Source organism: Acipenser ruthenus, chromosome 7 (assembly GCF_902713425.1).
Source record: "Acipenser ruthenus chromosome 7, fAciRut3.2 maternal haplotype, whole genome shotgun sequence".
Classification (NCBI taxonomy): Eukaryota; Metazoa; Chordata; class Actinopteri; order Acipenseriformes; family Acipenseridae; genus Acipenser; species Acipenser ruthenus.
In genome coordinates this window covers 10,391,779-10,493,693 of record NC_081195.1, presented here as the reverse complement: position 1 = coordinate 10,493,693, position 101,915 = coordinate 10,391,779, and the positions used below count along the sequence as shown (strand labels likewise).

The window sequence follows — 101,915 nt, the reverse complement described above, 5'->3', positions numbered from 1 at the left end:
CAAATGTGGTTAATTCAGTTCCCTTTCAATTCAAAGACAACCAATAACAATACTTTTTGGAAATGCCTGCCACAAGTCAGGTATTTACTGAGCATTTTATGTCAGAGCTGCCAATAGGTCCTGTCTACCGAGGGAATAAATTGTCAATCTACGGAGTGAAACCTCTGTGTGAAAGAGCTGTCACTATGAGTTTTCTGGTAGTTCCCCTGCAGTTTATTGCTGGAAGTCAGCTTGCAACTTTCCCAGAATCAGAAACTCAGCTTTTGAAGCCTGAGCTATAAACGCTCCGTTAAAAAAAAAAATAATAATAATAATAATTTCTTTGCAACATCCGACATCGCCTGCCGAATGCAGTCTGCTTTTCTTAACCCTACGGCTCTGCAGTATTGTGTGTATTTTTCCTCTGCTTTTTGCAATAAATAAATAAAGAGACAAGCGTATTCCTCCCCCGGGACCTGGCTCTGCCAAGCCCGCTGTTGAGTTGACGCTGCTCGGCTGACTCGGCCTGCCCACTCTGTGTGCGCGGCACAACCCCCCCCCCCCAAAAAAAAAACCCTACCCTTTGGCTTCTGTTGTGTGTGTGTGAGTGTGTGCTGTCATTCACTGCTTTGCAGTTTAAAAACGAACAAACAAAAAACAGTGCTTCCACCACTGGGCCTTGTGACAGGCTGGCTCGCAGTGGTGAGGTGTGATGACATCACGGACCAGGAAGTAACTGAAACCAAACAATGGATGGGCGGGTGAAGCTGAATGCTATGGCACTCAGTGTTTTTAATAAATAAATAAACCAAAACAAAAGATTTAAACACAACAACAAAACAGAAAACAAAAAGGCGCGATGGCCAAACAAATAGAAACAAGTATACTTTTTTAAATATAGCAATTGTTTTGTTGTATTCTACGCGCTCTCTCTCCGCTCTCCCGTACTCTCTACACTCAACCTCCCCAGCACGGGCAGCTGCAGGTTCTTATACTCTGGCCGAGGGGTTAACTAGTTGTTAATTATCTTATTACCCCTCGGCCAGAGTCTGCATGCGTTTGGTAAGGATGCATGACTGTCAGCTAGTTAAATAATCAGTAGCTGATCAGTCATGCATCCTCACAGGGTTTTTAAATATAAATAATAAAAGACGCGGCACTTTTAACTGCACTGCAAACAAAAATACAAATAATAATACATAGGGGCGGGACACTCCGCCACAGGCCTATACTGTCACTACACTGTCTGTAGGCTGTACTCCACTCCGCAGTAAGCTATGCACTGCTCGGTTGTGTAACTACATGTGGTCCAAACTGGTACTGTCTGTAGGCAGTGCTCCACACCGCTGCAAGCTACGCGCTGCCCAGATTGTGTAACTGCACGCGGTCCAGACTAGACACCCAGCTACCCTCGGTGCTTATGTCCTCGGTGCCTCTGTGCTTCAGCACCCTCTGTGTCTTGGCACCCCAGAGCCTTGGTGCTTCAGCACCCTCGGTGCTTAAACATTCTGTGCTTTGATGCCCTCGGTGCCCCAGAGCCTCAGTGCTTCAGAGCCCTTGGTGCTTAGACGCTCCCTGCATCAGCGTCTCAGAGCAAGACATGGCGATGAGCAAGGATGCGATTTCAATCGTGGCTTCTTGGGATGGTGACTTCTTCCCACAGGAAGAGACAGAGGTCCAAGAACTGACCCAGGAGACAGGCCCCCAGCTCTGAGGTTACATCAGAAACTGGTACTACCCCTCGCCCGAGCTCATGTCAGGCGCTTATGGAGCGAGCCTCCAAGTTCCTCTAGGTTTCCTTGAAGGCAGCACCTGAACAGCGCCGCTCTGTTTTCAGAACGGCACAGGCTTCAACCCCCCAGCCCTTCCCGGTGTTTCCGGATTTTCTGTAAGAGGTATAGTCTTCTTGGTAATGACTGGCCTCTGTGCCGAGTGTCTCAAAACAAGCAGTCCCACTTGCTTCCTCGGAAGGCGCGGGGGAGCTGGGTCTAGCAGAATTCCCGCCGGTGGATTCTACCATGGCGGCCCTGGTGCGAGCCCCTCCGGTAGGAGGTTTGTCTAAGGACCCTGCATTGGCCGTTAGGGCCATTAGATAACAGAGGCCCATCTTAAAAAGACATATGCAGCTGAAGTGCAAGTTACGCACCTGGCCAACACAGCAGGTCTTCTCACGGCCTACCTGGATGGAATTTTGCAATCGGCACGCTGCTACAAATATCAGGCTTCCAAGGCAAGCCCTGGGCTGAAGCCTGGCAGGCCTTCAGGATACAGACAAGTCAGCCTTGCTGGATGTGCCTATATCCCCTGGCCATACATTCAGGTCAGTAGTGAAGGAGATTGTGCAATGCTTCCACCATGAGCAGGAGGCATCTCGACAGGTGGCCGCGATGCTCCCCAGGAGGCAGTTCCAATGCCGCCCTAGGCAGGCTCCAAGGCAGGCTCCACAGCAGCCCCAGCAGGGCCTCTGAAGGCTTGCGGTCTCAGACCCACCCCTTCTCACAACACCAGCTGCAATACTGATGCACTTGCACCTCAGACTCTTGGGTGCTCGCCACCGTACACACCGGTTACATGCTGCAGTTCCGCGTGGGCCCTCCTCCTTTTTGAGGGATCATAGTTACATCCGTGAGCGACCCTCTCCAGGTCTTGGCCCTCAGGCAAGAAGTAAAAACATTACTTCTCAAACAAGCCACCCGCCTCAAGAGGAGGAGTTCTACTCAAGGTACTTTCCAGTGCTAAAAAAGGCTGGTGGCCTTCGCCCCATCCTAGACCTGAGACACCTCAACGAGTTCTTGAGGGAGAGGAGGTTCCAAATGGTCACACATCACCACATCCTCCAGTCTGTTCTGCCGGATGACTGGTTTACCACTATGGACTTAAAGAATGCATATTTTCACGTCCCTATTCATCCTGCGCACAAGAAACAGCTCTGCTTCGCCTTTCAGGGAAGCGTCTTTGAGTTTTCCGTGCCGCCATTCAGCCTCTCATTAGCTCAAAGTGCGTGGATGCCATCCTAGCCCCATTGGGGCTGCAAGGAATCACCTGGATGACTGGTTGATTTGTTCCCAGTCGCAGGAAGGATCAGTGGCCCACACGCCAATCGTGACGGAGCATCTGGTGAGACTACATCATGGGCCCGCTTTAGAGGACCTTCATTGACCGATATTTGTACTGCAGCTAGCTAGGCTACTCTGCATACATTCACCAGATTCTGGTAAGTTCCTCAGTGCCTTAATTAAGCACAAGGATCCTTGAGGGTGAACGCTCACACCACAAACATTAGTTTGGCAGTAGCGAGACGTCCCTCATATGCTGTCCGCTCACTCTCCCTATATAGTATTGTTGTTGGTCATCTTTGAATTGAAAGGAAACATTAGGTTACGATGTAACCCAGGTTCCTTGAAAGAGAAGATGACAAACAAACCTTGCGAGGTCGCATCACTCGCATTCGTGGGTTCGATGCAAAAGAGAAAATGATCTCCGCAGAATGACTACTTATTCCCTTGGTAGGCGAGACCGAGGATGTCACTCCCTGGAGGGGCCTATCGGCAGCTCTGACATAAAATGCTCAGTAAATACCTGACCTGTGGCAGGCATATCCCAAAAGTATTATTGTTGGTTGTCTTCTCTTTCAGGGAACCAGGGTTACATCTATAACCTAATGTTAGGTCATGTTGACAGTAAATTGTCATGTTCAGTACTTTGCAGTATAAGGACCCTTCACCAATTCACAATTTACAATATTTCAAGATTTGTTTATGTGTACTTCAGGTAGCGAAATAAAAAGGAAGCATTGTACCTTTTTCAACTAACCTTTATCCTTAATGTTCTGCAATATATTTGTGAAAGCTGGTGCTCTGGGGCAATGGTTGAACTTTTTTTTCTTCTAAAAATCTGATTATGTTGTGAAAACTAATAAGAAAAAATTTGGGAGCAGAAAAGCTTCTTTTTACTTTAAGAGTTTTTTTGCACAAAATATCCTCCAGTGTATTAAATTAAACAGTATTGTGAGCATGTAGGCACATCTGTATATCCATTCTCAGAACTTGCACATGCAGATAGAAAGCTGAACAGGCAACGTTTCTGAAATTGATGTTCTATAGATTTTTAATTCAACTTTTATTGACATATCCTGTGATTATGGGATGCTAATGCACCCATTAGCAATGACTGTATATGATTGATAAAATCATTATGTATATAGCAAAAAAAACATACTTCTGTGTCACTTAGCAGTTTTGATTTCAAACTCTTCATACATTTTTAAAGAGATGAGTAATCAATCAATATGTTTAGTTACAGATGGACTTCTAACAGTCAAAATGGATCAATAGGCTCAATTTCCTGACGTATATAGTGTTTGAAATCTATGACTAGCACTGTTGTTAAGCCCCTCTCATGTATCTTATGTTGAGATGAAGAAAGCAGCACATTATATTGATGAACACCCATCAAATGGAAACACATTTGAAAAAAAAAACAATGTTTTTAAATACTACTTTTTCAAAACTTTGATTATCTAATCAATAGTTAAATTCTACAGCCAATAAAATGTGTTTCTGTCTCAAAGGTCTGAGACATAAAAGTTATAAATTGACTGTAACCTGTAATCTGAATGGGATGTCATCACTCTTATTAACTGCCAACAATGTATTATTCTAGGGGGGGTGCATGATGCCGGAACATGAACATGAACATGAAATAAAACATGTATTTTAAACTATCGGAAATAATTAATAATAATAATAAAGCAAGAAGGAAAAGCAATCTTAATTACTATTGACAAACTACTAATCCATAAAGAGAGTGGGAGGAGATTAAAACAAGTACTTGCTTTATGAAAGGTAGTGCAGGTATTTTTGGCAAATAATGTGGCATTTCATCTTTTTTTTACTGTTACAAAGAAAAACTATTTCATATTTTCACTGTCTGCCATAAAGCGTAAAATGGGCACCGACAACATTAGGGGATTAAAAAATAACTGAAAACTCCCAGTAAGCCTCCAAAAAGGGCTTTGAAAATTCCCAAATGCTGCATTCTGCTATCTTTAAAGTTTTCTTGATGTCGGAAGCCTTCCTCAAGACTAATGATTATTATGTTCAGCAGTTACATTACATTTCTCTTTTGCATGCTCTATGGCCCTGATGAACTCAAAACAATTGTCCAAATGACTTTATAAGCTAGTCCAGCAGACAAGAATACTATTAAGCAATTATTCAATGTGCCACCGAGACCAATCTGAAAGCACTTTGAAACCAGTCCTGTTGATTTCCAGCAGTCTAAGATCAAAGTGGTTTGAACTGAGATTCTGTCAGTCCTGGTAAGGACTGCAGGGTGATAGAAATCTGCTCCAATGGAGGAGGTTACCTAATGAGCTTCCAACAGGAAGGACATAAGAGGCATTGAAAAAACAGGCAGGAGAGGGTGTCAATTAATTATACATTGATACTGGAGGTAGGTGAATGCATTTATAAATGGCAATTAAACAAAATCTCAATACATTTGGCAGTCTTTGACCTCTCTTGCTGCTTTTAAAGTAAGATTAAAAACACAGTTTAATAATTTTGCATATTTATTTTAAAGGGAAGATGTATCATCCTATTTTATACTACTTATTTTTCTTTTTGTATACTGCTTATTTTTGTCACTGCTTTTAAAGAATCAACTTTTTAAAATTATTTTATTGTATGTAATTTAGAGGGGAATTTATCATCTTTTACTATTACTCTGAATTGTTTTGTATATTATTACTTTTTGTTAAGCTTTAAGGCGATTTATTGTGAAAGGCGCTATATAAGAAATAAAGATGAATTGATTGATTGATTTGTCGGCTCTTGTGCCCATACAAATTACATGAATGACTGACGCCCTAATGCAATGTCATTAGCACGCACTATAAGTTAATTCTTACCACAGTTTTGTAATACATTCAAATTATTTAATAGATGCTCAGACTGAAGATCCAGTGAACATTCATATTACTGCCGTTTTTAAATTACCTTTTGGATTATATAAGAGATGAAAGGCAGTTTAAGCAAATTAAAATATTCTGTAGCACCTCTGTGGTAGATTCTTGAACAAAGTAAGCCCAGCAAGTACACAGTCTATTGTGCATCCAACGGTATAATTAGAAACAAATTGACTGAGAATAATTTGTATAATGGTGGAGTCAATAAACAAGCAAACTAAGCAACTGATTTAATGCATCTGTGCCGGTTGCTTTACAAATGGCCCAAGTGCCTTTTATGAGTTCTTACTAGGCCTCAGGGATTGGATGTGTGTAGTAAATATGAAAGCATGTTTACTTTGATTTCCCCTGATCAAAACCTCCCAATAATTTAACGACTGAAACGTTTTTTTAACCTGGTCACTGGTTCATTGTAGTTCCGTAACCTGCAATAAATTGATTGAGTGTGTTTAAAATCAAAGATAGTCAACTGGCATTAATTTGAGTTTGTGTCAAAAGTTAAGGCTAAAATAATCTCTAACACAACAGTAGTATGTAGTTGCAAATATTGAATCCAACAATAATTGAATCTAAATAAATATGTATCCACATTCATTCCATTAATGGCTGAAAATGTCCAGATAAAAAATCAAAATCAAAATCTCAGAGCTTTTGTTTTTAAGCTTCAGAATTAATTAGTTATAAAGAGCAGATAAACCCCCAAAAAGCTCTGAGATTTTGAAAAGCATTTCTTCTAATAGACTAAAGTAGAGGCATACTTTAATGAGAATTTGTATTTTTTGTTTTTCAAGAGGGTTAATATCAATGATATATGATTTGTTAGAACATACTCCTGATTTGTAGTGATCCTTGCACCAGGCCTTACAAAATCCTTGCATTGAAGAAAACTACAATCAAAGATGGATCTTAATAATAAATGCATATACGTTATGGGGTATATTCATTTGCTCTAAACAGTGGAAGATCTAAATATCATCTTGTATCAAGGTTATGGAAATCAAATAATCAAATACCTAACTGTTACTATTGGCCTCTTTAGTGTATTCCTGTGTGTAAAAATATGAAAAACTCCAGGCGAGGTAATATATTGATGTAAGTGACGGCGGTATTCAGATCAATTGAATAATTCCTTACATTGTTTACATATATTGACTTGAGATGCTACAGGGCTTGTTACGGGAGATCACTATTTTACCATGCTGTCAATCAATCCAATAATAAAAAACAAACAAACATGTAATTTAATTAAGTTATACATTGGCAACCCCATTGTTGTTACAAACTGCTGGTTTTCATTGGTTTTATTCCATCCACAAGGTGGCAGTGCTGAAAACTTTTCTTCTACTTTACAACTGAAATCCTTCTACTGCACATGATTTCTGTGTTATAAAGAATATTCATTCCTGCAATCAAATCAGACTCCAGCCGGGGAGACGGCATGATCACTATAAAAAATGGAGTTTATAGCGATCAGGTTGCTTGTACAGGAATCCGGTGCCAGAAACCAAAATTAAATTGAGCAGAAAGCTGAAATAAAATAGACTGGGGACACTGAGGGTTCAGAAAAGCTCAGAAAAGTAATTCAAACTGCAGAATAAATACAGGCATGGCATTCATGTGCATTAGTGGTTTGTGGTAAATGTGAAATTTTAAATGTGAAAGTGTTGCAGAACCCCCTGCCTTGTTTACAAGACACGCATTAATTTACCATTGCTCTATTCGGTGATGTTCATATCACAGCATTTTTTTTTCAACATATTCACAATAGTTTTGATCTTTTTTTTATGCAAAACAACATAGATAAATAAACTAGGGTGCTACTTATTTTTTTACTTTTACCTGGGATCGTTCGCCAGGAGAAGTTTTTTTCTATCCTAAATATCGCAGTGCATCCAATTCATGCTCCCTACTGCAACAATACTGGCTTACTGATTGAAATGAGTGGCGTATTGTGGGAACAGCATTGTTGCAGGAGGGAGCATGATCTGGATACACTGCGATCCTTACATCCTGACATTTCCTGAGTAAATGTTGAGAAATGTGTTGCCCAGTTGAATTATGACCCATGGTGTGTGATTAAAATGTATAGAGAGTCTGCACTATGTTTTAAAATATAATGCTGCGTGACTGACAACATGGGACAGCAAAAGTAACATAATGTGTTTCTTGTAAACTTTGCAGGGTGTTCTGATGGCTCTGAAAATTGATTCAAATGTGAGGCATTTTTCTGTGAATAAATCTTGTGTGAGCGATCACAAAATGACCCTGAACAAGTTCATCCCACTGGAGAGCAGGTGTCATTTCACACTATCCCAACTGTGCAGCCGAGCTCCATTTGAAAGAATGGCAAGCTTCATACTCTTCATTTACTATATAGCCAAAAGGCCTTCTGTCTATTCTATATAGTACTTGAAGGAACTGACGGATCTTTGTGACTGATTCTCAATTGATGGTGCTCTGGGACTAGGAGGACATTCTCAGGATCATACAAACATGTCATTTTACCTCTGAACACAGCTTGCTGCAATTGGTGATTAAGTTACCTTTAAAAGAAAAGAAGAAATACGAGCAACTATATTAAGCAAGCTATCACAGGAAATGAGTAGACAAGAATAATTGGTTGATGAAAGCACACACAGAGAGACATCATTTTGTATCAGCAGTGTCAAAATGACTTTAACAGTCATTGGGTTTCTTGTAACAGACAACAGTAGTATGATGCCTCTTAAAGGGCCAGTGCAAGAATCAGCAACAGTCTGAGACAGGAATCTTGGTATGTCGAGTTTAACGGTCACCTCCCTGAACTCTGTCTGCATGTGATGGTATTTGTATTGTATGACATAAGAACTATCTATCCACATTACTAGGAAAGGAATGGTGGAGCCCAAGACGGATCTGCACAAACTGTGTTGTTTTGTTTTGTAAAACAAGAATTACTGACAGTAATTTATTTATATATATATATATATATATATATATATATATATATATATATATATATATATATATATATATATAAATGAACCCTTTCCATACCTTTGCTGTGGCAGAATGTCAGACGATTCTTTATTATGTTATTATTTGTTTATTTAGCAGACGCCTTTATCTAAGGCGACTTACAGAGACTAGGGTGTGTGAACTATGCATCAGCTGCAGAGTCACTTACAACTACGTCTCACCCGAAAGACGGAGCACAAGGAGGTTAAGTGACTTGCTCAGGGTCACACAATGAGTCAGTGGCTGAGGTGGGATTTGAACCGGGGACCTCCTGGTTACAAGCCCTTTTCTTTAACCACTGGACCACACACCCTTTTAATACTGAATTACAGCAGTTTTTTTTTATATACAGTATATACTGGTCTCACATTAGGAATATTGTGTTTTTTAAATTTCTAAGTCTGTGTTAAGGTTCAGGAGCTGCTCTTCAGTTCTAGTTTTCTGGCATAGACATGTCATGTAGACTAGTTTAGCTAACATGTCTATATATTAGGAGGTACCAGTACCATCTTTAGTACAGTAGTGTATTGACAACAAAACAAAAAGAAACTTGAGGCAAAGTGGCAGATCACTAGATGGCGCTGTCTCTTATGTCTAAAATGACACTTTGGTTGATCTAACCTAAGTTACATGTCTCTATGACAGACAACTAGAACTAGAACTTGTATGCCTTTGTGCCTCTGTGTGACTGATTTTACTGGATACATAGTATGTGGTGGACCACTGGGACTGTGGGGGTGGGTGGGGGGGGATGCTAAGGATCTTATAAAATGTGTAACTGTACCTCTGGACACCACAACTTGTTGCGACTGGAGATTTTGTGGTCTTCAACTTCCTTTTATGATGCAATAAAGCCTCATGTCAGAGCCACAGCAGGAAGGTATGATGCTTCCCAATTTAGTACCCTCACGCAGCCTGTTCAGAATTGAAAACAGTTTTGCGAAAAACAAAGTCTCTGAAACAAGTATGGGCTTTAAAGTGTGTAAGAAGAATGTTATAGCTTTTACTTGAAAATGTTGGTTTCGCATGAAAATGGTTAAGGCAGCATTCTTTCATTTGTTTTTTTGGTAACACTTTATATTAAGGAGCTGCTTATTATTTAGGTTTTATAAATATATAATATATGCTTAATAACTATGTTACAGAGTGTTAATAAAGCATTATAGATGGTTTATAACCATGCAATAGCCATAGATGAAATTACGTTTAAACATCTAAAAGTACACTAGGTGACTAAAAACTGTCCCCTTTATAAAACTGTAATTCCATCTATGGCTATTGCATGGTTATAAACCATCTATAATGCTTTATTAGCAGTCTATTGCATAGTTATTACGCATCTATCATATAGTTATAAAACATTTATACAAGCAGCACCTCAATATAAATTGTTATCATTTTTTTCAGCAAATTAATGAGCCTGGTTTGCAGTGACTGACACAATTAAGTCCCAGGGGGACTAAAAAATGAGTGTTTTAGATATTACTGAAGTAAGCAAAGAGTAAAACCTGTTCATCTTCCACTGTAATATCACTGAGAAATAAAGAAAATATGAGGCCCACTTCCAGAAACATGCCTCCATATCCTTTTGTTTATTACCATTCAGTGCCCAATGCTATTATCCCCTTACCCATAATGAGTACTATCAACAGACCAAAAGAATACAATACTATGTATTTTACTTTTCACACAGTTATGTTCTTCTTGCAGTTTTAAAGAAACTTGTGTGTTATTTTTTTATTTAAAAAGTAGGCTATGTGAAAGCACATGTGCTTTCGATTAATGGTTCATTACTGTAAACCAGCCTTGCACAATGTTTTATTTCAGGCTGAGTAATGCTAGAGAATGGTCACGTGGCTGCAGTTAAGATGGTTTTGATTTTGTTTGTTTTTTGAAGACTGTTGGAATAGAAATAAAAATGTGCTTACAAAGGTTTACAATCAACTGTATCTGATGATCAAAGAGCGCAGCGATGTCTCCATACATTACACAAAAGATATGTTATTAACCATCTGTTTCCACTGAGAAATTAAATATAGGTATCAGTTTATCATAAAAAGCAAGTACATATAGTACCATGACTTTACTTCAGGGGCTATTAGTTAAACTTTCATTATGCATTAAGAATTAAGATACACATAAGCACAGCGTAATCTACAGAACAATGATAGATAAAGTAATCTTGTGTACTAACCCTTTTTGGAAAGCTAGTTGTCAGTAGCAGTAGACTGTGAGAATTCTGAATTTTAAATTCCTTGGTCATATAGTTTTAGAGGGTAATTCCCTGTGCCACTTTATATTACCTATCCAGATACAAATACAATGCAGGAAAAGTTTCTTCAGGAAACAATGGTGTAAGATCCGAACCTTTCCCATTTTATTTAATGTGATTAAAAATGTCTACAGTTTTTGAATCCTTTATTGCTCCCAACATCTTTCTATTTGATAATGAGCAATACAATATCTATCCTCAGCCAAGGATCCAACCCTCAAGCCAAGAACTACTTGCTCAGCATATTCTACACATCAATAAACTATCAAGTTTCCAACCACAAAAAAGGGTGGGTGCCAGTCTGAACACTATGTAGCAGAAATACATGGACTGGGTAAGAAATGTTTTCATGTCTGAACCTAAACTTGATGACAGTTAAAGGAGACTACATAACGACCACTGTGTTCAAATAGTGAGAATTATTACATGAGTCATTAAAAGAAAATAATGGAAACACTAGGGATAAGAATGTGCTTGTGATTATTATTTGAATTATTATTGTATGGAAATCTGTCCGAAACAGGGAGTACCCCGTGTCTCTTTTCAGGAATACATCTTTTGAGAATACAATGCAAGTATTGTCAGCGAAGTTTTCTTCCCTCATTATCTACACAAATAATGAAAACAAAGACTAAGTTGCTGTATTTCATGTAGGTCCAGCTGGTAATTTGTTTAGTTTCCAAGTACAGCACAGGAAATGACATTTCCTACATTTGCAGGAGAGGAGTGATTAAGAGGGAGGGTGTTTCTAACTGAGAACAGAACAAGTACTGTTTCATATTACAACAGAAAAAAACAATCCTGGGACTTCTTTAGTTAAACGCTTAGCTGAGTTTATGGAGCCTGTGTGTCTGAAAAATGAAAATCTCTTTAGTGGTCATAGTTCTCCTGAATAAAGCTTTAATTGGAGGTAAGTGCAGTTTTCTTTTCATTTCTTTTAAAACCAAGAAAACAGTTTTGTGTAATTTGATCGGTCAGTCTGTTGGAATTGTGTTTTTCTGTTGAAGGATGACTTAACTTGAGAGTTCAGAAAAGCAAAAAATATCTTCTAAAATTTGGACATTATAGACCAGCCTAGCTGGACTATGTGCTTTAGAAGACAGAAGAATACAATCAGATGGGTTTGACACACTGTTTAACAGTATTCAGTTTTACTAATTATCTGAAATAATGATTGTAATGTAAACACCAATATAAACACTGCAGAAAGGAAATGGAATGTTATATTTTTTTCAAGGAAAGTTTATCATTTGGTTGTTAAAGTTTTTTTGTTTTTTTTTTAAATCAGGTCACTGTTTTTCATACGTAGTTTATCTGTTGTTCTGCTGTTTTTCTTCCCCTTGAAATTATCTATACCGGTATACTGTTTTTATCACTGTGTGAAATGTGGTTTAACAGCCTGGTGCAAGCTTAAATGTAATTGTTGTGCACATTTAAAAATGGCCAAAACAGATTCAAAATTTACCCTAGAAAATATTTGGTCAGATTGTTGTGTTTTTGTTGAATATTTATACCTAACGTTATGAAGAACCACTAGACATTTAATAAAAGTTGAATACAACTTTATACTCACTGTGCCACCAGGACAATTATCATTTTCATCTACCAACTACTAAAGTATGTGGTACACAGTACTGCCCAATTTATCAAACACCTAACCCATAGATATTAGGGGTTTATTGCAAACAAATCTCTTTCCTTTTCCATTAACAGTTTCACAGTGAAAAATAAACTGCTTTTAATATACTTTTTTATTGGTAAGTTTGTAGTCTTTGCAGGAAAGTCCTGTGACTATAAGATATTGATTTGGTCTAAAAAAAATTAATGAGACAAAGTCAGGAATTTGTGAAACAAAATATAAAATAACTATTGTAGGAAAGTACTCCATTACAGACAAAGAACACATGCACAGAAATGTATACACAAATATTTCCCTGGCTCAGCAATGGCCTAGAGCCCCAATTAATGTACCACACATATGATTATCTGCCAATCCAGACAAGGTAATTGTGATGTTTCTTGAATGAGATCATTGTGTGCCTGCAGTGGGGTAGGAACAGCTGATTAAGAGACAGGAGTCGGTAGGTACGAAAATTGCACTTACCAGCCATTTAATAGTTGAGTCATTCAACAGACCAAAATCAACAGCTGCTGTGAATGATCAGACACATTGGTTTAGTGACATCGTCATTTCCGTTAGCAAAACCAGTGGCACTTCCACTGTGTTTTTAGGGAGTTGCAAGCAAACGTTGCAAGTTATGTACATATCAAAGTTAAAGCTGAATAATTTTTACACATAACTGTACCATGACAACAGTAGAATACAGTTTTGATGGAGCTGTACTGAAGCTTGGTACAGGTATGACATGTCACAATACTGTACAGGTAGTGGACAAAAAAATGGAAACACCAATGCAAAGTCACTTAATAGGGCATTGGGCCACTATGGTATCCCGCTCTGTGGAGTTCTTGGCGGACCGTTTTTGATGAAACTGGTCAATTGATCTGCAGTTGCTCGCCTGTTTTGCCTTGCACTTTAAATTAATGCACGGATATCACGATCCTGGAGTTTGCGCTTCTGCCCACTGTTGCCCTTTGCTGATGATGTCTTTCCCTTGGAGTTCCATGCCGACATCACCTTAGACACCGTTGCTCGTGAAACATCAGCAAGTTAAGCTGTCTTGGTCACTGAAGCTCCTGCCAAATGCGCCCCAACTCTTGCAGCCATGCTAGCCATAATTATAGGCAACCAGGCCTGTCCAGCATTTGTATACTTGACCCTAAACATGCTGGGATGTTATTTGCTTAATTAACACATGAGCCACACCTATGTGGAAGCCCTTGCTTTCAATATACTTAGTGTCCCTCATTTACCCAGGTGTTTACATTTTTTTGTCCACTACCTGTATCTTGAATAATGTTTTCTTCTTGTTGTTTAGATTCACTTTGTATGTTTCAGTTTTCATATCCTGGTGACTTTTCAGGTTAAGTTTTAAGTACCTTTGTGGACTCTATAGACCACTGTTTTTTTCTCTAAGTAATATTGGTACACCAGAGTGTAACCATTAAATAGTCCTCCTTCATTTGTTTTATGTGGTATTTCTTGCTGCTGTATTTCTAACTTCCACAAGAGGCAGTGTTGAAAGAATAACATGCACTACTTTGATTTACGTGAATATCATTTTAGTATTCTTCGCTTTCTTTTCCAGAAATCTGTGAAGCCCTGAATGTCACTGTCTCCCCAGGACCAGTGGCCATGTTTATGGAGGGTGAAAATGTCACTCTTTCCTGTCATGTATCCCAGCAAAAAAAAACCAACAGTCTTTTGGTTGTACGCTGGATGTTTTCTCTTGTACCTGATGAAGAACATTTACTTGTCAAAATGAACATGAGAAAGGTAAAAATATATGGAAATTATACAAAAGGTTTTAGTCAACAAAAGTTGCAGTTTTCTGAAGGGAAAACAAGTAAAATCTATAATTTAGTCATTTTTAACTTTTCAAAAGAAGACAAAGGGAATTATACGTGCAAAGTCCAGGAAATCAGAAAGCAGCAAAATAAATGGAGAACGACATCTAATGGCACAGGGACTGCAGAATTAAGAGGTAAGGGGAAAACGGCAACATAGTTATCTTTTTATTATTTTTATAATGCACTTTATTTAAGCTCGACAAAGAAAAATATAGACTTATAATAAGGGTTACACTCATTTTTTGTCCTCACAAAAGTTTAGTTTAGTTCAGTTATGGTAGAAAGCTGTTCCAATCACCTAGGCTTCCTACAAAAAAAGCATATCCCTAATTTCCATTCCAAAGGAAAGTATATATTGAATAGGGTCCTGAATATTCCTCTCTTGCTCCAACAAATCTGTTTTGTTAGTTGTGGGGAGCAGTAATTAATATACAGATGTTTCCTTTGACTGCTCACCCCTGTCTCTCCAAAGACTGAGAGGAATTTCCTTGGTTGTGCTATGTGAACTAAATTAGCAACGATACACAACATAGCTGGCAGCCGCTTTAGAAAATACAGATTTAAATCCATATAATACTGAAACCTAAAAATATTACTAATAAGAAACCATGTGAATTCCCTTACCATTATTTTATATGGAAAACCACCTGCATGGAGCCTGTATATTTGAAAGGTAATATTTGTGGCCACTACATGGATAAGCAATATGTTCCTGTTATATGTTTTATATACTTTGTATATGGGAGCTGTGAGACTTGTATAAATGCAGCACAGGTGTTGAGTAGTTTGCTTTCAACTGCAGTATTTTTTGTACTGCAGTTTTATGTTGTATTTGAAAATCTCACTGCTACCTAAACAGTTACAGTAACAGAAAAAAAAAACAAATAACATTGCAGTGAATCTATGTTACAGCCACATTATATTATTCCACTTTTTTATTGTCTATATCCAATAGGATTATAAGGCAATACGTTCTGGTTTAATAACACATAATGAAAACATCAGTTGAGAAATCAGGCGCATTCTGCATCAGCATACACTCTAGGTCATCTAGTCTGCCAACCTGTTCCAGACTCCATATATATTATTTCCACTATGAATTGTTCTTATGCCATTAAAAACAATCATTAGGTCTGAAAATGTGTAGATCCTGGACGTGCTGAGATGACAGCAGAAGAAACTTTGGCACAGATGCTGCAGCATAATATTGACATTGGCTGCAGTGTCAGCTTTCCCTCTTTGGCCTGTATTAGATTTAATACACAGGCAGACATATTGCACACACACACACACACACACACACACACACACACACACACACACACACACACGCGCGCGCACACGCACAGAATCATGCAGACAATAAAACAACCTGATGCCATTCTCGGAGTAAAGACTTTGGCACTAAGAAGGCTGGTGTTCTGTGGTAGCATGTTGCAGAATCGGCAAGGTTCAAATTAAGTATAAGAATAGGAATTTCATTGCATCCAGTGGTTAAAGAAAAGGGCTTGTAACCAGGTGGTCCCTGGTTCAAATCCCACCTCAGCCACTGACTCATTGTGTGACCCTGAGCAAGTCACTTAACCTCCTTGTGCTCCGTCTTTTGGGTGAGACGTAATTGTAAGTGACTCTGCAGCTGATGCATAGTTCACACACCCTAGTCTCTGTAAGTCGCCTTAGATAAAGACATCTGCTAAATAAACAAATAATAATAATAATAACTTATTTTGATTTATTGTAGTTCAGTTGAAAGGAATAATGGGTTCTGGAATAGCTGCATTTTGCAAAGTGCTGGATTTATGCTTTCATTGCATATGTTGTTCTTTCTGCTGGTTCTATGTACTCTAAAATGCAAAATGAATGAATTAATTTCTTTTAGCTTAAGTAATATTATTTTATCCAGATACACAAGTAAATAATATTGTTGTTATTGTGTACAAAATCATCCTCTAATTGATCTCTAGAACATACAAACAAATAAGAATATACAAACAAATACATTTCTGAAAAGTCTGTGGTCAGTGCGTAAAAGATAGATGGAAATGTTTTCAAGATATCTATTAATTTGACCTTGACCAAGACCTTGTTGATCAAAGGTATTATCAAACCTATCTGTGATTCAGATACCAGGGTTTGGGCTGTCTTTTACTTTGGGTGCTCTTAACAAAATGGTCTCTGCAAGTCAAAGAAAGTGAACCAACACATATCCTAACAATTTTGACTGAGTAGTTTCTTTGGACAGAATGATTTAAATCCTTCCAGAGACTCGTAGCTGTATGCATTTAAGTGCAAACAGTTTCCTCGATCATGATGCACTCCTTCATTGATTTTAGTGTAGAAAATGGGAATCAGATGTGATTTCAAATGCAATCGTGTGAGGTGTTTTGTTTCAGTGGTTAAAGAAAAGGGCTTGTAACCAGGAGGTCCCCGGTTCAAGTCCTGGCTCACTCATACCCCTTCTCCACTGGCACATCTGACCCGTGAGGGCTCGGTACGGAACGAGTACGGGTGGTTCTCCACTGGCTATTTGTCGAGCCGAGCAAAACCATACCGTGAAACTCTGGCCTCGCAGGACATCTAAATCCGGCTGCAAGCCAAACTGAGCCAGGGGGCGGGGTTAAGGATTTTCGTCATTACGTTGCATGTCCGTACACTCCAGAAAGAAAACAATGAACATGGCGGGCAGAAAGTGTGATGAGAGAAGAGTACAGCCATGGGACACAGAGGAAGTGCAGGCTGTAGTTTCTCTGTGGGCAGATAGAAGTGTTCAGGAAGATCTGGAGTCATGCGTAAGAAATGAGAAAGTTTATGCCTGAATTTTTGACGATTTGAAGCAAATGGACATAAACCGCGGGTACGGTATGCTTAACTCACACACTCAAAAACACAAAATTCTACCAAATTTCTCATCCTTGACCTTTATTATATTAATATAAAGAAAAATAAAAGAAAAAAGAAAACAATTCTAAACTTATTTATAAAAATATAGTCTGCTATACAGCAGTACCGTACGTACAACTACAGCTCTCGTTGCGCTGTCGCGCAGCTTCTTTTTTTTAAGCACCCAAACAAAAAACAACAACTATCCTTAAACGGAATATCTTTGGCAAATCATATTTTTAAAATCTTTTTTTTCCCCCTTCAACAGAACTAATGGAACTTTAGTAAGTCAATATAATCAGTAGAATGTGTGGATTATAAAGACATTCCTAAACATATTTACAAAATATAGCTTTACAAGATACCGCTGTACCGTTGGTCTATTAATTTTTGAACACCATTTGTTTGTGTGTCTTTTGGCAAACTGAGTTAATTAATATCAACTGTTTTTCGTTGTGTATGACGTCAGTAGCAACAACCCAGGCTCCTCTTAACTGCACCGTGAGGCTCGGTATGTCCCTGGCACGTCTCGTTGTACAGTGGGAAAGAGGCATCACTGACTCACTGTGACCCTGAATACTTGTGCTCAATCTTTCGGGTGAGATGTTGTTGTAAGTGGCTTGATCCTTGCTGATAATATATATTTTTTTAAATAGTAAATATTATTTATACCAATGTACCAATAGGAATTTTTGAGTGAAAGGCAATGTTAAAAGATAAAGTCCAGCACCTACAGTAAACGTTTTGTTAGGCACACATATATGATTCTTTCATGAGCCACAACCCATTCTTTTCTGTGGTGATGTTTCTACCAGATTTACATGAACAAATGCAAACGCTTTCTATGGCTGTGCACTATAATAATATATGTATTATATTGCTGTTTGAGAGCGTGTGAATATTGAAACAGCTGAGAAATCAACGCATACATTATCAGATTCAGCACTGGGCTGGTAAGTAATGAGCTGTAACAAATACACTGTACCTTACAGAGGAAAAAATCAAGGAAACCAGAAAAGCAGTGTAATAAAGAAGATAGTAGGTTATATTTGTTTTTTGACAACCAACGCGTTTAGTGTAGATGTATGGTCATAACTGTCACTCTGGTGGATCTGTACAAGTATGAGAATCCATCTGTCCATCTGGAACCCATAACATTGGACTTTAATAAAAATTCCAACCTGAAACTGATCCAAAGCTCTCTGGCAAACAGAATATATTTGGAATAAACACAAGCGTGTCGATCAATGCAAGTAAACTACAAATTGTCTGTGTCTTGCTGTAACCTGATATGAAACTGATTGGGGATCCAGCGGATGCTGGGTTTCCTCTGTGATTTTACAAGGCTGTTATGAGAGTGATTTTCCAAATGAGACCATAGTTATGAATAGGGCCAGTGCCTTCATGGACTATAAACAGACCAATTAAGGATTTTGAAAGTTTTAGAAGTACAGATTCAATGGACAATTTTGAGCAACTAAGTTAAAATTTGTAAAATGCAAATAATTTCGTAATTGCGGCAATTTTCAGAAAACAACTACCCTATTTATGACTTGGAGATCAATGGGGAGGAAGCAATTTGATGGACAGGCAGAGTACAAAGTGCTTCTTGACCCAGCACATCAGCTGCACAGAACCTTCTCAGGCCTGCTTGTGCTGGCAGTTACCTCCTGTTCCCAGCAGGGGCCAGTTTCATATTATTATTAATTTCTTAGCAGACGCCCTTATCCAGGGCGACTTACAATATATCACATTATACATTATTTCACATACAATTACCCATTTATACAGTTGGGTTTTTACTGGAGCAATCTAGGTAAAGTACCTTGCTCAAGGGTACAACAGCAGTGTCCCCCACTGGGGATTGAACCCACAACCCTCCGGTCAAGAGTCCAGAGCCATATGGACTCCCAACTTTTAACGTGGTTCCACATCTCAGTCCTCCACAGTCAGCCTTGAGGAGTCTTTTCAGAAATTATTTTTTTGCTGGAATAGTTAGTGAGTAAATAAAGCATTGCATTTATAACCTAAATAGATGAAAGCAGGCGATAGGGTTTGTAGTTATTATACTGTATACTATGATTGTTTTCGTGGTTCAGTTCTTGGTCCACTTAATTCGGGTTAGATTTAAGTCCAGCAAGGTAATAAAAAAGCTAGCTGCTCAGTCATACAGAAAGATGCTGCAACTGCCTACTGAGACTGAACTGCTTGCTCTTCACTTAAGTCTGCTTCCAGCACTATGTATTTTTGGATGCCAGTGTGGGTGTTAGAAGCCACCATTGAATGTATCAGGAAGTGGGTTAAAAAAGTATATCCTCACATATCATCATTACATAATACTGCACCTATAATTTATACTATATCTAAACGTATAATCATGCTGTTTTTGACTATGTGCTGACATATATCTAAATCTATTACAGTACACGTATCACCAGTTTTGAAGACCAATGGTGGACTCTGGAGTTTCTTTGAAGGTAAATGTATAGTGAAGTTTTATTTTACAATACATATATATGTACAGCATCAGAACATCAGAATATCTTTATAATAACATAATTGTTTGTATGTATTTATAATTATGTTTATTCTTTAAAAGCTGCAATATCTCCCATAATCCTGTTAGATTTTACATTCAAATATAACTTGTTAGTGTATATGAATAAGAATATTCTATTTAGCCTTTTGTGCAGTCTGCTTCATCAGACAGAAATCACTATTGACAGTCACATTTCAAAGTTAAAGCTACATTTTGTACTATTTGAAGTTTCTGCGAACTACGCAGTATGCCTCTTTTTTCCACTAGGTGAGGGAGAGAGTGGACATTGTCAGACTGTCCTACCACATTGCTGTAGTATATGGGACATGCATATTGTAAAATATATAGACCCTATTCACAATGTCTGTTTTGATGGATTCAATAAAGCTTGGGATGTACTGTAGTTTCTGAATTAGTTTCAAAGACAAGGTCCTGACAGCCTTCATATGCCTTCCGAGAGTTTATAGTTTTCCCACTTGTGGACAACACTACATTTTCGGCATTTGTTTTGGTTGTGAAGTAAAGGGAAACACCCTCCTTGTTGTGCCTGACCACAGCTTTATGGAACTATTGACTGAGCAATTTGGACCATGTTTAATTTAAAGACAGCCATCCCAACGGATACAGTATTCAGTATATATATCTTGACTACCACAACCACCAGCACTGCTACTGCCTGATGGGGGCTCTGGTGGTAAACAAGTAAAAGACCATGTGTAAACACACCTCCATGAAATTATATAGCCAACCCAGACTAGCCGAAAAAGGAACTACATTCTAAAATAAGCTACTTTCTATCTTTAAACAGTATTTCTGAGTAATGAGCTCACAAATGTTGTTGAGTATAGCACAGTTCACGAATTCATGTATTGCACAATGACATTTCTCTTTAAGAACCACTAATGGAACTGTCTTAGTAGAGACCTGGTCAAACTGATACATTCTGAAAGGTTCAATATTGCGATAATCACAAGGAGAGAGTCTTCTGTATACCAAATAGAAAGAGTCCCAACAATTGTGCTGTAAGATTTAATTTACTGTCATTTTATTGCTAGTACAACATGTTTTTTGAGTTTAAACAGAAAAGGTAAAGAGCAACCAAGCTTATATTATCTGGATTTATACTGTTGAAATTGAGTAATCAACAATTCAACAGTGTAGGCACAAAATAAAAGATCCATGCATAATATGAACAGGTATACAGTATCATATTAATATCATAAATACAATGCCAGAGGCCAAACACTTACAAATACTGTAAATATTTAAACATAAAGTAATGAAAAAATAAAGGGTACATAAAACAATAATACAAACAGGAGAGACTGATTTCAAATGAAATATCACAGAAGCGCTATTTCAGTGCAGCCCTCATCGTATTACAATGTGTTAGAGGCAGAAATCCATAAATAAATGTGGGCACTACACCAGCTTGCAGGATACAGAATAAAAGGTTGTCTGTGATCCAAGATCTTGTTGCGCAATTCTATTTTACATCACACATGGAAAACAAAACAATGTGGTAAAGGTTATACCATACATCCCGTGACCCAATTAGCAACTGATACCGACACACCTTCTGTAAAGAAAACACACTCGATTCATCTACTGGTAAAAACGTGGCTGTGAGGTGTTTATTTTTTAAGGTTTTCTCTTGACTTAACTACCGAGTCCCCAATTCGAATCCGACTGTCCAACTAATAAATACTTCATGTACTAATATTATAATTCATTGTGCCCAGTAGGTAACATACTCCCCAGGGCAATGTGCTGTAAATGTTTGGATAATTCTCTGATCCAGCAGTTTTTGATCCAGTGTTATTACTTATTACAGCATGTGTTCTTGTTAACTCAAGAATTTTGACGTAGGTGTGCTTAATGACAGGCTTTATCTAAGTGGGTGAGGAGGTTTGGGGGTAGGAAGCATGTGACAAGCTCTACTGGTAAATGGTTTCATGTATTGAGTACTGCAGATTGACAGAGCTGGGTCCTTTAAAGCCCACCGCACACAACCTGACTCAAGCCGTCCTGACTCACTCATCTCAACTGAATCGTAGCAAGATTATCCAGATTTCAGTCGGGATGTCTTCAGATTTGAAGATTGAACATGCTGAATCTTTTTCAGTCGCAGTTTCGTTCAGATGTGATCAGTCTGCCGGTGTCAACCAATGGTGAAGCAGTTTTAAGTGACGTAGCTGTCATGTGACATCATACAAGATGGCAGAATATTGACAGCTTTAGTTCCACAGGTAAAAATACATTAGTCTTGAATTGCTCTGCGTGTCCCGAATTCAAATATACCAAATATGTGCACAATTGAATCAATTTTTTTAGGCGTTTACTAATCAAAGGTAAATTATCAATTTACTTTTTTATTATCAATCTACTGGCAGCCTATATTTTCTTACTGCGCTGAAACAGAAGTAACCAGTGCGTCGATCTCCAATAGGTCACAAATCACAAGCCACTAGATCAGGGGTGGGCAATTCCGGTCCTGGAGGGCCGGTGTCCCTCCTGGCTTTTGTTCCAACTGTGCCCTAAATTACCTAATTAGACCAATAATTGGTCAAAATTAGTCCAATTAAGTAATTTAGGGCAAAGTTGGAACAAAAGCCAGGAGGGACACCGGCCCTCCAGGACCGGAATTGCCCACCCCTGCCCTAGATCCAGACACTGAGAAAAAAAACGCCAAAATCAAATAAAAATCAACAGGTTGGATTTTATTTACTACAGACTAAAGTGTAGTCGACAATACAAAAAGTCAAACCCTGCCTGAAACGTTTGCACGGTGTAAATGGTCAACAGCTAAATTAATAGGCTAAGTGCTTCTTTCTGGTTGCCTTGCAGCGTTGTCTCTGTCGTCTAATCAGCATACGATGCCATGCATAATGTGAGGGTCGCTATGTTGGGCTAAGTTAATAAAGAAATGTGTACAGGGCAGTATTAATTAAATTTGCATGCATAGTAATCGCCAGGATATAGTTGTGGTCAGTCTAATTCAAGCTTAGCAGTGTGCGACACCCAGTCGGGAAAAACTCAATTGTGACGTCAAACTAAAACTGATCGCGGAATCTATAAATGCCTGCATTTGAACCGTCACCAGTAGTAACTCTGCAATTCTGACACAGACACCTTGAAAGAAATATTTCTAACTTTATTTTTTTGTGCGTGTGTTTCAGATCTATTCCTTTGTGCAGTGCTGATATGCTCTGTTGGCATTATTTGCATGTTGCTGTTCACCATTATAATTATCTGCCAGTGTATTTTTAAAAAAAGAAGATTTAAAGGTATGTACAACAAAGCCAACTAAACCTAACTATGTATTTCTGCTGCATAGGGTTATTGTGAAAAATAATTATGTGTCCACAAAACTGAATCATTCTTCTCGTTATTTTAAATGTTCTTTTTTTTGTGGTAGCTGCAAAAACTTACCACACAACACATACATATACCTCTTTTTCAGAGGACGAATATTTGGGCTATAATACTGTAATGTGTCTTATAAAAGGTTGCTCTGTGTATTCATTTTGTTTTTGTTTCTTGACAGCAAGTTATTATTTGGTGAAATGTCCACAAAACAGGTAAGGCTATTTTAATGTTGATGTGTTTTTGTGTGGGAAAAAATAATAACCAATAGAGATGATTTGTTATAGTTGTGGAGAACATTTAATTACTTTTAGGAGGTAGCATTGCTACTCACTTACTGGGCTGTGTACTCAGCAGGATGTAAGAATGGCTCCCTTCGTAGCAGGTTTCAATTCCTTCCCTATTAAAACAACCCACACAACACAGAACAACGCATCTCTGAGACTATGCTTCAGACTCTATTAAGTGCCGTGACTACACTCCATACGGTTAAGAACTCACATGTGGTGTCTATTGCAATCTTTAAACCATTTCAAAAATATATCTTAACAAAAGCAAGCGTCAAATACAATTTATTAACAAAACAAAATGCCAATGACTAAAAGTGTGCATTCCACAGTACTAGGCTTACAATTTGTTTTAACCCAATGAACTGGATCAGCAAGACCCTGGTCCAAAATGGCGATGCTCACCACTAAGCTGTTTCGTTGGGTTTAAACATCTTCTTGGTGGCCAAGTAAATATTATAGAGACCACGCACGCTATTCATTTACCTTCTTATAAAATGTTCACTGAGTTTTATTTCTTGTTTCCAGTTCGGGAGAAACAGTAACAAGTGTTATCAGCTCATCGCCTGTACAAACAAGGAAAGAAAAGAAACACAAAAAGAAAAAAGCTAAAGAAAATGCTGATGTCCCACCAGAAATACCAGCAAAAGGTACTTTATTCAGCATCAGTGGACACCCTCAGGGCCACAATTTGGATTTTGTTCAACATTGGGGAAAGAATTAGATAAACACACATTTACCTTTAGGATTAATGCGTGTGAAATATATTTATATTTTTTATTCTTAATGCATTATCAAACACAACACATAATCTAAGACTTACATTTTGTTTAACAATTATAAACGCTCAATAGCTTAAAAAAGAACATACAACCATTTCTGGTGTGCCAAACACATCTGTTTTTTGACATAGGGTTTAATACCAGCAACACATGTGCACAGCCATAACATACTCACACATGCCAACAATTTACATTCTATAGAAAGCTTTCTATTTGTACATGCATATGAATTAAAAAGAAATGTATGTGAAACCAGCTATCTTCTAAAATGATCTAAGGCATATTCACGATTACCACAACCATGGAGAGGGAGGTAATTGTCATTGTCAAATAACTAAAACAACCTTGGCTCTTTAATTTCCTTCCACCCACAAACTTGAAAACCCTAAAATAACATTCAGTTCTCAAGATTCCCTCCCCAGTACACACCCCAAAAAGACAAAAAATGATGTTCCACATCACTGGAGAAGAAATTATTTTGAAGTGGGTTTGTGAGGCATACCCTAGATTACATTTGGAAAAATAGTGTTGCAGTCATTGCTAAGGGTTGTCACAATTCCAGTGCATCTTATCTTGTGTAAAGATGCTATCCTATGCATAGAACACACTGCCGTGACTACACAGTGAATTTATGTGATTTGTTAATACCTCCTTGGTAGGATGTCTTATTATAAGGGACATCTTTTTACATAGTTTGAGCTTCGCAGTTCACTGCGCAAGGTGACATCACTTATAGAATAAGAGATAACCTACATATGATGTATTAACTACACTTGCAGTAAGGGTACCTTTTTGTGTCCAGCATTACTAAAGACCTGACGCTATACTTACACACGTCCTTACCTTTATTTTAGCTCCTATTCCTGATACACCAAGAAGGCCCAAACTTTTAAAAACACAGTCAAGAAAACTAATTCTGGTAAGTGTTATTATTGCATGCCATATGTAAAAATTACAAAACCAAAATTACAAAAAGAAAAAGTTACCAGTTTGAAATATATATATATATATATATATATATATATATATATATATATATAATGTATATATATATATATATATATATATATATATATATATATATATATATATATATATATATATATATATATATATATACATAAGGCTCTGTTCATATTAATCAATACAGTACTATATATACATATGTTATGTTATTTTCCGACAATTGAATTGCCACAGAACCTGTAACCATTTTTCTGGGAGAGAAACTCTTCTGAAGAGTCAGCTAAGCTGTGTGCCAAACAAAATTAAAGACTTGTAATCTCTTGCTTTACAAAAGATACCCTGTCCACCTTTACATATTCATCAGCAAGAAAGAAAGTGGAGCTAATTAAAAAATATGTTTAATTATTATATTAATAACAAAAAAAAAGTTCGCTTTTTTTTTTCAAAGAGTTTGGTTTATTTATCATACTGGTATATTTAATCGTTTTATTATAAATTGTATAGTCTTTACATTTCAAAACCTCTAGCATTTTTTTTTTATTTTCTTCATATTTTTCAATTTAATTATTACAAGGAAGAAATATGCATGGGGGAAATTATGCTGCATGCTTTATAGTGCCCTATTGCTTGTTGAAGTTATTGCAGCACCTTTTCCATTTATGAAAGTACTAATTTTATTTTGTTTTATTGCTTTCCAAAATGCAATTATTTATTTAGCCTGTTTTGTCTAAATTGAATTATGTTTACTATAGGAGTATCATAAAAATGTATAAAAACAACAATCCTGCTCAGTCGCCCATCTCAGGGAATACAGTGTTGTTTCAAATATAATCCAATAACATCACAGATAAGTAGATAATGTACACCAGAAACAATGCTATTTTGAGCTAATGAAATCAAACATTTGGCAACGTTGATTTCATTAACACAAGTCCTTAAATTTGCATGAGGTACATAAAGTAGGTGCTTTGAGATTTTGTATTCGGGTTAGGATTTTTAAATATATTACTAAATGCAGCCATTACAATGTGCACAGTAAACCCTAATCTACGATTATGTAAACACACAGTTTGCCATGGGACATTTGATTTTTCATTATTATTATTATTATTATTATTATTATTATTATTATTATTATTATTATTATTATTATTATTATTATTAAAGATTTTCCCCATTCAGTAGGTTACATAAGCCTGCATTCTTAATATAATGTATCACTATGATTAACAATCCCTGTTGTTTGAATGTAAGCTTTGGTTTAAATGTAAACACAGTATGTATTATGTATTGTTAAAGAAATGTAAAAAAGTTGTAAGCAGTATGTTGTAAATTGCAGCCTAATGCTATAGCAAAAGTGGATTGATAATAGATGTGAATCTACAGTTAACCCAGGCTTTTGTTTTTGTTTTGTTTTTAAAATCAGAGGAAGATTTTAATTGAAGGTGATACACATTTGCAAATATTAATTTGCAAGGAATATTGTGGCAGGGAAGGCCTCAGATATGTGAGAACCCTAAACAATAATTAATGTTTACTGCCAAAACATCTTGAGAATGATACTGTTGAATCTACAGAAGCTCCCAAGTATTAATAAAAATGAACAATTCACAAACTCCACGTCAAGCAGTGTTTTAGAATTAAACTGGATTGTGGTTACACTGTGGGCTGAGGGCATTCGGTAGGATTTCTGGAGGCATTTTCACAGATTTAACTTGTTGGCCATGATTTCTAAACGAACCCTGTACAGTGAAACCACATTTGTACAAACTAATTGATCTCTGGGGGGGTGTTCATTTTGTTTGGATAATCAAATTACTGTAAAAATGATTAATCTGACTTTCCCAATCAACCTTAAGAAATAATTGCAATACAATCTATGTAGATTTAAACATATATTGTCCACTGTACACAAGAGAAGGTGTTAGTAAAATTCAAGTCTGGATAATAAAGGTTTTACTGTATTGAACTCTCAAGATAAGCATTTAATAAAATAGATTTAGATAGTGTATGTTGTATACAGAAAAAAAAACTATCTGATGTGTTTTCTTTTCCCAGTGTGTTATGGAAAGAAATCAGGAACAATGTTTACAGGATTGTAATATGATTTATTTATTCATGTGCAGCTAAGGTAGCTAAGCTCCAAAGTGAAAGAATATGTTGTAGAAAACATGTGGTTTTAAAACCACTACAGACGTGAGAACTGTCTCTGGTTTAAGTGCACATTTTTCTTTAATCTTTCGGTATGTAATATTTTGCCTCTGTCACACTTTTGGCCATGTGTTAAGCATGAGGATCTCATTATAGAAGTGCACCAAGCCTGTCAAGCTGCACACTAAAACACGTTTCATTAGACCTGCTGGAAATTAGGTTTGATTTATGATCTAAAAATGCATATAAATCCAAAAATGTACATACTGCCTGTTTTCTTTGTGATCCTTTCACAAGAGAAATATTGTGGGATTTTAAGAAGTGTTTTAACCTCCATTATTGCCATTGTCTATCATTCATATACCTTATTCATAACTGCTTTTTTTTTTTTTTTTTAAATACAGCCCAAGATTGCAGAAGAGAGCTTAACATATGCTGAACTTGAACTTGTTAAACCCCAGCCTGAAAACAAATCAGTCTGTACAGGGACTGTGTATGCACAAATTCTGTTTGAGGAGAAACAGCTGTAAATACACAAACACTATAACTGTATATAATATTGTATCATAGACTATATGGACACGATTGTGAAGCAAGTGCAACGTTTACCTATAAAAGCTAGCAAGAAGCAACTTGGTTTCAGGAGACATGTTTTTTCTTGTTAGTTCTGTTAATTGTTATACTGTATCGCTTTCAGAAAAAAAAACATGGGGGCAAACTTTTCACTTGGTTCAAAATACGGTCTGATATGTTTTATTTATAAAATATAATTCAATATTTTTTCATATCTTTTTATGTTTTGTTATATCATTATAATAGCCCTGTTAAATGATCCAGAGTGTTTAAACTGTTAAAAGTAAGATATTATGTGTTTTGTGTTTTTAAAGTACAGTATTTAAAGGCAAGTACGTTCAATCTACATTCCAGTCGTTTTACAAACATTGAATCTTTGCATGTATACAATATAAGGAATTAAATGTTGACTTTCTAAACTAAAGAATGTCTTGTTTTAATTGCATGAATTTTAACAGTGGGCTTTAAAAGCTTTATAAAAGGTATCAAAACTCATTACATTTGGGGAAACTACTTCCAACCCCCTTAATGGAAGTCTGCACTGGTTATTTCTGGCTTAGTTACTTTATTGGGTGTGTTTTTCCTTTCTGAAAAAAAAAAAATTGAAGAAAAGATTTGAAGAAAAGAGCTTTGGGAGTCTAGCCCTAAGTATCTGAGGAGTCAAATGCTAGGGTTCAGCGTCTTCACAATTATAAACAAAAAATTATCACATAGTGGAAAAGATAAGCTCAACTACTGTGTGCCATTTCCTTCCACTTAATGTTGTATGCATTACAGAAACATAGAACATCTGTTTAAAAAAATAAATAAAACCAGCACAGAGGTGGATGGTTTCACAGACCCTCCTTAGCATTTAGTACCTTAGGATGGTAAGGTAGTTCAAGGCTAGTGCTAATCAGGATCTGTGGAGCAGCCCATTTATAACATTAACCCCCTGACTGATCCAATTGCACCTTCATAGTTTAAAGTAAGTTAAAAAAACAGTAAATTAAGGCTGAGGACAGTATTACATTTCCATTCTGAATCCCTAGTCAACAATAAGTCTTTGGATTGCTGCTGAGTTTGAAAATGACGAAGCAGCATCCAAAAGGAGTTTAAGCACAATCCTCCGTCTGCCCCCGACAGGCTAGAGTCCAAGGCAAAGTGCCAGTTCTGTGCGTGAATGTGATCAGCCCACTAATGGTTACATTTATTAAAAATGATGCTGCTTAATAATGAGTTTTACAGTGTATTATAATTGGGTTAGACTACAAGATGGTTCTGCCTAGGTGCTATAATTTATTTGATTTAATTATTTGAAAGTGCCTAACAGTTTGACATTTAATATTATAAAATTAGTGGTGTATTAAAATTGAAACCGTTATTGTCTTTCAGAAGGTCATTTGCTTCTGCAGTGAGATATATGATGATTATTTTCCAGTCTATTAAGCCCTCTACTTAGCACAATTAGTACTGTGTGAAAGGTTAAGCAGAGCACACTCCCTCTCATCGTGGTCATAATGCATAGCTCTAGCTGGGACTGACATTTCTACATAGTAGAAGTGCATCAAGGAGTCTTCATTATGTTCTCATTATTATTAGTTAGGAAATATTTTGTTCTAAAATGAGTTTTAGATAATTATTTTTTCGAGTTCTACTAACTACATCCTTTCTGTGACCAAAATCCATTTCTCCTTGTATCTTTCAGTATACTATATCTCATATGCAATTTCTTTTTAGAAACAGCAGAAGATTTGCATCGGAATCAAATGCAAACTTGTTGTTTTGATTTTATTTTTTATTACACGGTACCTGGTGGCTGTGAAGCAGCCTTATGTTTTAAAACGTGTTAGACTTTCAGGACTTCCTTTTTTTTTGTAAAAGTGCTTATCAGTTGAGTTTTGTATTGTAAGAAACTGCCTAATGAAATATGTTAGTGTACAGCAAAGCAAAGATAAGTAAACCCTAACTGCCATGACTATGCCATCTTATCATTGCACGGTGGCAGTATCCTTTGATTACCCTTCCTTTGTAAGATGATTCATACATCTTTATGATGGTAATTAGAGAATGCAGTTCTATGGGCTTGGACGTAAGGCAACAATTAGCCTTCTCCTTCCAAAAATAAGTGGTGCATGCACAATGGGAGTTTCTCACCCAGTAATAAACAGATTACTTTTCCATAGTGACAGTTTGAAACCCATCCTTGAAAAATAGTTTCTGAACAATACACACAAAATCTTTTTTTTTATATTTTCCAACTTACAAAAGGAGGATAGGTGTATTTGTGGAGTTTAAATTATTATTATTATTATTATTATTATTATTATTATTAATAACAACAATAATAATAATAATAAATAATAATAATAATAATCACATTTTCTGACCTAAAAATCAGGTAGAAGTTTAAGTACAAGCGTCTTTAATGTTTTGAAAATAAAATGTCTTTAGTTGAACATATACAACTGATGTGAGCTTTGTATGATATGGTTTGGTCCTAAATGTATAGTGATCATTTTAATATTTTACTGTGATAAATATCAGCATCACAGCATCAATTCAATCACACTTACAATGAACAGTTACTGTAGATTTAACCCAAAACTTTTTCAGCAGGCCCATCTAGTTTAAATACTGAAATGAAGATATCTGTGCAAATCATTTTAATTGTTATGACAAAGTTCTGGGGAAAAAAAAAAAAAATTATGATGTGGAATGAGGCAATAACTATAAAGAATACAAACATGAAAATGTGTAAAGATCTGTTCTCTAAATAACATTTTAGCCAAATTAGTATTTAATTATTTCACACTTTTGTAGAAATGTTTGTTTAATGGATACATTCTTTTTAATAGTTGTATTCACATGAGGAGATAGCCATGGAAACAAAGCCCCCTGATGCTGCTGCTGGATGATCATGACAACAGGACAGCCACTGCCTTCATTTCATGGCTCACTGACTAAACCTTGACGCCATTCAGAGGTCACTCAGCCACAGCTTTCATGGCCTGATAATTCCCACCAAAAACTGAATGTGTTCAACATCAACAAAGGACGGTAATTAAACAAATAGATTTTTTTTTTTCATGTAATAACACTATTACCTCCAATAACATCAAAACAATTAAATGCAACAGGACCCCCAACTATTTTCTTGGGCATTATATTACCATCTCAACAGGCAATAGTTTACAGCCATTATCCTCTAAGCTAGTGCATGTGTGACTGTATACATACTGCTTTCTTACACAGGAAGAAGGCTGTACATTCCTTTTATACACCAGTACAGCCAGAGCTGCATGCTGCCACCTATTGGGAGAACAGCAGTATGACAAAAGCTGTCCAGGTGCCCAGCTAAAATACACAGAAATTATTTTAATCAACTCTGAATTAAGGTTTGAAGTTCACAGTAGCTATTGTGAATGAAAGTGATAAAAAGTCTCGTATACACTTCCTTGAACTTTCATCAAACCTCTTTAAATGATTTGCTGAACTTAGAAATGGTACAAAGCTAGACCTTATTGTTGCAGTGGTTTGATGTTTGTTTTGTTTAAAAATATCTTGGCCTAAATATTGTCAGCACATGATGCTCCCTTTAATGTTAATGTAGTGACCATTTGGATTATACAGTGGAAAAACTAAAAAACTGAATCACATCTTTTTGTAGTCAACTAAAACCACAAGGAGCAAAGCTTCCTGTTTATTGAGACTTAATTCCCCCCCCCCCCCCCCCCCCCATTATTTCTCTCTTCAAGTTAGTACAGAAACTGAGTGTATTCATATGCTTTTAACTCTGTAAAAGTTTACCATTATTTCTTGTCATTTGGCAAAATACAGAAAGTCTGTTTTCATTTCCACACACAGTTACAATGCAATAAAATCTAGACAATTGGATATCTTAAAAAAAACAACAAAAAAAACATTGAAACTCATTAAAAATACAATAGCAGTATATATATATATATATATATATATATATATATATATATATATACACGTAAAATCACACAAATATAAAAACTGGCACACAGAGTATATACATACAAGTTTGTTGCTATTATAAAAGCTCAAATGTTCTTTCATTATAAATTGTTGATTTTAACCCCATACCAAATTATTGTATGTTTGATTATTATTGATACATAACAGGACATTCAGTTTTAACACACACATAGATTATTAAGCTGTACAGTAAGTGTACTAATTCCGTAAAAAATAAAGCTATGTATTAACCTTTATTATTACAACCATAGAAATGCTCAGATCTGCTCTGTGGATGAGACCTGCATCCAATCCATCACTCAATATGAACCTACTGAACTGGAAATGAAATCTAGTTCAAGGGCATTCCCTTGAATAACAGTGAAACAAATAAAACATACCATTTATCACCATTGGGCTATGTAAGAAAATCTCAAACACCTGCCAAATATGTCAAAACATGAAAAATTTTTCTATTTCATTTATAATGTGTCTAGTTTTGTCGGACATGATATTGTGTTCTCTGGACTCTTCATACAGCTCTCCTGATAATGCATTACAATATCCTGATACAAATTATTATATCTAGAAATAGTTATGCTGTGTTATTAGTTTGGGAATATAACTTAGCCAGTCACTGCATTTTGCAAAGGTAGAAGGAAAGTGTTTCCTTATAAAGGTAGAAGGAAAGTGTTTCCTTATAAAGGTAGAAAAACAGAAAGTAAAGTTATGTGTATAATGTTTTTCAATAGAAAATGACTGTCTTTGTTCCATTTCTGGCAGGTTTTCTGATTAATTAAGCACTTAGCGAGTCTTAACCCAATACAAAAATTTAAAATAAAAAGAACAGGTTACAGTAATTGTGTGTCACCATGTAACTGTTTTTAAGAGCTGATACCTCAAGATTTTTTAGGGTGGTGCTTTGTGTTTGAATCTATCAAAAATAAATCTGAAGCAAGCTGGCACTGGCTTGCAGTGCAGCTGTAATTTTAAATATTACCTATCACCTTTAACTCTAGGCAGTCATATTTCATCATGACAACTGTTTTATAATAGCAAGCAGAACAGTTACAAAACAGCATGTAAAAAATATGGTCTATTTATTAGAGAGTGTCACAGACTCAACTACAGACAATAGTAGTTCAGTATCAGATCCTCCTAAAAACAGAATAAAAACATACATGAAAAAATTTACACTGAACAGCATTGAAATTAAACCAGATGGATGTCTTTAAACTAAATATTGTGTCAAGTTCTCAAAGCACTAGCTAAGAGTTTATAACAAGTCTGCAGAAAAAGGCAGACTGAAGCTGCAGTATCTTAATATTCTTAAGAAAACACTTTAGCTCTCCAGTTTGCAAGATTTCCAGAACTTGTCGAGGAAGGTATGCGTCATCTATTATTTATTGCTCAATTTTCCGAGACATCTTGGTTGATAGCAGTTTTCAAACGATTAAACTCCTGGCTTTGTTTTGCATTTAAACACTGATGCTCTGCCTTCTTATCCTACCCTTCAGTGGACCAGCTGAACACTCTGCCCCAAGCATCCCCAACCAGTAATGTATTCTGAGTTCTAGAAAGAAAAACAGTGCATAACATATATTATTACTTCATTTCTATTAGTGAACAAATAAGGATTCATCAACTATTTATAAATTCATACACTCATGCATTAAATGTATCTTCAGCTATACATCTAGACCATAGGATCATTGCAAGCATCACTAGCTTGCAGTCATCTTTTTATTTTTTACACAAACTGGCTGTTTTAGCACCTGTTTACTTTACTGCCATCCACTCCCAGTATGGAAAGCTTTTCCCAGACAGGCGTGTGATATGTGTTATGTTTGACCTAGACAATGTGGGGAAGCTATAAAAAGGCTAACAAGATCCTCGGATATATAGTGAAAAGTGTTGAATTTAAATCAAGGGAAGTAATGTTAAAACTTTACAATGCATTAGTAAGACCTCATCTAGAATATTGTGTTCAGTTCTGGTCACCTCGCTACAAAAAGGATATTGCTGCTCTAGAAAGAGTGCAAAGAAGAGCGACCAGAATTATTCCAGGTTTAAAAGACCTGTCATATGCAAACAGGCTAAAATAATTGAATCTACTCAGTCTTGAACAAAGAAGACTACGCAGCGATCTGATTCAAGCATTCAAAATTCTAAAAGGTATTGACAATGTCGACCCAAGGGACTTTTTCGACCTGAAAAAAGAAACAAGGAGCTGGGGTCACAAATGGAGATTAGATAAAGGGGCATTTAGAATAGAAAATAGGAGGCACTTTTTTACACAGCGAATTGTGGGAGTCTGGAACCAACTCCCCAGTAATGTTGTTGAAGCTGACACAATGGGATCCTTCAAGAAGCTGCTTGATAAGATTCTGGGATCAATAAGCTACTAACAACCAAGCGAGCAAGATGGGCCGAATGGCCTTCTCTCGTGTAACCTTTCTTAAGTTCTTATGTTCTTGTGATCTGGCTAGTGGTGCTCCCAGACATAAAATGATGAAAAGCTCAGAAATAACCAGGTCTATATACCCAGAAGCTTTATGTGCAAAAAAGGTACAAAAAATCTTTCTTAGTAATATTAGCATTACTTTTGTTTGAAGTTAGTTCCTACTTGATTTTATACAAGCTGTATATTGCTGATCCAGGCTATGTGCTAGTTATTTTTATAAATAAGCTTTTAGCCACCTTTTAAACCAGGATCTTCCTAGCGTATCTCAAACTTTTTGCGTGAACTTCAGAATTTGTGGTTTAAATGTCAAAATGAAAGATGGTTCACCTCAAATATTTAATGGGCAGCACTTCAAATGTAGGTTTGTTGCAAGCCCATTAAAAGATACAATATCTGATAGCAAATACTGCATAAAACTTTTTGAGCAATAAGGTATTTTAATATTATATTCAGGGGCGTTGGAACTAGGTGTGCTGGGGGTGCGGTAGCCTGGCTTTGCATGGCTTCCATCATATACAGGGGTTACAGTTTTGTTCAATGGCTTTCAGCACCCCCAGTGCCACTGATTATATTGTGTTGGCTACAATGCCCTCTGCTGGGCACACATGTCCAAATGTTAATAATAATAATAATAATAATAATAATAATAATAATAATAATAATAATAATTTACCTGGATATTGCCAGTGCTGTAACTGCAGGGTTATTTTTATATCGTTTTTGAGAATTTTCTTGGCTTCTGTTTAGCTCTCGACAAAGAACAAGGTGTTTTTCCCACTTTTTACCTGATGTGTTTAAAAAAAAAAGAAGAAGAATTAGAAGCTGTTTTTATTTATGGTCAGCATGCTGTTAAATTGAGAAAAATATATCTAATATAATCCTGTGATGTTACAAGAGGAGGATGTTCCAATTTAATTTGTACCCTGTGATACTTACATGCGCTGACGCTATGCTGTAACCAAGTGTACTAAATTGGATTTGGGTATTATTGCTTTCTAAATTGCATGCCTAGTTCAGCAGAATTGCTCATCAGTGTTTACTGGCTGTATGCTTAATAATCTGCCACACAATCCCTTGTACCTAGGCTGTATGGTACAACATTAGAAACTTTTATTCAAATCCCTGTACAGCTTTAGAACTGAGCATTTTAAGATAAATATCATACTAATAGCTTCAAATATTAGTAGAAAAATGAATCGTATAATTCTAGTATAATTCTCCATCTAATTGAATGATTTAAAACGGGTCAGATTTTAACCACACCAATCTTCAACTCTGTATAAATCCTGCTTGCGTTTTCTCCCAGTGGTGATTTATTGAAAATAACATAATTACCATTACTACATACAGGACTGTACAATACATTTAAATAAGGTCTGTGAAAAATCAGAGTCCATACTTGCACACAGTTTGGTACAATGTCATTTGCCTGTCAACATCCACTGGCTTGTAGACAGTATCTTCCAGCTTGAAACTTTTTATTCAGTCACTCTCAGTTCTTTTAAATGACTAATAAGTGATACTCAGAAGGCTTATTGTCATGTAGCAATAAACACTGAATGGTCATTATACTTCTGAACTGAATAATTACTCGTCGTGCTATTTCTCCTTTTTATCCCAATTGTGTCTTTAAATGTAGATAATTGTTCAGACAATATTCATGCTCCAGAGTTAAAATGAATACCAGCATACATTCACAAAACAATCAATGTAAGCAGAGTTTTGTTTAGTGCTATAACTGTGAAGAACTTTGTGCTTCTTAACCCTGTAAAAACAAATTAGCATGTGTAAATCATAAACATCTTCTGGCACTGCAGCGTATGAAAAACATTACCTTTAACGATTACAAAAAAAAAAAAGTAGTATTTTTTCCTTGTATGTTAGCCCCTTGCCACAGTTAACATGAAATATATTAATGTTACCGGTTTCCTCTGGAGTTGTAGCTGCTGGGTGCCCTGGGGACATTGGTTCTACTTGATGTGCTGGTAATTGTGTTTTCACATATTCTGTCTTCCATAACTATAAGGGAAACAAAAACACCCACAATTCAGCACACAGATATAATCATAAATCACATCTAGTGCCCATTGATTTAAGAGAGACTCGGGACCCATTTGTTGCCTAATTTAGAAACCTTTTCAAGTGAATAACCTAGATTTGTGTTTTATACTGAATATATGGTATTCATATTTCAAAATGCATTTATTATACCTGGAAAACTACTTTTAAACTGTAAAAAATCAATACAAAAAGACGCTACTTGATGGGACACATCAAAGGCTTATTTAACAAAATATCCATATTGGCAAACCTTATATTTATTGGTAAAATGTATCAATAGATTACTGTTTTATTTATTGATTGATTGATTTATTTTACTGATTTTTGATTGACTGTTAATCTCATCAATATGTGAGCATGTTCCTTTATTTGGGATTTACCAATCAGGTATTACATAAAAAACAAAAAACCTAATGCTCCCTTATTAAAGTAAGAATTACTGTGGCACATACTGTACATTTCTTATTCCTGAAACTAATTGGAAGTGAAACGTGGTAATTCATTTATCAACGTTTGTGAGTAAAAAATAAATTATATGTCCAGCTCCAAAATGAATTCCTCTTCCACTTCTATTGGGGAACCATTATAGAAAAGAATCTTGTTTTATTTAGATAACTTGTCCCTATAGCCACAATGGAGAAAGTTCCTGGTACATGTTGAGGTATCGCATTAAAAACCCATTTAAAATACAATGTCACCTGAAAATAACTGTCTTCTTTCATTTGTGTCTGTGAGCACGCACACATTTATTTTAAAAATCTCTATTGATGTGACATTGATGTACCTGAACGACGTCATGAAAGCGCGTCTTCCTTAATTCCCCTTCAATTTTTGAAATTATAAAAATGAATGTGCGAACTAGACAGTTTAAAGCAAAAAATGACTAAACATAACATCCTGTATGGCTTGATTAGGTCATGAAACAAAATAAATCAGGAGACTGCCTGCTAGTAAATAATGTACTGCTATTAATATCCCTATTCCCTGAGATTTGTCAAGCAGTACTTACTCGCACAATACCATCAGCGCATCCTGTGACAATTACATTTCTGGAATCCCATTCAAACTTTTGTGTAAAACAGCAGCATAGAATGTCCCCTTCAGGACCACAAGCGGTGTTGATAGAAGAAACAAGCTGACCTTTGATAGTCCAAAGGTAAAGGAAAGGCCCTGCACATGAAGCAATGTCCCCCTATAAAAAGGAAGGCTGTATGGATTAAATATAAGTTGAAAGAAACAAAAAGCTGCCTGTGAAATAAAATAAAGTGAAATTAAAAACATTACATCCATTTCCATAATATCTTTATACCTGGGTGAACACCTGGTTATTTATTTCCCTTTCACAGTTTATATTATCACTATTAAGTACACCATTAATGCTTCCTATGCACCAATCAATCTCTCACTCTCTGAAGCACACTTTCCTTGGACGCATGTACTCATTAAAGAGTCATGATATGTCTATGGAAGTGTCTTGAGGATGATAATGGCTGAAAACCTTACAGTTAAATCATTGATAGCCACTGCTGAGAGCCCTGCATTATGTTCCGGAAGCTGAGTGATGTAGTTCAGTCGATTGTAATCCCAAATAATGCATGTTCTGTCAAGTGATCCACTGATTACCACACTGTAGGTCAAAGAGGTGGCTAGGCAGGTCACATCATCTGTATGTCCATATAAAGCCTGGAAACAATAATCGGTAAACGTGTAAGTTTAGGCAACATATGACACCTGTATTGCTGGAGAAATATTGATCTCTGTTATTTATATTCATAATCCTATTGGTAGAATTATCAGGATTATCCTGCACACATTTACTGCAGAAAAAAATATTGACCCATTACTTCAAAACACTCAACAATAAACTACTGAAAAATTGATAAGAAACTTAAGTAGACAACATTTTGGCTTGCCCCTTCAATACTAATGAATGCATGAAGCCAAATATTTATTTACTTAACTTTGTAACAGTAGTTATAAGAAAGAACACATACAGTACAACCATTAAAAGGGGATATTTAAAACTAACCTGCTTTAATTTCATGTGTTTCAGTTTATCTTTACTGATGGACATTTCCCAGACGCATACCACCGTGCTTGTCCCTGCTGTAATAACAGAGCTCTGGGTAGGGCATGATGCACACAGACACTGTCCCCAGTCTGCAAGACTTTCAAATATGGCAAAACTCTGAAAAAGAAATGACACATACAACTTCATACCAAGGACTATTTTGCTATCCTAACAGCTGCTATTGTGAAACCTGATTTTTCTACATGATAATTACTGGTACATAATCATTTTTAAAACCAAACATACATATCCTTTTAAAAGTTTAGTATAGTAAAATCATGGTATAGCATTGGTAAGCATTGTAAAGAATAGCAAGGTATGGTAAAGCATATTAATAAAACCAGGGTAAACTATGACAAATGCATAGTGTAACCATGGGAAAAACTTAAATAATGACTTGAGATTTATGGAACATTTATTTTGGTTTTAACTCTCACTCTAGTGGGATTAAATGCCAGAGTGGCAATGTTTAAGACAGATTTGACATTCAAGAACAAATATTTGTAAACAGTTTAGTGACTTATAGTTTAAGCAACACATGGATAAAAAATAAGCTCTTGCACAGCAGTTTCAAAGATTTAAGGTTTTACAATGAGATTAATTAGTCATCACAGAACCGCAACTTAAATTAAAAATGTCCACGATAAATAAAAGCTTTTATTGATCAAAAGATACTGATGATACATTTTCCAAATCAGAAATGTAAGATCAAAGTTTGTTGATAATAAGACTGGTCTGATGGTAACTAACTACAATCACATGCTAATAAGCAGTAATAACACAATTCTTAGTTATCTCTTAAGTCAAAATGAACCTTTTCAGTGCCATAGCTTCTAAAGGCACTGGTATGATCATTAAATCCCCAGGAAAAGGTCATATTCCACAGAGGAGGAATCAGGAGTTTGTTTTTTTCCACTGCAAAGACTTCTTTCTCTCCACACACAATATGTCCCACTGGTCCTCTGACCAGCTCTGTTAAAAACAAAACAACAAGAAAAACATGAAATAGCACCAGCCTTTATTACATGCTATTAAAATTAAAAGCAACTACATTATACATGATATTAGATCTGGAAAATATCCATTTATTATACAAGTACTATATTCCATAAATAAATACTTCTCATTTTCTGAGGAAATCCTGTTGGGATATTCAGATTATTAAAGAAGCATCACTTGTGGCTTCATGAAGGTATTTCTATCAAACGAGGGGAGTGCTCTACTCTGTGTGAATAAGAAGTCTTTAAAGAGTCTAGACGGCATCTTCGGGAACCATGCTATTGCTCCCAATGGACAAGACTGCATTTCAGGAAATTTGCAATGAAATCTAGTGGTGACAAAGTATGATTAAGCACTGAAATTACTTATATTTATTTCAATAACTGCAAATATTAAAAAGTGAATAAACATTTTCTTTTTCAAATACCTTTAAGAGCTTGTACAGAAGGTTTCAGTTTGTTTAGGTTGAAGAAAAATGGCTGTGTGTCCCCTGCTGGAGTGGAGCATGAGGTTGCCTCTTTCCCTGAATTGATTTTCTGATGTCCCAGTCTAGGAGGATGAGGCTTTGTGAAAAGCTGGTGCCATCAAAAAAGAAAAGAAAAAAGAAAATGTAAGAGTGCTCTATAAAGACAGAAAAGAAGATTCTCATTCCATAGAATCATGACAGGTTTGACTATGAGGTTAATTAGGTTGTCCTAATTAAGCTTACAGTAATTATTTGACATGTTCTGACTCTTGTGCTCGCTGAAATATTAGAATTTTATACCAAACCCACTTTCCCTAGATGAGTCAAAGCTTGGTGTTTTTTTTTTTTTTTAGATGTAGGCTTTTGTAAATTGAAGCTGAAACGCAATTAATAGAGCATTATTGACTGGAGAATAAGAGCCAGCATTCAGCATATACATTTTAAATGGCCATGCTTTCTTAGCTCACCATGATACAGGGATCAACATGCAGTTAGCTCAACATACCTGCTCAGGCCCTGTAGAGAAGTGTTATGTAAAATATGTAATATTACTATACAGCACCTGTCTTGGTATCTGTCCGAAGTTACTGACAAAGCCCAGGATGGTGCTCTTCTTCAAGGGGTCTTTCATATTAGCAAGATCTATTAGGTCACCATTGAAATAGGGGTGATAGACATTCACTGCCTCCACTGCAGCTGGACCCTGCTGCTTGAAGCCAAAGATCAGATCAATCCACAGATGAAGATTTGCACTGACATAGTCACTCTCCAACGCCTGAAATGATAACAGCTGCAATAAGCTGAAAGTTTCTATAAATTCTTAATGTTATCGAATGTGAGTTGCTGCCAAACAAGTCCAGTACTTCGTAGGTGATTTAGAATACACAACTAATACTTTTGCAACACTTCAGTTTAAGTGTTATTAATTACACAGTTGTTATTATTTATTATTTTGTATTTTGTGGAAAATGTAAAAATTGGATGAAACAGATGCCTGCCATATATTTTTATTCCTTTTTTATTCCATATGGCGATCTCTTAAGTAGGCATTATCCCTGTTGCATTCAGCTGAGCACAGGACATGACAGATCTGACATCAAATACCCTCAGCAGCAGCATATATTTTATTCCAGCAGTGTTAATTCAAGCAGCACTTACAGTACACAATTACACTGTCATTACCCAAGCATACCGTAAATGTGCCTGAAAAGAATCAACAGCTCCTTTTCAGTTAACCATAACCTATTTACTTGAAAATTGAATAGTTTTTTGCAAACCTAGGGATACAAAACACAGCACCGCTCACAAAAGCAAACAACTGAATTTCAGCTGGACAGGATTGTAATCAGAAAATGCTTCATTGTAAGAGATATGCAGACACTTGAGCTTGACAACAAGCTAGAAAAAATCCAGGAACACATTTGGGAAAAAAGCCATGTTGTAAAAAGACCTAGCTACAAGACAGAAAGCAGCATGTTGTATCCACTGATAATTTTGTAAAAAAAAAAAAAATACACCTTTTCTTGTAACAATTTTTTTGTAAAGAGGATTGGCATCAAAGCAGTGAACATGAAGAACTTTTTTTTGTCAATTAGGTTACAATATCATTGCCTATAAACCTTAATGTACAATTACTAACTGCTTTAAGTGTTTTCTTCAACATCTCAGGTGACTGTGACATCATCACATGTAGCTATACAGTTAGAACGGTGTGACATAATAATGAACATGTGCTAAAGAATGCCCACACAAAATTTAATTAGAATTGTAAACTTCTTAAAAACATAACAAGAGATGTATGGGTAAATGTAGGCTGTATGGTCACTCCACTTTTTACCACACAGGAATGATAACTCAGTTAGTTGTTCTAAACATTGTTCTATGGTTTTACTCTTTATAAGCAATATTTCATTGTGATGTTACTGTCAGTTCCATTTGCAATTTGATTCCAAATCTGAGACCCTCAATTCCTTTGTGGAATCAAATCTTGGCAAAGCCTAGGTTGTCTGGCATGTGAAAAAGCCCTGGTGAAGTGAGGTTGAGAAGACTGAGGAAAACACAGAGTGGGGTCAATACCAGGACCCACTCTTTCTCCACACAAACTGTGTGCTGAATATTACAACTGCCCAGTTACATTGAGGGAAGCTTTTCTGGTAAGTGAAGAGTAAATTATTTTCCCCAACGAATGGTGCAAGCTGCTAAATAAGTCCAAAAGAAGATAATTCAATAACAGTTAAATAATTCAGGCTGGTGAAGAAAATCAAAAGATATATATATATATATATATATATATATATATATATATATATATTTTTTTTTTTTTTTTTTTTTTTTTTTACAGCTCTATTTATTGTTCAATGTTGAAGTTAATTATTTCTGAAGCAAAACATCGACTACTTTGTATTCATGGAAAACACGATGCACAGTGAAGACATCTACAATTCCATGAGTATCACATTTATCTCAAAAATACTTTGAACTAGTTACTCTACTGCTCAAGAGATTGTGAGCAGCAGATACAACAACACATGTTCAACTATTTAAAAAGCTGTATATAGCTGTAGTAACTATAGATATATGAAATGCATGATTTGATTATGGGTAAAGGGTTTATTCATACTGTGACATTTTCTTACTTGTTTTAATATATTTTTTACAATGTGACATATTCTGTACCGATCTCCACTTGAATTCTACAATCCCTCTATTATGCTTTACATGTAGATATTTCTGACTGGCTGGTCAGAAGAGACTCACTGGGATCAACAGTGGGACATACAAGGTTTCTGACAGCTACCGTGCTAAAAGCCCTCCTTTACTGTAAAATTAGCCTGACGCCACTGATATCATAATCCAAGTTGTCACGAGCTGGGACTATAAAGTTTGCCTTAATTAGATAAGTCTGTGATTGCATAATAATTCTCTGTACCAAGACCATAGAAACAAGATTATCTTGTTGACCATACCTTGTTTCCATGTGCCTACCTATAAGTGATCAGGTTTCAGATGAACTGGATCTCAAATGCAGATCAGGAAGGAAATAATCTGCTGTCAAACAGTACTGGTTTGGAAACGTGGAATGCAAATGGATATTGAGACACACAGGTCAATTCAATTTATAAAAACAATGGCAAGTTTAAACACCTCTAAGTAATTTAAATTGTGCCCTTTGTGTACAAAGGTCAGAACATTAAACAACTGACAGTGCACGTGAGCCCCTGTCATGAGTTCCTGTCTATTTTTATGATTTTAAAAAACAGCGGTATTATAATTAAATCTGAATTGTATAGACCCCACAAACTTGTATACAGTATTTACAGAAATTTAGACAAGACTTGAAACTTGTATACAGTATTTACAGAAATTTAGACAAGACTTTTTTTGGTACTGTATTTGAGATTTTAATAAACTGTACATCAAATAAACTGTAGTTTTACCAATGCAGAAAGAAAAAATATATATTTTCCAGGTACTGACCTCCCGTTGCAATCTGATAAATTCACGTGGATCGCCTTTTGCCCACTTTGGTATTACCACATCACCCAGTGTAGTTCCATCTTGCATGCTACCTAAAAAAAAAACTGGAAAATAAATCTTTGGATATAATTCAGGAACAATGATCAGCAAGCCACACATTAATACTACTTGCAATTCAGATCTCCATGTTTCTGATATTAACAAGATGACTTTGTAAAACAGGACAGGCAACTCACCAAATTCAAATTTATTGGAATTGATAAGAAAGTCTGGAAGGTAAAAGAATTCGGGGATGAGCTCTCTCACATCACTCATGTTGTCTTTGGAGGCAGAGTCCCATTCTTTCTTCACACTGTGAAACATCCTATCTGCAACATCAAAACTTCCACCCTGCAATATTGACAAAACTGGAAATTACAGATCCATAATTCCAGATTAGGACAAAGATGCATGAAACCAGTGCTTAATTACGACTGTAAGTCGCCCTGGATAAGGGCGTCTGCTAAGAAATAAATAATAATAATAATAATAATAAACTGTCAAACCATTGTGTTCCCCAGCAGCCCTTCACCTACAGGTCGTGATAAAATGTTTTTACTCATCCTTTTGTGTCTCTGCTTGATAAGTTTTAGTGCTCTTTTCACAACAGCACAGCAAAGTGACCACGGCTGCATTTTGATTCAATCCAGATAAATTAAAACTAACGTTAAAATGTAAATCAAAGAGGTACAGTATTTGTACTTAGGGTTTTGTGTCAGGCCAAGATCTGTTTTACCAAATGTTCTAGCTTTCCATGGATGCATAAATAATATGTGATAAACTAATATCGTATCACTGAATGTCAGCTTATGCAAAGCAGGCAACCTTTTTATCAAGTAACTGCTATAGTGTCTTTTCTGATATATTTTGTATATGAAAAATCACATGTTAAGTCATAACTCGCTTAAGTGAACAATGGACCACATCAAAAGAAAAATATAAATAAATAAGGAGAAGAAAGTTTCCCTTGCAGCATATTAAATATATTATTTGCTTAATCACAGATTGTTTTTTTTTGCCTGGGGGTGACTGAAGCTTTTCATTTTTTGCAGGTTGTATAAGTCTTGATAGCAATCTCCTGAGAAACACTAAACTTTGCAGTAAAAAGATTACCTATATTAAATAAAAATAATATATACACAGTAAATGCTGTTAGTGCTACAAATCAAGTTAAAGATATTACAGCAAAGAGGAATGTGATTTTTCTGCAGCCTAATGCATTGTGGTGCACCTAATATCTTTATTGTTTTATGCAGACTATTAAATATGCATGACATTTTATTTTAATCAATTGGATCGCAGTGTTCAAATCTAATACTTTTAAAAGAGGAAACCTGATTTTTTTATGCTTTTGATGCTAATAAATGTATTTGCATATATATTGAAATCATTTTTTTTTTCACAAAGAATAAAAGAAAAGGTTTACAAAGAATTTGCAAAAAGCTGGTCTGAGTTCATGAGAGGGAGCTGTAAGTCATACTTTTAAAACATTTTAGTTTATTTTACAACTATATCTTATCAAACACTGAAATCCAATATCCAGTTTTGCAATCATTTCAAATATTCTGTTTAAAACATTTACATATTTTATTCAAAAGTTTTCTAGTAAAATCATTAAAAATGTGATCAAAAGTGAAAGACATTTCTGGGAATACACTCCATAAACCATGAAATGAAGACCTACAGTTTGATTTACTATTTGATTACTATCATCAGCAGCAGCTTTCATTTGTATAAAATGGACTGCGTTGCTTTACTTCCTTAAAATAAAAACCTTGCAAGACTGGAGTATAAGGTGGAAAACATTTTAATCATTGTAAGCCGTTATGACTTGATTGTTGTATGTTGAATTGATTTGTTTCTTTGTTTAGAAATGTAACCAAATAAGGCTCAATTAGAATTTCAACATACCGCATGTGCACAAAGCCGAAGCCCAACTCATAAAAGCATTTTTACTTTAACCCTGTATCACCTGAACGCACAAAATATTGATGTGAACGAAAGCAAAAATTAAATATCTGGCAACACCATACAGGTAGTATATATATGTATGCATTTAAATGATAATGACCTGAAGATAACAGTAGATCAGCACGTGATACTGTGACGAAGTGCCTGCCCCTGTGTGTATTTTGTGTGTTATGTGTTGTATGTTGCGTGCGTGTGTTAATGTTGGTGTATAGTCATTGGTACACGGGATATAAATGGGTGTGTGCAGCACAAGTATTTAAATTGTATAATTATATTTAGGCACGGGGTTGCACAGAATTAATTCACGTGCTGGGATTCAAGTGAATAATTAATTAGTAATTGAATCCCAGCACAACAGTATATATAGATGCACATTTCTTTCACTCGGGGTTGTGTGTTCGGTGAGTAGAGAACGGGATTGGAGACGGAGGTAACTGTAAGCGTAAAATAAGAAAAATAGAAGCTCACCGTGTTTGTCTGTGTAGTACGTTTTGTTTGTCTGTTTATTTTGGCTCAAGTGCCGTGTCCTGTTTTTGTGTTTAAAACCTTTTATTTTCTGTTCTGTTTATTTATTAAATGCTGAGCAAAAGCATTCGCTCAGCTCCACCAAACTCCACCTCTCGTTTTGTTTATTTATTTCCTGGCTCTGGTCTGACGCCACTCACTCCGGCCGTCTTTGTGACAGATACCTTTAAAGATTTTCAGAAAAAAATGGTCTTCAAACTGAGGGCTCGATTCTGATGTAACAAGCGCAATCACAGATGCAGTCTGCCCCATAGGGTGTGGCTTCTCTAAAAGTGTGATTCTGATCAAAATAAAAACCCAGCGCAAGCGATGTGGCACAGTGACAGCGCCCAGCCAATCAATGCTGAGTAGGTTGGGGAATCTGCTATCCAATCAGGGCCAGGCAACAATCCCTTTAAGAGACAGAATGCGCTTGCGTCACTGCAAGGCTCCGTTTTTAATGGAGAAGTGGTGATCATGTCAAGCGGCAGTAGCACAGAGCAAGAACAACCAGCGCAAGTCAGACCAGCAAGTAGTAGGTCAGGGGTTTCAAACTCCAGTCCTCAAGAGCCGCAGGGTCTTCTGGTTTTCATTCCAATTTAAGCTCTCAATTAACATAATTTATATAATTATTTGTTGAATTTGACATATTTAATATTTTTCAAGGTCTTTTACAGTTGATGGTTTTAAAAAGGCACTTGATTCAAGGTACACTCCCTATGAAACATTTTGAGGCCTGAAGAGAAGTGTTAAGTTTGTCCAGTTAATCAAATAATTAGACCAATTAAGTAATTGAGAGCTCGGGTGGAACGAAAGCCAGAAGACACTGCGGCCCTCCAGGAACTGAGTTTGACACCCCTGTTGTAGGTCATTCACCGAGAGAATACGTAAACCATGCTTCACGACACAGGAGATTGCTATATTAATATAAGAGGTAGAGGCACGTAGGGCAATCATTTATTATTTATAATAATTATACAAGGTACATTATTTCATGGCATTGACATTACTACATGTAAAGTGTAAAATACTTACTACCCTCCCTGATCTGTCTACCAGTAGCAGCAGCTGATTCATTTTCTAGCGGGACAGGAAGTGCAGCATCACGTTCCCTCTGAGCTTGTAATGTACTAGAGTTTCACTATAACCAGGGCTTTAATTCTCATGGAACATTAAACCGTCCGTAAAACCGTTTGCGCTTGCACTCGCATTTGTGCTGTGATCAGAATGTTTAACGTAAGCCTGCTCCTTGTAATTTTATAGATATTAATAAAAATCTCCCTGTCATGTGACACAAAACATTTTGAAATAATGTGTGCCTGCGGCTTTAAGACGAGTCAGGCATTTTGGAATGCGAACTGTTTCTGTTTTAGTCGCAGTTGAATCATTACACTTGTTGTCCCTACCGTATGATGAAGTGAATGTTACGGCACGCTGTTTATCAAACCAAAATGACCAAGAAGTCCCCTTTGGATCGTATGACTTTTTATCAAGCACAAAAATGTATTAAAAAATGTAATTAATTAAGTGTGTGACAAAATGGTGCATTATGGGAAGATAACGCACCATTCTGGCTAAAAGTCATTGAAAACATTGTTGAAACCTTCACAAGTAAATTACCTGCAGAGACAAGAAAGTCGTTGTAAAAGGCTCCATTCGGACCAAGAAGGAAGCTACAATAATAGCAGAGGAGTAATGGGTGCAATAGTGGCACTGTGCAGAAAGGTCACCTAGAATACAGAAAGATAATACAAGAGTTCATTGGTAATGAATAAGGCCTTTGCAACTGTGCACAGAAAAACAAGTCTCCAGCTGCAAAATCATATCGCTTTTTCATATTGTTTGTGCTGCTGTGATACCGTAATTACATCTTCAGTTTTATATTCATTTTCATACCTTCAGAGTTGACCCCCCAACCATTCCAGGAAATATTGAGTAGTTTTTTTTCACTAGTATTTTTTTCACCAGAGGGGTCTTTGTGTTAAATCCGTTTGACAAGTTGTAAACCTTATTAGTACAATACATCATTATTACAACAAAGTGGATTTTAATATGCATACTTCACAGCACAGGTAGGGGAGGAAGAGCTTGTATCTATCAAATAAAATAAATGCATTTTTTCAAAATTATATTTTTTTGTTCTTTATTTTTTAAACATTTATTAAAGAAACTAAAATGACTCCATTCAATACATTAGCAGAAGGAAGGTGAATGAATGTGAAGCAGTATTTACCCTACCTCGGACACAATTATCACAATACATTCAAAATAATCATTGTAACTAGTCTTCTTGTTAGAATATAAAGTACAATATGCAAAATACTGGTGATTGCCGCATTTATTTTTTTGTTAGGAAAACTATCCACCTGTAATTGGTTTGTTCCTGTTTGCTGTGGAAGTCCACGCACAACACCACTGACTTTGCTAAGCACAACGATCAATCAGTTTCACAGCAACAATAAAAGACTACAATATGATATTGTCTAGAGCACAGCATTTTGATTGACCAGTGATTTGTACTGTATGAACATGTTCAAATGCTCACCATCATTGTTTTCCACTTCATTATATCGTTGAACAAATTTGTCTCGTCTTTCTTCAGTTTGTGCCCCCATGGGCTTTGACAAATCTCTATAGGTTGTAGGAGAAGAAAGATCCAATGTCTACAAAAGACGTGAAAATCTCAATTTAATGTGATCAATTGTTACTGATTTCAGTGACAAAGGGAATGCTATTTATTGGAAACTCACACCAAAAACCAAACTAGATATAGAAATGATTCAGACTTGGGTGGTATGTGGGACTGGGCTTGGCTTATGATTACTGTCATTTCATATGAATTAGGGTTGATATATATACAATTTTATGAATTAGCTGTGTATATAAGAAATCAATGATTTATTATATATTTTGTAATTATGGACCTAGATTATTTTAGATCATATTACATCATGGTACATCACATTCCTGGTACCTATTGTGAAGTGTTAAGTTACATGTATAATGCACATTCTGGAAACCCTGAAGCATGTTGTGGGATAAATGTAGGAAAAATAGAAAAGAGATTGCCTGGGTGCAAACAGCAACCAATTTCCTGATTGAATTTCCCATTGGTAATACATGTGCATATTATTATACAAAGTAATGTAATATATGCACTGAGAAAACTTTATGAAAAAAGCGAGAGGACGTCAAATGTTATTTTTTTTCATTAGATTCTGCCATATTTCATCACAAAACAAATATACAAAACAGGAGAGCAGTTTCAACGTGATGCTTTAAATAGGGCATTTATTTGAGGCTCTCTATATAAAAGTCATAGATCAACAAATCCATTAATCTCCAGTGTTCTGAAATATTTCTTGGAGTGGATGGCTTACAATTACTGCAGTCACATTTAAACAAAATAAAATACAAATGGAGGCTCCTTTTGGAAGTAGCTGACGTAAATCATATTAACACGTTTTTCATCGCTCACCTCGGAATCATAATCAGCAATAATCCAGGGGAAGACAGGATACTGCATGAGGTCATTGTAAGTCCGGCCAGCCAAGGTGTTTAGGTACATGAGGTATTCAAAATTACTCATCTTCCCTTTCTGCCACCATAACAAGAGAGAAAAACAAACAATCAGAGGATAAACCAGACCTTTGAAAACGGTGCTGCTGTTTGATTTACAAATACTTCTAACTTACCTGCCATTTATGTAGAGCTGTCTTTTCTCCTCCTGCATTCTTACTGAAAGGAAAAGCAAAATGTAAAAATCACCTTTCAAACCCATCAGAACAAATGTTTTTGATATCTTCCATTTAGGCAGGTCAGTACTACTGTAGTTGGGTACAGCAGAAAAAATGTCAATGTGCCACTTTAAATGTAGGGAACACAGGCCAAATATAATCCTACGGTTACCTACGTAATGCTTGACATTAAAGAAGTTTCAAGTGTATAAAGTAGACAAGTTTAAATAAAATGAATCAATTCAATAAAATATAATCTTGAAAAAAATTACAATAATTACAATAACACAAACAGTTTACAAAATTAATTTAATAACTGCCACTCAGTTGGGTATCAGTAAGTACTAGTGGACACCAGCCATCATTATTTATTTATTTATTTGTCTTTGTAATATATAATTAATATTGTTTCTACTATGTGACTACAGTTTTTGGTCCACACTATATGGTAAAGCTTTGGTAAGCTAAACAATGTTGACTTGATAGGTAGTGTGTTGCTCTTTAAACTGTGGTGTGTGATTTACATACCGAGACAGCGTCTTTATAAAAGCTATTTGCTTTAACTGTTTGATTTACATGGTGTACATTTTCTTTACAGTACAATATTAAATGTCTATTTATTTCAAATAAACTTAATTTTTCATTGTTGAATTAAGCTAAAGTATTGTATGTTTAGCTATTTAGTTTAGTATACAGCACATGTCTAATTATAACAGATTTACATTTTTAAAAAAACAAACAAAAAAAAAACTATTTGGTTGTAAAAAATGGAGTAGTTCTCTGAATGTTATATATAAAATAACATTTTTAACTTTACTCTGGATTGACCAAGCAATAAATGTGTCACGACACAATGATTATAGTATTCATGTTGTTTGTTTGATATGTCCCATAGCCACCGCAATAACAGTAAATGAACCACATAGACTTACTGTAGCTTTCAATTTAATGTCTATGGGACACACGCATTGACACTCATTTAGACTAGAATGAAAAATGGTCTCTGCATTTCATGAGACCATTTAGTGTACATTGACTAATTTACATTGATACTTCAGGGGATAGAGAAATGTTTCCTGTTAACAGATTTGAACTCAAAAGTTAGCAGGGACTTCTGGTTGTCTTTGTCTTATTATTATCATCATGTACAGGGAATATTTTTATGATACTAGCTCACAGTGGCAGATCCTAATACAGCTTCCCTAAAATGTTTTCATCACATTTTATTGTATTTAGTGGTATACTGTAAGTAGGTATTTTGATCACTCCTGAAGAGCAAAAGGGGTGTGTAGCAAAGATATCTTACAAAGACAGCATACAAATTCCTTTAGAAAGGTTAAAAAACACCAACTCAAGAGGAAGTGATTTTAACTAATTTATATGCATGCAAGACAACCCTCAATCCAGGGTAAAGAACTCCCTCCAACAAGACACTTAAACACAGAGTAATGGGTCCCTGTGCCCAGACTGAGTGTTCTTAAAGATAATGTTACTGGCCTTACAGTTACACCTTCTCCAGTGAAACCTAAAACCAGAACTTGAATTTCCTTCATCTGCACAAGTTTCAGCATGTTGAGTTTGTTGTCCCTCAATTAAGTATCAGTCCTTAGCTTAATGTTTAAACAGCAGTATCAATGGAGAAGTGTTTTCCTTCCTAACCACCACACCAGAATGTACATAATAACACATACAGCAAGGTAACATTTTTAAAAGACCAACCATGGACTTCCCTTGCCTTTTCTTGTTTGTGTGTGTGTGTGTTTTTGTCTATGGGTGTGGTGCTCCCACACCAAATATGAATTCTGTTTTGCATTTCAAATACATTCTTTTTGCAGTCTTTGTGAGTTAATGGGGCCTATTCAATTGATCTAAATATTGATGTTCATTACATCACTAAATAAGACCCTCCCTGCTTTTGACCTATGTTTAAAGACAGCAATACACTAAATTAGAGAACCACAAGCACTGTGGGGAGTTAGATTTTCATAATCTTGGTATACAAATGATCTAAGTGGCTGTATTTAAATTATGGGTCAATTCTGGATTCAATTTTTTTTTTCTGGAAAGCCATTCATTTATCAAAATAAGGTTTGATTCTGTTTGGATTCTGTGCCATGCTTTTCACCAGATTCTTGTTTGTGCTAATGTTTATAGCAAAACCCAGTAAAATGGCCCAGTAACCTGCTAAAACAATATTACATGAATCAGGGCACAGTAAGTTGTATTTTGTTCACAATTGAAACAACAGGCAATCATTTGCACTGTCATTGTCATTGTATTAAAAAAAAAAAAAATACAGGGGAACACACAATGGAAATTAAAACCTTTTTTAGGATCTCTGATTTATGTGTTTACAATATTGTTTAAAAAGGCTAGCAAACAAACACACACATAGAAGTAAATTTGTTACTCCAAACCTTTTTTTTTATTGTTTTTACAAGTACGCCACTGACATACAAATGATCTCCAGGGACCACAGATTTCTGTTTCTTAGCAACCAAGTTAAACAAGGAAGAGAGCAAAAGGAAAACTGGGCTTGCTTTTGTTGTTGACAATCTGCTGGGAGGTCGATGCTATAGTTAGTATTTTAATCCTTCATTTTAATTACTGATAAATATATGAAGAGCCTGCAGTAAATCATCCCATGTTACTGTAGCCTCCTGGTTTTTATTTACAAAGCCTGTAGAAAGCCTTATTTATAATTCACCGAGTCAGAGATGGAAGAATCCGGCACAATGACAGCCAGGCCCGGGGAGCACATTCCATACTTTTAACTTGGGAGACTGAGAGGTTTCCTCTCATTAATTCAGCTATAGAGTTCACTGAAACAAATGCTGGTAAGAAACTGAAACTATTATTGTTACTTTCCTTGTGTTTTTGTTTTAATAAGAAAAGTGTATTTTCTTACTTAGCAGAGTTTAAACTTTCAATTTGCACAAAACAAGTAAACCTCTCAAGTTATAAAATGGATCCAGTTAAGACTAAACTATAAAACAACCAAATTGCAATTAAAACCACTGCTTAATGACATTATATCCATAATTGAAATATATACTGTTTTGGTGGCAATTTCAACTATGTTCAGTTAACTGCCAATTAGCAAGGCATTCAGATACCTAAAGTGTGAAGACTTTATGATAGGTTTACAAACACGTATTTAAATGTAAAATGTTTTAACATGTATTATTTTTAAGTTGCCGAGACAACAAGCAACTTAAATCAGCATTACAATCAGAAAGAGTGCTTGGCTTGTAACATGGCAACAGAAAAACAGATCAGAAAATGATACTATAGCAGATCATAACTAGACCTAGTCATAACTAAAAAGTCATCATGGAGAACGCATCTCCCCTAGAGGTGTCAGAGTATGACTGCGTACAGTAGTTGTCTTAAACTGATCATTATCAATGGTGGAGTTTCCATGCGTGTTTTTTTTTAGCTCGAGACATTTGCTCGAGAAAAATGTCTCGTGTAAAATGCTTTTTTGGGTTTCCATTCGCTCAGTTTATTTTACTCGAGTAAACCGGGCTTTTCACCCGATGTCATGCAAATGAATGGGAAAGGTGGGGGTTGATATGTAAATTAGCTATGCATAAAGTACTCGTGCTATTTTTGAAGATTACCAGTGAAATTTTGTGAAAATGTGGTTTCCATGCACAGAGAACTGGTACACGAGTGAATCTAAGCTGCTGTAATAAAGCAAAATACCTCATGTCTGGTTGGTTAATAATGTGTTTTACTGCTCTTGCCCAAATGTCATTAGTGGGGTTTCATGTTAGTAGTGAATACTGTTTCAACTAATTTATCTAATGACTCATTAATTAAAAATGAACCTGGAGGTATAAAATAAAACTGACAAACAGGTATTTTGCAGATCACCATGGCTGAAAACCAGCAGAGACGTTATATATATATCCCTTTCATTCAGGCAATACAGCATATAGGGGATCGCAGGTGATGCTGCGTATACTACCCTGGCTTAGAAACCCTACCCGTCCGGACGCCATGGGACAATATGGGTAGTGGGCAGCGACTCTCAAAAAAACAAGCCCAATCCCGCTTATTATAAGGTTACCTCAGCCGCCAGTTTCAATTGGACAGCAGCGATCTGAGGAGGCTCGTGCTGTCAGAGATTCTCTCCTTTCTTTTAAGTTGTGTTGGATTTACTTTTGTGTTAAATATTAATGATGCAAACAAATAAAACACAATCAATAAGTTCAATTGCAATTTTATTTGGTCAGTTCTGAGAGGGCATCAACAACTTGTTGGTATAAATGTTGTTGCGCTGTTTTGGGCGATCGAGCTGGCTCATGACATCCAGTTCACCAACTATATTTAATAACATGGAGGGCAGACACGTGTTTTCTTTGGACATAGCTGGGATCAAAAAAAGGACGGGAATTAATTCAGTTAGACATTTAAGGAGCTCACTTGTTCTTCATGTTTAACTTTAGCGTAGTTTTTATAGCAAGGGTATTCTCTCTATTAATACTATAACAAGGGCATAACGCAGTTCATGGTAAGTGGTTTTATACAGAGCTGTAAACCCACAAGAGATATACAACATGACAGACCAGACACAGCAAAAAACAATAATAAAAAAAAGCAGCCTGCATTATCATTAAGGTGAACTACACCACTGCTAAACATAAAACCGCCTATCAGTCACTTACTTTCTGCCATTTTGGAATTCACAGTAACAACTGACCTGCTCCCTTGCAATATTTATAGTGTGTCACTTAAGGGTAAACAAGCTCATTCACATTTACACATGAATTGCGGGTTTCAATGCGAAACTGGGCATGGATTTTCCTGTGTGTTTCGTCATTTACACGAGTAAATGAGATTTACCCTATCCTTCTCTTTGCCTGTTTTTTTTCGGCCACAGACCTGATTTACACGAGTAATTCTCCCAAACGTGCACGCGCATCGCCATTTCACGTGTAAATTGTAGGGAAATGGGTTAGGCATATTTTGGGCTTGTTTTGAAAGGCAGTGCCGCTTTTGTTTCTTGTGGGACTTGGCAACACTGCCCAGCAGTTGTTGCCGACATTCTCTGTCAAGTATGGACTTGCCCATACATTCAGACTGCATGTTCTGCATCCACTGAATTGGTTGGTAGTGTAAGGCAAAGCTTTGCCAAGTTATACAGATGTGGAAATCGATTAGAAACAGTCCCAAAACTCGGTTACCCAATTTATTTTATTAGTACCGAGTCAAAACAAATAAAACATGCCTATTCGGATCTAAAATTCTAACTGTGTTTAAAATGTAAGCAGCAGGTTGTTGAAGCGAGGTGGTTGTGCTAGATCATACCTGTAGTACTGATTTAACTTGGCTACAACCGACAGAAATACTTTTTGTCTGCGCTGACTTTCCAGTTTGTTTTCTGAAAGCTGTTTATTTTAGTTGAGCAGCCTCTGTAGTAGCCTTTCGTTTAGAGTGTGATTCTGAAGCTAAATAGCGATCGATCATATTTTCTCCAAAGACGCATGTACAGTTTCTTTGGGAAATATCTTGACACAATCATCAGCCAAAATATACTTTGCTTTTTTTTGCTTTATTTTGCTTTGTCGTCCATTTCTGGTATTTTACCTCCAAAGCTGAAAACTAGATTTTAGCAACCTAAATCAAAACAATGCAGCACTGACATTGTCCCACCCCCTACTGTACATACAGGTCACAGAAAAGCGAATACAGACGCACTGATAGGCTGATTAAAACTTCGTTGTCATGTGAATAGTAAACAAGAACGTTAACCGCTTTGGAGTATTTTTTCTGTAAATGTTATTTGTCTAAGGACTTTTTTTTTTTTTTTTTTTGCCTAAGTGCAACGCACACTTTATGACGAATGAATGAAAAAAAGCGTCGCTTGCGTTGTGCAGTAGTTCATTTAAACTAGGTTTCTTTTTTTTCCCTCTCTGTACTTGTTCGGTATGCATTGGCCCCTAAAAGAGGTGAATTTCGCGGTGACCCTCAATTTCCAGATTTCCGCAAAATCGCAATTTAGGTAGACCCCTATCTAAAGTGGAGGGGCCCATACCTTATGTAGCTATTTCACATTTACATTTTGATGTATGTCTTGAGAGCTGCTGATCCAGCTGCTGTTATAGAAATTACAAATGTGGTGTATTGGCAAAAGTCCTCAAGCTTTCGAAAATATTATACTTGCATGGACATTTACTTTTCTATGTTTTTCCTTATATTACTGTGGAAGTCAATAAGTTAATACGTTGAGTGTGGGGTGTTTCTTATTGTACAAGATATGTTGCGCTTATATATATATATATATATATATATATATATATATATATATATATATATATATATATATATATATATATATTATCTTAAAACAAAATGTGTATTGAACAATTCCATGCGGGTGTATTTATAAATTGTTTTGTATTCCAGATAATAGAAATTAGCTAAACTACATTAGCTTCTTTTGAGCTCCCTTTCATACTCCTGAATATGATTAATGAGTAGCCAAAGGGCCTGAAGGGCTTATAATGAAGCCATTTTAATGGGGAGGTGTGTAGTACAGAAACCCATATCACTTCCTAAACAATCATTTATCACAGCCCTGATTTTACTTCATGCTTTGAAGTCTATAGCGTGAAAGGAGCTAGAGATCAATCAGCTGTAACCCATGTTAGTTTCTGCTCACTTTCAAAATACATTAATTACTTCACTACCTATTGTGTTGTTTATTAAACTTAATTAGGGAAATAGGTATTCGGGTGAATGAGCATGACTGTAGGCTCTTTTCTTTTTTATTCCCAAGAGTATAGGCTTTCCTTCAGACTGCCTACAGACATGCATCTCTCTCTCTCTAGATAGATAGATAGATAGATAGACAGATAGATAGATAGATGTACAAACATACAGCAGAATTCATAATGACTTCAATAAAGTAATACAAAGCCCCTGATCAAAGTTTACTGCAGTTTAACAGTCATATTTAGAAGCATGGTAAATTGTGCACCACACTTATTTATTTATGTGTTTTTATTGTATTTTACATATTTTTCGTACACACCTAACAACTGTCACAAATCATCCTACAGTGTGGTGGGACTGTAAGCAACTTCTCTTTTTTTACAGGAAAATGGGCAAAGGAAAGAAAAAAGCAGGACCTACAGGGAAAAAGATTACCCTTAAATTAGCCAAAAACTCATTAAGAATGACAGCTGATGGCAAGCGTAGACTCGACCTTAGCAACATGGGCATTGCAGCCTTCCCCAAATGTATTCTAAAACTGGCAGACGTAGATGAGCTTGATCTCAGCAGAAACATGTTACAGAAGATTCCGGACTACATTGAAGATTTTAAGAATCTACGTTGGCTGGATTTCCACAGCAACCAGATAGAAACACTTCCTGAGACCATTGGGCAACTTGAAAACCTCTGTTACCTTAACCTCTGCAACAACAAACTCACAGCAGCTTCTCTTCCACTGCAGTTAGGCAAGCTGAAGAAATTGCGCCATCTCAACCTTGGAATGAATGGTTTTGAATGCCTCCCATCAACTCTTGCTGCTCTGAAGGAGCTGCAGGAACTGGGCCTGTTTGACAACCACCTGACTGGCCTGCCTGAAAACATTGCTAATCTTCCCAAGCTCATGAAGGTAAATGTGAAACGGAACCCGTTCCTTCAGACTAGAGGTGAAGAGGACAGAGACACCATCCAGCGTTTAGAGTGTCTGTATCTAGTCAATGAAGATAGCCTGTGCAAGCCCTGCCTCAAGAAGTGCAAAGAAGAAAGAGATAAGTTAAACAAACTGAAGCACTTTGCCCCTTCTGCAAGGAAGCTGACTTTCCAAGGTCTCCTTACCCCGAATTCCACAGCACAGGAAACCCAAGAAGAGTGGAGGTGAAAAAATCCAACCCAGCTCCTCTCAATACTAGACTAACAATATGCATTCATTAAACACAGACATATTGAGGCATATTTCCCCACTGTTGGCAATTTGCTATTCCCTTGGTAAATGACAAAGGCTATTCCCCCAAGTGGAAATCCAGGTTCACTATTATCCGGTATTACACCACATATTATACAAATAGAAATATGACAGTGCTCAGACCTCACTGGGTCTTTTGACAGCAGCACATAAATTGCCTTTAATTTTAGAACTGGAAATCACAGGCCATGTAAACAAATATGAGAAGATGAGACTTGGATATGGGAATGCGTGTGTGAAGATGAGACTTGGATATGGGAATGCGTGTGTGAAGATGAGACTTGGATATGGGAATGCGTGTGTGAAGATGAGACTTGGATATGGGAATGCGTGTGTGAAGATGAGACTTGAATATGGGAATGCGTGTGTGAAGATGAGACTTGGATATGGGAATGCGTGTGTGAAGATGAGACTTGGATATGGGAATGTGTGTGTGAAGATGAGACTTGGATATGGGAATGCGTGTGTGAAGATGAGACTTGGATATGGGAATGCGTGTGTGAAGATGAGACTTGGATATGGGAATGCGTGTGTGAAGATGAGACTTGGATATGGGAATGCGTGTGTGAAGATGAGACTTGGATATGGGAATGCGTGTGTGAAGATGAGACTTGGATATGGGAATGCGTGTGTGAAGATGGGGCAAAGAATTCTAAAAATCATGTGATTTAAAGAAATAAAACTGAACATTTAAAAATGATAATTATTGCAACATACTTGTTTTAAAAAGATTATATAAGTTTCTGTTTTTCTTTTTTTGTACAAAATACCCTGTTTTGAGGCAAGGTAAAGACAAAGGAGGTTTTATTAAAAGGAATATAAATTCTAACAGTATATAACTAGTACAAATATATTCAGACAATTTGCCCTTCTTGTTGCTTCAAAAGATGGCCCTAAGTTTATTGTTGCTGTGCCAATTTGTTTTTAATATAATTTATAAAGAAAAAAGGATAATTAAAAGCTGATTAATTGAAAATTCATATGGATCATATTTTATTTTCATAACTACACTTACCAAATGGTGCAAATCTACTAATTAGTCATCAATATCAGATAATTCATTAATATCACTGATTGCATACTCAACATAGAGAGCTTTTTCTAGTTTTTTTTTTAGTTTTTTGATGCACATTTTCGCTCAGATGCAAAGAGTGCATCAGTTTAAAAAAAAAATAATAAACTGCAGGATTAGTTATTTGAAGTTGGACATTGAGATACAAGATGGTGCTAACTGTACCCTGCAGCCAATTATCAAACAGTCCTGTTGCTATTTGAAGTACTTGTAATGGTGCTCGAATTCTTGTGGCTCTTACCGCATATTAATAATGGCTTCCGTGACCCCTTTCCCTTTTAATGATGGTACAGAAGAGCAAAACCTAAAAGTAAAAGGAGAAAATCAATCTCACTATTCAAGACATGGACAACAGAAATTGACAATGGAAACTATTTTAGTGCTCTCTGACTTCACCTGTTAAAAGCTTTGATTTGATCTTTGTTCTGAAAAACTAGAAACTTGGATTCTCCACATTTCATAAATATTTCAAGTGCAGTGTCCTACAATGTTAAAAAAAGAAGACAATACATAAGTATTCAACTTAGATTTTCAATTAAGTAACAAGATAATAGCTAGGTGTTAATTTACAGTACATTTCACACGCATGCAGTAGATCATCAAAACAGCAATGCAAAATGAATGATGGGAAATGAGTAAGAAATGTTTCAACTAGTTCTCCACCACAAATACAATTTCCTATTGATACTCGGCCTTACCTGAAGGAGGAAACGCATGTAATGCGCTTCTTGAACTTCCTCATAAGGATACCTGGAGCAAGTAGGATTCTCTCCAGGTTTCTCCTTGCTAAACATGTTGCAAATGAAGGAATCTGTAATTCTGAAACAGGAAGGGGCCTTTATTTTTAAAACACTGTACTTCAATCTACATCTGTTTTCAGACCAATAGGAAACCCCAGTTAATTTTTTTTCCAGAAATAAAAAGGTTAGAAGCTCTGAAACAGTGGTGATACTAGCCCATAGGAGGCACAAAGCAACAACTGCCCCCCCTCCCCCTCTCAAATGTATTTAAAGTCTATTGAAAATAATATAAACTGTCTTTTATTTTCCTACAAACTAGATACATATTTTTGTGTTGAAGCAAATACATATACAAGTTAAAAATATATATATAAATAAACAAATAAGTAAATGTTCCACAGTAACATGCTCATTGACACAGTGTTTGTGTGCAGCAGTCAATAAATAAATCAGTGTTTTTGCATCGTTCATGAAAATAACATATTTTAGGACAAATTAAGTTTTTAGGTTTTTTTGTTTTGTTTTGTTTTGTTTTGTTGCTCTGGCACTCAGCATTGTTTTTTTTTTGTTGTTTTTTTTTAACAATAATACAACTGTAATATTACCTGGAAGGTTGGTGTTTTTTACAATAAACATCTCTTGATTCAGACATTGTAAAATTTTCACAGATGTAGAAATCAGCTTTTCCAAATAGCAGAACGCCTTCTGATATGACATGTCCTTTAACAATTACCACAGATAACTTCATGCTGACCTAAACAGAAGAAAGATATATATATATGTATATTGTTCATAATTTAAAAAGTAAATGAAAAGCTATTAAAATACAGTAAAGGAACACAAACATGTTGGCTGTACGTCTGAAGAAAATCATTTTACATACAAAGTTGTTTTTTTTTAATATAAGTTTTAGAAATGCAGATAGCAAAACATCTGTTGAAATGTGTTACTGTGCTGCTTATCCAAAATCCTGTACACAAATCCTGTGACCTTGGATAACCCCAAGGTCACAGTGGCAGCTGTATAACAGTCCCCTGATACACAGGATAGTTTACACTGACACGATTCTCACTACAGGTTCTTACCCTCCTCATTCTTATGGGACAATATTATTGATCACAAAAAGTCTTTTGAAAATTCGCCTAGCTAAAATCAGGAAAAGGATCAACAGTCCACCATTTTCCTGCAACATTTTAACTAGTATCATAATAAGCAGTTCTGTTTAACGACCATGTAATTAACCCACATTTTTTACTGGGCTACAAGTAGAGAGTTCACAACTCTATGTTTTTTAAGGCATATTCCACAATAAACATTTGGTTACATTATTCTGCATACAATGTGAACAATAATAAACTCTAAAAAATGAACTGACTGGGTCAACTAGACAGGAGGCAAAAGGGTATTTACACACACAACAACAAGAATTATTATTATTATTATTATTTATTTCTTAGCAGACGCCCTTATCCAGGGCGACTTACAATTGTTACAAGATATCACATTATTTTTACATACAATTACCCATTTATACAGTTGGGTTTTTACTGGAGCAATCTAGGTAAAATACCTTGCTCAAGGGTACAGCAGCAGTGTCACCCACCAGGGATTGAACCCACAACCCTCCGGTCAAGAGTCCAGAGCCCTAACCACTACTCCACACTGATGCCCCATGCATGGCTAATTGTATTGTTCCTATTCATTTCAAAAGAACAAACCTGCACCTGTGCCTTCATCTATCATCAGCCTAGCTTAAACCCCACAGGACTGAAATACCCAAACCATATGGGGTACCAGCATACAGGCAGCCGTTTGCAATTAATACAAATCAAATAAACCTTCCCTTTCAGTAAACACTTCGAGGCCACAGTAAAAAAGACCTTGGTGTTTATTACAAGAATTAATCAATGACATGCACACAATAGAGAAGTGATAATTGAATAGTGGCTTTGGATGCACTGATTCCCAAAAGATACTTTGTTGTATATCCTTGTTTTTAAACATATGCAAAAACACATTTTCTTTTTAAACTTGGGCAGCCACACATATGTATATGTCGGTCTGGTCAACCAAACATTTGGTATAGGCTGATGGGTTACCATGGTTTTGCTCTGGTCTCTCTATCAATCTTAATTCAAGGAATACTTCAATTAATCATAATTCACTAGAATCACAATCTGGAACAAAATCTATGTATTTGATTACTTCATTTCACACAGCAGCTTGTTTAGTGGATCTCTTAAATGGTTGAGAAATATACTGTATATGCGGTAATATCCATCCATTATCTGTAACCGCTTAATCCTATAGAGGGTTGCGGTGAGCCGGAGCCTAACCCGGGAGACACAGGGCGCAAGGTGGGACTACACCCTGGACGGGACGCCAGTCCATCTCAGGGCAACTACGGAGTAATTTAGAGAGGCTAATCCACCTAGCCAGCATGTCTTTGGACTGTGGGAGGAAACTGGAGTACCCGGAGAAAACCCAAGCGAACACGGGGGGAACATGCAAACTCCACACAGACAGACCCCTGAGGCAGGAATCAAACCCAGGACCCTGGAGCTGTGAGGCAGCACCGTTAACCACTGCACCACTGTGCTGCCCTATACGGTAATACACTATGTGGAATTTAACAACAGTATTTTGGTTCTAAGATTAATATACTTGACAAGGTAATCAGACATTCTGCAAGAATATATTAATATTTGCAGGTTGTCATATTTATATGTATTTCTTTTCAGAAATATCAAGTGTTGTACAAAACAGCTTGAACTGCGATCCTACATTAATAAGCATGAAGGGAATTATTTATATGACAGACAACACAGCAGGACCGAAAAACTCTACATGAATACAAGACAGCTGACATCACCCCCCATTGTTATTAATAATACAGTGCTTATGCCACATTTGCACAATCATACAAGTGGTACAACAGGTTGCAGATTGTAAAGATGTTTCGCAGTTTTAAAAATACCCCTCCATAATACTGCAAGATAAAATCTGACATTGCTAAATGCTATAAAATTATATATTTGTATTAATCATAAAAGATTATCAGGCCTTAGGCCTGCTGTTTGGTGTAATAAAATACAGTTCTAGAAATGTATAAACATTTATATTTACAGTAGACTTTAAGCTCGTCTGGAAAAACCAATCCTGTCTACAGTTTTTTACTGACACATTTTGGTGAAAGTTGAAAGTTGGTTCTATGAGAGAAAAAAAAAAAAACATCAGCTGGTATTTCAGATGATAAAATAAAGAACCAACACAGAACAGCCTTAAAAATATAATCTTGCTGTTCATCAAGTCAGTTTTTTACTTTCGCAAAAAACAACAACATTTACTGCAGGTATGTGTTTGGTGTGTGACTGCTGATAGCCAATAAGCACAGTGTAAATGCAGTTGAATGAAAGGAATGGTGATATGAAGTATCTTCCACACAGACCACACTGCTTACCTTTTCCGCCTCTGACATCTCCTGAAGAATGACTTGTGTTTCCACACATTGCTCAGAGAAGTCATCAGAATGGAAGGTTTCATTCAAGGAAGGGAAAAAGGTTAGCTTGTTGCAGTCAAGTCCGTTTTCATCCACTTCTTTCCCCAGCACATCCACATCATTTGCTTCTAGAATGTAAACAGTTAGTAATGGAAAGCTTCATGGAGAACATCAATCCACCAATGCGTCAATCTGTTTCTGCTCAGTTGTAAACTGGGTTAGCTGCAGTTGCATGAAAAGGACATTGGCTATCATGTAAAGTCTTTGTAAGGTTTCCTGGACTGGATTACATCAACATGCTGGCAGTGTCATTGCCATTATAAAGTACAGCGTGGCAGGGCGAAAGCCCTACATGTAAATAGTGTGTGCATGTGTGTGTGTGTGAGTGTGTGTGGTATATCTATAGGGTTGGCAGGGAGGGGGTTAATCCTCCCTGCCAGAATACATTTAAGAATGTGGCTGGAGCCTTAATTGAATGATTGATGGTTAATTAGGCTCCAGCCACATGGGATATAAGGAAGGAAAAATCCTTTGTTACTGGTTGGTGTGGAGGTGAGTGTAACCTGTGTTGAACTGTGCTGTGCTGTGCTGTGGATACTCTGTGTATTGGTCAGTGAAGCTGAATACAGTAGTGTTTTGCTTAAACATTTTATTTTGGCCACTTTGCCTGTTTGTTTGTTCCTGCTATATTCTTGTTGATTAAACATGTGCACCCAGCACTTAAACTGCAGCTTCCAAGCCGCTGAGTCTCATTCGTGACACTTTCCTGTTACATATAGCTATTAAGGAGAAATCAAATGTAATTCAGTTCAGACCTCTGTCTTTTTATGACATGAAATTGACCATTATTAGCTTTGTAGTCTTTGATTCACGTGAGTGTGCTGCACAAACATGCACTGTACCTGTAAGCCTCCCTCTGTGGAATTGAAGAAGAATGTACACACACACACACACACTGTAAATGACAGCTTCTTTGAGTCTTCAAAAGCATATTGAAAACTGAATCGGTCCACTGTGCTATTAGTATTAGCAAACAACACATTATAAGCAAAACATATTTGAATAATCTGTTAAGGCATTAAGAAAGATAACATTATTTACCTGCATTTAATCCACTGCCCTCGATCATCCCTCGAATCTCTTCAACAGGATTAAACTTGAAGTACAATCCTTTGCAGGTTGCTTGGTACTATAGAAAAAAGCAGCATGTCAGAAGCAAAATCACTGTTACCTGTAGGCATGTGCAATTCAAGTACATTATTCATGTCATTAAATTGAGATTTGCCATTTAGAATATAAACGAAAATCATTTCAGTTCAAAACACGGAACGTCACCTCTCTTCCCGCCTCCTTCTTTTTGTCACTTGGGTTGTTTCGTCTCATTTTCTTCCTCATGCGAGCAGGCCCCTCTGCGGGATCCTGACTCCACCCCAACGGGAGGAAGACGCCTTTTTCTGGACCAAATAATCCCCTTTCCTGAAGAAGTTGTTCCTCTATCTTCACCCACTGTTTGGAAGTCCTGTTATTTTCGCAATGAAGCATCTATGGATAGTAAGCCAAACACTGTACATTTGAATTATGTATACTGGTATATCCCCATGCGATTACGTTAAAGATTGATACCAAATTATATATATATATATATATATATATATAGATATATATATATATATATATACTATTTATATGTACTAATTACTTCTTGTTTTACAGACCGATCTGAGATTTCTCAATTAAAAAGTAGCATGTCACATTACCTGAATGTGATTTTTATAAATTGCTGCAAACATTTCCTGGCCAGTCTTTCTGTGCGCATCCATACATGTCAGAAATGCCTAAAAGAATTTAAACTACATATTACAACTCACAAAAGAAAATCTTTTCCCTCCTGACTATTAAAGTACCTCAGAAACAATCCGTTAACAACACCATATGCATAGATAGGGTGCAGTACATACTGTAGAAAACACAGTTCACATTTTTTTTTTTTAATTGTAACAATACATATTTTTCTTCATTTAATACAAAAATCACGTTCTTTGCAACATAATAATTCAAGCTTCTAAGCTCCAGTATGCTGTAGTCAGTGCCCTGAAGAATTCTTCTTGTTAATTAAAAAGACACCCAACAATTAAGGTTGGTCCTACTGTTACTCATAATACATATTCAAATGTATTCAGCTGAATATTTTTTTTGTCAGTTAGTACAGTAGTTTTGATGTTTCATTGCTGCCAATGTACCCATGCACATGTCATCTGGGATCCACATAAAAAGATTAGATTACATTTTATTGAGTTTTTTTTGTTGTTGTTTTCAGCATTGAAGAGAAATTAAAAATAAAACAGAATGGTTTACAGTAGTTTGCATTTAATGAGAAAAAGATCATGAATACCTCTAGATTGTGTGCAGCGGTACAGTATTTGCTGTTGTTTAATTGTAGCTACTGTACACCTGAAACATGATTGCAACTATAGTACATTTTTATTGCCTGGTCCTGTTTGTTTTAAAACTTTACCAATAGTTTGGTTTATATGACATTTAAAGTTCTCTCTCCAGTATCATATGACTAACATATAACACAGCATGGACATATCAGGCACATTTCTCACATTTCAAATGCGTGGCCAAACAATGAGATGGCTAAAAAGGGTGGGTACATTCCAGCACTGAAGATCTCGTTTGGAGCACAACTTTCTAAAAAGGTATTACCAAAATACATGGAAAAAAGGTGAGACTTATTTCTACTTTTGCATGTAAACCAAGCCAAGGTTACAGATAGGAAGAAACAATTTTTTAAAAAAAGAAGAAAATTATCTTCACAAAAGAGCCCATTGCTCATAAAGAAAGTGCAAATTCTTTTTTGATTCTCCTAAGAATTATTTGTATTGTTTATATAATAACCAACTATCCATTTGTTTGCATTAAATTTAAATTGCAGTTACTGGGCAAATCACTGTGGATCCAAATCCAATTGTTTTCAGTGTGCTATAATTAAGTTAAACTATAATATCTACACAGTGCTAGATGGCTTTTGGCTGCTCGCCAGGGCTGATGCCCTGCTGATATATTACACTGATTGGCATTACCCGGCAGGAAGCTCCTGAACTACACTGGAAATGGGGTTATATTTTGTTTGCTTAAAGGATCGTTAAGCCAATGATCACAGTGGTGTCCTCACAAAACTAGTCTGCAATCCACATGAAACGGCTATAAAGGCTGACCTAGAAAGCACATTGTGTCTACTTCAGGGAAAGCCACTTTGCAATTTACCTCCTATTTAACATTTGTGTAGACAGATGCTAGTGTGAAGTGAACTATTAAAAACATGCTTTTTTAACTTATTTTGAAATGCAAAGAAAAGTATGTGGTGGTCATTTTCTACAGTGCTCTCTGGAGTCAAAGCATGAATTTGACCAGTTTTTGAATATACAGTAGCAGGTAGCACTGTAGAGATTGATAATCCCTATCAATAAATACAAAGATGTACCATAAGAAAAGCATAAGCAAAGTATAATAAAGCATAGTGAACAGTCAGAGGTGTATGGTAAAGTGTATTCAAAAACATGGCAAACTACAATTAATGTATAGGGAAAAGAATGGAAAACTGCAAAACAACTGTGTATATTTATGTCCAAAACAAGTAGCATTCTCTAATACTGGAGGTAGATGATACCTGTACAAGGAATGTGTGTGTATATATATATATATATCACATTCAGGGTCTACCCAGTTTGTCAATGTAAACTTGTGTTTGTTTTTGAAACAATTACGTCCACAGCCTCTCTGTACTGTAGTTGTGATGAACACACTGAACAGTAATTGGCCCTTATTAGACCTGCACAGGCACACAGTGAGAAATAGCAAGAGAGAAACAGAGAGAACACCTCACAGCCACAAAACAAAGGCTGGGGGAAGAGAATGGTGGAAGTATAGTTTATGAGCAAAAGGAAGCTTTAATTGGAGTGTCTGCACACTGCTGCCCAGGGCAGACCCCACTAATTGTGCAGAAGCTGTGTCTTCTCTGTTAGCCTCCATGGTGGCAACCTTTTGGCTTGTTGATTACCAGCATTGTGTTCAGTATTTATAGTGTGTGAGAATAAAATTGCACTGTCATCTCTGACACCTGCTTTCTGCTTTCTACACTTCTACACTTCCTGACCCCTTTCATTCTCATAAAAAAAAATGATAAAACACAAACTTTTAAATTTAGAAGTTTAACATTTGTTTGCAAGATACTGTAAATTGCATAAAGATTGCAGGCGAATCCTTGAAGAAAAAAACCCTAATCCTAAACCATAGGTATTACAGATTGTTATTCATAAAATCTCTCCTCATTCTCAAACACAACTCTACCTTAGAAGAATATTTAGAAACACGTTATTTAAATAAAGTGAGAGTTAAGTCTTGCAAGTATTTACAGTCACTAGACCAGAAGTAATAAATCAAAGTAATCCGCTATTGCTTGTTAAAAAACAGAAAACAAACAAAAAAAACCTCCCCTCACATTACATTCTATAAATGTGAAGTACTGTATTTACATATTGTAATCTGACCCTGCATAATATTTACATGGAACCATAAATTATTAACTTTAATATTACATTTGACCTTTATCTACAAAACATGGTAATATGGTATAAACCCTACTCAGTCTGTACTGCTATAAAAACATTCCATGAGTAACTTTATACCTGCTACACTGTGCCTCAAACCACTTGTGTTAGCTACCAAGCAACCCTGCTCATTATTAAAAACACTCATTTATGATATTTACCATTAATAAAGTCCTGTATTAAATAAAAAGGAAATTGTCACTATAAGCATTTAATGAAATATTCAATAACATCATCCCTGCAATTAACATCATGCTAATTTACATTTCAATTACTTCCTAAGAAATCAGTACTTTGTTGACAATACAACATAATGTCAACTGTGTGCTGTTGGTGAATGCTTAATGAACTTAATTTGATAATTAGTGATGTTAATTATCTTCCTAATATTATGCAAATGATACATTCGGTATCAGAATAAAAAATGCTTCAAGGTTTACACTAGAAGAACTACAGGGACACTTTCTGTGGGTGGTAAAGCATCCACGTGTCATGGCATGGGACAAGTGCATTATCCTCATGTTATAAGTGTTCATTATTAATATTATTATTCAAATGGGTGTTTTTCTTAATATTGTGAAGACCACCAAGATCGTACTATGAATGTACTGAACAGTAGGGCAAATAAATAATGAGTCTGACAGCTCCCTCCAACCCGCTGTAGTGATGAACTGGTCAGTCTTTATATATCATGAAACTTGCAGCATAAGAATGAAAATGGTCAAAACCACAACCCCTTTGTAACACTTTTAGTATTTGAGAACATCAATAATCTATAATAAGAGCCTTTGAATCAAGTAAAGTAGAAAATAAGGATATTTGGCATAAATGTGCCTTAATCCGTAAGTTTTGTATATCTTTGAGATTTCTTTTTAAATGTTCTGTTTGAGCACAACTCCAACAAGATGCAAATTCCACTTGTGTCTCAAAGAGGGACAATTTATCAAAGGCGTTGATAGGCTGTCACTGCACAATATGATAAGGAATAACACAAAATGAATAATGTTTTCAACAGATTGGGACTTTTATAATTACAGCCTCCTTTTGTCACCACACAGAGACAGCAGTTGCAGAAACCCCAATTTCATGCACTCGTGCCTGAATAATATCTCTGTGCTTTCTTTTCCAGATGGCAACGTTTCCACTGGAGGAACTAATGATGTGGGGACATTTATGGGGAAAAAAAAACAAAACAATAAAAAGAGAGTCTTTAACCTTCAACAGAAAAAAGCATGTTCTACAAAATGTTCCTTGGGATAAATTAACAAATATCAATTACTTTGCTCACTGAGGTGTAATCAGCTGTAATAATCAAAATTAATTAAAAAAAAATAATGAAACAGACCCCAGGGCGATTTGCCCATACTCTGTGGTATGACGTCACAGCCTACATGTGTACCTGTGAATGAGTTTTCACTTTGGTAATAACCCCTGCATCTGGGGGAAAATGAACTTGCATTACAAGCCTCTCAGGGAAAAAAAAATAAATTAAGAGGCAACTGACAAACAGTGATTTTCTGAAAACACACAATCTTGAAAGTTTCTTTTAAAGCAGCGTCAATGAAATGGCTACATTATTTGCTTGATTGAAACAGTGGCATTCATAATAAATGTGCGCTTGTAGTCAACCAGTTTCATTAAAAAAAATTTAAAAAATACACAAAAAAAAAACCCTAGCTTGGTAGAACTGTGTGTAACTAGCTGCATTTGTTAATATTTCACATTATAAAATACAATCTGGCCTCACCTCAACAGTGCACTCTGTGTCCTTAACAAACCTCTTGTGTGCTGTCCGCATTGCTGTTGCAAGGGAGCTGCTTATGGGATAGGGTTTCCCTTGCTGGCTATGCACTGCCATGACTTTAGCTAATTTCTTCATTCGAGAAGCTGAGATAAAAAGTACATAAAACACACTTTAAAAGTAAGTCCACACAACAAACGGATGCATTTCACGAAGCTACAACCAATACAAATGTTAGGAAGTGAAATGTGTATTTTACAGTAACAGTAAACATGTGCAAAATGGGATTCAAGTTTTATCTTCATAAATGTAACACAGCCTTTAGGTCTCTGAATCATGTGTGTCTCTCCACGAAGCAAGTTAGGTTAGTTTGCAGATACATGAAAGTCTTTGGTAATTCAACTTTTCTTTTTCTAATGCTACACAATACAGCATATAAATAAAAATAGCACAAACCTATAAACTGCTGCCAAGCTTTACTTGCTGTTTCTTCCCAAAGAGGGGTAATTTCAGAAATATTCATGCCACTGTCTGAATTCCCCTGCTTTACTAACAGATCAATCTTGTAGGTATCTTCTAGAGTGCGCCTTCTCTCGGACATTAATTTACTCCATGTAGTTTCCACTAACTTCAGAAGTTCTGATTGAACTAAAAACAAAAATTGTGGAAGAGGTTACACAGATAGAAAAGATTTTTTTTCTAAAATGATTCATATCATGTACTGATACCTCCAAAACATTTTAAAATGACAAATTACCATCTAATGCATTAGGTAGTTCATGTTTCCAATTTGTCTGAATATTCTTCTTTGGCAAAAAGTGATACCAAATTCCCTTGGGGTGCTTCTTGAGTCCTTTCAATCCAAAGCCATCAGGACAGCTGAAATGCATTTACAAACTTTTCTTAAAACAGCAAAAACTTATATTCATGTTATTGCATTATGATCCATATAACCCTTCTATCCTGAGTAAAGTCTGAGAGTGTTCTAAAGGCACATACTGTATAGATTTTTTTTCAGGGATATGGAACCAGTCTTAAGCCCACTTGGAAGTGTTTAAAACAAACAGAGTTGAGGTAACGTGTTACCGTAAGTAATGTGTTACTGTAATAGTATTATTTTTGTCAATAACAAGGTAATATAACACGTTCGACTATTTAGATTTATAAACAAAACATTTAAAATAGCTTAACTGAATGTAATCTTTGAACAACTCAAATTGCAAGTATATGAAAAATACCACAGTATAATTGATGTATAATATGTAGCTACACAAATACTTGTGCATCTATTACATTAAGTAATTTATCTAACACAATGTTTTATATACATTATGTCAGTTTTTTCCCCCAACTATAACACTTGCTATCTCTTATAAAAAGCCTTTATGTAACTTAAGTTTTTTTTTTTTTTTTAATTTTCACTCTTTATGACTTGTGCAAAGTCATATGTATTGTAATGATTACAATTTACTATTTGCTATATCCAGTAAATTATTAAGAGTTGTTTGTTATACTATAAACATTTAAAAAACCTGTTTGACACCTGTTTAATAAATAAATTACCAGACATACAATTAAATAGTAAGCAATAGTCAACAACTGTTTCGCAGGACAAGACAAGAAAGAAATATAACGAGTAATATAATGAGCACTACAGCTCGCTACTTTTTTTAGTAATAAGTAATAAGGACATTATAATTAGTTTATTTTTCTGAAGACATGAGTAACAAGTAATAAGTTACTTTTTTTCAGTAACACTGAAAACAAAACACATACACTCAACTCCACTGAGTGACACTTCTCTTCCATTGTTTTGTTGTGAAATCAGTCACTTGTGGTATTGTGAACAAGACAGTGCATGAACCTAACAATGAACTCAGAGGTTTATAAATTAATCTTTTAATCTGCATTCCAATGTGTCCGCCCCCGGAAATACTTGTCAAAAGTCCTCTGTGACACTGACATGCCCTAGTCGGATTAGATTAAATCGCCACATGATATCTGAGTTTGAGATAATCATCAGGTTCTGAAAAAGCAGAGGCACAGTAGTGTTGTGAAATTGCCATGTTCATACTAAATTAATTTCTCAGGGGGTTGTCTGTAACACAGGAGAGGTGGTTTAATCCCGTCAACTTTAGTCCTGACAAAATCAGGATTTAAGATTTTACTAATTTACTAATTTTAATGATTGGCATTCCTTATAATATTATTTGTAGTAAAATAAAAGTGAGAATTGTTATCAATTTTCTCAAGTAAATACTGATATAAATCAATTTAAATACACTATGCTGAAACAAGACATGTTGCTGAGTAGTGTACACAAATCTGTATGAACTAAACAAATGTATGTAAAAGACCAAGCTATTCGTAACTGCTTACCTTCCAGACTTAATTTGAACGAGACAGTGCATGAGACAGGTAATAAAGTTCACATTGGAGTTGTAGGTTACAAAGATGATGTCCCACTGGTCCTGCAGAACTTTCAAGGATCTGGCAAGGGTCTGCTGTTCAGCCAAAGACTGTCGCGGTCTTGACAGAAAGTAGAGTATAGCTCTATTTAAACTGTTATAGAGGATGCTTACAATCTGCTCCCGCTGGGAATAGGCTTTCTCCAGTACCTGAGAAAAAAGCATAGCCACAAACACAGAATAACATGTGAAAAAAGGAGAATAGTGAGAACAGTGGCACTGGAACAATTTTTAAAGTCCGGGTGCTGAAAGCCATTGAACAAAACCATAACCCCTGTATATAATGGAAGCCATGCAAAGCCAGGGGCTGCCGCACGCCCGGCACCCCTAGTTCCAGCGTCCCTGAGTGAGGACGTTAATTAAATATCATATAAAAAATTACACGGGTTTGTAGACAAATGGTACATTTATAATAGAGAGTAATCACTTACCACAACAATCTGCTCCGTAATGAAAAGCAGAATTTTCTCGGACTCCACAACAAACATGCCAGTGTATAGCTTCTCAACAAGCTTCTTACTGAAGAAAGCTACATTTCCAACTAATATGGCAATCTTTCCGTCTTGGGTGCTGTTAGAGATTTTATGATCTGTGAAAATAAAAGAAGCTAATGAACTGAGAATATGAGTATGCTTATTATTGGAATATAATTAACAACTTGTACCGTTATAATATGGTACTTAGAATGACGGCTGTTTGGTAATATCATGATTCCATGGGTTAGAATAGGTCATCTGTGATTAACTGGGCCGTCTTTTAAGAAATGTCCATCTATCCATTATCATTAAAAGCTTACTCCTTTACAGTGTCGCAGTGAGCCGGAGCCTAACCCGGCATACACAGGGCGCAAGGCGAGACTACACCCTGGACGGAACGCCAGTCCATCACAGGGCTTTTAAGAAATGTGCTACATTTAAATAACTTCTGCTCCAGAGTTATCTGAAGAATGCAAAGAATCAAGTTACTGTACCATCTCTTGCCAAATGAGTAGATTTTCCTTCTTCTAGACATGTCATCTGCATGATGTCCATCAAGAATTCAAGCAACTCTGTCTGAAAACTCTGTCTTTGATCATGTGTCGCCTTTTCTGGGGAAAACTAAATTAAAAAAAAAAAATAACATTTAAAAAGTTACTGTCTATTTGTCAAAAAATATCTCCAGGTCATTTAAATCATCATTCAAAAATCTAAACAGGTACAGTTTTCCAAAAATAAAGAGGTAGAAAAATATTTACCTCTAGAAGGAGTTCAAACGGGTGCAGATGTTTCTTGGCTGGGATGTTTATAAGACTGTCCATCAACAGAATGCGCATGAAATCACACACCTGTTTCCTGGCTGGGTTGGTAAACTGTAGCGGTACTGCCTCCTGAATGCAACTGGCTTCAGAAAGCACTGAACTGTCCTGTGAGGACGCTGCAAGATAGGTCTATAGGATGACAAGCACATATTAATAAGAATATACCTACATGTACGCATTGTATCACAGTACTGTTTAAATCTGTTTCTATTAAAGAACTAGCATCTTCAAATGTCATTTTAATTGCTTTTATGTTTTTCACTTATAATTTCTCTCATCTTTGCAATTCTAAATGGCTGTGGGTTCCGTTTCTCCAATACTGAGTTATTGCATTCCAGCGAGCCCCAGCTATGTAGATTTGAAAGGTCCCACTGTAATGTGATTTTAATGGAATGAGGAAGGCTGTTCAGTTCAGGCACTTAGGATTCTCCAGTTAAGCTCAAAACCAGGCAAAGGCAGATTTTGATAAAAAAAAATTAAAATAGCTTTCGAGTTAACACAATTATAAGCCAGTACCACCCACAAGACCATCAAGTAAGGGGAATGTTAAAAAGCCATTTAAATGGTATTTCAAGCTAAATGGGCTCGCTGAATATAAAGCTGTATTAAAAAGAGTAAGCTCTTTAATAAAGCTTTAAAGTCAGAGAGCCCATTCAGCATTAAAAATAAATAAATAAATAAACAGGCACATTCAATAAATGTTTGGTATGTGTTTTTATCAATTGAAACAATTAATAAATAATAAGTCATATTGCAGTGTCTATTTAAATACAACATTAGGGGGGAAACAATACATGGTATGCATAGTTACCTCAGTGGGCCACTGATTATTTAGTCAAAATAGTTGTCGCATGTAGGAAATTTTTTTAATCTTCCAACTGATAGAGTATGAAGAGATCTCATTCCCTCAGGAACACTATCCCTGACATGGTATAAATGCAAACTTGCCTGCCTCAGCACTTATAGCCCTAATTTATTTACTCACTTTATTTTACTTTACAGCAACTTGAAAACAAGCCATTTGTTATAACAGGCTTGCTATTAATGGACTGAAAAAATGTTCCAAGGATCACAAGAACAGAAGGAAGGCAGCACTGTATACTTACCACTTGAGAACCTGATGGAAAGATAGTGTCAGCCAAAGCATGGAGAAATCCTGGAGAAGACCAAAGAGGCTCTCTTGGGGAGATGTTGTGGACCAAGCAAAAAAACTGCATGACACTGCCAGGGTAGTTTATTTCCCAACAGTCCTCTGTACCTGTTGTGGGCTTAACAGACAAACACACCATAGGAAAAATATTATTACAGAGCATGTTTATTCATTTCACTTTTACAAGTACACACCATTTATTATATGGCATACAGTAATGCATACAATATTGACGAACATGTGTACTGTATGTTCATATACAGTATATGGGCAATCACACCAGGCAGTATTGACAGTGCCCTAGTAATCTGGAATAGTAACATGTTTTTGAAATGCTGTGTTGTTTATGTATCACCCGGTAGATTGTTTTTAATGAAGTAATGCCTATATATATAAAACATGTATTGCTGTTACCAGGTCCTTCTATTATTTAGCCTGTTAGTTAAACCACAGTAACCAATTATTAAAGGACCATTACATGTTGTATACATTTATTAAAACGTTTCTTTTTCATTTGCCATTCTATCCCATACTGTTTGTTGCAATTAATTAGTTCTCTTGAACACAGACATCAATGTTTATTCAGTATCTTTCTCAATGATCTCAATTTCAGATGAAATAACCATTTTGTTTCCTATTTCCTTACCTTGTTTAAAATGATCTTTACCAACTCCAAGAGCACAATGGCCACATCCTCACATAAGCATATCTTCTGTCTTTCACTTACATTTTCTATTACATACTGCAGCATTGAATCAAGGTCCAGCTGGAAAAAAAAGTTAACCGACACGTTATAAAAACACTGATGCTGGTTTACATTTTAAGTATATCTGTGAGTCCTTGTCAAAAAGAAGAAAAACACCAACTGAAGTTACTTTAGAAAACAACAGATTTTAATAATTGAAGGGGTCTTTGGTATCCTTAAATTGTATATTTCATATTTTGTAGCCTTAAAAGGTTTTTTTTTCTTTTTGCAAAAACAAAAATGGCACTTTACATTTTGCCCAGCAAATGTATCTTGGACGGAGACTTAAAAACACCCATTTTTATAATGTACCTTTTCTGCTGGCACTTCGAGACGTGGTTTCTGTAGGAACAAGGCTGCCAGAAGGAAGTAGACCTGAGGGATGTGCACATGGTGTCCTAAAAGGTTTTGCAACACTTCAAATCCTGGAGATGCACATGCTGTCTGTGCAGCTGTCCAAGGGCGACTTTTTAAATTGTCTAGCGGCAAAAACAAATTAACAGAATTTCCATAATGAAAACATGTGAACAGCATTAAAAATATGTTTTTATTTGTTGGGCAGACAGAAAAACAAACAAGCAAAGCAGGTTAAGTGATGAGAATCCATAAGGAAGATATTTATAAAAAGTCATGATGACAGGTCCAAAAGGTAAACTTGCTAGCTCGATGCTTGCTAGCTACTGTTCCTATATAGCAGTGGTAGGCAACCGTGGTCCCTTCCAGTCCAGGATTGCACTAACCAAGTCCTCATTTAGTTACCTACTCCTTTTTTATATCTATACAACCTGTATTGGAATGGCCCTCCAGGAGTCGTGATGACTTTATAACAGGAATAACATATCAAATGGCGATAACAAGGAAAGTAATACAAAAATACTAATGCCCAGCAAATGTATCTTGCATAGAGATTTAAACATACACATTAGTACTGCACAGTCTTCCGCAATGTTTGAGAGCCAGCTTCTTGTTGCCATTCCATCTCTGAACTTCTCTATGATGACTGGGTTATACAGGAAGTGGATCAGTAACTTTGCTCCTAACAAAACTGTGGTTGAATGCAGATGACCTTGTATGAAAAGAAGAAACCAATCTGATCCCAGGGCCATGAACATTTCTTCTTGATCCCTTAAAAAAAAAAAAAAAATTAGATGTGTTTTTAAAAAATGTACCCAAACTATGTAAACCAGTAACAAGTTATTAGAAGCATATATCCCACACCAATTAGAGCGAAAAAATACTTTTTGTCAACACCCCTCCATTTAACCACTAACTGGTACTCACTTTGAACTTGGATGAAGGTTGTCTGAACAGATTAAATCTAACAGCATCTCCAGCAACTGGTTCCTCAGCCAGATTCTTCTTGCAGGTGTTTGACTCAAGGCTAAACATATGGATTAAAGGGAAATAGAGTATTTGTGGTAAGACTGCATTTGGCATAGATGTATTTAAAAGGTGCTAGTGATACAGAGTGTGATGATAACAGTCATTACCATGGGTAGACACATCCAAGTCATTCTCAGGAAAAATCACATTTTCATTCAGGGAAGGTGGCAGCAGTGTGTGAACAAGGAATAATCCAAGTCTGGAGGGCACAGTATAAAATACCACATTAACATGCATGTTGTGATGTTGATTACATACAAACAGTGCAGTAAAAATATGATTTAGAAAACACTTAACGTTTGACGTACCTGAGAACATCCTTGGTATCAAAATACCCCTTCAACAGATTTTTCATTATGGTAGAAATAATGTTGACTTTTTCACAAGTCAGGCTGGGTTCATTAAGTAGGAAAATAAGCTTTTTTATCACATTCAGCCGGTGCATGACTTCAGCATTTCTAGGCCCATCACTGGTGAGTAAAAGAAGAATATTAACTTACGGGAATGAGAACCAGACAATAGGGGGCTCAAAAAGGGTTCTTAGTTGCTAATTGCTTTGTATTGGCTGAAAGTCAAACATCATTTAAATATGTCTATTGTGCTGACTGTTTTTTAGTAATCCACAAAATATTATTACCTTTTCAAACTGTCATATACTGTACCAGTAAGCTTTTCAATCATACATAACAATGCAATTGTGGGAATAGCTCTTTGTTAATGTGATCGTTCATGGCCACTTGTTATGATGGATGTCATATAAATGAAATTTACACCAAAAGCATTGTAAAACAGGTAACATGGTGATTTAATGTTTCAACTGCTAGAGGAGTCTTTTTTGTTAAACTCATATAATCTGAAATAACAAAACATAAAAGAAACACAAACATATAGATCTGCTGCAATACAGACAACTACTTCCATCATGTCATTAATGCAAACATATTGATTAGTTTAACAGTAATATTGTAAAGTCTAGACACTCGTCAATTGTTCACCAGCTGTAGACATGCTCACTCCTATTCATTTGTCTGAGCCACTGTATAACCCTTAAGCTTGAAATAAAAGAATGCAACATTATTTTTGTACAATTCAACATTTGTTAGCCTTTATGCGTATTTCGGGGGACAAGATCTGGGGCTCCACCCTGGTTTCCCTGTCAATCTTCTCCTATTTCCTATTTAAGTCTGAATCTCACACAGCTCGCTGTCCAGCGTTTTCAGTTCGTTTTCTCTTTCTAGCAATCGCTCAGACTCCATCAAACGTTCTTAAACTTTCTCTCTTTACTAATGTCTAAACTTCGTCTTCTCGTTCTCTCGTCCAACTCAGATGATTTAGAGCAATTTTCCTATTTCACTCTACCCATTCTTTTGTCCAAACAAAAAAAATGTTATGCATTGGCACGTGAACTATTGTTTGTCCCACAGGTGTGGGGTTATGCGGGGAGCCAGAGGTCCAATCTTTTGGGGGTAAGTGAGGCTCACTTCCACGACCTCTATGGCCACCGCCATCCGCGCCTCCGCCGAGGGGAGGTTCTCACTGCGTGAGTCAGAGGGGACCCCCGGCCACACACTCTATCCTTTAGCAGCTCCTGCTCTTTATCTTACTCAAAGAGACTGGGCTCTGTTTCCAGCTCCCTATTCTATCATTCTTTTTCCAGGTTCTTCAGCGCGAGAGCCTATTCCTCCTACATGACTGCCTCTCCACAGAGCCTGACGTGGGCTCCGCCGAGCCAGTCTATCTTATGTGTTTTCTGAGGCTGCAGAACAGCCTGCCTTCGAGGCCGCTCTCTCTCCTCTGGCCAAGAAAGCGCCCGCCGGTCGGGAACCTCTTTCCTTTCCTATCCTATCCCCTGAGGCCACTCATCAAACTACCTCTCCAAGTAGCAACCTTTCACTCCAGCCCCGGCTCTCGCCCCGTGAAATACTGTATGGAGAATATATATCAATTACCTTGGAGATTTAAGCAGATCCACATAATGAGTCAAAAGAATGAAATCTAGATTCTCTGGTGCATTCTGCCAAATCTAGAAATAGTAAAAATAAATGTTTAAAATAATTCTAAACATTTCAAGTGAAAAACCAGTAAAATCACAAAATGAATGTACCTCAAAATCGCAGAGAATGTCTTTAAATGCACTATGGTTTTGGATTGCAACTGCTCCGCTGCCAAGTTCCATGGTTCCAACAATCAAGAGTATGAGCTGAAATATTCTGTTGCTTAACAATGAAGACTTCAACTTCAACAGAAACGCCAATAACTATAACAAATTAAAATAATAATTACATTGTAACTCTATGTAATTGAAACAGAGTAAGATGATACTCATCACTAATGGTTATATTATTTAATTTTCAATTCTACCGAAATAAACTGGGCTAAAATGTTTCTAATTATTGACTGTGGTTCAATGTGTCCTTAAAGGATGTGATGAAGAAAACGTAGGCCTAAAAGAAAAAAGGAATTAGGGCTATAGCATTAGGTGGTCACATGGTTGCTATGCCAGGTGATTAACACAGTGTAGCAAACAGCACTCATAGAAAGCAGTTAGGGGACAGAGAAAGCTAACTTTTTGAATAACAAAGAACTAGCAGTAGAATTACAGTAGAAAAATGCCTTGCTAATCTTAAATCTGATGCAGAAATGGTATTATAGTTTTGCTAACCGATAATGACAGACACGACTAAAAGGACTAATAAGTGATCCAATACCTTGTACCCATGAATACGTTTCATCTCCTTCTCACAGCCAGTGCTACTGCTGAGGACTGACAGAAGAACTTTCACAGCTGCATACATGGAACTGTCATCAGATGCCATGGCAACAAAGCCTAAAATCACTGAGGGCCCCCCAATGAACTGAAAGCTCTTGGCTGCAGTGTTGGAAGCAAATGTTCTTACTCCTGGAAGACATCAAGTATGTTTATTTATTTATTTTGGCCATCGATAATCAGCAGGTGTGCATTATATACAGTATGTACTGCGACACATACTGCATAAGCGTTAGACAACAACACCTCCTAATTCACATCCTTCATTGTAGTCTAAAAAATGACAGACAGAAATCATAGACAGAACTGCCTCTGGAAGATAAGCTATTCAAATTTTAGAACTAACTACTGTAGGGTGTGAGTTGATCTCCTCATGTCCTTTGCTGCCCCCTACAGGATCGTTTTGTATTATCAAAATATATTTGTATCACATTACTGTGTTTTTAAAAAAAACAAAAAAACATTGCAATTTAAAGGAAAGTCTTCAGCTGAAGATTTGGTTAAACAACTAATAACAGCAACCTAAACTCTTTACCATAATGCCCCACAAGTGCGGCTCCAATAGTACGGGCAGTCCCGCTGAGATGCTGAGCGAGGTTTCTGGCCAGGTATACCGGAGTAGTGCTATCACGTGATGTAATCTCCATCTAAAGGAAATAAAACTGTCAAAGGCCAACTTATATACTGCTCTAACAAATCATTTCAAACAGTATAAGAAGGACTCAGAAACGTTCTTATATAATTGATTTTTTATCAGTCTCTCATATGTTTGTGTACCTGCATTACCTTTTTCTTTTTGATTGTGCACTTTTTGTACACAGCAGTTTTCCTTTTTAAAATTATATAAATAAATATATATATATATATATATATATATATATATATATATATATATATATATATATATATATATATATAAACACATATATATAAAGAGAGCAATAACAAAATATAGACACAAGACAAGAGCACAGTGAGACAACACATGAGTTGGGCTGAGATATCTGTTCAGATACAGTTAGCCTCACATGTATCTGCATGTACATTTCACATATAAATACCTCTTGAGCTATCTGGCAGCTATCGACTTCATTGTAACAACTTTTAATGTCCATGACAGTGGTAACAGAGAATGAGTTTGCATTGATACTGAAGGAAATCCTTTCCTCAGTTACCAGTGTGGATGGTGAGGGCTCAGGATTAACATCATCTCCTAAAATAAGATTTTAAAAAGCACTGCATGTCAGTTATCATATTAATAAATGTTTGTATATAATAGAAGAGAAAAATAAACCAACTGCAAAATTAAAATCATTGTTCACATAGCTGGATTTCCTAACAGAAAGAGGAAAACATATATTATTTTTTATTTATTTATAAAACTGAAGACAAATATTTAAAAATCCAAACCCCTTAAAAACATGGCTGAAATTTAGCACCTTGGGCTTTAATTCACTCTGGTGGTTATGAAATGATATAATGACTTTCCTATGACAAACCATTAGGAACTAATTTCTATGCTGATCATTGTTGTCTAGCAGAAAGGTGTTTGATAGCAACAGACCTGCAAAAGACACTGCCTGCAAGTTCCCAGAGTAGTTTGGACCCAGTTTATAAAGAGCTGCAACTGTTTCCGAAGAGATAACTTCCTCAAACAAATATGCTTGGCCAAGGTGCCAAATCAGAGAAGATATCTGCTTCCACATGTGTGGAGTGCCTATAATGCCATACACATCAATGACAGCAGTTGGATCCATAGAAATGCTTTGCCCTGGGAAAGGTTGAATATACTGCATCTAAGAAGAAAATGCAAACAATACTGCATTAGCCTTTGGAATATTGGCAACATCCTTTGAGGAAACTGAGACATGATATTAATAGTACAGATATCAGTTTTAACCTGTTTAAATCATTTTAAACAGAGCATATACATGTTGTACCAATTACAGTGTTACCTTTGCTGCCCCTATTATTTTCCCATTTAAATAGGCACTGAGCTTGCAGGTCTTTTTCATGTCCTTAGCAATGACCACAGCCAGGTGATGCCACTGTCCAGGAATCAGCAGCTTGGAGCACATAAAACGGACAGAGGTTGGTGCAGAAATTGTATGTTTAGTCTCTGGCTCCATCATATCTGTAAGATATAAAAACTCTGCTCAAGTCAAATGCTCAATGTTCAAGTCAAAAACACAAGGATAGATTTTCTCTGTGTTAAACGTGACTGATGTAAACATAATGTCTTTTTTTTTTTGCTGAATTAACACTTTACACGTAAAACTTCCTTTGCAAGAAATAGCCCATACTCAATCGCTTCCCATAGATTCAAATGAATTTTCTGAATTAAAAAAAAAAACATGCTAGAATTAGGTGAAAATCAGAAAAACAATGTTGTTTTTCCAGTGGATAGAGAAATAAGCTTTGCGTTTCCCAAAACTATCACCAACACAGAAAAAAATGATTTACCTAAGAATTGAAAAGCTTCCTCCTCAGTAGAAATAATCATGGAACAGTCAGGGGCTGAGATACTGACTGATAGGCACATGAAGTGCAGGGCCATCCTTGACATGTGGCGGACGATTGTAAAGAGACGGACAGGATGTGAATCACAAGCAGAGCTGAATTTCCTGATCAGGAACCAGGTGGAGAAGGACAGGCCAGCAGAAGGAGGAAACCCCCGACCATCTGAAACATTAAAACATCTGTAACTTCCCAAACACTTCAGGTCATTGCAATATCCCTACACCTGCTACATGTCACAAGAAGTCATGTGCTTAATTTTGATTGGCCATTGAAATAAATGTCAAATCATAGTGTATATGGAGTAGAATTACTATATTTTGTAAGTAAAACAGGTTAATAATGTTTAAATAATGTAAAACAGTGGGAACTATAATTAAGCAGGAACATCAATTGTTAACACATGGCCATTACAGATTCATATATATTTCTCACCTGTGCCATGTCCACCAGTTGTTACAGCATCTGCATTGCCACCCTTAACTGTGGCAAGTGAAGGAAGGAAAAGGCATCTGAAAAAGAGTGCACTGGTTATCCAATCGGTAATTAAAACTACAACTACTTAACATTATCTTAACAAATGTTGAAGTTTAAAAGGCATCCTTAATAATCAAATTCACTTAATTGTGCATTTAACTCTACAACATGAGATTAGTCTCTGTACTAATCATCTTATTTTGTAAATCCATTGTAAATCTTGGTCTTCTGTCAGATTGATTGTGGCAATCTGTGTGCAGTTATAGAATAACATTTTTTTGTATCTGATACATTAGTTCACGTCATTTTTTAATCGTCCCGTTTGATTCAATCATTTACTTAAAAACCTGAAACCCTTACCCATATCCAGTAGCACTCATGTCAAACTCAACAAACGATGGTGGAGTCGATACTTTCTGAGGGTGAAAGTTCCGAGGTGATGTCATTGAAACTAGACTGACGATACGGTGCAGTGCAAAGAAACATTGAGCCCTAGAAACATTGAGCAAACTAAAACCTGACCTGAATTTGCTTTTTTCAAAAAAAAAATCCTGGTTTAAATTAGGGTCAGTGTTACCTGAAAAAAAAAAAGAAAAGTAGATTCAATATTTAGTATAATGAAAATGTCCATGCTTGTATCATTAACTTTATCATTGACTATGCATGCATTTTCAATTTTTCTCCTGTGGCATTATTCAAAAACATGCTGAAATGGAATTAGATATATGTAAAAATCTAAGTCTAACTGGGAACTAAATTAACATGTGATATTTCACACCAATATCTTGGGATAATAAAACTATTTTTACTGAAACTGAAACTCAATTAAACAGGTAAAAATAAATATTACATGTGGCCTGCGATCTCTTGTTGACAGTTCCTTTAAATGAGATAAGAAACGGTCTTACCACGTGTAACCAGACTGGTAGCATGCAAGACCATCTGATATCTCACATAAGACACATCTTTCTGTTTGCTGGCTGCACACTTTCGGGGCATTCTAAGGTGAAGGAATTGTCTGTAACAGAAAAAATATTATTAAGACTTTAATGTCTTTTCACAGTTGGTGCTTTTACAAAAAAAAAAATGAAAATACTTTTATTCTTAAAAAATGTACTATTTTAAATATATTTTTAAATAATATAATTATGAATTACTATTAAAACTGATAATGCGCTCAATAAACTAAGAACCCACATTTACATATAATAACTTTTATTTAAATTTGTTTAATTTGTTTCTCTTAACCAGCTACAATACAAAATCTTCACGAAAAGTGTACTATGGGTGCACTTGTTGAAAAGCGTAAATAAAGATACAGACCTTAGTAATTTATGTTCAATAGCTTGTGAAGCCAGTTTCTCAAAGATCCTTAAAATGGACAGATGTAGAGGATGAGTAGTGTTATCCAGAATGGTGTGGCAGTGAGTTAGGAGGGTATGTAGAAGCCCAGACATGCACATGATCTGTCGATTTCTCTCGGACTTCACTAACGACTGAACATGATCAGTGACTGCAAACTGAAGCTCCATGGACAGCTGGAAATTTGAAAATGATATATACAGGTGTGTTGTGAGAGTTTTTCTTTTTTTAAAACATCTGGCACATTTGAGAATTACAAAAATTACAAAAGGCACTGTAATTCTGTAACTAATTTCCAGTGTTGTCGATATTGCCATCTTTCATTAAATGTAGTAAGAAATGGATGAAAATGTACCTGTGTGTTCTCTTGATTGTATATTTTTGGAAGCAGGGTCATCATCACACAGATAGCACCTGGATGTACTATCATGGGTTCACCAGTCAATCTACCCAAAACAAACAGTAAATTGTGTAACTAGCTTCAAATATATAGTAGTTTCTGAGTACATTCCCAAGTAATAAGTTAATATGTCATCTGTAGGGCGTCTCTTATTATAACATAAATCACTTTGCCCAGTTTGAGCAGCTCAGTTCGCTTTGCGGTCCTATCACCCCAACTGCATGAGATGACAATAAGAGACACACTATGCACAGAAGATTTCCAAGACAGCCATGATGTTCACAACAGAAAAGGAAGCATACCTGCTCTCAAATTCACTAGATATCGTGGATGTTCTGCAAGCAGCACTTCCAATTATTCTAATGGAACCCTGGTCCCCCTGAGAGAAAAGCCCTTCTTCTGTTTCTGGGTAGATGTTTTTCCCATCAGCCTGAGGCTCACAATTGTCAGGAGTTTGTTCCACATTTTCAGAATAGTCTATGTTAAGTGCACCTCTGGCCACTTGTTCAAGACAGGTCACAATTTGTACACAATGACGCAAAGGCAATGGTATTTGCTCTTTTGAGTTTTTAACAATATCTACATATTCAGCAAATGTCCTACAGTGAGTAAGGTCTATGTCAGACTTTAAAAGTTCCTCCTCATTGAAGCAACCAAGCAGCCCGATGGCTTCAGCCATTTTCTCATAATGGCCCGTGGTCTGAAAAAAGTGACTATTTACTGGATCCAGGTGAATAGCCACTGTGATGGTGTGGAGTGTTAATAGAATTAGATCCATTTTACTGTCGAGGTCCACTGTAGCCCATTCTCCAGCAGGCTGGTCACACAGAGCTCCCTCCATGTCCGCTATCACAGATAACAGTCCATTAAATCCCCCTGCTGTCCTGAAGGCAAAGCAGCCTTTTGGTGTTTCTAGCACTTTAAGAAGAGACTGCAAAACAGAGGGTACAACAAAATACACATATTATATGTTTTAATACTATAAATGTAAGGAGGAAATGTATTAACAAACCAGTATCAATTATAATGTAGCTATCTACAGATTAAATATAATGCAATACAGAAATACAGTATTCAACTATACATTAAAAAGAATATAATGAACACAATTTGATTATAAGCAACATTAGTTTACCCTTTTATTCTTCTATGTTTAAACCCTGCAGAGATTCACTTTGACATGCATTGGTATACGCTACACTACGCTCTAATAAATATTGGGACATTTAGTTTATTTTTAAACATTGGAAGGTGTTGAACAAAAAATCAAATTAGGAAGTTCTACTTCTAAATTATTAAAAGCAAGCACTTTCTGTTGTAAATTAAATAAATAACATGTCATTTTGGGCAATAAATTTGAGGTCACCGGAGAACTAAATTAGAGCTATTCAATTTAGCATGATAATGTATCAAATGGGTGATGTGTCACAAAGGGAAGCAAAAAGAAATCAGCACCAATAGAAGTAATCAGAATGGCTTTGACACATTTCAGTAAAGGTCGGAGCAAATCTCATTGCCACAGGCATTAACTTGGTTACAGTTTAATCGTCTTTGAGTTAGTATTCCTCAGGCTTGAATCTATAAAAACTGATGTCTACTGTAACTCAGTAACTTGGTTAGACTTAATTGAATTTATTTCACATTCCGTGATTTGATATTGCTCATAATTTTTGGTGTGTCACACTGGAAGACTGGCAGTATAATCAAATTGAAGCTGAGTTAACAGCTAAATATATATTAGCAAAATCAATCTGAATTTGTCTGTAATGCTATCAAATTCCCAAAGGTTAGGATAATAAATTCACTTGCTTATTATGTTTTAAATGTGTTACTATTTGTCAAAATTAGACACAAAAACTACATTTGTACATCAGTCCGGACCTTCCACATTGCAGTCTTTTCAAGGAACAGGCATATACTGCTTCTGCAAAGCTGAATCATGTTGCCTTTCTATCACTTAAAATGTTTGAATCTTAAAATATAAATACCTACAGTATTCCTGTAGTTTTCTTTTTTCATACAATGAAAAGATTGTTGTGCAATATTAAAAATTCAAAGTGGTAACATCGAATTATAAAATTTGGTAACTATAAAATCCTTCTAATATAAACAAATATGGTCAGCAGCACTAGATTCTGCCTGGAGGCATACAAAACAATTCACATAGCATGAGCAATATCTGTATTTAGGATAGCAAACGGTGTCAATAGAAAGCCATCTCCAGAAGCAGGGGAGTCACTGGCCCCTAGAGGGAAAAACACAGCTAGGGTAGTGGTGGGGAAGTGGAGGCTTGGAGGAGAAAAGACTCAACCTGGGGATAATTTAGGGAAGCCAATTTATTTTTTGACATTGGGAGAAATCATTGCTCTGACTCACGAAATATGCCAGGGCTACGATAAAAACGAGGAAGACTTGGTTCAATTGGCAAGGCTGTGTCATTTAATAAAATAAACAAATAATATATATATATATATATATATATATATATATATATATATATATATATATATATATATACCAATACTGTTTGATACAAATGCGCATCCTTTTTTTATATAACATCATGGCACAGACTCGTCTTCTCGTATACCTGGAGGAGGTCCTGTTTTAACAGCAGCTCCCCTTCAGTGGAAGAGCACAAGGCTCCGATCACTATGCTCATGTATTCCTCTGGATTTATAACTGACAGCTGTTCCAGAATACACAAAGTAGAAAGCCGGTACTGCTGGTCATCCAAAAAAATCTTGATGTATGGAACCATTCCACAGTCCCTTAAAAAAACTTGGAAAACAAAAACAAAGGTTAAATATACCTTCATTGATTAGAATTCGAAATGTGAAAACCTTGATAACTTTCAGATGAGTTTTAAGCTGTAGTGTAACATAATGTCAATGATATTGTATAACCTGATAATCCATTGAGCACATACCATTATCACTAAATCTGCAGCTATATCTAGTGCCTATCATGTTTCAAATGGGAGGAGCTGAGTGTCCCAACTCCTAATATTTCATTTTGAAAACAGAAATGGTAGAACATAGTATAGTTTGTATATGAAAGTGGTACACAGGGCAGGGAGAATAGGGTCACTGCAATATGTTTAAGAAAGTTTTGCCAAGAGGAAAACAGCAGAGAAACATCAAACTGATAACAGTATCAGATAAAAGATATATAAGAAAGCAATTTGATATGTTCTGTCCTTACCAGTATGCTTCACAGATCTCAACACCAAGGCAGCAACAACCTTCAGCACTGCAGTGGTTAGTTCCTTTTGGACATCTTGCTCATTTACCATTTTCTTGTTCCCTTTAGTATGTAAGAATTATACATGTTGAACCAATTTCTCAAACACACTATTTTTATTTTTAATTTTTTTATTATTAATATTTGAGTTATTTGTCCATTTTTTTTTTTTTTTTACTAGCCAGAGGATAGTATGTATAATTAGCCAGATCAAATTTCATTTGAATTGCTTTTTAACATTTGGGTTATGTTTCTGCCTTCACCTGGCTTAGTGCTTTTTTTGCTCATGCAAGTTAAAAGATAAAAGTGGGTGCAATGTTGGAAAGACCATACCTGTTATACCTGCTTTTCTCAAGATCTTCGCTTGTTTCCGGAGCTCATCAAGAAGCAGTTTCAACAACCCAGAGTCACTAAAGACATCATTGAACAGCACCATGTGCACGGTTAGGTTGTAAAAGCACTTCAAGGCTGCCACGGTAAACCTTGTGGAGAAGTTTTCCTTAATAAGATACTGAATTTTTTGAAGGGTTTCATGAGGAATGTAATCCAATTCAAAAACCACCATCTCCACAAGTTGAAAGAACTGGGTGTGGATTTGAAGAGGCTTCAAACAAATAGAGTCAGCAAGCTGTGAGAGAGACTGCAATGTCCACTCCAGCAGGAAGAAGTTGGCCCTTGTCCAAGTCCAGATCTGTTTAATGGTAGACAGAATTTGGGTGCAGATGTAGGCGCTTCCTGATTGTTGGAATGCTGACTGCAATATCCTAAAAGCTGGAAGGTTTTTCACAGTTGTACCTGATTGAGAGATGGGAAAATCCAAGCTAAATTCTCCAAACAAATTATTTATCTTGACATACTCACTATACAATATGTTATAGACAGATCCCAAAATCTCCACCTGCCCCATATAAGCATGGGGCAGGGACTAATCTGGATAAGAACATAACCCAATATAACTATTTGTAATGGGGATCAGCAAACAATACACAGAGGTTGGACAACAAATTATGAACTTAAGAATGGCTCTCATCCATCATCATTAATTTGTACAGCCTTGGAAGGGGAAATCCTGACTTCCAAGCACCTGCTATTGGCCCTTTAGCAGAGTCTGGAATTAATCATTCCATTTAAATAAAAGTGTTTGTGACATATGTCTCTTAATTTTTTGTCCAACCTCTGGATGCATAAGTATTTGAGCTTTGTATGCATTAAGTATGAGGAAGAAATCTATGGATGAAAAATTGATATGATGCATGCTTTCTATAGTGAATCCATGTCAATGTGCCAAGACCGAGGGGTTTGTACTTGTGTGTATGTGTGTGTGTATATATATATATATATATATGTATATATATATATATATATATATATATATTCTATACATAATGCTTAATTATATATATTACGCAAACACTGTGCACATGGATGCATTACATGTACATGATCATTCTTGACATATGTGAATGCAACAAATCAAATACAGGAGTCTGAAGAAATGTGTTGTAAGTGTGTTTTTTGTTGTTTTTTTTCCTAATGGCATGCATACTACAAAAGTATTTTCTTTAGAAGTCAGTTTACCTGACAGGATGAACCACTACTGTAGATCCTAGAAGCAAAATCTACATGTCAGGTATGTTTGGTAATAGAACACTTTCTATTTCAGCACAAAATTACTTGAAAATGAACTGTGAACAATAATTTACAGTACTAAGTTAGGTGTAGACTTCACACCAAATCACAGATTTGTGGATTATTGGAATATTCACCAAAAGCTCAAAATATTCATATATATATATATATATATATATATATATATATATATATATATATATATATATATATATATACTGAGCATCAAAAGAAATGTATCACTTATATTCGAGCATCAAAAGAAACTTATCACTTATATTTGGATAAAATTCACTAGATGTGATCAAAAAATGACAAACGCTGTTTTAGAGCAGGTGCAGTAACTTTTTATTGTGCTGATTAACAATTGACATCACGAAGATGCTGCAAAATGATCTGTCGATCTTAGGCAAGTGTTGTGACTCTTGGTCTCCCAGTTTGTGGCCTGTCATTGACAGAGTGTGTCTGGTTATACCGTCTCGCCAGGTATGAAATTGCTGGCTGTGAGCAACCAAGATGGTGAGCCACAGTACGCTGCCCTAGTCCAGCCTCCAACATGCCGATTGCATGAAGGCGCTGCTCTCTTGACAGACGTGGCGCATTGTTTTTTTCCGTGATTTTCTTTATTGCTTTTATTCAAGCTTGCAATTCAACAGCTGAAATCACTCCATATCCAGTGTCCAATCAACTGCCTCACTAATTAGGTGATTAAGAGCATATGCTTCAGTCATAGTCACTCAGCGTGTCATGGTCAAGGATGAATGATTCATTAAAAAGAAACCAAAAACATTAATATACCTTATTTTTTTCAAAAATAAATGTGTTACAATAGTGATAAGTTTCTTTTGATGCTCAGTATACTATTATTTCACCTTTTTTTTTTTTTTTTGGTTTGTTTGCTTATGTTTATTTATGGGAATTTCTTCACTGGAGGGAAGCATAAACACAAAACAGATAAACATGCAGGAATCTAGTCAAACCCTTACACAAAAACAAATACAATGAGAATCAGGGTTTGAGATTTGGTACTTTCATATCCGATGCCTCATCTTCTTCCAAACACAGTACACAGATACTTGATAAATGACTGCTTTCATGAGTACAGCTGGAAAATAAATGTAGTGCTTGCAAACCCTGTTATACTTCATCACTGTGGACATTAGTATCTACTGTAATGTAATGGAGCACCTCTATATTAAAGGTAAAGTAGTAGATAAAATGTTCTACATTAATGGTGAGGCAATACCAACGGTGTCTGAGAAGCCAGTGAAGAGTCTTGGGAGATGGTACGACGGGGATCTAAAGGACACAGTTTGTGTGGGAGAGGTTAGACAACAAGCAGTGGAAGGGTTGAATTGCATAGATAGCAGCACTTTACCAGACAAACTAAAACTCTGGTGCTTTCAGTTTGGTCTACTGCCGAGGCTGCTGTGGCCACTGACTGTGTACAAGGTTTCTTTGACAACTGTAGCGAAGCTGGAAGCTTTAATCAGTTCATACATCAGGAAATGGTTTGAAGTTCTACATTGCCTCAGCAGAGTGGGACTTTATGGTAAAGGAATACTGCAGCTACCAGTCTCCGCTCTAACCTCTAGTTTAAGTGCGCCAAGGTCAGACTGGAAATTATATCAGTAGAGTCACGCGACAAATGCGTAAGGGAGGCACACTTGTGTTGGAAACTGGAAGAAAGCTGTGGAAGATGCAAAGACTGCCTGTCGAATTGGTGATATCATGGGGCAAGTTCAGCATGGAAGAGGGGATCTTGGTCTCAGTTCAGCTCCTCCGACATGGCACAAGGCAGCCCCAGCTCAACAGAGGAAGCTGGTAGTCAACGAGGTGCAAAAGCAGGAGGAGAGTATTAAGGCACATTTTAACAGGATGTAAGGTTGCTCTTAGCCAAGGACGGTTTACTTGGCGCCATGACCAGGTGCTGCGATGTTTGGCCTTAGCATTGGAATACAAGTGTAATATGACCAATAAGTTGCCACCTGTTCCATCAAAACATTACACACAAAAGACAACGTTCCTCCACCCAGGAGAGCAACCACCAAGAAAAGGTGTTAAAACCAAGCCTCGCCCAGGACAAATGGAAGCTGCTAGAGACTTGAAAATGCTGGCAGATGTTGGTCAACGGCTTATTTTTCCACCTGAGATTGCCACCACTAACCTTCGACCAGATATTGTCTTGTGGTCTGGATCAGCATGCGCCTTGTTCACCTGGTAGAGTTAACAGTGCCATGGGAGGATGCTGTAGATGAGGCGTATGAGAGGAAGAAACTACAGTATGCTCAACTAGCTGCTGAAGCGGAACAGCGAGGATGGAGAGTCCGGGTTTACCCAGTGGAGGTGGGATGTCGAGGATTTGTGGCACACTCTACAACGCGGTTTCTCAAAGACGTCAGATTCAGTGGCCAAGCGTTACGTTGCTCAGTGAAGAACTTATCTGAAGCAGCAGAGAGGAGCAGCAACTGGCTGTGGTTGAGACGGAAAGATTCTGGTTGGGGATCTCAAGCACAATAGAAAGAAAGAAACGCTGATGTACGGGTAAGTAAGCTGGGCTGAGTTGAGTGGGGGACGGAGGGGGGTGATGCTGGGACGCCAGAATCACCGTCGAGCCCTCTTGAGGTGTCGTGGGCTACTCGACGAAACACAGAGGATAGAAGGTGCCCACTTGAAGACCCCAGAGATGTACCCTACTTAGCTCAATCCAGATGGTTGTCATGCTGATGCGCTGGGGAGACCGCACTGTGGTTGATCCCCGGAGCCAGCATCGCAGCCGTTGTGTGTGCTGATGCGCTAGGGAGGCAAAATAAGCTGATCCCTGGAGCCAGCATTACACTTCAGCAATCAACACCAGGCAGAAGGATAGCCACATCGTCATATGGACGGAAACACTAATGGATGGCGACACAGATGGATCACATTAATTTACTGTAAGGCTACATCTTAGTTGGTGCTTATCTTGGCGAGAGCCGAGTTCAAATCAGCATGAAGTTTTAACATCTACTCTCATGTAATGGAAATCATTAATCTCCTTTGATTTTGACATTAAAACAGTAATAGCAATATATGTGTTTGTAATACATCTGTAATACCTGTTGTGAGTTGTGGATCAAACTGGAATCCTGGGGGCTGAGGGTTCGAAACACAAATAGCAACTTTTAATTCAGCTTGTCCACAAACTGTAAGATGAGCTATAAAATTCAGCAGATCCTCAACAGGTTTTCCATTTTCTTCGTTCATCTCTGCGTCACTCCTGTACAAACAAAACGCCAAATAAAATAAAATGTACAATAGAAATAAATGGGTTTTTTTGTGGCCATCAGATCCCATCCACACTTTTCCCATTGAGATGGAGCGGTCACATCACTGCACGGTACACACAGCTGCTCGTATGTTGGAAGACCTTCGTTGGTTAAAGGTTCTGTGTAGACTTAGAAAGCAGGAACGTTTCCTTTCTCATGAGCCATTCAACATTCTATGTTGGAGAAGTATTCTGGGATTCACAAAAAACAAACAACTTATGACTATAAACTCTGGGCCAAAGGAAGGATTGACCATCTCAAACATAACTGATTAAGACATGAGGAGAACTTGCAAACAACTTGAGCTTGATTGAACCCAAAAATATGTTTTTGCCACAGCAGAAAAACGGCAATAGGGGATGACTGAGTAAAGACTAGACCACACAAAGAGATCCAGACTTAGAAACAGTCAATCACATGGGGAAAATGTAGAGAAACAGAGGCTGCTGTGAAAAAAGACAGCTGTCACGCTACAGTCTATTATTTTTCTGCTACTCTCTCATAGCGATAGGCTTAAAACATATCAGTAACGGGGGTGGGGAGGTTGGGGCAGCTGGTGGACAAAAGACAATGCCTGGGGGGGCACGTTCTATTGATTGACGACTACAGCTGGATGAGAGCCTTGGTAATCTGTGTGCTGGGATACATTCCAGCAGGGACCTGCAGTATTATGAAGGTCACAGAGGTTCACACTCATACTGCTAAAAGGGATTTCTTTTTCCTAAGACTTTTTGCTTTGCCCTCTATGTTTATAACTTTTTTTTCTGCATATCTCTCTATTAGACAGAATCTCAGTTTGTACACGTTGATTCATATTGACTATCAAAAAAACTGTGGCAAAAGAAATTTCCAAAGGAATCCCTGCTTTTTTACTTAAGAATATAAGCCAATATTTTGCTACAAACTGGGAGGTACTTGCCGACACAATATTGTTTGTAGTATTCTGTATCCCTCGTTATTTTCAAACTCTGCTAACAGCTCTGGAGACGTGGAATATGAGTCCTTTATAAAACTGAACACGCTGACAGCAACTTCAGCCAAGACACTGGGAGGTACTTGACCAACGATTTTTGCCAAGTTTTGAGTGCAGATCTTTATGCAGTTCATGGCTGTAAACATGAAAAGAAGCCTATTCATTATATGATACTTTTAAATGATTGCTTAATAACAAAAAGCACTGCACAATGCAGACAGAAAACAACACTTGAATCAAATAAACAACTTTGTTGTACTTCAATGTTACCATGCAGTGTGCATGCATATACTGAAAAACCAAATGAGTGGTTTCATATTGGGTTGCAGGCGCGTAAAAAAATGTATTCGTTTTTGTTAGTTTGCTTGTTTTACATTTGGTTGGTTTCTTTGTTTTTTACTGTAATGAATATATGTGGCATGAAATAATACATATCTTTGGTTTTTTTTTTATTCTATACATAATATACCCTAACCTATATTTCTGGTAATTGTGCTGCATTTCAATTAATAATATAACAGGAAGGTAATATGTATAGTATTTTAAGGGAAATGTACAAGTCTGGTTGTAAGTGTTACAAATACTACAGTATTTAAAAACATACAGCCACAGAACAAAGTCTTCTGCATTTCTGTGGCATTGCCTACTGCACCTAAGCTATGATTAATGAAAGTCATTTGACAGATCACACAATCAAAAGCATGCCAATGCATGTCATGTGAAAAAGGTATTCGTGTAACGTATTGTTTTGCCATTGCCATAGACTTCTGCGACACAGTTGTATCTTATGATTCTGTATCAGGTGGTTGCAATTAAGGCTAAAAAAAGTTCCTAGTACTGTATATACCACTGTTAATTGACCCTTTACCACCTGCCACAAACTGAGAAACCATTCAAAGAAGTCAGTTTTTATTGCAAACATTAATTAGAATGGATATGTGAGAAAAAAAAAATCTGTATCATTGATATGTCCAGAGGCTAAACAATGTACCAGTGAAATGGTACATGAAGTTAACTGAGAAAATCATACAATATAGCTATATACAAAGTATTAATTATAGTTGTACAGTCTAACATAAGTCACATGACCTCTATTTAGCACCCATATTAGGTCAGAGGAAAATCTCTACATGAAATGGTTTCCGAGATATGAACTTTGTAAAATAACTGGCACAAAAGGCTTTTTCTTGTATAATATCCATGATTTAACTTGACCATGAGAAAAGCTGAATATAGTTGTGTACCAAGTATGAAGCCAATATCTTAAAGGGTTAGGAAACTAAAAAATCACATGACCCCGATATGACAGTCATACACATGAAATAAAGGGACATATTCACCTTGTAATGACTTGACTGTATTTAAAGCCTGGACACTTGAAATAGCTCTTAGTACAAGAGATGCAGATCTTCTCCAGGAAGAGCAACACTGGTCCCAAATGGAGGTCATGGCTATTATAAGACACTGTAGTTCACGTGTCTGTACCATTTCCTCCACACAGTTCAGATCACTGCACAGCCTTAATAGTGTCTGAAAGAACAGAAAACAGAATTCCTTAGTTATTTATTCTTCAGAGCAAGAGGGGTATTTATGTATATCATTTGCTACAAAGATTCTCATAATCAGGCGTTTTGAAAAACCAAGATTGTATTGATTATGCTCTCGTGTATAGGGAGACATGCCATTTGTTTCAACAATCACATGATGGATGATCAGGAAATCAGACTGTAAATATGGCAGGAGTAGTATGGTATAAAGTAAATATACTGTTGTAGATCTTTAGAATGCAATCCTTAGTATCCTAGCATTCTGGTAAAATGATTCATCTTATTGGTGTTTACTAAATTTGATTACAGTGTATTAGTGTATATCTCCTACATGTAGGTGACATGATGCAAGAGGTTTGAAGGAAATGTACAGTAAAAAAAAAGGGTTTCGAAATTAACTGTACAAACCATATTTACATGCAATACTGTTTTAGCTGTCATTTCAATTAGAAACGTGCTCACATTTTATTTGGGTAGTGGCAGATCACTGTATCTACCTATTTGTGGATCTGTGCAGATATTTACTCATTTATTTTTGGTTTTGGTTTTACTAAGAGAGTGTACTCAGATATGCTAGATGTTTCAATTCTGCTCGATCACATTTTTCCATTTCTGTTTAAATGACAGGATCAATTGTTTTGAATAACAAGTTAAATGAAGGTCTTATTTATTCCTACAATTCTTACCTGAGTGAAGATTTCCTGGAATGAATGCTCTGGGTTGTCTTCAGTTGTTTCACTGTTTGATGGTAAAGCTACAAACAGATACAGGCACTTTAAAAGAATGGCTGGTATTCCACTTGTAATGATGATGCTTACTGTTTCCTAAGAAGAAGAAAAAAAAACAGGCATCTCTTTAGTAAACTGTTTTAAAAATGCATTATTCTGTGATTTTTTAAATAAAGCATTTATTGCAATAAATACAACAGGGGAATATTTTCAAAGTGCCACAAATACTGTTTGTTTCCATACACAAAACATATTATTAGAGAATGGAAATGCATTAAAATGCAGCAATTTTAATATAACAAAACACTGCAGTTACATATGAAAATATTATTAAATCAATGTAAGTATTTACCAGGAACAAATGGTGCTATGGTACGTTTTACAAAATACATATTTTTTTCTTTATTGCAATCTCAGAAAAGGCAATGTCAGTTGCTTGTGATTTGCTAGCCTTTTGTTGTCCTTACTCTCAGTGATTGGCCAGTGCAAACCTTTTAGCCCTACCACATTGAATTCAGCATCCCTAAAGGACGAATCCCTCCTTTTTCATTCTGAAAGATTCTGAGTGGTGTTGCTATAATATTAAGATTTTTTTCTTCACAAATCATGTTATATTGTCACCATTCAACTCGGTTTATTCAGTTCAATTTCTATAATTCAGTTAAGTTCTATAATGTTTAAGAGTTGTTTAAAGTTGTCCTATCCCTTCTCCAGCAATCTTAGGAAGACAGTCATGCTGAAAATCTGCCTGACCTGTTTCTGCTTTTACTTTGCACATCTACCATAATAAACAATATGGCTACTTTGGAAAGACAGTAGTGAAACAGTTCACGTTTAATTACAAAACAAAACAAAACAAAAAATGCTTGTGATGTCCGTACAAAATTAATGACGTGTACTTGTAATTTAATTATTTATGTTTTACAGAATAACCTGTGTTATTATAGCCACCTCACTGAAATGCAACCTTTTCTAACTACAGAATTGGATGCACCTTGAATCAGCAGTTACAAATGTTCAGTCCCTAATTCCCAGCTAATTCATTTATTTATTTTTCTGTTGGAGATGTGCAAACATGTAAACCATCAGCTCTTCTACTGGAATGATAAATATGCAGCTTAATCATACTGTATTACTCACTGAGTCAACACTGCATAATAACCAAACTGATTTTAATAAGAGCCATCCTTTGTTAGTGTTCACTTCTTCTTTCCACTGCATGAACTGTTCCACCGCAAAGCGAGCTTCCTCTGTAAAAAAAAAGAACAAGGCAAAACCATAGGCATGAGGTTACTGAAAATACTGTAAAGAAGGTTTCCCTCAGTCAAACTAGATCCTAAACAGTCAACATCTGTAGGGATGCTGGCTAAATTTCAACATTCCACTTTCAAACACCCATTATGATAAACACCACCTTTATCACAGCAGAAATACAGTGATCTATTGGCAATAGGATAAAAGAATATCTAAATCCAGATTGACCTTGAATGAAGAACGTTAGATACATTAACATGATGTTCTTTATAGAACATCAAAGTAAGAAATAACTCAATTATCAGAAAATGACAGTACCTCAACCATTCTGCCCCATCAACTACATTTTATATTTAGATATTGAGAAATTCAACTACTAGTGGTGTGGTATTATATGGCTGATATTTTATTTTCAAATGGATCAGCATTTTTGTACTTAAAAGTGGCCTAAAATCAAGTTGTTTTAATTTAAAGAAAAGCACGTCTGTACGTAATCACACTTTCTTTCATTTAGACAAGAGTGGCTAGAGGCCTGCGCTTTACAGAACTGAAAAGCCCTGTTTTTTATTTTAATATTGTTTTTCATACAACCGAAAATGAAAAGTTTTAAAACGATACTTTAACACCAAACAACCTACAACTACCTTCCTCTTTTATGGTGTAATAAAAAGATCCTTGTAAAGAAAATGACCTATGAAATTCTGAAATATAAGACGTCAAACCTTATCTGTTAGTTTGCTAATAATACTTCAAGAAAAGTTTTAAGAACACTCTCTCAGCCCGGGGATAGAGAGGATGATGGCACCAATCATTAATTTCTAGTTAAAACGACCGAATAAAGACTTTCTGTAAATTTTTTATACATCATGCTGTCTGTGTTTTTAAGCCGACTGTCCATTACTGGAAGTGGGAATCACATCACATGTTCTTGTGTCTCCCACCTAATTAAGCCACACATGGTTCATTATCTTCTGTGGAAATTATGAGTAAAGGATGACTTCCTGCCATTGAACCAATAGTTTCTATTTTTAGACACTGGTAACATCAATTTAATTATAAACCAGACAGTGTTTGTGTGCATGATTATATTATTTAGCTGCTGAAAGATACCTGCAGGCTTGTTTCTTAATTTCTCTCCAATACGTTTGACCATTATTTGAGCGATTTCACCAGCGAAGGTCTGAATGTTGGCCAGTTTTTCCTCTCCAGCAGTGCTCTCTGCAATCTTAAACAAAACAAACAAAGTTAAGCATTTGCAATCTCAATTTCACCACCCTTCTTATTGACTCACATCTCTGCTTAACCATGCTTATATTTACAAATACGTTGGTGCTTACCAAGTGCACGGTGGTCTGTAGCAACCTTGGTTTCTTGTACATCTCACATCTCAACATCACTACCTAAAAGTCCACTCCATATGTTGTCATTTGGATCATTTTTTTAATCCAAATGACAACATAACATGTTGAAATAGCAGAAGTATGTTTTTGATTGAAATGCAGCCAGCACGTTAAAGGATGAGCCAGCTACAGGGGCACACACTATTGTGAAGAGTGGCACACAACTCTCACGTCATTTGATCACATACACTAGAGGACTAGGTTTTTTTTCCAATTTTACTTACATTCTCCAATTTGTGGGCCAGTCATTATACAATATACTTCAGTTTGAACCCCGAAATATGTACATGATAAACCATTCATTTTACTTAGCACTCTTACTGTGACCTATCTGCCTGTACACTTAGTATAATTACAACAGTTCCTCTTTACTGAAAAAAATTGACCAGGCATTGTTCAGAAAAAAAAATCATGTTTCCTCATTGGTTATTACATTTACTTTGAGTCAGGTCATTGTGGTATTAGTACAATGTACAGGATACCTAACACTTACAGGATACAGGAAATGAAACATGAATATAATAAAGAATTATAATAAATGATACCTTAATAAAAAGCGGCAAAAGGTTAGTTATTGCCTCCTCCTGTTCATCCTGCTTGAGTTGCTGAATGCTTTGTTCAAACTGTGAAAGCTTCTCTCTCAGGACTGTCAATGCCTGTGTCAAATCCATCTCTTTAATGTTTTTCAATACTGGTAACATTAATCTTCCTGATTACTATCTTTCAGCTGATATTCTGTGGATGTTCCGGATGACTGAAGTTCTTTTTCTGATTCTTGTCTTGACTCCATGATTTGCAGAATAATGTTGCTTGCAAAAAAAAAAAAAAAAAAAAAGTTAATATTCAGAACACATTGAGTCAGATTTATTAGCATCCTGACACCAAGATGCAAGTTGTTTCATTGTTTGTTTAAGTAAAATCAAAACTGTTAATTTTACAAAATAAGTATTACAACTATTAAGGTTAATTTAAAGATTCAAAAGTGTAACTATGATTTTGTTTTATTGGTAATGTCACATTAGCTGTTTTATTTTTCTTTCACAAAAAAAATTGTAAATTGAGTTTTATGAAATTACCCTCACAAAGCAGAACTGTTGTGCTAGTATTTTCTCAAAAAAAAGCATCTGGCCATTCATTAGATTCTGGGATGTGCCTGTGCTTTAATTAAAGAAAATGGTTTAAACAGAAGAGAAAAATAATTACTGCTATTGCAATCTAGTTAAATAATGACGGAAAATAGAATGATCATTTATTCATTGATTTATTTTACAATTTTTTTCTTAAACATCCATGAGGTCATGAGTGGAGAAAGTAATATCTGATTAATAAACATAATTAAGCAGTTTGAAAAGGCTTTAAATGGAACATAAATAAGTTTTCAGCAATCATACATACAGATAGAATGTCACATTTATGGTCGATTTATGAGATTTTATGAGTTCCACATTAGTACAAAATGTGTTGGAATGTGCTGGCCCTGACATACCAAGCGAGTGGCGTCACGGCCTAATTCATCCTGGCAAGCTGAAGGGAAGTGACACAGTTTTTAAGTTTCTGTAAGTTTTTAATAGACACATACCCACAAGAATGAAATTGCTTTTGTAAATAAAATGCATTTATATTAATCATTTTCTCTACCACAAAGTGGCTCACTGGTTTGGCTTTCTAAACTACAGAACACCAAAATGCGTATTTATATTTCAGTAACCATAAAATAAACTATTTAAACTAATAAATAATTACTTAAAATGAATCTAAATGAAAAATAAGAGTATACTTACACAAGGTTTTAAATTTATCACACAATTCCAGACTGATTGACGACAGTATTAGCATCTTAACTGTCCAGCAGTAATTTTCTAGATACTGTACAGCTCAGTGATACCTGAGGAGATTATAAACTAAAATGCCAATGCTGCCTGCATCGGATTTTATTCTGCCTAATTATTTTCTTTGTTATGTTACAGGCAAGGGAAGATAATGCTCTCCCTGCGAGACTCTGGCTGTGCTCATATTAACATCGCAGAGGATTTTCAACACATCACAGCTTTGAAATATAGTCCACATCTATAATTACTATTGAAATTTCACACAGGCTCATCAAAAGAAAAATAGCTCCCTTGTGCAAAACTGTAATTCTGTGCTGATCTCTCTCTGTAATTACTGTGTCACCATTTGAAATGATGTAACCATATTTCGTTTTTAATAATGTATTTTCTACATACACTTCTCTTAAGCATGGCACAACTACTGCGTCACTTATTAAAGCAGTGAAATCAAAGGAAGATATTACAGTTGTTTTTTACATTATTGGCTACAGCTCAGTAGCTCATAAAGTACTTCAATAATATAAAATAGTTTTACCTTTCTAATTCATCTTTGCGGTCCTTGTGACTGTTTCCAACTGAAATACAAGTACAAGCTGTTTCTTAATCTGTCTTTTGAACTTAACCTGCATCTTAACTAAACTTTGATTAAGAAATAACTTACTGAATCACATGGCTTATTTCCTGCAAAAAAAAAAAAGCAGAAGTAAAGAATATAGTGGTGGTTATGCTTTTGTGTTTAAAGACATTCGTTTTTAATTTGGCAGGGTGCTAACCCAATAGCGCATAGGACAAGACTTTACATTTTTATATTTTACAAAGTATTTTTCTCTTCTATTTTAAATATGGATTAAAGAAAGTATACTTCTCTTGTAACTGGTTGGAATATTCTGTATATAAAAGATGTTTCTTTGGAGTGAGCATACGATGTAATAATTATATGTTATGATAATTTAATGCATCATACAGTATAACAAATACACCAATCAAACCAATATAAATATATACCCTCTTCATAATTCTATTAAACATTTTAAATAATGTTAACATTTTCTTGATCCATGTTTGAGTGTCAAATTGCAAAAGCTTTTTTTTTTTTTTAATAAACGTATTTTTTAAACTAGAGTGACATCTAGAGGAAATGAAAATAAAAACATTAGCTCAATCTATGCTTTTCAACACAGTAGCGTACTAGTTATTTGGGAAAGGGTCGAGTATATTTATAATGAAGGTAATCTTGCAATTATAATGGAGTACCAAATCATACCATAATAATAATACAGCTAGTGTATGTAACGGTGACATACTTTTTTTTCTTTTTCTTTTTTTTTTTTTACTTTATGTACATTTGTCAGTTTACTATATTTTTCTGGTAAAATTACTGACATTTACTTCAAAGGAATCCTGTCTATTGTGGTTACACTGCTGCATACGGTTATATTTTACAGAACCATTAAACAGTATGCATTATGTGTAAATAAACATCTAACAACATCCTGAGCGGAAACCACTAGTTTGCATACTACATGAAAGAACAATTTTATTTGGAGTAAGCTGTCAAGTACTTTAAAGTTGTTGACAATTGTATTGGTAAATGTGCAGTTTGAAATATCAATGGCACTACTTACATTCCATATTGTTCTGCCTGTACATTAAGGTACTGTCCGTTCTCTTTACAGGATAAAATCACGTAGTTGTACAGTAGGGATACAAATTCACCATTTGCTTGTACATTCATATATTAGGACGGGGGTTCCCAACCTTTTTGAACCAAGCTTGAATCTTGTAATGTCAGAAAGTGGTACGCTGTCAGATTTTGGTACAGGTGCAAAA

The 101,915-nt window shown here is 36.1% G+C and overlaps 3 protein-coding genes across 5 annotated transcripts; 2 read left to right on the top strand and 1 right to left on the bottom strand.

Annotated features, from left to right (window-relative positions):
- Positions 1 to 12,050: 12,050 nt before the first annotated feature.
- On the top strand, positions 12,051 to 28,666 carry LOC117415072 (V-set and transmembrane domain-containing protein 4-like). The gene is made up of 8 exons (XM_034025011.2): positions 12,051 to 12,126; positions 14,426 to 14,821; positions 19,991 to 20,044; positions 23,286 to 23,393; positions 23,654 to 23,687; positions 24,288 to 24,409; positions 25,396 to 25,460; positions 28,063 to 28,666. The coding sequence occupies exons 1-8, from the start codon at positions 12,075 to 12,077 to the stop codon at positions 28,186 to 28,188; spliced, it is 957 nt and encodes a 318-aa protein (XP_033880902.1). The 5' UTR covers positions 12,051 to 12,074; the 3' UTR covers positions 28,189 to 28,666.
- A 3,550-nt stretch (positions 28,667 to 32,216) lies between these two features.
- On the bottom strand, positions 32,217 to 100,890 carry LOC117415679 (WD repeat- and FYVE domain-containing protein 4-like). Of its 3 annotated transcripts, XM_034026318.3 has the most exons (62): positions 100,621 to 100,886; positions 98,802 to 99,065; positions 97,967 to 98,081; positions 96,743 to 96,852; positions 95,561 to 95,698; positions 94,668 to 94,857; positions 93,274 to 93,463; positions 92,145 to 92,305; positions 87,754 to 88,215; positions 87,382 to 87,483; positions 86,768 to 86,958; positions 84,480 to 85,108; positions 84,133 to 84,223; positions 83,739 to 83,953; positions 83,324 to 83,433; positions 82,776 to 82,992; positions 82,374 to 82,450; positions 81,885 to 82,103; positions 81,377 to 81,555; positions 80,986 to 81,217; positions 80,483 to 80,634; positions 79,957 to 80,068; positions 79,363 to 79,553; positions 78,759 to 78,911; positions 78,604 to 78,677; positions 76,963 to 77,124; positions 76,762 to 76,853; positions 76,553 to 76,652; positions 76,191 to 76,396; positions 75,584 to 75,750; positions 75,173 to 75,292; positions 74,483 to 74,644; positions 73,314 to 73,505; positions 73,050 to 73,176; positions 72,511 to 72,668; positions 71,991 to 72,229; positions 70,369 to 70,490; positions 70,068 to 70,259; positions 69,618 to 69,757; positions 65,015 to 65,092; positions 64,593 to 64,799; positions 64,359 to 64,446; positions 63,219 to 63,385; positions 60,364 to 60,512; positions 59,717 to 59,837; positions 59,415 to 59,500; positions 59,260 to 59,322; positions 49,942 to 49,984; positions 49,725 to 49,844; positions 48,792 to 48,909; positions 47,867 to 47,976; positions 43,969 to 44,122; positions 43,733 to 43,824; positions 40,818 to 41,030; positions 40,217 to 40,364; positions 39,605 to 39,762; positions 38,749 to 38,907; positions 38,223 to 38,402; positions 37,729 to 37,911; positions 36,581 to 36,677; positions 35,332 to 35,443; positions 32,217 to 33,767 (listed from the first exon to the last, which is right to left on the bottom strand). In XM_034026318.3, the coding sequence occupies exons 2-62, from the start codon at positions 98,955 to 98,957 to the stop codon at positions 33,701 to 33,703; spliced, it is 9,558 nt and encodes a 3,185-aa protein (XP_033882209.3). In that variant the 5' UTR covers positions 98,958 to 99,065; positions 100,621 to 100,886; the 3' UTR covers positions 32,217 to 33,700. The 3 variants fall into 3 exon arrangements, 1 of the variants encoding a protein (XP_033882209.3); XR_004663622.2 differs by lacking the exons at positions 32,217 to 33,767; positions 35,332 to 35,443; positions 36,581 to 36,677; ... (3 more) ...; positions 39,605 to 39,762; positions 40,217 to 40,364 and having other exon boundaries at positions 40,896 to 41,030; positions 43,733 to 43,820; positions 100,621 to 100,890; XR_009329044.1 differs by lacking the exons at positions 32,217 to 33,767; positions 35,332 to 35,443; positions 36,581 to 36,677; ... (6 more) ...; positions 43,733 to 43,824; positions 43,969 to 44,122 and having other exon boundaries at positions 48,792 to 48,877; positions 100,621 to 100,890.
- Positions 52,507 to 58,926, top strand: LOC117415678 (leucine-rich repeat-containing protein 18-like). Its single transcript, XM_034026317.2, has 2 exons — positions 52,507 to 52,820; positions 57,091 to 58,926. Exon 2 carries the CDS (start codon positions 57,095 to 57,097, stop codon positions 57,860 to 57,862), a length of 768 nt encoding a protein of 255 aa, XP_033882208.2. The 5' UTR covers positions 52,507 to 52,820; positions 57,091 to 57,094; the 3' UTR covers positions 57,863 to 58,926.
- Positions 100,891 to 101,915: the final 1,025 nt, after the last annotated feature.

What these genes read in the sequence shown, in the direction of transcription:
- LOC117415072 (XM_034025011.2), top strand. Translation starts at nt 12,075, where the DNA reads ATGAAAATCTCTTTAGTGGTCATAGTTCTCCTGAATAAAGCTTTAATT. An exon ending in AGGGACTGCAGAATTAAGAG is followed by an intron (nt 14,822 to 19,990) that starts GTAAGGGGAAAA and finishes AATCTATTACAG; the next exon opens with TACACGTATCACCAGTTTTG. An exon ending in ACCAGAAATACCAGCAAAAG is followed by an intron (nt 24,410 to 25,395) that starts GTACTTTATTCA and finishes CCTTTATTTTAG; the next exon opens with CTCCTATTCCTGATACACCA.
- LOC117415678 (XM_034026317.2), top strand. Translation starts at nt 57,095, where the DNA reads ATGGGCAAAGGAAAGAAAAAAGCAGGACCTACAGGGAAAAAGATTACC.
- LOC117415679 (XM_034026318.3), bottom strand. Translation starts at nt 98,957, where the DNA reads ATGTTACCAGTATTGAAAAACATTAAAGAGATGGATTTGACACAGGCA. An exon ending in TCTAGTGAATTTGAGAGCAG is followed by an intron (nt 84,224 to 84,479) that starts GTATGCTTCCTT and finishes TGTTTTGGGTAG; the next exon opens with ATTGACTGGTGAACCCATGA. An exon ending in TTCCATCAGGTTCTCAAGTG is followed by an intron (nt 73,506 to 74,482) that starts GTAAGTATACAG and finishes GTCATCCTATAG; the next exon opens with ACCTATCTTGCAGCGTCCTC.